We start from the raw sequence: 144,179 nt of genomic DNA on the forward strand, positions 1-144,179 counted from the left end.
TTCCTGGGAGAGGTGAATGAAGAATACAAAATGACTTAGAAGAAAGTTGATTAAGCCGGCAGATGTAAGAATGAGGAAAATGAGGAGAGAAAAAGTTAACTAAGCCAGGTATAATATCAGTTAGTAGTTTGTTCAAGGAAGGAATGGAATTAAGTCATCCGTGTAACAGTAACTGGGAGGGTTAAGGTTCCAGTAGAGAGCCAAGACTTTCGGGCTGGGATGAAAGTCAAAATCCAACTGCTTATAAAGAAGACATCTAAAATATTTTTTTTAATATTTGGAAATATAATCATAAATAAGATGTGCCTCATAAACGTAGACTAAAAACAAAAGTTGGGGTTGCCTTACTGATACATCTAAAGTGGGATTTCAGGCTCTACTCATTAAACAGAACAATAGTATTGTAGAAGGAAATAGGAAACTTTGTGTTCATAGGCAAATGAAGAATTATAAACTTTTTTGTACCCTGAAAGGTAGCTGCGACTACATAATACAAAAACTCCTAGAAATACATTCGGATAAAACCAAATGATAATGGAGAATTGATTTGCAATATTCTGAAAGCATTATAATTAGAGTGAAAACAAACAAGGATCTGAATAAGACAATCAGCAGATACTTATGTGTATATGCATGTGAATAGATAGCAGAAGGCTAAACTGCTAGATATTTAATGTACCATGACTCGTGCTTCTGTGTGCCAGGTACTGTTCCAGAGTTGGACGTATTAATTCATGTAGTTCTCATAACAACCTTTTACAGATGAGGAAAGTGAGGCACCAACAGGTAGCTTGCTTGGGCTCCCTGGTAGAGAGGAGTTTCATTTATTTTTTTAAATATTTTATTTATTTATTTATTTACTTACTTATTTGACAGAGACACAGTGAGAGAGGGAATACAAGCAGGGGGAGAGGGAGAAGCAGGGGGAATGGGAGAGGGAGAAGCAGGCTTCCCACTGAATGGGGAGCCCTGGGATCATGACCTGAGCCATAGGCTGATGCTTAGGAACTGAACCACCCAGGCACCCCCCAGAGAGAAGATTTTTAAAGCAGGATTTAACCCAGCTGGTCTGGCTCTAGAGTCTGTATGGTCTTAAAGACTCTTAAAACACATCTTGCTGACTACAGAGAATCTATATGTTGTTTTGGTTTTTTGTTTTCTTAGTCCATAAAAAAAATGTGAAAACTACTCACGAAATGATCCAAACAAACTTTTACAAATTTCAAATCGTAGATATTTACAGATAATATTTTCTGACCATAACCCAGTAAAACCAAAATTCACCAACAGATCTCCCCTTCCTCCAACAACAATAAAATCTTCATCTATAGATTTTAAAAAACCTATTGTAATTAATTCCAGGATCAAAAAAGTATCCCAAAACTAAGACTAAAGGTAATTTAGCAATTAAATATGCCACACTCGTTCCTCTTAACACATGATACTTTTCACTCACCATTCTATTGTTTTTAAATTGCTAATAAAATTTCTAAATATTGTCCCTAATTCCCTTTATTTGTACTAATCTAGTCACTTAGGTATATCTATGTTGAATTTAATAGACCACAATTGGATAATTTCCCACTGTTAACACAGAATTAATTTTATACCTTTTAAGTATATATTATTTGTAATTTAATTTCTCCTAAGTTGGATCCATTAAGGTTATGATAGTGTGATGTGTGACCTAAAAATTTTAATCAGTCCAATTCCAGAAGTCATTTTATACCTTCAAGGAAGGAGATGGGACTTCCTAGTCACTACCAAGAAGTTCAATGATAAGTAGGAGATGGCAAATTTAACCAATTAGCTTTTATTTCTTATGACTTACCAGCCCATGATTGTCCATTGTTTGGTTGATGATTATCTCTTCTCACATTTTCCTACCTTCTTTACCCAAGATTTTGACCCATGTGAGTCGTTATACTTCCTTTCATTTTTTCCCTTCCATTAAGTTTTATTATGTTTCTATATATAGCTAGAGAAATCCATAAATATAAGGTATGTGTGTGGGTGCATGTGTGTATATGTACACACAATGAATAACTTTCTTGGTAAGTCTGGTCTATGAAGAATCATTCATAAATAGTTTAGCTGTCTATATTTTAACCAAATTATTCTAAACATCTCTATGTCATCAATTGCTTAGTCAAGGCAAGAGTTCACAGTTTTATTGATTTTTATTTTTTTACTATCAATTACACCAAGCTGGTTGGGAAAAAAAAAGCAACAACAACTTCATCATTATCAGTCTTACAGTGTATTATTATTGTCATGATTATTGATGGCTAAAATAAAAAATGTGTTCATACAAGGGAGATGAATCATCTCTCATAACTGCCATGTAAAGTAAATAGCAGGTTGGAGTAGTGACATTCAGGAGTGAGGTCCAGCATAGACAAATGTGCAGAATCACATCCGTTGTAAGGTCATTTCACTCGTGCACAGTGGGATAAATTTGTGGATAAATTTGCTGGTAATTTGTGCACACAGTCCACTATCGAAACAAAATGGAGGAATCCCATATTTTCTAAGACTTTATCACTAATAATAGAGTAAAAGAAAAAAATGATCCTACTGAAACTTGATTTTAAAGTCTTCTTCTTTCCATAATCATATTCAATTAAATGTATATATCTAAAAATGTATATGGAATTCTAAGATCACATCTAAAAACTGTTTTTTTAAAATACCAAATCCATATTATAATGATTTTATTATATCCCTCACTCACAATTACACTTGAAAAAATCCTCACAGTCTAAGTATGATTTACTAAAATGTTTTCAATCACATGCTGCATCCTGTCAAGTATTCCTAAGCATTGGGTATATATGTTATATTTCTGTATTTGGGAAAGATTAGAGATAATCTTTTTCAAAATGCCTAGTAGATTCTCTGGCACATAGGGTTTAAATTGAAAGCATGAATGCAATTGTCCAATACATTTTGACATTTGGAATATGTCACTCATCATCTTATATATCAATTCAAGAGAATATTTCTAGGATATTGTAATTCTTCACTACAGTATCTTCCCTTTCATTGGTAACAGACAAGTTTTAGTGGACACTTTGTGAGTCTACCTGGGATCATTGAATGATAAGCTCTTGCAAGAAATTCTTGTTTACCAGCACAACTGAGGAACGCAGGAACCTCTAGTTAGCATCAGAGCTCACTACGCATTTTATCCTACGATCCTGTGAGAGCACAGTTTGAAAATGCCTCCCAGGTCATCCTGTAGTGAAGTGAAAAGTGAAAATCTTCTGGTCTAATGGGTGGAGTTTTCTACAGATGGAGCTGAGATTGTTAATGGTCAAAGTAGACTTCTTGGTCCTATACCATCTGTTCCTCACTGCCAAGCAGGTAACAGCACAGGATGAATAACACGATGAGACATGGGTCTCATAACATGGATGAGACAAAGGGTCTGAAGGGCACATATATTCTTCTAAATATCATCTGGGCTTCCTCCCATTTCTCCCCTCCACACCCCAAACCATTTTTTTAGGGGTGTTGGTGTTTAATGCATGTCCATTAATGCTTCCCTCCGTTAGAAAGGGCCAGTGTGAAGCCAAACGGGATGGTTCGAGACTCCAACATTGGAGCAGTTGGTTTGGGAGGACTATTTTACCTTAGGCAGCCAGATCAGTTCCATTTTATGCCAACTACAGACATTGCTTCGAGTTTCATGTGAGCTGAAGTCCAGCTTCCCCAGTCCCTGGGTGGGGAGTAGGGAGGGACAAAAAATTCTGCATCTTTCTTCATAGCCTCAAAACTGGTAGGGTGATAGTGCAAAATGACCTAAATGTTCATCCCATGATCAAGACCATTTCCTTACCAGTGACTTTTGCAGCTCAAATCAGCTACCAGTAGAGTACAGCAGCTGAAGAATGGTGTAGCTAAACATGCAACGCCAAATTCTCACTTAGTTTTTAGTTCAGTTGCTTTTGAATTAAGGTGGGGAAGGTTGTTATTACTTGGGAGAATTTCAGGTACGATCACAGGTAGATACCAACAGTTCTGCCTTACAGTATGCATTTTAGAGACAATGGTAGCCTAAAAAATTAAATTAATTATGTTCACTAGCAAACTGTATTCGACTTTCAGTGGAAAAGAATTCATCAAATGGAAACAATATAACTGAAAACCTGTGGAACAAATATGACAAATGTGGAATACTTACTGTTGCAAAATCTTGACCAGTCGATGATGATAATTATGAATGATGACATCCATTTATACTTGATATGAAAATAGGAGTGTCGGGGCGCCTGGGTGGCTCAGTGGGTTAAGCCGCTGCCTTCGGCTCAGGTCATGATCTCAGAGTCCTGGGATCGAGCCCCGCATTGGGCTCTCTGCTCGGCAGGGAGCCTGCTTCCCCCTCTCTCTCTGCCTGCCTCTCTGCCTGCTTGTGATCTCTCTGTCAAATAAATAAATAAAATCTTTAAAAAAAAAAAAAGAAAATAGGAGTGTGGACCACTGTGAAGAATTAAAATGCCATAATAAAAAAATAAGAAATTTCTATCAAAGGGATCATAGTGTGACCTCGGGAAATTTGACCTTCGTGTTATAAATGGCGAATACATTGGATCTGTCCTAGTGTTCATACCAATCGCTTTCTTAGTTGTCACCATCAGTTTACCATTTTCTTTGTCATCATAATCATCCACATAATATTTATCATATGCTCATAAGATAATTAACATAACTTCCTAGATAAGGGTCAACAAACTCCAGTCCTTGGGCCAAATCTGGCCCACTGCCTCTTTTTTCATTGTTGTTGCTGATGATTTAAGAATTGTTTTTACATTTTTATATGATTGAAAAAAATTAAAGGAAGAATAATATTTTGTGACTTGCGAAAATTATGTGAAATTCAAGTGTCATTGTGCCCACTGTCACTTAGATTACCTACGGCTGCTCTGTTTGCTACACCTTCCGACAGACACAGTGTGTGCCCTGTGAAGCCTAAAATATTTACAGTCTGGCCACTTACAGAAAAAGACTGACAACCTCTGTCTTAGATGATTCATATCCCTTTTAGCATTAACTCAAGTTAATTCAAAACCAGAGTCAAAATTATTTGGCAAAATCAAAAATTGTTTATTCTGGGAATGTTTTATTTGGGAACTTTAATTTGGGTTCTTATTAAATTGTGGAAGCTTTCATGAACACAGAAAGTATGTTGACGTGCACACTGGCAGAACTGTTATAGATCATTTCGATTATGACTTTCTATAGAGCCAACATTTATTTGTTGCCTAGAGCTGATTTGTCCAACTGAAAAATATAAATGAATAATTGTCATTATTCTTTTTCCTTGCTTATAGAACAGTGTACATGTAGTGGAACAATTTTAATTTAACTCAGGGCTATATTATAACATCCTGCTCCTCTAAAAGAAAGATTTTTCAAGTGGAAAATTCAAATTAAGGTTTCATTTGTCATAGCTTTTTTTTTTTTACAAAAGAAAAAAATTCATATTATATTAACAAATTAAAAATGTTTTAATAATTATAAAACATAGACTAAGAAAGAGAAACATGAGAAGAGAGAACTCTGTCCCTTAATGGATGGCAAAAATGGTAAAATGAGTAACCTCTGAAGTCTTTTTCATTCATTCCCTTGATTTACCTGCTTATACTTAATTGTATGTTACTGCCCCTTTTAAAAACATGACTTAGGGACAGAGAATATCCTTTCATGGAACTGTAAGCAATAGCAGTTCTCAATGGTTTCATTGAACAACAACCAAAGAAGACCATTAATTTCTGAATGTCTAAGCTTTGAGTAGTTGCTTTATTTATTTATTTTTTAAAAGATTTTATTTATTTATTTATTTGAAAGAGATCACAAGTAGGCAGAGAGGCAGGCAGAGAGAGAGGAAGAAGCAGGCTCCCCGCTGAGCAGAGAGCCCGATGCGGGGCTCGATCCCAGGACCCTGGTATCATGACCTGAGCTGAAGGCAGAGGCTTTAACCCACTGAGCTATCCAGGTGCCCCTGAGTAGTTATTTTAGAGCTGATACTTTATCTGGTTATTCCATGGATATGTGGCTGGTAAATCACTGTAATTTATTTATATTCTCTACTTAATTTTAAGAATTATCTTATAGCAACTAAACTATGGGCAGATGATTATTTCATATTTATTTACAATTCTTATTAATTGTTAGAGAATGAGTATAAATATGTGACTTTTGGACATGACCCAGAATCATCACGCTTCTTAAGAATGATTTGCCAAGTTAAATTTGCTTAGGTCTTTCTTTTTGAGGAAAAACAGAATGAGCAATTTTTAAATTTATCCTGTCCCATCTGATTCAGAAAGATTGTCTGAGCTTTATGCCCACCTTGTTCCACAACCTTTTATTTTGTAGTGTTATACTGTCCTTCATTTTCTCTTGACTTTTGCTTTGTTATTTGGTTATGAGGGTTGATCTCTTGGGAAGTGGTTAGTATTTATTTATGTGTAGAGTTGACATGTATAAACATAAAAAGCAGCATCTATGATGTAAAGTGCTTCAAGTAGGATAATGAAAAATATGAAATTATTTCTTACTTTATAAAACCATTTATTCCTCATTCGAAAGAAAATAAGCATTCAAAAATTACTCCATTGATATTAATGATTACAAGAACAATCTTACATGAATCTCTGACTCCTTGAATGACAGAAAGAGAAGGATTCAGTAGGTTGCCACACATAAAATAACATTATTTAAGACGACTTCACAAATGTTGATTCAAAAAGAAGCAAACTGTTTTCAATGACTTTGGGGAAAAAAATAGCTGTCTCTTCTCTAGTCAAGTCATCATAATATATTGTTAAGCTTTTTTCCCCCATCAGTAAGAACTGAGAAGCACATAAATAATGAGATACAATAGATACATACTTATCCTCACTGCAGAGGATGTGAAATTATGTTCAGATTAAACCCCTAAACATCACTGCCAAAATGATATACAGCTGTAGTCTTAGAAGGAAAGGATTTAGAAAGGAAAATAGATGCTGTTGTTTCTGTTACTATTTGCTATAACATAAAGATGTTGAAGACAGACTAATGTAGTTTCGTGTATATTGATGTAGATTTGGGATATATGAAATGTTAAATTAAGTGACAACTGGAAAAAAATGCAGATCTGCAGAAAGAAGAAGGGGACAGGAAGACTTTGTTAAAAGGGTAGTTTTCCTTCTGAAATAAGACTGACCCACCTAGTTGATATCAGAAAGAAGTGTGGGAAATAGAATACTGGTGGAAAAGGCCAACATACATAAATAAATTGGTGCTTTTAAGTTTCTTCCCATGTAAGGGACCCCTCATTTTTACCACCAGATGTGCCACCATGCCTGGACTTATCCTAACTCCTCATGAAACACTGCTCCCCGGGAGGATAGGAGCAGCTGCCTGGCTCTCTGTAAGTCCTCTTTTAAAATAGAGGGAGAGCGAGTGAAAGAAGAAAACAAAACAAAAAAAAAAAGAAAAGGGAAGAAAGGAGAAGAAAAAGAAAAAGAAGAAAAAAAAATAAAAAAAGAAAGGAAAAAGAAAAGAAGGGAAAAGAAATTAGGGGGACCTAGACAAAAGTAAGTACCAAATTCCAACAGAGTTTCTGCCATTGTGACAAGCTGGTGGATATGGAGAACGGGGGAGCGCTTAAGTAACTCAACCGGAAAGAGAAGCAGGACAGACAAGATCACTCTCCAGAAAGTCCAATACTAGTTGTCAAAATAGTAAACACGGGTCTGGAACAGGGTAGATCACAGCAACAGTAGTTATAAGGAAGATGCTTAAGAGTCAGCAGAGCAGAACTACCAACCTTGAAAATGTATTTCTTCTAACACAACAGATGAATAGGAAAAGGTGTAGTGCCCCTCAGAAGAATGGGAATGATGGAATTCAGAGGGGGAACAAACAATTCCTCAGAAATATAAGCGAAAAGAAAACAAACAAACAAACACTAAACTGTTAGAAGAGGGTGCCCTTGAACTAGGAGCCCTGCCAAGAGATACACAGGTATTCAAAGAAAAAAAAAAAAAATAGAATACCACACAAGAATTTGGAGATACTTTTAAAAGTGGAATCAGAAATTCAGAAATTAAAACTAGAAATGGGGAAAAAAATGCGGTGAAGGTTGATTAAATTCAGGAAATATATTAAAAATATCTTAAAAATAAGGGAGGATATATCCAAATAAAATCTAATGAAGGACTTCAAAGGTAGTCAGGAAAATAACCAATAAAATAAAGTTGAAATAAAGAAAAAAAGAGAGAGGGAGAGAAAGTAGTTGAAGCAGAAGGTAAGAAAAGAAGTCCAATATATCTATAATTGAAGAAGATGAATAAGAAAAATATAATATTGGAACAGATGATATTTACAACTACAATCTGAGAAAACATCCCTGGGAATTAAAGAAACCTGAACCCTACTATACTGAAAGACCTCACTGTATATTCCTGGGAAAATTGCAATGAATTGAACAACTCCAAAACATATTCTAGCATTCTAGACTTTAAAGATTAAAAAAAAAAAAAAAAAAGAAAGAAAGAAAGAAAAGAAAAGTCTCCAGATCATCCAGGAAAAAAAAAAATCAAATTTATATGGATACAAATATTCAGATAGTGCCTTAATTCTCAAGAGCAGCATTTTCAAGTAATTCAAAGAAAAGTATGAAAAAGGATTTTTATATCAAGGCAAACTTCCAAGAATATTAATTTCTATATTTTTTCTAGACTATAGAAAAGCAGTCTTAAATTATAAGAACTTCGAGAATACTATATTCATTAACCCTTCCTTACAAACTACTTGAGGATAGGTTTAATACAACCAAGAAGTAACTGGGTAAACGTGAACAAAAAATTGATGATGGATTTTTTTTAAATTTTTTAACATTTTTTTTAGTATGTTCAGTTAATACATTTAATTGTATTACAAAGGCTAAAATGAGTATGGTGACTCTGGTGGGAAATAGTATTGAAACACTGTATACTCCGACATATTATTTAGTCTGTCCATATTCTTGACTTCAGTTTTGTGCCTGCCCTTACTGGATTAAAATTATTCTCTTCCTTTTATTATTTTCACCAGTCTTAGCAAAAAGACTAAGCTATCTGTGTTTTTACAAATTATTGTAGTACACGAGGGTACATTTTTCTAGACTTGGATTAAAGAGGAAAAAGTGGAAAAGCACACTCTCTTCCTCCTCCTCAGAGCCACCTAGAAGTTGTTGGGTTTGGGTGCGAGACAGTAATTATCTTCTTGCTCTTTTACTTAAGAGAGATAAATGGAATCACCCTGGCATTAAAATATGTCTTTTAAAAATTTTACATAAACATTATAATTATAGTTAGCAAAATCAGGTTTGGTGCATAAGTATCTGAAATAACTTAAAATTGGAAATGTGACATAGAAAGAGAAACTACGGATACTGGGACTTGGCATTCTTGGTTTTGAATTTTCAAATGAGTACTTTTATTTTATTTTTTTATTTTTTATTTTTTTTAAAGATTTTATTTATTTATTTGACAGAGAGAAATCACAAGTAAGCAGAGAGGCAGGCAGAGAGAGAGGAGGAAGCAGGCTCCCTGCTGAGCAGAAAGCCCGATGTGGGGCTCGAACCCAGGACCTGGGATCATGACCTGAGCCGAAGGCAGCGGCTTAACCCACTGAGCCACCCAGGCGCCCCTCAAATGAGTATTTTTAAATAAGAGGTAAATACTGGTTTAATGTAAGTCAGTTGCATAAATTTTCATAGACAAGCAATTACACTATCGTCCATTGGGGAGCTTAAGCCGATCAGTAGACTTTTAGTTCAAATGTTACCTGACAAGAGTAGCCTTATGTAAGTGAACCAAATGAGAGTTCATCTACCCTGTGCCCAGCAACTCAATAAAAGCTTTGCTGAGCTTTTGCAGTGAACAAAGATAGGCTATATACTGGTGTGGGTCCAGAAAGCTAATGCTGGAAAATCCTGCATTCCCTGATGGTGAGGGTTTTTAAGGGCAAACTTTGGGGTCGGGGTCTTCTGCGAAGGTATACACCATTGATTAGAGGCCCATGAGGTCACACTAGTGGGTGTTCTAGTACAACTTTGTCTGGTCCCTTGGAGGTCTTTTCCATCTTAAGAGACTTGGAATCTGAAAAATATTTCTATTCTTTATATTGGAATATTTTTTTTAAAGATTTTATTTATTTATTTGACAGAGAGAGATCACAAGCAGGCAGAGAGGCAGGCAGAGGGAGACAGGAGGAAGCAGGCTCCCCGCCGAGCAGAGAGCCCGATGCGGGACTCGATCCCAGGACTCCGAGATCATGACCTGAGCCGAAGGCAGCGGCTTAACCCACTGAGCCACCCAGGAGCCCTGGAATATTTTTTTCTTAAGGGGCTTGAACTCATGACCCTGAGATCGAGACCTGAGCTGAGGCCAAGAGTCAGACACTTTACTGACTGGGCCACCCAGGCACACATATGTTGGAGATTTTATTAGGAACATTTGATGATTCTAGGATAGTGCTGATTAACTACTTGTTCTGCAGGGTCCTTTGAATGATAATCAAATATCCCTTGAGCCTGGGCCTCTATGTTCCTTGGCTGGTCAAACCATGCCTGGGGTTGATGTGACCTCTAGTGTTTATTCTTCTGTCTCAACCAGCAAGGTGGACACAGGTTTCACTTTCTCAAGGACACCTATCTTAAAATTTGGCAAATTCTGATGAAAGATCTCAAGTGCTTATTATTAATCAGCATAAAGTAGCTAAAATATGTTAGAATCAGATTGAGTCCAAAAAAATAGATGCAGTATAATTTTCATTGAATGAATAATTTCAGAAATACATTGCTTGGGTGCCTGGGTGGCTCGGTTGGTTGGGTGTCTGCCTTCAGCTTAGGTAGTGATCCTGGGGTCTTGGGATCAGGTCCTGAATCGGGCTTCTTGTCAGTCACTTGGGGAGCCTGCTTCTCCCCCTGCCTCTCTCTCTCTCTCTCTCTCTCTCTGTCTTTCATGAATAAATAAATATTTTTTTAAATAAAAGTAAATAAAAATAAATATGTTGATTTTCTTGTGTCTATGGCCTATGTCCGTGACTATTGCATGTGTGGGTCTTAGTAAGCTAAGTTTCAGAGAATGTCACTCAGTAGATCTGAGGAAAGGACCAATTATCCATAATATTAACAGGCATCTCAGGAAATCCTGAGATAGGTGGTCCATAGATGCTGCTTTTGAGAAACACCAAGATAGGTGTTTGTTTTTCAGAGAAATTGTAATTTTTTTTTTTTTGCTAATTCAAATCTGCTTATCTTTAAGGCATATTTTATATAGCCTATCAATTTAGATGAGAAAGGGAAAGTCATATTGACCTAATTAAAAAGATTAAGAGAAATAAGTGCATGTGAAGGTATTTATGATTTAAGAAAAATCTGTGTGTAGTGGATTATAAATTTAAATTAATGCATATTGACAAATAACAGTCTTCCTAAACGTAGACGACAAATGCTCATTCAGTGGGAAACTCTAGAGAAGCTCATTTAATCTTCGGTCCCTTGACCTTCAGACTCGAATATCAAAAACTAGTCACTTTGAAGATTATTTAACAGAGTTTTGGACAGAGAACATAAAGTACAATTATTTGATCTTGTAGGCTATCACTTTAAAGCACACCTCAACCAGGGGGAATTTTGTGCTCCAGGAAATGTTCCCAATGTCTGGAGACATTTTTGATTGTCACAAGTGAGATAGGTGTTTTCTGTGTGCTACTGAATCTAGCAAGTAGAGACCAGAAATGATGCTAAATACCTTGTAATTCACAAACAGCTCCTCACATTAAATTATCCATCCAAAACATCAATAGTAATTTGAGAAACTCTGTTTTACAGTTTTAATTATTATGTGTTTAAATGACCCTTTTTAATATTCAGATTCTTTACTCATTAGTTTTTGTAGAAAAATATTTCTGATTCTTTGAAGGTAAAAATGAAATACTTTGGCAGTAAAAAAGATGTACCAAGCACTCAGTAAATTAAATGTGGTACTTACTATATTTATACTTACTATATATTTTTTATGTTTTTTTTTCTACCTCACTTGCATTGTATTATGTTGCAGTATCACTAGCAATTTATAGTTAAAAATACTGTGTCTTTTTTCCACCAAACCAAAAGTTATTCATAAGTGTGCTTTTATTACATTGGTAACACTCCTATCAAAGACACAAATATCAAGTGATTTATTATGATGTGATAGCAGGTGACATAAAATATTTATGGGCATAGATGTTTTCACAATCTTATGGGCAATTAAAACATGAGAACAACATGAAAACATAAAATGTCTGGAGAAGACAAGACCCGTCTTGCCATCCCTCTCATTTACTTTATCTCCATGTCTTTCCTTTTTTTGAATCATGACTTAGAAATTTGGTTTTGTTGTGAGTGTTTGAAAGCTTTCAAGGAAATGACCTTCATTATAACTTAGTTCATGTTTTCAAGTGCTTTCTCCTCTTTTAGCAAGGGGTGCTTATCTAAGCTTTTTGATATGGGAATTTCATTATGAAATTGATAATAGTTTGATTGGATTTTATAGAGTAGCCACCATTTTAAGGAGCTCATTTAAGTCAGCTTTACTCATTATCTTTAAAAGATATTAATGCAAACAGTCTAGCTCAACCCTTGTGAAGAATCTCCTGGAGAAAGCATAGAGCTTACAGTCTTGTAACATAAATTAAGCTTTAGTCCATCACTAACAACATATAACCTTAGATATTAAGCCCTCTGGGTTTCAGTTTCTACATACAATGAAGAGATTTTGCTGTTTGAAATTTAGACATGAGAATCACACAGTCTAGGTTTTATCTTGACTAAACCACTTGCTTTAATGTGTGACCCTGGGCACCTCACCTCTCTAAACCTTCATGCTATCGTCCACACAATGAAAATAATAATAGTTTCTCCCTTGTGCAGTTAAATCATGAAGCTTGTTAAGCATTTAAGTTATAGTTAGCATTTAATAAAAATTACTTGTAATTATTATTAAAACATTTTGAGTCTAAAATCTGGTAATTGACCAATGGATTAAAATGTTAGCTCCTACATAAACCTACTAGGTATATTCATATCCAGATATAAATAGTTGAATTTGTTCAGATCATTCCTGTATAGCCTCTAATATCTAACTCATTGGATTCCCCCTTCCCCCCCCCCCCCGTCATCAGTCAATTGTTTTGGCAGTGAGATATAATCAAACTGCACTGTTATTCACAGACATAATTACGGGAGGAGTTGGATGTTACTATTCCTTGTCTAATCATCTACTCTACCCCGTTCGGGAAGAGAATAATCATAATTATTGAGTTAATAAACATCGATTAAATTTACAGAGCATAAACTAAGGGAAAACATGACATCTGTGTTTAATATTTAAGAATCTGTGCCTGGAGCATCAGAGCTCTTAAAATTTGCAAATGTAAAGAACAACGTGTTATGGGAATGCCTGGTGGGATGCCACTGATTCTGCTTAGGGAAGGTTTTATGGTGGCAATATACTTTAATGTCTGGCTTTAAAGTTGTGGAGAATTTCCACAGAGGTAGAGAAGGAGAAAGAAACCCCAAAATGGGAAGACAAGGACAAGGCACATAAAAGAGAAATACAGAATGTTTTCAGTGGTCTTTCGAGAATGGAGGGTGATGGAGAATGGGCAGATCTGCACGTTAGCCAAAGTGTAGTATGTGATGCAACTGGAAATGTAACTATTATATACTACATGTTATGATATACACCATACATAGTTTGGGCACTGATTCCTAAGGGATGAACACTAGCAGCCTTGGTTAAATAGGTTCGAAGTTCATGAGAAGCTCCCAAGTGAGATTTGGGATCACTGGTTGCCAGCATCAATGATAGGAAATGTGGATCCCTCCCTCCCGTAGAAAAATACAGACCTTCCTTCTCAGAGATACTCTGAGACTCATTCTGCCACGCCCTCCTTCTTGGACTGAAAACCAACCCCCCCCCCCCAACTCCTAAGAGTTCCTTATCATGATGCTTCTGAAACTTCAATGTGCATCCCAAGCAACTAGGTGTCTTTTTAAAATGCAGATTCTTTTCAGAAGGTCTGAGATTCTGCATTTCTAACAAGCTCCCGATGACACTCATGATGCCGTTTTTGAAGAACCCATTTGCAAAGCCAGACTTTCAGGTACAGCAGGAAGGACCACATATGAATGGTTCTCTCAAATTGTGAAGATGTTTCCGTCATTTTGGTCAGAACCTGTTCCTCCCCAAGACATCTAGACTCAGGTTCTAAAATAATTTCTCTGTGTTCTTTAAGGCAGAAGAGCATAGCCAAGCATTCAATTGTAATGGACATTTTTACACAGGCACTGAGATTTCCTTTTAAGATCACATTAATTAAGTAAATGGCAGAGCATGTACTGTGTAACAGGTATTATGCTAAGAAAGTAATTTACCATATAACTGGACCAAATAATAATTGTGAAAATAGAAAACATTTCAAACTGTGTGGACTTATAGGAAAAAATTCAGTGATGTCACTCTAGCTTCTTCTCAAATATGTGAAGAGGGTGGCTGATATAATACTTTGATCTTTAAAAATGTCTTAATGTGTTATATGAATTAAAATGCAGAAGCAACTCCTTGTACTGTTCACTGAGACATATTTTATCATTATAATCCCTGCTTTTTCAAGTTATGTAAAAATATACTCCATTTTGACCTTTAGGGGAGCAAACCATTTCTCAGATACTAGAATTAGACGATCAGTGTCCTGAAAAATGTTGAGAAACCAAATGAGATCACACCACCACCAGCCAGTCTACCACAAATCTCAGCTCTTTTTCAAGATGGCCCTACTTTGGATTCCATATGATATCTGAATTTTCACCTTATTCTATGCTAATAGAGTAGGAAATATCATGAGGTCATCTAGAACGGCACTTATATCTGTCAGAGAACACCCCACAGTTTTTCTTAAAACTTTCAGATAAGTAGATTAGTCAACATTCCCTGGTAACATATTTCATGATCTCAAAGATACTTAGGGATGTAGGGCAACCCCAAAACAAAACAAAACACCACCAACAACCAAAAAAATTGCTCCCACATTACTCTAAATCCTTTTCTACTGTTCTGTTCTCATCGAACACAAAAAACATCTGCTTACCAGCACCCACATGATTTCCTGTGAGTGCCTGATTATCGTCGTGAAGTGGGATCCACACTCCGCTTCTTCAGGTTAAACCTCAGCTCCTTAGCCTTCCCTTAAAAACTCCTTAGCCCGGGACGCCTGGGTGGCTCAGTTGGTTAAGCAGCTGCCTTCAGCTCAGGTCATGATCCCAGCGTCCTGGGATCGAGTCCCGCATCGGGCTCCTTGTTCTGTGGGGAGCCTGCTTCTCCCTCTGCCTCTGCCTGCCACTCTGTCTGCCTGTGCTCGCTCTCTCTCTCTCTCTCTCTCTCTGACAAATAAATAAATAAAATCTTTAAAAAAAAAAAAAAAAAACTCCTTAGCCCAAGGAGTATTTCCTTTAATGCTTCAACATCAGATAGACTCAAAATTATCTGTTTCACTTTACTTAGTGGAGTCATGGAACTCTCAAGGATATAGTCAAAACCAGTATAGTGAAAGCTGTTGCTTTATAAAATAGGCTCCTATTTCTACATCCCAGAATCCTATTAGCATTTGCTACAGTTGATATCAAGGGTTTCAGTGATCCTTTAGGACAGACCTATTTATAAATTTATAGAACTGAGACTTTAGATATACCTTAAAGGCCATCTGGTCCTAGTTTCTCACGTGTGCATGCCATACAAAAGGCCTCAAACTTAAGTTGCCTTCTGTTCTAGATCACAAGGTTTGAGGATATTATGACTAGAACTCTTAACTTTGAATTTTTCTCCACCAAAATTCCATTAAGATCATTTTTAGGAACAATTTCCCCTACCTTACTCTATACAGTTGCTTCTGTGGTTGATTTTTTGTTGCTTTATTGATGAGGGGTGTAATTTTTGTGTTGGAGTGGGTGTGTTATCTTCAAGCAGAGGATTTTATATATACGTATCTCAATTAGATTTTATAATATTGGTTACAGCCCCAAAATATCAAGTGCTTAATATATTTTTCTATAATTTGTGAATTGGCCATGTATTAATTTGATTTAACAATATGGGGAAATTGAATAAGCATACCAACTATGTTTCCTACCAAGTTATTGATAAACCATCAGATGGAAGGCCCAAAGGCAAAGGCCATGAACCTGCTGTGAATTCCTCTTTATAAGGGATACAGAACCATCATTCAGTCCTATTTTGGAATTTGGTCATTGTTCACCATCACCCTTTTGTTACCGAGCCTACCTTTCCTCCATGTTGTCACCAAGATTGCTTTGCAAGGCTTCCCCAGGTGTCTTGATTTTTAACAATTTAATTAATAATTAATTAACTAGTTTGGGGACACTTGGGTGACTTAGTTGGTTAAGCATCTGACTCTTGATTTTGGCTCAGTTCTCGATCTCATGGTCCTGGGATGGAGCCCCATGTCAGGCTCCACAGGGAATCTGCTTAGGATTCTCTCTCTCTCTCTCTGCCCCACCCCTTGCTTATGTACTCGCTCTCTCTCTCTCTTCCCCATATCTATCTAAAATAAAATAAATAAATCTTTAAAAATTGACTAGTGTCTACACCTAGTAACTCCATACTTATTTTGGATAAACATGTGCTGATTCCTATTACTAACTGCTTTGATTTCTTAGAAATCACTGAATGTTATAATACCATATAGAAATTGTTGGATGACTTATGTCAAACTGATATCTATAATTTGAGAAATCCTTCTTCTTCTCACTTTGGAAATCATGACAGTGGTTCCATTCTATACTTCCCCTTGGTCCCTAAAAGACTACCAGTAGCTCATGCATAATCTCCCTATTCCATACCCTAAAACACAATTCATTTGGGATGGGAGAATTGGCTTAAAAATCATACAGTTAAACTTCTTTTTACTTTCTCTTCACTTATGCTGAAACTAAGCTCTCTCTAAAGCAGTTCTTCTCTACACAGGAGCCAAACCAAAAGAGAGAGAGAAAGCAGGGAGAGGGGAAGGGAAAAAAACAGCATTTCCCCAACAACATACACTATATTTTATTTTATTATTTTATTTCAGGTACTATTTTTGAGAAGTACATTTCATTGTTTTTCACTGAAACAGATAATAAACCCATGAAGAAAATCTATCTTCTTACAACTTGCATGCCCTATTTAGCATAATGTTTTCCTTAATAGTGCTTGTTTATAAAGCTTATCATAAAATTTTAAAGTATTTTCATATGAACTACCTAACTCAATGCTGATGAAATTTCTACTACATAGACATTACCCTCTTTACTTACAGATGCAGAATGTGAGTCTCCAAGTAATTTAGTGAATTGCTAAAAACCACAGTGCCTCAATGCAGGAAAAGGATAGTGTCCAATCTAACATATCCTTATTTCTTATTCTTAGTTTAAATCGACATTTACTAATGTATTGGCACTTAATGTTACTATTAGTGATTTTGCTATAAGAAATGTACAGTGGGTCGTTCTAGTATAACAATTCTATTCTTGAAAGGTTTCCTTCCTTTGGTCTGTTGATCCTTTTAGGGACTCTGAATAGATAAGCTTGTCAACCTTTTTATCGAAGCAATAAAAATAAAAAGTTCCCCTGCCATTTCTGCCATGCATCTGATCTTGCCCTGTTTCCTTGGCTTGACACAGTGTTTTCATCATGGGATAGCCACTTTCTGCTGGAGTCCCCATTGCTTCCACTCCACTAGGCAGTTTTGACTTGGAAGTCACAATCCAATCCAGAAATACGTCTTTTCTTCCTCTGCTCAAGCATCCTTAGTGAAGCAAGAAAAACATTGTCAGAATCTTTGCTTTGAGCCAGATCATAAAGTTTAGCTCACTATTCTCGCTGTAAAAAGAAATCCAGTGCATGTAAGCAACATCCATTCTCTGAATAAAATTACCTCTGTTCCTTAACCTTTTCTTTTCTATCCAAGAACTTCTCCCAGAAAGTCTGCCCTTAGGATGTCTTTCCTGAGGGTCTGAGTCCAGGACTCAATCAGGGAAGCAGAACTACCAAGTATTACAGAATAAGGGGTTTTTCTAGGAATGAGGCAGGGGCGGTTGGAGGACCAGCCTGCCCCCAAGCAGGCATAACCACTTGCTGGAGTGGGTCTGCCCTACAGGGGAAGAATAGATCTGAGGGGATTTGAATAGAATAAGGACAAGCTGGAACCCACCAGCACATTTGCATCTGTTCTCACTGCCTCTCTGGGATGCACTTTAGAGAGGAAAATCTGCCTTCTCACTTTCACCTTCCAGCTTTTCCCATTTCGCCAATGGTCGGTTTTCCCCTTTAGCCAATTTGGATAGTTTTCAGGTTTTTTTTTTTTCTCTGTTGTGTTTTTCTTTTGTAGTTATTCTAGACTCATCAAATGAATTGGAAAGCTGTCCAATTATTTCTGTTTTTTTTTTTCTCTTCCCGTGATTTCCTGCTGTGGATTCCTGGGCATCAAATTCATTGTTCTTCAAATTTTCAATCTCTCAAAAAAAAAAAAATTCTTTTTCCTCCTCCTCCTCCTCCTTCTTCTACTTCTTCTTTTTTTTTTTTTTTTCCTCTAACGGTGAAGATTTTTCCCTGTCCTTATTTTAGATAATCATTTCTTGCTAGTTTCTCATGAAGGCTTTATTATTTGGCCAAGATCATAATCACCCTATTGTGATAATCCATGATTAGAAAGTACATATACTCTATTTTGTTGCCTCATAGCCATTTTTAAGTTTATTCAACTAACACTTACTGCGAGTGTGTAAGGAGTATCATAATGGGATTTAAGGTGTGGGAGATAAGTTGTTTTATGATAGCGTTGAAAGACATCATCTGGCCTTTAAAAACTTAAAATGTGTTTGGAAAAATGACATGCACTCCTGAAATAATTTAATGAAAGTAAAAATAAATGTATTCATAATATTTCATGATAAAGCATAAAATGAGTATGGAAATGCAGAGAGGATGTGCCCAAGTGGTGAGTGACAAAAGTTAAGAGGAATTAGTCAGAAAACACTTAAGAGGAGAGGTGAGTTCTGAGCTGAATACTGAATTAGGCGATACACATGAAGTGGGAGCTCAGAGAATATTCTGAATAGTAAGCGAAAAGGCAGGAAAACAATAATAAGAAAATCTGTGGGCAGATGATAGTATAATGTTAGTTTATCTGAAGCTAAGAAGCATTTTAGAAAGCTTAATAAATGAACCCAGAAAGCGTGTTATGGCAATCCTTTGGTAGGGCCAAGGGTCAAGGTCAGACCCTGCCTGCACCAGCAGGTGACTGATACTTTCAAACAATCTCCTAATGTTCCACTGGGCTTTGTTCAGGTCCAGCAAGAAGTAAGCCAACTGTGGCATACATACAAAACTTGGTTTATTTATTTTTAAATTTTTAAAAAGATTGTATTTACTCCTTTCAGACAGAGGAGAGAGTGAGAGAGAGAGAGGGCACGAGTGGGGGGAGGTCGAGGGGCAGAGTGAGAATCAGACCCCCCACTGAGCCGGGAGCCAGCCGTGGGGCTCAATCCCAGGACCCTGAGATCATTACCCGAGCTGAAGGCAGACACTTAATGGTCTGGACCACCCAGGTACCCCAAAAGTTGGTTTAAATGTGATCTTGAATGACACATATTATCATAATGAATATGTAGAAATATATGCACAGATCACACACATGTCCTGTTTCGGAGTCAAGTGGAATAGACTTCCAGTATCTTATTGTAGGAGTGGGGGAGCAACTGACCCTAACAAGTATGACTTAAATGTTATCACAAATAAATGAAGCCATGTCTTCATATGAGCTAATACCATAGAGGGTGTGAAGCTCTTATTAGTATAAGGAAAAAAAAAATTATATCTGATATCATTACACCAATCTGTGACCCCATACTTAGGTCAAACCATAAGGAATGGTAATTATTAAGAAAGGAAAGAAAAAAGAAAAACTCGGATATTCTCATGTCATTTTTGTGATTCCATACTTAGGACAATGATATACCAGTTGAAATCTCAGAGAAATCCTCTGTCTCAAAGAGAAAAAATCTGATAATAACTGTTTATTTTGGTCCTTCAAAACCTTTACAGACTCACCTGCACCCATGGGGCCTGCCTTGCAAAGTCACGTGGTACCCGTAGCCCACGTGCTTTCTGACAACCATCAATTATCACAAAACTACACACGGATGAGTCTGCTTTCAGCTTTCCATTGACCAAAAAAGGGCTTTCTATGTATTGGGGAATGTTCTCAAAAATAAGCTAGCTACCTTTGCCACACAGGAAGTTCTCATGTCCCCTTTCAATGAAAGAAAGACCCGATGAGGGCATGATGTAGATGTGAATCGGAATCCCGCTTGTCCGCGTATCCTCTTCTGTTCTTGGGTGATTATTATGAATAATGTATGTTAAGTACTTAGCACTGGGTAGAGAGTGAGAGCTTCATGAATGGTAAATCTTTTCTTTTCTTCCTCTTTATGAAGGGAACCACTTGAAAAGCATTCGCCAAGCACTGATCCAAGCACTTCACACGCGTCTCCTTATGTAACTGTCACAACAACCTGATGAGATCAGTGACTATTAATACTCCAACTGGGTGGATGGAAAATTTGCCTAAGGAAACCCAGTTAATAAGGGGAGGAGCTGGGATCAAAACTGAAGCCATTTGGCTCTATCACCACCACTTCCTTACTGAGTATCTCGGTATCAAGGTATCACGCAGAAACCGCCTCTGATCTTTTAGTTTTGATCAGATCACATCTGCTTAGCACGAGTGGAGTGAAGGTACCAGCTCCACACCTGGCAGAATCCAATGGTCCTTAATTCTGGTCTTTAGGTGTCCAGGCAAGGTCTGCACCCTGTTAGAATGCTGGCCATCTGGTATACGAAGTAGCTCACGTTATTCCATGTACGGAGAACAAATTGATTTGCTGAGCCTTAAAGGGAAAGTTGCTACTAAGAATATTTTCCTGTAGTGTCTGCAGTGTGGTGCTTTACAGATATAAACTCTAAGTGTAATGCATGCATTGTACATACTATCAGTTAGCACTGCTTATCACACTTGCCCTATGGCTAAAGCCCAGAAGACTGAAGTTACAGAGTATGGCTCCTGTCTTGAAGGACAGGAGAGGAAGCAGAAATAGAAAACTGACTGCCGACGTCTAGAGAGAAGCAAGAAATTTCTTAATGGAGAAGTGAATCTATTGGACGGAAGCTCATCCACTCCCATCACAGACATTTCTATCCAGACTCGGGGGAATGAGGCTTTCTGAGTTCATTCTCAACATTTTTTAGGCAAGGACAGTAAAACAGTCAGAGGCTTCCAAGATCAAGAAGTGGTCCCAGGCTGGACTGTACTTTTCTTACTCTGTGCTCACGGAATGAGGCGACGGAAGCCACCTTCAGTGGTCATGGAGGCTCTTCCTCAGTAAGCATTTCTACTCATTCTTACAGGCAACTGATGCTCTCTTCCTTACTCTGTGTCAGATCCTTTACTCGTATCTGGGACTCAAGTATGAGTAAAACCTGGCTGTTGGCCTCTAGCAACTAAGAGTCTCGTGAACACAAAGATTAAAAGATGAGTGTGTGGCCACATGATAAATGTGTTCGTAGAAGCGTGTCCAGAATACACTGAAAAGCCTAAAAAGGCAGGAAACCAGTTTTCTTAGGCAGTTATTAAAGCTTAAGAGCGAGATAAGCTGCAGAGTGGGCAGATCACCTCGAACCAAAGAGCCGTGTTGGGGCACCGGGATAGCTCAGTTGGTTAAGTGTCTGCTGTTGGCTCAGTTTATGATCTCGGGGTCCTGGGATGGAGCCTCGCATGAGGCTCCCTGCTCAGTGGGGAGTCTGTTTCTCCCTCTGCCCCTACCCCACTCATGCCCACACTCTCTCTCTCTCTCTCAAATAAATAAAATCTTAAAAAATTAAAAAAATAAATAAACAAAAGAATGATGTCCCCAGCATAGTTCTTGTAAGAAACGTGGGCCTCTCTCACCCCTCAAGCTTCTGTTCTCTTTATATCTGGGTCTTTATTCTTTGTATTGCCACATTTATAAGATACCTTTTACAAATACTTTTAAAAATGTGTCAGAATTTTCCCACTCAATGAAATAATGAAAATTTAAAATATTTTTTTTCAGTTTTTACCCTGCTTTGATTTGTTCATAATAGCAGAAATGGAATTATGAACCACAAATGATACAAATCATGATTTTTAAAAGTGAAATGTGGTGATCAAGTCGGGCATCCGGGGAGGTATCTGTAGACACCATGTGAACTATTTTACTTTACATGAATTCCGGCCATTTTGATGCTTAAACATAAATCCCAGAAGGGAAAAATAAAAATTAGAGCAGTTAGTAGTCTTGGCCTACCTTTTACCTCTTCACCTCTTTGCCTGCCTAATATGCTGTAGGAAAGGGGAGTAGAAACGGCATTGAACATGAAGACTTGGTTATCATTGGGAGCTATGTTGAGTGTGAACACAATTTTACTCAATTAAGCCTTAAACAACTGATGTCGGCAAATGTGGTCCATGCACTAGAGACCCTTATTATATCTAATATAAAATAGTTAATTGCTTCCAAATGAAGCTCAAATCAGACAGAGAAATGTCTAGTCTGACTAATACTAAAATAAAAGTAGGCAATGGGCATTGTTGTGTTTTTGCTTGACTCTGGATTCTCGAGAATATTCATTTACTTAATAGGCAAAATTAAGGCAGAGGTCCTCCAGGGATGGCCACTCTTGGGACATGTGGACAGAAATGCAATTTTCTTTGTAATTTCTTTGATGGATTCAGTAAAGATCTCTATTAGTCTGTATGATAACAGTGTTTCTGGGCACTGTTGCCTATCGAATTTTGGCTTATATATATTAAACACATTCAGATATGTAACTTTACTATCTGAAAATCTTTCACTTTATTATATTAAGTGATGTTATCCTTTGAGTTATTGATACATTCTCATGTAATTTTTCTCTTAACATTGTTACAATCAAGGGAATACTCTAAGGATTAACTTTATTAGAAGAAAACTATTTCATCTGCTTATAAATAGGGAAACAAAAAATCCTGGTGTATTTGGGAGCTTTAATTTTGACCAGAAAAAGGAAAAAGGAATTTAAATTGCCATAAAAGTCACAGAATGCCAAAAGGAAATCCTCCCAACAGATTCACAATTTACTGGTAATCTCTTCATTGTGAGTTACGTTTACCAACTCTCAAGAGCATTCCAGTGGAAAAGAAGATACAGTCATAAATAAGTCTAGATTGTGGTGTTAAACTAGATCCTGTCAACACAAATTGAGAGAGGAAAAAAAAATATTTTTTTAGCATATAATTATGTTTGAAAATTTAATTGCTAATGGATTTCTGTATTCCTATCAAGGTCAGATGGGCAATTATTTATGAGAAATCTGAAAACCCTCATAGCCTCTTCCAACAAGTTTTATAGCATCTATTCATGTAGGACATTTTGCCATTTTAAATGTTTCTCTCTTGTTTTTTTTTTTTTCCCCTTTTCCATAAGAGCAACGTGGTACATTTTGTCAATTTTGCACTTGTTTTCAAAACCCTCCTTTATTTTACTGGAGAGCATGCAATTAACCCACTTCTCCCTATTGAGAAGCATCTTTATAATAACAGCTTTCCTGGCAGAGCTTTTGTGAGGCAGATTTTAAAATCAAGAGCCCATAAAGGTTGGAAAAAATCCAGTCATATTAAAGTTCAGCAAATCTCTTTCAAGGTCATATCCCTTAAAGTTATAGAGGTTTTGTTCCTGTAAAAAGATTGCCAAGTCATTTTCCACATAAAACACACACACACACACACACACACACACAAAACACACACACAAAAACACACACAGAAAGAGAAGACCAACGGTGTTACCTGTTTTTACCAAATGTTGAGAGAAAAGCTGAGGTTTTACTTCTGTCAATGAATTGACAAGGAAGGGATTTTCTGCTCCCTTTACCACTTTGAAGCTTGGTTGTAGGAAGGGCCGAGACTCTGTAAACTGCCCTTCAGACTCATTCATGCAGCCGGCCCGGCCGGCCAGCGATCCCGCTGCATGAAAGAGCTTAATAGTCAAAGGGCATGGTAATTCCCTCCATCTGCCTTTTCTTTCTTCTAAGGCAAAATCTTCACCTGGTGTTTTTGATTCATGTGTCCTAATTATGATGGCTGCCATCAGCAGCCCTGTGGGGGACACCACAGACTCGCTGAGCCCACAGAGCATACTGAAGCTTGTTAAGAGACCATGTCAGCCTGATTTTAGGGCCCATTTTGCAGCTCTCCACAGGCCTATCTAAAAGCATCAGGAGCCTCAGTCTTGCAGGACAAGTGTATTGTCTTTTTAAATGTCTCTTCCTGATAAGCAAATCCAAATATGGTTCATTCACTGTGGCTTTGAAGGCACAGTGGGGAACTTGGCTTGCATGGTGGATACAACAAAATGCTTAATATTATCACTTGGTATAGAGCTAAAGAACTCAATTTCCAATTCCAAGATAAAAACCTTTGCTCCCCAGCTATGATCAAGAGTTTGAAATTTAAATCAGGAGTCTTGAAAGCTATTCTAACTCTCAAAAGGGCTGGCTTTCCCATACATACAAAGAAGAAAATGCTGTGCTTGCATTAGTATCTGAATCAGGAGAACGCTCACATCATTTTAGAAAATGTAATACTTGCCTCTTTCAATTGAAATGCTGTTGAGTATTTTCAGTGTTTTCAGTTCATTTGTTTTATTGTATTTCCCATTATTTAGATTATGATTAAGGCTGGTCCCATAGTCCTTTTTTATTACTTTATATGCCTCCTATTGTTTTAGTATTTTCCCACTCATGATACCTGGCCACATCCAAAAACATTTTGATCTATTTCAATATTAGTACACAGGCAGCATCAAAAAATAAACTTAGAGATATCCTCAGCACCACACAGACCCCTTGCCCACGTATATTACACGTCTTGAGTCAATACTTTTAGTTACTCTCAAAATAAATGCCAAAATGAGAGTTTCTTTGTGCATGTGGTACTTTGATGAATGCTCTAGTTCTGTTTAGGTTGAGTTGGATAAAAGAAATTTCATTCATTTTAGAAAATCACATGGAGAAAATGAAGCCTAAAATCATCCTCAGTGATTTGTTTAAATGGTGATTCAGGGTACCTCAGGAACTCATAGGCTGTCATTCTTATCCCCACCCCAACTCCCAACTTCATTAGTCTGAGGATTCCAAGAAGAGACTCACCCGCTTGCAAAATAATTTGGGTTGGCAACCCATCCTATAGTTAACATCTAAATTAACAATAGCGACGATGACTTGTAATTCTTTACATTGTTGGTTATTCTGGAGTTTGGGTAAGAGTTACTACTACCCTTGCATGCTTGCTATTGGTTCTTTGTCTCTGCTTTTTTGTTTAAGATTTATTGTTTGTTTAAGATTTATTTATTTATTTTAGAGAGAAAGAGAGAGCACATGAACGTGTCTGCATGCATGGGAAGAAAGACAGAGGAACAGAATCCCAAGCAGATTCCCCCCGTTCCCCTGAGCATGGAGCCTACAGAGGGCTCCAACCCATAACCTATGAGATCATGATCTGAGCCAAAATCACTAGTCGGACCCTTAACTGACTGAGCCACCCCAGTGCCCCTATTTCTTTGTCTTTGAATGCTCACTTTGACCTAAATGAACAGTTTGTGATGTGTTGCATCCAGCCAGCTCTCGGGGGGGATGGCTGATGCCATTTGCTGAGCTACTGGACCATCACCAGGTGCTTGATGCAACGGGGTCATATCAGTGGTAAAAAGCAAAGGTGTCCTCAACCAATAGATAACTCAAAAGAAAAATAATACATAAATACACACGTACATGCACACTTCACTTCCCAAATCAATAATTCCTATTTTACCCCTAAATATTTCTCAAAAACAATCCGTTTCTCTTCTCCATCATCACTACTATAATACAGACATTCGTCATTTCTGACCGTGAGGCCGGTGGCCCAGTGGATCTGTCTGCTTTTAGTTTTCCCCTTTGGATTCATCTTCCAAACAGATACCAGATCAATGGGAGTAAAATGCAAATGTACCTGTTCCTTCCTGTTTGGAATCCTTTGGTGACCCTTACCTGGCCCCCATCTAACTTTCCAGTCTGAGCTCTCCCTGTCCATCTGCCACCACCACACATACCTTAAACTCCAGTAACCCCAGTGGGGCTGGTTTGAGCCATATGAATTTGCTCCGTTTGCTAATTATTTTAGCTTAGTCTTAGTGTTTGCTTGTTCCCCAAAATAAAAGTTATGTTTGGTTGCCACCATTTAGACAGCTTATATTCATACAATACCATATTAGCTTTCACTCATTCACCAAAACCTCACTGAGCACCTGTTAGGTAAGGTATTGTGTACAGCACTTCACTGAGCCTTAGGTATTCAAAGACATAATCATATCATCAAAGAGCCCAGTGACAGATTTCTAGGCAGGTAATTATAACAAACAGGATATATGCAGTGATGGATTTGTGTACAGGGAAGTCGTTAAAAGAGGACCTCATGGGAGTCTAAAGTCTTGAGGAATGGAGGAGAGAAGGTGTGTAGGAATAGCTTTATAAAAGCTAAGATTCTTTATAGAAGTTAGCCATATGTAGACCACTTGTAGTCAGGCGCTCAGAACAGGGGAAGGTGTAAGAAGATTGTCAAGGCACGGGGCGCCTGGGTGGCTCAGTCGGTTAATTGTCTGCCTTTAGCTCAGGTCATGATCCCAAGGTCCCGGGATTGAGCCCTGCATCTGGCTCCCTGCTCCCTCCTCTGCCTGCTGCTCCCCCTGCCTGTGCTGTCCCTCTCTCTCTCTCTCTGTCAAATAAAATCTTTAAAAAAAAGAAGTAAGCAGCATAGTGCATGTGTAAAGAATAGAATTTGGAAATGAATTTGGAGAGGTAGATAAGGTGATGTCAAAGAGGATACTATATGCCATCTGAAAATAACTTAAGATGGTCAGAAACTATGGGGGGAAAAAAAACCTTCACTATGACATGAGTGAGGTTTGTGTTTTCGGTAGGTCAGTTTGGTGCCTCTGCAGAGAATGAATTCGATGAGCAAAGCACAGAAGAAGGGGGACCCAGGAGGAGGTCCTCGTATAAGCATGCAAGAGATGATAGAAGCCTGAATATGAGAAGAAAAGGGGATGGGGGATAATTGGACGTATTTGACAATTGACTAGATTTGGTCAGTGAGAGAAGTGGAGGAGTCAGAAATGGTTCCTTGTCCTAGTGGATGGCAGAGAGATGCAAAGGCTGCTACAGAGAGAATCAAGAATTAGGACTATGTTAATATTAAAACAGCAATGAGTTCCAATTTCTAATTGTCACATATGCTCCTTAGGTCAGTAATTTCTTTGATGTGGTCTTTATAGAAATGCATACATTTCAGGGGGCTTCTGTGTGGCTCAGTTGGTTAAGCATCTGCTTTGGGCTCACGTCATGATTCTGGAGTCCCGGGATCGAGCTCTGCATCAGGCTGCCTGTGCGGTGGGAGTCTGCTTCTCCCTCTCCTTCCCTCTGTGATCTCTTTCCCTTTCTCTCAAATAAACAAATAAAATCTTAAAAAAAAAAAAGGATAAATACTTCAGGTAAGACACAGATGAAAATTGGTGGTGTTCAGTGGAAGAATGGTTACTTTCATCTGGGGGTTCAGCAGGAATAATGGATGAGATAATATTAAGGAGACCCTTGAAGCTTGTATAGGACTTAGATTGTAGACATTGCCCTGAAGGGCTTCTGGGCAGTGGGCACCGCACTGATGGCTGTTGTAATAGGTTAGAACAAAGGCAACGAACTCCTGTGCTAGAAAAGTGGGATGACATGAGTAAATCAACAGGATTACTAACTACTTGAGCATGAGGGGGAGGGGAAGGGTTCAACTATGATGCCACCTAGACACATGGTAGGAGCGAGTCCGTAAATCAAGGACACGACCAGTTTGGAAGCTACCTGGACCAATGATGTGGGGTGGAAGCTGACAGCCACAACTGTGATATTTATCCTTTTTCATTCTAAAAGGCCGCTACTCCGCAACCACTCCAGCTGGTCTTACTCAAAGATATTATGCCACTTTAAAATCATTTACTTTTTTAAAAATTTTTAAAAAAAATTTTTAAAAGATTTTATTTATTTATTTGACAGACGGAGATCACAAGTAGGCAGAGAGGCAGGCAGAGAGAGAGGAGGAAGCAGGCTCCCCGTGGAGCAGAGAGCCCAATGTGGGGCTCGATCCCAGGACCCTGGGATCATGACCTGAGCCGAAGGCAGAGGCTTTAACCCACTGAGCCACCCAGGCGCCCCTAAAATCTCTTACTTTTAATGTGAGTGTAGCAGACACACGGTGTTCATTAGCTTCGGGTACCACATAGTGATTCGAGAAGTTTGTACATGACACTGCGTTCACAAGTGTAGCTACTATCTGTCACCACGCAACACTGTCACTATCCCATTGACTGTGTTCCCTCTGCTTCTACTTCTACTCTGGACTTACTCATTCCGCCCCCCGAAGCCTGTACCTCCCACTCACCTTCACCTCGTTTGGCGTCCCTCTCCCCACTCCCCTCTGACTTGTACATCTTAAGGAACTTGGCCATCCCGTAAGGGCAAGTCTGGAGACAGCCTTTTGTGATTCTGTGAAATGATTTTCAGAAGTTACACTGCTTTCATTCGGGGGTTTCCTGTATTTGAGATGATGGTGCCCGGGGGGCGTTCCACAGCCAGTTCTCCATCCTGGGCCGAGTTGGACCCTGCCCCGCCTGCCGCTGTCTTGCTGTGCCAGCCAGAGTGTGGGCCCTCCCCCTCCGGGCCCCATAGTGCCCAGCCCCGCAGGCTTTTACTGTCTCCAAATATGTTCCCGCCCCTTTTCTTTGTAAGTCTGTTTTTATCTTTTTTTCCCTTTTTCCTGCTCCCTTCCTCCCAATCCTAAAAGAATTCTATGAAGCTTACCTTGCTACTGATGATGTGACCCCATTGCTCACCATGGTCAACATCCCTTTCAAAGTGTTGAACTGCGGGAAAGAAAAGAGTACCTAGCACATAATGGCAAAAGGGGCACCCCAGGAGAACAGAGAAGGGGTCTTGGACTCCTTGCCCTTTGATCCAAACTGACCCACCTTCTGCTTCCTCTCCTTTTCCCTCTGGTTGCTTTTGATTTCTGATTTAGTATGTTAGACTCTATCTGCCTGGCTAATTCAGTCCTTTGGCAAAACATATACATATATGTATATGTGCGTATGGATATAAATAGATGTATTTAGCTCTGACGCCCTCTGCCTGTGTTCCCCCATCACAGGTGTATCCAACAAACTGTAACCTTGTATTTAGTTCGTGGGCACGCACAAGTAACATTTGCAGAGGTAACTGGGAACAAGAAAGAAGACACACAGTATCTGAAATGTCTGAATATGTGTTTTCAACTCATTGCCATAGGCTTTTCAGCGATCATTTATTTTTAATGAAGTAGCACTAGGAAGAGCTAGAATGCCAGTGAACACTCAGTCGCCGCCGTCGCCGCCGTACATCATACTGTAACGTGGGGGCTTCTCTCTGGCACAATCATAGGGTCACCTTGATGCTGTTTTGAGAACAGGCAGGACTACGAGGCATCAGCCCCCTCTTGTGTTCTGCGACTTTGGGGGTAAATCGGGAGCCTGCTTTCTCTATGTATGTTCTCTGGGAGACTTTTACAATTCACCTGGGAAATAGGAGAAGTATGAGAGAATCTGCATTTTTCTATTCTTTCTTTCCCAGTCTCTTTCCTCTCTGGAAAGGAGTATGTTCACGTATATATTAAAATAGGAGTGTGTATACAGGTTTTTTTTTTTTTCCCCTTCGTTTGTTTTCACTCTTAGGTATCAGAATTCTAGAACTTAGGAGCTGATCGTGGAAGAGTTAATTCTTTAACCAAGCCTCCCTTCCATCAATGAGGGGACTCAGGCAGAGCCAAGTGATGCGTCTTGAGTCATAACCACAGCTGAGCCTGAGCTGGAATCCAACTCTTCCTGACTTCATATGGGCTTCTCCCAGCACAGCTGGAGTAGTGTCACAGTGTTTTGGAAAAGACCGTTACGGGTTTGCAGGAAAAAAAAAACGCTAAATAAATGTTTACCCTCTCTTCTGAATTCTGAAGTTTTGGAGGTGCGTTCTTTTTCACAAGTAGAAATCAATTCACGCTGATGTAACTGTGTTGTTTCAGGTTGCTACACGTTCCCGCTCCCAAGTAATTGCTTTTATTACTATTATTTTGACTTTCATTTCCCTTCTTTATAGATTTGGGTTAATGTATATTATGTTGCCTTGTTGGGCTGTTATTATACATCAAGACTGGCACGAATCCAGAGGCAACAAATTAGAAATATTGACTTTTCTGCTGGGCTAATAAAAACAATGGTGTGTGAGTTAACAAATGTAGTTTTAATTTTATAAGAAATGTAACAGTGCCTGCCAGGGAGATCCCTGGAAATACAAGGAAAGAAAATCTTTCTGAATAGTAAGAACTGGAGGAAGAAGCTGTGATGCTTAAAGGTCAGCCTAAGCCTTTTCACGGGGGTAACCCTCTAAAACAAAATTTAGAAAGCCACTTATGCACTGTTTGCAATGGAATCCCTATGTTATATAGAGGAGAGCAGAATAGAATATATAGAAAAACTGGAAACCTCTCTTCTCCCAGTAGCAAATCCAGCATCCTTAGGAACAATAATTCCGCAAGAGAGAGAGTGTAAGTGCATTCCTGATTTCTCAGCGTTTGAGCAGCAGCAATTAGATAATCTTGAAACCGGTGGCTATAATCCTCAAGGTGTTGGATCTGATTAATAAAGCGAGTGATAGCCTGCTGATTCTAAAATAAAAAGCTAAATAAATACACGTTGCCGTTTTCAGCAATAAAGTAATAAGCGGTTTGCAGTAAATGTGATTGGCATAAAACAATGTAGAAAATAATGTCAATTACATTCAGGAAACAGCTATCGCTGTCAAATTTGCAAAATAGGATTCTGCTTCCACAAATGTATCTACAATTTAAAGCTATTGAAATAGGTTGACAGATATGCTAACAAATTATTCATGCCATATTTAAATTGTGTACCTAAGTCCTCAATAGCATATTTATTTAATCAAAGCATGATCATTTCTGACAATTACTTTTATAAACTTTCATAAAATGTACCAGAAAATATCCACAGACATGTATTACCTGAGTCATGTAAGCAATAGGAAAGCTGACACAGCTCTTCAAAACAGCACAGGAGTGTGAAGGGTCTGGTACATTAAGACACTACCAAATGCTTCCTTAGCTGGCAAATGCCTAGGATAATAATAGATGAGGACCAAGGACAGCATGGGGAGGTTATTAAATTATATTACTGGGATGTAAGTCTCCAACATGGCATGCTTTGGCTGTGTCTATAGATTTTCCAAAAGATTCACAACACAGTGTGCTCTGTTTGGGTGAACCAAGTTAGCAGCAGTATGTCTTTTAGGAGTTGCAAATTCAAAAGGCTCGGAGTGAGGGAGGTAATGCCAATGAGTAGTGCGGTCTGGGGAGACAGGCAAACTGGAAAGCACTTGCCCAGGAATAGAGGCAGCTGACGTTTGAGCCAATTATCGTTCTGCTAGAACGTAAGTCCGGCAGGATCTTCTGATACTTCAAGAAGAGCCAAGAATTAAGAATTTTTCCTGTGAAAATATATGTAGTTATTCAAAACAACAGCAAATACAGCAGTGCAGGCTAGATTCAGATGGGAGCCACCTGTTTGCAAACTCAGGCTCCTATAACAATATAACGAGGATATCTTTATAGTCTACGTAGATGGTACCATGATCGTTAGTTGAACAACTTATGGCCAAAACCACTTTGGAAGCAAGCATACTCACACCACCAGCCCAGCCAGAGTAGACGTTGAGCTTTGGGGAAATAAGAAATTTCTTTGCATGAGAATAACTTAGCTATAGTATGGTGTCGAAGGAAAAATTCAAGTGATCATCATCGATCTTTGCCCCTCGCTTCCCTTTCTATGAAATGGAAATAATAGTCCCTATGTCTTACGGTTGCTGTGAAGACTATATGAGTTATTATACAAAGCACTTAGAACACTACCTAGCATATAGTAGGTGCTCAGTAAGTGTCACCTTTTGTTGCTTTTATCACTGTGACTAAAATGTGAGCGTGCTCTTTGAATGTTAAAGACAAGATGGCATAACCAGAATGTGGCAACTCAGTATAGCAACACTTAAAAAAAAAAAAAAAAAAAAAAAGCCTCTTAAATGTAACCGCGGCCAAGAAGAAAATAACAGCAAGATATCTGAGTAATTGTGTTATGGTGAGTTGGGAAGCAGCTGAGAGGGGAGAAGAAATAGTTGAAGGTTACAGTGAAATGCAGCTTCCCATAGGGCTCTCTTGGACAAGGAGGTAATTATGGTAGATGGGCTGGCTTGGCATGCCGTCATTAGCCGTCATCAAGTAATGTGTGTGTGTATGTCTGGAAGGGAGTGTTCTCAACTTCTTGGTGGGCTTTTGGGAAGAAATCTTTTCTTAAGATTTTTGTTTGTTTTGTTTTCTCAAAGACCCGTTACAAGGCTGAGGAAGATAAACAGTGACAGGTTTTACGAAGCCAAGAAATTCTGCAGATATGCACAATAAGAAAAGCACTGTGGCCTACATTTGTTTCCCAGCCTTGTTTCATGGAGATGGCCCTGGGTGCTGTTTTCAAGCATGGGTGTAAAACTAGAGATACCCTCCAGATCATCGCTCCAGGTGGATGGGGATGGGTTATGTATAGGAGATCAAAAGAGACTTTTATTAAAATTCACCACTGTAAGCATTCATATAAATCAGGGGTCTGCTGATGGCACACAGCCAAGTGGCTGGCCCATGGCCTGTTTTTGAACGCCTGGTTTTTACATTTTTTAAAGGGTTGTGGGTTTAAAAAAAAAAAAAGAAAAAGAAAAAATATATATATGGCAGTGACTATCTATGACCCAGAGAGCCTAAAATATTTACTATCTGTTCCTTTGTCATTTTCATTTACTATTAAAAGGGAAGAGTAGCATCGGTTTTCTCTATAACATGATAAAATAGAAACAAGTCACCATTCATATTTGGACTTTTTCCTTGTTCATCTGCTCTTTCTTTCTAACCAGGAGACAGAAAAATGCCCAGATTTTTTTTTTAAATTTAACATCTATTGTACCCTGTTGTCTTTTTTTTTTTTTTTAAAGATTTTATTTATTTGTCAGAGAGAGAGGAGAGCGAGCGAGCACAGGCAGACAGAATGGCAGGCAGAGGCAGAGGGAGAAGCAGGCTCCCCGCCAAGCAAGGAGCCCGATGCGGGACTCGATCCCAGGACGCTGGGATCATGACCTGAGCCGAAGGCAGCCGCTCGTACCCTGTTGTCTTAAAGAAAATTTAGTTTAGTTATCCAAGTGACTTTAGTTTTGATGGTATATACATGCTGACTTACCACCAGGATGGCCTGTTCTTGCGTGGTTGCAAAATTATGGCACAAATACTTTTCATTGATCGCAATTTAATAGCCAATCAAGGCACAGCTTCGTCCCCACGATTTCACCGTGCCCTTACAATTGAGAAGAATAGCGGCTATAATGGGTACTATTATGGCCATTGTGCTCCTTTCAGATGAACTCTGAGACAGTGTTGAAGCTGGACAAGTTATATAAATGTCTGTAGCCAGGACGTTACAGAAAGAATTATGTAACCTCACAGGATATAAAGATTTTGCCATAACTTTCCACTTCCCGGAATCTCTTCTAGCCTATAAAATCTGTTGTGTCCATGGAACACGCGTTGTAACACAATACTTCTTATCATGTTCACAGTCTTCAGAGCAAGTAATAGTCTGAGAGGAGGAAAAAAAAAAAAAGAACAGACCTTCAGAATAGAAGTTGGAAAGGTTTATTTTGAATAACTATGTTTGAGTTTGCAAGTAAACTTCAAATGTTCCATGGTCAAACACTCAAAAACGTTTTACCTTTTGATATTGTTTTTGTGTCTCCGTCTTGATGCATTTTTTTCCCCTGGTGTCCGCATTGTCAGTGAGGTACTCAAACTTTGTTGATATATTTTTTTTTAATCTTACACATTTAATTATCTGTTTATACGTCTGTGAGAAGTCAGATGCTGTAGCTACCTATTTTTATCATTTGAAGTCTTAATAGTTCTATTTTTAGAAAACACCAAGTTTTCCGAAGATTCAAAAACACGATTTATAAGCTTTAAATTCCATTTTATGCATGAAGGTGTCAAATTAATTAAAGGAGGCCATTAGACTGAGGTGGTTTTAATCTCTCCACCACCCCCACTGGTGAACCAAAACTTAACTGCAAAACTTCAAGGTTAAGAAATAAAAACATAAAGTCAATTAATCACAAGCAGCCAACTAGGTTTTTCCAAAGAAGGCAAACACTTAAGCTACAGCCAATCAAATAATTTCCTTGCTTTGCTTCCGTATCTTCCCTGTGATGAAAGTCTTTCCCCCGGGTCCTATCCGTGGAACACTAACCACTTATGGTTTGCTGCTGCTCAAATTCTTAGAAACTAAGCATTTAATATGCCTCAGTTTATCTTTTTAACAGAAAAGGATGCTTAATACACAGGAATGTCAAAGAATTTTTTTTAATTCCTCTATAATTACTCCATTTTAGGGGGTTTTATTTTTGCTTTCCTCATCCATCAATGGATGGTGTTAAATCTGTCATTTGGATGAGCATATCATTAGAAGGGAGGTTCTTTTTATAACATTGGAACGCAAGGAATTAAGAATGATACATCCTTGTTTCATCGTTACAGATAATGTGTTAGGAAGAATTCTAAACCGTCAAGTCTCCATCACTAAAACCAGTGATTACACACACATGTAAGATATCCCAACTCTCAAACAAACACCAGGTATGTAAGCCATGCTAACTCTACTGTAGCAAGTTTTCTACAACACAGTCCCCATCAGGTGGAATCCAGCCCCCTACCTCATGTTTACCACATGTACCCAAAAAGTTCAAAGCAAGCAAGCGCTATGCTAATTCAATCTAGAGTTTACCCGGCCTTCTGTTCCTTCCTCACATATATTTATATGCCTTTACACTGGAAATTGAGGTTTAGACTAAGGACACAGAGGTCCTATCAGGTTTTGCCTACATGCCTCCCTTCCTCTAGTTAAAGGCACCACCATTAAATGAAGACAATAACCCTGAAGTGATTATTTGACAAATTTTCCCTCAGATGACCTAAACAGTCAGTCCTAGATTAAGTAACTCAACACACAATTGTTGGTTAAATCCAATAGGAATTTTAGAGCCAGGATCCCAAATTCAAACACTTGCATCCCAGGCTATTAATGTAAATTAATAGACAATAAGGTATAGTGAGGTGGGAGATCACAAGGCGCAAGGGTACTCTAGCTGACTGGTTGAGCCTTTGCTTCTCCAGAGAAGATGAAAACCTGAGTTCTTAGGTGGAACTAATTGGGAAATAATACAAAATTTTCAGCAGCGTCAAAATCAGCTACTGGGTGAGGGTGGAGGGGGGGGGCAGTTGCCTGGGTGGCTCAGTTGATTAAGCATCTGCCTTTAATTTAGCTTGGGTCATGATCCTAGGGTCCTGGGATCGAGCCCCACATTGGGCTTCCTGTTTAGGGGGGAATCTGCTTTTCTCTCCTGCCTTTCCCCTTGCTTGTGCTATCTGTCTCTCTCTTTCAAATAAATTAAAAAAAAAAAAAATCAAATACTACCACAGTCCATCTGCAACTGGTTGCAAGCTTTGGCATAGATAACTAAAATGTAAGATCTCCTCCATCGGCACTGCAGAGGAGGGAGACAGACACACAAATGATAATACGGGGGGAAATGTGGGGAATATGCAAACAGAGGTATGTGGAACATTAAAGCTGACGTAGACATGATGAGCAAAGGAAGGGAGGAATGACTTCAAATTCAGTAAGATTTCACGGAGAAGTGACAGTGGATCTGGGACTTGGAGAATGGACATCCTGTAGAGATGCATATACAGAGAAAAGTAATTCCAGGGAGGTCGAAACAAATATTGGAAAGGCAGATCCATGGGGAGTGGTTCAACAAATTAAGACCATTTGAACTGAACTTTGGGGTGAGAGAAGGATTTGTGTTCCTCTCTTATGGTCCCATAGACTGCCATCCAGCCTCCTAGGCACCCTCAAAAATATATGTTTCTCTCTAATGATGCCGCCATCATGTAGCCTAAATCTGGACCTAGAGTGGCCCTCTCTAAAAGACTCCCCTTATATTTATACTTTCTTCACAGAGTTATTTGTAAATAAAAATCTGGTCATATCAACCCCACCCTCCATTAAAACCTTCACTGACTCAATGGCTTTCCATGGCTATTAAGGTAAAGACCCAAATCCTTTCATCCTTCACAACAGCCCCTGCTCCCCAGCAACCCCCTCTACTCTCCTTTCAAGAGTATAGTATAGACCTCACTGGCCATTTTTAACCCCCCTGCCATGGAAGCCTCTTGCCACAGACTTTTACTCTACTCATAGTCCCCTAGCATGGAAAGCTCCTCCTGTAGCCCTCCCCCATCACTTTCCTTCCTCTGCCTTCATCCAAATGCCAGCTGAAAGGTCATCTCTTCAGGGAAGAGAGTCCTGGTCCCCAGAGCAGCTTGAGTTCTGAGGTTCTATTCAGAGATTCTGTGTTTTCAATGTTCAGCTGTTCCTTACAGACAAACACTTTATCCACCAAGTTCTTTCCACTCTGAGAGCTGAGACCATAAATATCTCATTGGGCACTTATAATCCACTGGAAGTAGACGCTTGGGGGAGCTCTGCTGTGGAGTGTGGTGGAGTGGGGCTGTATTCCGATGCAATATGGAGTCAGAAGTTTGTGTGTTTGCGAATTTTGCATTTCGTGCCCTCTCATGGCTTGTTTCCTTTCTCCAAATTACATTGATATGCTTATGTTGATGTAAAATTATCTGAATAATTTCTAACCAAACCTGACCCATCTAGCTTATCTAGATCTTCATCTTTCGAAGCATGGCCTAATCTCTTTATAATCTTTAAGAGTAAAGTTAAGAGTGATTCCCCTAGATTATAATCCAGCCTAAATATCAGATACCCTCTCGTTTTCACAATACAACTGTTATATACCTGTAGTAGTATTTTAGGGAATTCATTCAACTTTTGAAATCTTACTTCTCTAATCTATAAAATAAGAACATTATGTGTTAAATGAGATAACCCATGTTCAAAACCTGATATAATATATCCTGATATATTGGAGACCAATAATGAGGCGTTCACTTTCCCCCTTTTCAGTCCTGCTTTCCAGAACCATACATTCTTAGGCTGAGTCATGAATGCATGATTCACCGAAGCTCTGGAGAGCCGTGTTTATGGTGATCACGACAACCACCTTGTACATGTGTTCTGGGACAAAGTGGATCTTAAATCTACCCATCCTTCCTTCCACTTTGCTATCAATCTCTTCTACTTCTGGCTATCCGCATCCAAACTCACCACCACATAATCAGAGAATCCTTAAATTAGGTCCTCTGGTTCTACATGCTCATCAAACCCTGTGAGTCCTCATAGACTTTTTTGTAATTCATCAGTTTTTATGCTGAGTCTTATCTAAAGTCTTTCTACCCTGCCAGACTCCCCTCTTGTCCAGCCCTGCCAGACACACAGTGCAGGTACCAACCAGTGACTGCAGTATTCAGTTATGTCATCACCAGTGCCCCTCCTTTTTGAAGCCTTCTGTGAGTCCCATTCTTTTTCTGAAGATACTCTATCCCAGAAAACTGCTAGTTCTTTTTTTTTATTTTTTTATTTTTTTTTAAAGATTTTATTTATTTATTTGACAGAGAGAGATCACAAGTAGGCAGAGAGGCAGGCAGAGAGAGAGGAAGGGAAGCAGGCTTCCTGCTGAGCAGCGAGCCCGATGTGGGACTCGATCCCAGGACTCTGGGATCATGACCTGAGCCGAAGGCAGCGGCTTAACCCACTGAGCCACCCAGGCGCCCCTGGTAGTTCTTTATTTACGACTCTACTAAGCTATTTGCTATTTTCTGCCCTGCAATAGTTATTTGTAAGCATGTCTCTTTCCTCTTATTAGATAAATTATAAAGTCCTGGGTAAGAGAAGATGTAAATCCATCACCCTCCCCTCACTGTGACTACGTTTCAACAGGAGCATATCCTTAATAATAAGTGTGGATGAATGAGTAAACAAAAATTAAAAACAAATAATTCCTTAAATGTGACAGTTACTTACCTGAGACATGTTGCCAATCTTGGGAACACCTTTATTCTATTTTTCGGCATAGTATTGTTTTCCTCTCATAATCATCAAAATACCATTAGTGAGAATATTGCTTGATATCAAATTAGTATGTCCCCACTGGAACGGGAGGTAAGGCTACATGATGTAAAATTGTATGCTGAATTAAAATAATAATCAAGGGTGAAATAGTAAGTCCCTCTGGCTTCAGTCATGCAGTAAACGGGTGTTCAGTAACCAGAGGAGAACCATACCCCAGAACCCCCCGGGGAAAGTGACTCTATGAGACAAGAATGCGTCTGTGGCTTACAGAACACAAAGAGCAGATTTTTCACTTCCTAATGTAAACAGGTTCAATCTAGGTATAGTATTTCCCATGGGGGCTCCCTAAATATTTTAACAAGAGGACGAGAGCATTGAGGACAGAAAATCCACCACTGACTGCCACTGCCTCACCACAGATAAAAAATTGATTACATTTCTGTTGATTTGAGAGGTTTCCAGATAACGATTTTTTATTTCTAAACTGCAGCAGACCATTGGAATCGTGAGCTGATGTAATGCCACCTACATTGCCATGAAGGACCCTCTCAAAATCAATACCCTCTATATCTTCATTCACAGTTGTTCATGGATTTGAGCATATAGATAATGAAGTTTATTTATTCAAGTATACACTGCTGTCACTCAATAATGGGTCTCAAATAGGTTTGTGCTGACAAATAGTTTGATGACATATGGCATTTCAGGTAGGTCATTATATTCCTGATTATGGAGCAGAGCGATATTTAAATAGTAAAGAAAAATACCTAATAGAAGCATTTAGGTTGGAAGGCATGGAGAAGAATATTCCTTTCTATAATCCACCTTGGAAAATAAAGCCTCGCTGGTGGTCTGAGAGGTCTAGCCATTTATTTTGTCCTGCATCCACAGCAAAGCACATGCTCAAAATATATAAATTTGTTTTCCTAAACAGCTAGATGTCTGCCTACATATTCCCTTCAATTCATAAAGAAATTGCATGTGAAAATGGGATACATGCCAGCAGGCAAGTGAACAGCTCAGAAGCTGAATGTATATTGGTATGAAATTTGAAAACACACGTAGATTGACTCTAAAACACTTCTTTTTCCACGAGCTACAGAATGGAATTCTATTACAGTCACATAGTGGATGCACGCAAGGGGGTGTATCTGCTTCTCGAGGCTAATGGCTGTTCATCAGCAACGGGATAATATGTCCCATCATCCTTTTTCACTAACAGGGGAGAGGTGTTCTAGATGAGATGGGTGAGGAATTGGACAAGGTAGTTTATATTAACATCCAAGCAATTTCTATTTTAGAAAGGGAAAAAAAAATCCACACTGAAGATATGATATAAACCAGAGAACTATTCAATCTGAAAGTTACTGTTGATGTGACTGATAAAAACATCTTGACATTTGAGTCTTTTAGCTGCCATTCTATTACAGGAGTGGCTCCGACGATTAGTTCATGTGAAGAAGCTAACAAAGAAAGAACTTCAAGAGAGCCTTTTTTTTTTTTTTTTAAGATTTTATTTATTTATTTGACAGACAGAGACCACAAGTAGGCAGAGAGGCAGGCAGAGAGAGAAAGGAGGAAGCAGGATCCCTGCTGAGCAGAGAGCCCCATGCGGGGCTCGATCCCAGGACTCTGGGATCATGACCCAAGCCGAAGGCAGAGGCTTTAACCCACTGAGCCACCCAGGCACCCCATCAAGAGAGCCTTTTACCATTCAGATGAGTAGGAGACAAAGTTAGAAACACAATACATGTACTTAGAGGAAAAGTGAGCTTTCTTGTGCAGAATTTTGACCATAGGGCCTATATTTAAATTAAAAAACAAAACAAAACAAAAAAACCCACCACGACATAGCAGAATGAATTCAATAACATAAATTTATTTTCTAAAACATAATGGCTATGAGGTTTTAGACCACTTATATGCCACTACACAAGTAGCATCAACTTGATTTTGAGTTTTGTGGAGTCAGCAGTTCTTGGGTATATATTTCACAATTATCCAGAGTTTAGGTGTCTGTTTAAAGAAGTGTCTCCGTTTGTGGCCACTCGCTTGACCATGCTGCTTACAGAGTTGGAAATTCCTGGTTCAACCCCTTTATTGACCAATTGGCTTCCTGCACTATTACACGGAGGAAAGGTCTTATTTTACTAATACACATTTCAATTATAAGGGTGTGGTAAGTTGAATAACCCCCAAAGCTGCCCATATGCTAATCCCAGGAATTTGCACATGCTACCTTACATGGATGGCAAAAGGGACTTTGCAGATGTGATTAAATTAAGAATCTTAAAATGGGGAGCTTATCCCAGATTATGCAGGTGGCCCAGTGTAATCAGAAGGATTCTTATTAAGAGGGAGTCAGGAAGGTCAAAGGCAGCAGAAGGCCCTGTGTTGGCAAAGCAGGAACTGGAGTGATATGGCCATTATCCTGCGGAAGCCGGAAGAGCCGAAGAGCAGAGTGTCCCCTGGAGCTCCCCAACGGCATCAGCCTTGCCCACACCTTGGTTTTAGCTCCTTAAAATTCGTTGTGGATTTTGAACCTCCAGAAATATAAAGATAATAAATTTGCGTGGTTTCATCTATTAAGTTGGTGGTAATTTGTTAGAGCAGCAACCAGTATCAGTTTCAGAGGAAACTGATACAAAGAAGGATGAAGAAGAATTACAGGGACTCTATCACCATGCCCAGGGGAAGAAGAGGGGTAGGGAAAGAATGGTTCACGTGAAAAGAAACAAGCACAGGATCCATGGTTGTAGAGTATGGTAGAGAAGCAGTGCCCTTTAAAGCCAAACAGAGGCAAGTTCAAAATCTCTTGGTGTATTTACTGGTACCTTGACCTTTGGCATGTGACTTAACCTGTGACCCCCAGTACCTACAAGACGAGGTGGGACTAACAATGACTAAGCAAGATTGTTACCAGACATACATGAAGAGCTGGCACCGAGTGAGTGGGGACAAATCTAAGTCTCCTTCTCCCTCTGCTTAAAAATCCAAAATTATGGGGCGCCTGGGTGGCTCAGTGGGTTAAGCCTCTGCCTTTGGTTCAGGTCATGATCTCAGGGTCCTGGATCTAGCCCCACATCGGGCTCTCTGCTCAGCAGGGAGCCTGCTTCCTCCTCTCTCTCTCTGCCTGCCTCTCTGCCTACTTGTGATCTCTGTCTGTCAAATAAATAGATAGAATCTTAAAAAAAAAATAAAAAATTATTAGACATCTCACAAATTCTGGATTTCAGGGGGGAAAAAAGGTATGTTTGCATCATAATAGGTTTAGAAACAACATATGTTTTGTTGATTGTTATGTTGCTTATGTAAGTTCCTCTACTTAGACTTCGAGTATCAAAAGCTCATTGAGAACCTACTGTTAAACACTGCAGCTCATGATCCCATAAGAGATAGAGGCATACATGTAAAGTGAGTAAGATGGAGACAAAAAGAGTTATGATACATGAACAAGGGCCCATGAAAGTATGGGGGCAGAATTGTGGAATTTTGATTAGGAAACTCAAAGACACCAAGGCAGGGTCAGTGTCACTGGAAGTAAGTTTTGAAGAGGGAGCAGTATTTGCTCAAGTGAAATGTTTTTAGAAAAGTCTCGGTTAAAGAAGAGTGAATATACACAAAGCCAGGAACTTAGGATGTTCAGGGACAGGCAAGTGGTCCCATGGGACTGGAATTACAGAATGGAGGAAGATGAGGTAGGTTTCCGGCTTTTCAGGTTTGGGTGACTAGATGGGCTTTCAATACATGGAGAGACTGCGAGAGGAAGGGTGAGTTAGGAGGAAAGAGAGGAAGAAAATGTATCCAAATCTGGATGACTTGATTTTGGAAGACCGGCAGAAGCACCATATGGAGATGTGCAGCAGGCAGTTAGGAATTTGGAGTAGATTGGATTATTTTGACTCAAGTAATTTGTCTGCCAAACCAAATGTCCTTCCTATAACTATATGAATATGCACCACGGAATATTTTAGAACAGCCTTCAAAAGCGAAAGAATCACTTGACAGGCTATTTTTCTACCCCAAGAGTTGAATACCCTGTTTTCTAATTTTTCTTATTTATGTATATTGTGAATATTTCACGCACAGTCACTGTTACATTTTTTGTGTATACCTGTTTCAGATAGGATGAAAAAAATGTATCATATAGTTCTTCTCAATTATGCCCCACAGAAGTGATAATTAAGGCTGTATCTTTCTAGATGCACTAGTTCCAACATTTTGGCCAAAAAGTTCTTTGGGAATAAATTTATGTGAATGTTCTGAAAGTACTTTCAAAGTCAAGAAAATGAGTTATGAGTTAAGTTGGCCTGAAGAATGCTGTGGATTTCATTGTCATAAATATGTGGACTTGGAATTTCTTGTGGAAAACTAGGTAGAGGGTAGTTAAGCGTGAATGTTTAATGCTCAAGAAAAATATTGTTTGTTGATGATGGTTGACTTCCCTTCCCTTAAAAATAATGTGTCTCACTGGAATGAACCCCGTTTTTGTTTGTTTCTCTCGTTCTGTTCATTTTAGCCGCTAGGAACTAAGAGGTCTAGGTCAAAATGACATAACTCAGACCAACCACTTCGGCTAAGTTAAAGTGTCCTGAAAATTTCTCCATAGAGCTGGTGACATTTATTAAGCTTTGAAATATGATGAAAACTATAGAAATACTGACTCCTTTTTTAATATCCTAGAGAATAAGGAGGGAATTTCAAGTTACTGTTCTAAGGATGAAAAAACTAACATGAGTAAAATATTATTTTATTAATTTTTTCTACTGCTGCTTTTAACTCTAGGAAAACTTTAACTCATTATTTATATCTACCTGATGCTATGCCAAAGCTTCTATGGTCAAAATTAGTTGTGCTGGTAATTTATATTTGCACAGAGATCAATACAAACAATAAGTCATTTTGAAAGATCAACCCAAAATAAGTCTTTTTGAAAGAACACATTTGTATATGTCTTCAAAAACATCATGTAGAGAAGATTCTGGGAGATAGTGTCCTGGCCTTAACAGGCCACTCTCTCTTTACTCTGAAGGCCAATTTCTCTGCCTTTCCCATATCCAGCAGATGCTGGGCTTGTGGACACATGGGTATCATAATATTAGCAATTAAGAATCAAGCACAGTAACAAGCACAACAATACAAACTGACAGCAAAACAAAACATTAAAACACATATGAAGGTTATGACTTAAAAAATCCAGTAGGTTGGTTGAAGAGGAGAAACATAGGGGCTCCTGTGGGGCTCAGTCAGTTAAGCATCTGATTCTTTGTTTCAGCTCAGGTCATGTTCTTAGGGCCATGATCTCAGGGTCCTAAGATCCAGCCTCCAGTCATGCTCCCTGTCGAGCCCCTCGAAGGGCTACATGCTCCCTGAGGAGTCTACTTCTCTCCCTCTGCCCCTTCCTTTGCCTTCTTGCTCTCTCGCTCTAAAACGAATAAGTATTTGAAGAAGAGAAAGATAACATTGACACCCAAATTTGTGCACTTAAGGAAAGGTATTTCTTTTCTTTCTTTTCTTCTTCTTTTTTTTTTAAATCTTAAACCCAGATCCACTGTACAGGAATGAAAATAGGAAGGAAAAGATAAGAGAACAGGAAATGAGATCCAGCAAGATCAAAATGTCCACAAGTGGTATTCCAGAAAAGGAAAAAGGAATCAATGTAGGAAAGAAGTATGAAAAAAAAAAATCCAACAAAACCTACAATTTGGGGGTGTCTCTACTTGGGGGAGAGGACGTTAAGGATGGGAGGAAGGGAGAGGAGATTCTACAAGCTTTATCTCACAGAGGTGGTGGGAGGCGAGGGGAGTAGTTATTGTCTTGTTTTCAAAGAACAGTAGATAAATATGGGTCTGCTTAAGTGTTAGGGAAGCGAAAGCAACTTTAAGGAAACAGAGAATGAGAACTTCCAATTAATAAGGGAAAAAAGGGAGAAAAAAATAGTAACTTGATGAAACCTGAAAAGCTGAGAAAGAAGAAACACAAAGTGAATATTGAGAATAAATTTATGCAAAAGTTATTATGTGTATTTATAGATTTATGCTAGTATATTATGCAATATACTCGCATCTAGAGAAATGGAAAGAACAAAATTGAGTGTCTCAGTTACTGTACCAGACGTGCATAAAGGAACACATCCCATTAAAATCCAGAGGCTTTAGAGAAGGTTAAGAAAGACATTTCAACTTTATGCTGCTTGTAGGAAACACATTTAGGGGCCTCTGGGTGGCTCAGTCACTTAAGTGTCTGACTCTTGGTTCAGCTCAGGTCTTGATCTCAGGGTCCTGAGATTGAGCCCTGCCTCTGGCTATGCGCTCGCTGGGTGTGGAGACTGAGTAAGATTCTCTCTCACCTTCACCCTTTCCCCTCCCCCCTTAAAGAAAAAGGAAACATTTAAAACAGTGATAAAACAATCTGGAATTAAAGAAAAGGCAATGCACACTAGACATTTAAAAAAAAAAAGCAAGAGTGGAATTATTAATGATACATGAGGAGCAGGGGACTTCAAGACAGAGAGTGTCATGAAAAGATACAATGTAATATGTAATTTATAAAGACAAAACATAAACTACTGGCCATAAACCAGTATAGACCCAAATCCTTAAGCAGACAGAAAAAAACTTTAGAAATGCAAGCATATCTTGATAAAAACATAAGCTTTGTGAACATTTTAAAATATATATCTTCTGTACTGAAAGATCAAGTAAACAAAAACTGAGCAAAGACACAAGGGTTGAGTAATACTACCAATAAGTTTTATTTAAGAGATACATTCAGAACTCCTCAAATAAAAAGGTATATTTTTAAATATATATGTTCTCATATCTATGTGTGTATATGTTTATATGAAACAATTATAAAAATTCATTTTTTATTTGGACAAAACAAACAAAAAGCCTTAACACATTTTTCAAAGTAGAGATTAAATGGGTAACTTTTTCTGCTCATAATCAGATAAAATTATAAAACAGTTTACAAAAAGATGACCTCCCCCAAAATATCCCCCTCCCAAAAAATATTTTGGCCTTCATCATATAAAAGATTTGGGACCTAGCAACATTTGTAATCAGAGGATAAGCATAAAAGAAAAGAAAAGGGAAGAAAGGAGGGAAGAAAAAAAGGAAAGATGGAAGGAGGGAGGGGGAATTTTAAAAACAGGCAAACTGCAAAAGTTTAGGAAAGATGAAAGTACAAAGAAAAAGAACCGAAGAGAAATGTGATGGTGATTAAAAACTGGTGCTAATGAAATTTACCAAAAGAGTAGAAAGTATAATTAAATCTTGAAAGACCTATAAAGATGAGAGCTATCTGATTAGGAAACTTAAGAAAAGAGAAAGAAGGAAACATGTCTAATGATGGTTAGGAATTAGAGGCATAACCAGAGATGCAGAAGGGATGAGGTAAAATGGTAAAGGAGTACAACATTCAACTTTGGCCAAAACCTGAAAACATAGCAGATATACATGTTAACAGCAACAAAATAGAAATTACCTACTTTACCCCCCAAATGCAGTGAACTGGAACAGTGGAGATGTTAGAAGAATCTAGAAGAGAATTAGAAACACAATCTGTCTCTTCTCGGAGTTGGGTCTTAGAGTCTTAAAGCTATTGTCCTCCTCGCCAGGAGCAGGAGGTCCTCTGACCACACCCCTGCCCGGGAGACCGAAGTTTGTCATTCTCCCAGGAACTAGACAGAGTGGGGGTGGGGGTGGGGGCAGGGGGTGCTTGAATGAAAATTTCAGAAATTCAGATCCAGAAATTCTGAATTGAAAAATCAAGCTTGTCTCTTTAGTGCACTTTTGAATATGTGTCTCATGTCCAAAAATAAGTCTTCAGAAACATTTCAACTGTGAAAAACAAACCTGTGAACACCCAGGCTTTTCAGAGCTCTTCCTCAGAACGGCATGCCTTACATTGCTATTGGATTGAGATAACATCAATGTTCTGAGATTAAAATGTGTCTCAGTAAATCCGTTCCTAAAAAGTTATGAGTAAATCAAAATTTGTTCATTCATATCTTTCCATTGATTTGCATTATCATTTTGCAGATGACTTATCTTCATTGCAAATTTTTTTTTGAATTGGCAATGCGTGCTAATATTTTTTACTCAAGTTGTTCTCATCCCCTTTGTTCATATAGTTAACGATCTGTAAAGCATTTCCACTCACAGTGTCCTCACCAATCCATGATGACCTCTCCAGGCAGCTTGGCTACATTCACCCCAGAGCTTTCCTGAATGTTCCACTCTTCCCAAACCTCCACAACCTCTGAGGAGCAGGTGCAACCCCTCACAGACAGACACCACTAAAATAAACGCGTATCCCTACTTGTTTGCCAATCTCACAGCCAGCATTTTCCTTTCTAACATCTATTATTGAGAGTTGGAATCAAGAAGAATGGCTACCCTCTATGGTCGTCATGGTCTTGAATAATTCACTTAGCCTCTCTGAGCCTCAACTTTTTCATCAAAGGAATATAGGTAATAAAGCCAGTTTGTTTCATCAGATTGTGGTGAGGATCAGAGTTTCAGTGGAATAATAAACATGGAACATTGATATCCCGCTGTCTCCATTCATCTGTCCTGAAGGCACCCAAGACGTTATGTGTCTGAAACTCATTTCATCATCTTCCCCCACAAACTGGGTCCTCTTGGTGGATTCCGTATCTCAGTTCATGGTAATGCCACCCATCCTTTATCCACTATAGTCCTCCTTGCTCCCCTTCCCCTCTCCTCCCACCCACCTCTTCCTTCAATGAATCTTGTAGAGTCCAAGAAAGATTTCTAAAGCCAAATCCCTTCTGTACAGTAATAGCATCATTACTTCATATATGGTCTTATCCTCTCTTGACTGTGTTATTTCCAAATGTTTTCTTGGGGTAAGAGTAATATTTATCTGGTCATCTCACAAAGTCTTTCAATAACAGGCTGATAAAGGTATTTTCCTCATTTTGTAGATAAGTTTACTGAGGCTCCAAAAGGTGAAGCGCCTTGCCTGAGGTTCACAGTGGAGGTAGATGTCAGAGTTGGCTTTGAATTTAGGACTCTCTCACTCTGAATTCATGCTTCCTCCGCTCTCTGCCACATTGCCTCCAGAGAAAACAGAGGGGTGAGACTACTTCTTTCCTCCTCATCTTCTTTCTTCTGCATAATCTCCATAGATAGTCCATAGTCATATAAAAGTTGGGAATTCATTTAGACTGAATATCAAGCACGTTCTGCTTGTATTCATTGTGTTCTGGCGTTTGCAACCTGAGCTTGTTGAGGCTGAATTATTCTTTATTGTGGGGGCTAATACCGTGCATTATAGGAATTTTCATCAGCATCCCTGGTCTCTAATTACTACATGTCAGTAGCACACACCTCCCTCAATCTGTCTGACCAAAAATGTCTCCAGATACTGCCAAATGTCCTCTGTGGAGAGTGGTGACACAAAATTGCCCCTGGTCCAGGTCTACTGCCCCACTCCTAAAGATCTCCTTGCCCCCCTAGATTGTACTTTTTAAGCCACACCTCCAGATGAAGACTCAGGGACCAAACATTCCCATAGGCTGGAGTTTTATGATGTTTCATGATTTGTAGTGGTTTGTTGCTGGTCTCTTTGGTCTTGATAACAGGTTTTTGACCCTCTGTCTTCATTTTCTAGTTCCAATGACTTTATCCTTAACTCAACAGACTTAGTAAAAGTCACACATTGTTTTAGCCTAGTTGTGCTATTTCTCCAGGAGTAGGGTATCCCACCTTGCCTTTCTCAGTTCTGCAGACATGAATTGTGACTATCATTTTGGGCTGGATTATACTCCCCAGTTATTCATTCATACACTATTCTAGGCATCACTTTGAAGATACTTTGTAGATGTGATTAAAGTCTATAATCATCTAGTTTAAAAAGTATGGGAGATTATCCAAGACAATCCGAGTGGTACTTATTTGATCAGATGAGAGATTTAAAAATAGAATTGTGACTCTCCAGAACTTTCACTGGTAGACTGCAGTGCCCGTTTGTGTCTGGCTATTCCCTTGCTGTGACAGGACTCACTTAGACAGCTCTCACAATCACGTAAGACTGTTCCTGGAGAGAAATCTCTTAATTTATGTCTCCTGCTGGTTCTGTTTCTCTGGCTGAACCCTCACTGATAGGTGACTCTTCTCCCTAAACTTCTATGTCCATGCTTAGGTCTTCCCTACCTGTTATTAGAATTTACCTTTAATGAGGTAATGAGTCCATTACCTTTTATAAGTCCAGATGACTCTGGACTTCCACTTGCCGATGGCAGTAGCCATTGAAGGACTCACCTGCTTACCTCGCTATACCTGTTGTCACCTTCTGTGAGATGCCTTCTGATGTTAGTTGCACACCTAGTGGTATATTGCATTCTGGAACTACCTTCCAGATCGATCCAAACCATCTCCTCTAAGTGGTGGGTCTGGCCATTCTCAAGTTATTTACATTCCAAATCTGTTCCCATCCAAAGTGACATTCAACTACTGGCTTCACATGGGTAAATTAAACAAGCTGATAAGAAGTTCACAGAAAAATGGAAGTCCTGTTACTTAGGCAATATATTTCAGGGCCTCAAAAAGGGGAAAGAACATGGGCAAAGAGGAGGCAGGTTTTTGCAATTGTACTTCTCTAGCCACTGAGAAAAGATATGGTATAATTCCATTGACACTCTATTGAGATCATTGGTAAATTTCTCTGGAGAATCACTTTTGCCATCTAGAAATAACTATGGTTCCTGGAACTTGTATCAACAAAAACAGAATTTGGATTAATATTGTATATTAAAAAAAAATTCCCAGCCTCTACAAATGGCAACACTGAAAAATATTCATTGATGAATGCAATTCTTGAGCAAGTTAATTTTTATATGAAGCATATTTATGAAAATGGGTTTTACCTATGTTTGTGTCCAGTAGATGTGTAGCTCTCTAGGTGTGTAAAGCTTGCAACTTGTCCAGCAGGAGTGTGGGGCATCTAGAGAAGAAGGCTAAAGTAGCTTATAACTCGTAACTCTGAGATCACTACCATTGGCTGTGCTTTCAATACAGAATGGGTTTGGGAAGAGTACCTACCATGGGTCAACTGATTTATTTCCCAGAACAATTTGATTTAGTTTTTGACTAATGGGGTAAATAAATGTTAATCTTATTAAATTAAGAAGTAAAAAAAAAAACCAAAACACCATTAATTTGGGCTATTTTTATTTCAGCAGACACTTTCACAATAGATTAAGTATAAAAACATTTCATATTTCCTTGGTTGCAATGATTAGTGGTAATCAGCACAATTAAAGACAAGTGTTCTAAAAACAGTCATTTGGGACAAATACATTTACTCTTCAACATCAGCTTTGATTATACCATTTCCTTTACACCATGTGCCTTTGCTCACAAAAGCATAGTAACTTAAATATTTGCAAGGAAACTTATCATCCCATGGCAAAAACACAACTGCTGTGAATATTTTCATGTTCTAATGGGAACTTTGGGGTGTTGTTCTGTGAAACAATATCTCTTTCTTATGTGCCAGAGCTAGAGAACAGAACAGGGTGTTTGTGTTTTATTTTTATTTTTATTTTTATTGGTTTAGTATTTTCTTGAATGCCCATGTCAGCATATGCGGTTAAGTGGATCATGTTTTTCCTTTCTGTATTTTATATCATACCTTTTTTTGATTCCTCCCTCCTGTAGGATTTTATACCCTATTCAACACAACCCAGATTCCAAAAATAGAAGTGCATATTTTAAAACGTTAAAAGAAAAAAAATGCAATATAAATAGCCATAGAATCGTCATCTTTGTTTCAAGTTTCCAGGTTGGGCAGTCCTATCAGTCATATAGAATGCTCCCTGAAGAAAATCAGATTGGTCCACACCAGCCACAGATAGATGGCAGTGTTTAGAGCGCTGTTTGTGGCCTTGCCTCACGTAACTTCCCTTCTCTCCTCTCACGCTTGCCAACCTGAATACCCTTTTGTTCTTCAAAAAATTCTGTGCTTTCTTCCTTCAGTGGCTTTACATCTAAACCAAGCAGTATCTAGGAATTCCCTCTCCCTTCCCATCCCTCCCGGGCTGGCTGAAATGCCACCAGCTCCTTAAAGTCCTCCAAGAGTCTGCTAAAAGGAAACCATCTCTTCTTCCTTGGATTCCCTTTAGCATCTTGTCACCGTTCTCATCTTATATCCCACATTATAATCGTTTGTCTATAATTAGATTCCTTGAAGACACAAGTCTGTCTTAATTATTCTTTAAAATGCCACAGCACCCAGCAGAGTACTTAGTACTACTGAACACTGAGTAAATATTTATAAATTGGGTGAATAAATGAATTTGTGGCACAATTTACCTGTTCGTAACAGCCTTGTTCTATTTGCCGAGAAGTGGTTTCCGTGTGAGCTATTTAGACAGCTGTTTTACAAAGAGCTTACGTGGAGTAGCATATGTGTGTGTTGAAACAAAAATAACTTACAGAGACTACAGTGATAAACCTCTCCAATGAAATTCATCTCTTGAAAGCCTACTCTGTCTAAATGACTTAGAAGATTTGGCTGAACACCAATGGATAATGACAGTATCTCACACGGGTACGGTATCACAGAGTTTCCACATAAGCGCCTATGACATACAAGCCTTTGTTGGTTGAATTCATGCTCAGTTACACAGTAGTATCATCAGGAGAATGTTTGAAAGCACAGGATAAGAATATAAAATGTTTCTACCTTTTCATTGAATTCTCTGCTCGGAATTATTCTTATACATCTCATACAGAAAGTTATTTTTGGTTGGAATTATTCTCTGTATCCCATTATATAATGAGAGCTGAAAACTAAGAGAGATTGTCTTTGGTAAATAGAGAGGACACTTACAGAAGGTGTACTATTTTGAAACCATAAACGTTACTCTGTCAGGTTTTTGTGTTGTTGGTTTTTTTGTTTGTCTGTTTCTTCAGGTCTTTGATATCCTAGAAAATCTTTCACCCTCCACTTGCGGCTGTTTGCCAAAAATTACTTGTCGGTGGAAATTTGCTCACACGGTGAAATAAAAACACTAAGCAGATAAAGGAAAAGAGATAAATCGCTTGCCAAACTAAATGCCTTAATAATGAGTTTATTACCTCTTGTTTATTTTTGATACTTTAAACTCCTCAAACTTTGCAATAGAGACTGCATAACTGATCGGGGTGTTTCTGGTGAAGTATTTGAAGTTAGAGTCACAAAAATGGGGGATTCTACAGTCTATTATAAGCTTTGAGAGGAAGGGATTTATTTAAAGGAAGACATGCGTGTCATTAGGATTTGTAATCGCTACATTTTTGTAACTTCAAAACTGTGTATTGGTTGAGTTGAACCCTTATAAAAACTAAGATATAAATAAAGCTTTTATCAAACTAGTCTATTCATTCTCCAGGTTGTTCAGAATGATGGTCTAACATAGTTTTTCACTTTTCCCCTGATGCACCTGAGTTAGGAGATGCAGTTTCCTATCCTGATTATACTGCCTAACGTATGAGAACTAGGTATGACACTTGCAGGATGTCCTTTGAGGAGAAGGTAATGATTTTCTTTAATGTGCTTTTACATGGAAGACATGCACTGCTGTAGCAATTTTGGAAGACAACTTGAGGTCTTGGGGATTTCCAGGTTTTCTGTGCTTAAATTTGGGAAATAAAAGAGGGAGTGCTAGCTCTCCTATGTGATTCAAGAAAATATATTTCCCCTAATTCTGTATTAAATGAATTATTCTATCATTATTTGCTTTAGTTAGAGTTGACATATAATTGCTTGTAAATATTGAAGCAAAAGATATACCATCTAAGAAAAGGTTAAAAAAAAAAAGAAAAAGAAAAGTCTCAAGAGACAGTAGAGACATTGAATTGAGGTAGGTGAGAAGAAACCAAGGAGCATTTTGCCTCTTAGAGGTGATATTCAAATGATGAAGTCAAGCAAGATGGCGACTTTGTGCTTAATGTTTGGAAGGCATGAACGAAATCTGGCTATGGAATGAGAGTGTTTGGGAAACAGGTTAGTCAACAGTGATCACTTTCTTTAGCCAGAGCTGGAATAAGTGAAGACACATCAAATGCTCGAGTCTTCTTTTTTCCGGGATGGACCTTAACTAATGTCTTCCCTTCCATCCTTGTCTCCCCACCCACCCCCTACTCCCCTGCCTGGTGTTATTTTGGTGTCTTTTTCTCTCTCTCTCCTCTGTAAAGTTGTCATGAAAGAGTTATTGTTGAAGGATGTGAACCATTCATATCGAGACCCTCCTCCCATCCAAAAGAATGGCCTTTTTGAAGTCACTTCAAAACTATTCTATCAATCAGGAATTTGCTTTTTGAGTAGGAGTCACAAAGGCATCAAGAGGAAAATAGCCGCTTAGATCTCTGTTTTGATTGGCTGGACCCCTTTAAATAATTTATATACGACTTGTAATCACAATATTTCTTGCCTGATGAGCTTCTATACTTGAATCAATGATGGGGAAAAAAACCAATACACTATACTAAGTTGTTGATAGTAACTCCTGGGGAAAATATTTCTCTACTAAAACATTCTTACTAAAACTATTGGAAATCTGGAAATGTAACAAAAAAATTGAAATTATGAAACCACTGAAGGAAACTATTGCTTGTAATCATCCTCTTTCTCACAGCTTGACTCAATGACAGTTTGATGGGTTTATTGCAGTTGGCATTGGATTGCTTTGGCTCACTAAATGGCAGCTATCTCGTATGCCCTTGATTGTGCTCAAATTAATCAAAGGCTTTTGAAGCGATGGCTTTTGTGTATAGGGTGAAACAACACATTTTAAAGATTGTTGCATTTTGAAAAGATATAGATATAGGAAGACATTTGAAAAGATACAGATATAGGAAGAAATTGAAAGACAGAGTTTCTGCTGAGCTTCCTGCTTAGCTTTACAAAGGGCTTCTGTCTGTGGTTTTTTCCTATTTTTCTAATAACATAATCCATTAATAGTGCCGAGAGTATATTAGCCCTATATACACATTGCTAAGAGCAGTCCCTCAGCAAACATTTTTTGAATACGATGTAACACGATGTGAAACCATAATCCCAACTCTCTTGATTCTACAACCAGAAAAGTATATGCACTCAAATGCCATTTTTTTTTCCATTTTTATGTCAGGAGGGGGAAAAGTGAAAAATGGCTCAGTCGTAACAGCATGAGCTGCTGATCAGGCCAAGACTTAATAGTCAAAGCACCTGTAACAATGGGGAAAATCAAAATTAATGGAAAACAATCCCCTATCTCACAGGACTCCATTGTTAGTGGCCTACCCAGGCTCTGACAGGAAGTAGATTGCTTAGGGACGGACGTTAATAATATCAGGCCAGTAGGTTACGATGCATTAAGACCACTGGGCACTCACTGATATTTGAGAATAGCCTTAGTCACTGGGCGTATAGAGTCCATTTAATTGATGGTTATGTGAAGCTATGGGCTACCTGTCACATCTTTTAATTTAATTCTTAGAAATGACTTCAGTGGTTTTAATAGTTCACTTTCCTATGTGTAATTAACCTAAGAATCTGTAGTATCTGACTAAAACTATGAAACTCTTATTTTAAAAAATTCAGGGGTACCTGGCTAGCTAAGTCAGTAGAGCATGCAACTCTTGATCTTGGGGTTGTGAGTTCGAGTTCCACTTTGGGTGTATAGATGTTATTTTTAAGTTATTCTTGAATTTAAAACATTAAATAAAATAAAAACTTCAGATGAGTTGTATTAATATCATTTTCTCCAAAAATATGAGAAAATGAAATCAGGTATTTATCCACCATTATATTGGTATATAAATTGACATACAAAGGTTTGGAAAGGGGTTCCAGGTTGTAGCATCAAGTGAAGCAGATTGGAAAAGGTTTTATCAACTTGGTGTTTAGACATTCGGTAAGCTTCTGAAAGGAAATCTAGTTCAGCAAATGTAATATCATATTTTATTGACAGTACTACCTCCAACTATAAAACACAGAGTTAACTTAGTAAGTGTTTTCAAAAAGAACAAAAGGATTCATAAACTTCCTTTTTTAGTATAAAGTATGGAGAACATACACCCTTCACCTCAAAGAATGTCTTGATTTGGAATTTTAAGACCCAAAGTAGGCTCTTAATTAATAGGGCTTGTACAGACTCAATGAAAAGTCAAGTCCTCCTTAATGTCTTTGTCTTCTATACTCCTATTTATTTACTTATTTATTTAAGTGACGGGGTTGGGGGGAGAAAAGTGTTGGGGGGGGCAGAAGGAGAGAGAGAATCTCAAGCAGACTCCATGCTGAATTCAAGGCTCCATTCAAGGCTCTGTCTTGGGACCCTAAGATCATGACCTGAGCTGAAATCAAGAGGGAGAGGTTTAACCAGCTGGGCCACCCGGGCGCCCCTTCTTCATGCCTCCTTTCTGATATCTGTATCATAGCATTTCCCTCTCATAAGGAGACATCCATAGCATAAGCCTACGTGTTATCCCAGAACCTAGGACAGAGATTGACACTGTAAGCTTGCCAATTAATGAGTATTTTAAAGAATTCCATAATAAGATATACAATTAAAGTAACAGAAAGGGAATTTTTCATGTAAATACCCAACACTAATTTGTTGGTACTAGATTAATTATAAAAAAGTAAAAGCATTCCAGTTATATATACATATTCTTATGAAGCTTTAACTTGTAAAGAATGAGATGTGAGCAAAAGCTAATTGCTAAGTTAACCTTGAAATGAATAAAGGTATCTATTATTATTTGGGAAAAAAAATAAGCAGGGGAAAATCAACCACTAGTTATTTAATAAAGAGAAACAATGGTTACATGTTGAGAGCATTATCAGTGATACATGTTAATTTTCTGGTCATCAGTAGTAAAACTATTAAGGTAAGGTAATTAAAAGGTGTGAAGGGATCAGGGATGTAATTTATTTAGTCCACAAAGTTTCTGGATTGACAGCTTTCCTGTTACAGATCCAGGCTATAAAAGTATTTCCTTGACATCTCATCTGTCAGTCCACCTTTGGATAAATTTGAATCCCTACTAAGAACCAAGGCCAGGGCCTATCTTCTGAGGCTGCTAGTAAAGTTGCTATTAAGATTTTTTTATTACTATACTCCCAGAGTGGTTTGAAATTAGAAAAATGCAATCAGTGTTTTGTGGACTATGATTCTAAAGCAGTGAATGTCATCCTAGCTGCACATGAGAGGCACCTGGGAGCTTTTGAAAAATACAGATGTCTAGGCCCACCCCAGAGATTTGGACTTAATTGGCTTGGGGTGGAGTCCCAGCGAAGGTATTATTTAGAAGCTCCCAGATGATTTTATGTGCAAGCAAAGTTGAGAACCACTGCTCTACAGGAAAGTCAAATTCACAAATTCCATCGCTCATCTTCACTGAAAATGGAAAATTTGAGCTGCTCTTAGACCGTCCTCTCTTCCCAGGATAGCATGATGTTGTAGAAATGGGACAAAATTTAGAATCTGGAGGCCTGGCTCTGATCTCATCCCTGTCATTTCCCAGCTGGATAACACTGGACAAACAGCTCCTATAAAACAGGAATCACAGGAATGCCTCTCTCCCTTACTTTCTAAGATTTGGGGTAGAATGAAGACAAACAAGATCATAGATAGGAAGGTCTTGTGGAAATGGCAAAGCTGTGATTAGTCTTCCAGGCTGACTCTGCCTAATCAGTCACTAGCAAGTCCCTATCTGCAAACAGAATATCACCTCAATCATCCCAGCACTAATTGACAGGTGTAATAAGACCCTGGGAGACCAGGATAACTTCTTAAAATCAACACTGGTGAGTCTTCAAATACAGGATTTTGTCAGACCTTTTTGCCCTCTCCCTGTTAATTCAGGACACATGTATTTGCAAAGGAGAAATAAACTGTATAGGATTCAAGTTTGGCTGCATTCTTCTCACAAGCAGCTGGGAGCCTTCCGCAGAGCTAGAAGCAAGCACTTCCCTCTTGACCAACAGAGGGGTCTCAAAGGAGCTCACACAGAAGCTTTACTTGCACTGGGACACGTTTGCCCCATACAATGCTCACTTAGCACCACCAGTCCTTTGTTGAGGTGTCCTTCCTCCTCTAGGAAGTCTCGTCCAGTTAGAGCAAAGATCTCTGCAGCCCCTGCCTCTACAACAGTGATTGTCTGGAAACAACATCAGCTCTGCAGTGAGGACCCTCGGAGGGACCCACACCTCCCCTGACATTGCAGCTGATGGAGGAAGCCCCATGGCAGAGTGTCTCGCCCCAGGGATGAGAAAAATCTTAATCAGGCAATGTAACAACCCAAATGAAATAACTTGAGAATGGGACAAGGCCAAACCAAGCATTGAAGTCTTTCGTGGAGAGAGCAAATGTGAGAGCTGTCGCCAAGCAGACCAGCTCTTTGCACGTTGACTGTTATCATGCCTGAAAACAAGACAGGAGGACAGGAGAGTTTACTTTTGGAACAGCAATAATAAGCAATTAATTAAAAGAACAAAGAGATCCCTTCTTTTTACTTTTCTGTAAGGAATATCAACTGTGGTATTGATACCCCAACTCAGGCTTCCAGAAGGAAAGAGAATGCTGCTTGCTTGGAAATCTGTTTTCTGGGAGCTTAGATCTGGGCCTTGAACCTTTTCTGGGAGGGGAGAGTGGAGGGCAGAGCCATTTTCTCTGACTAAACCAAATTTATTTGCAGCCTCCTGGTTAATGGTTTGGTTTCAAGAGAACAATCTAGGGTAAAGCCCCTCCTGCCATGATATGGTCATTGATAATCTTCCGTAACTGCCAAGGATGCAGTCCTGTCTACTCTTTCTGATGTATGGACCCTCTGCATGGTCCAGGCAAAGGCTCCTATACGAGGAAAGATCTTTTGGTTTTCTCTGGTATTCAGAAGAGACTGAATGGCATTTCTTCTCATACTAATGATGGTTGTATTGTGTTCCAGGGTTTACAAAGCCCATTATTTGCATGAGTCCTTGACATATCCCAATGAAGTAGCTATTATTAGCCTATTTGAGTGATGCAGAAATTAAATCTCCAAGAGTTCAAGTGTCTTGCCCAGGTTTATACACTTAATAACTGACAAAACAAAGTTTGAACTTGGGACTTTTAATTTCAAATCCCTTGGTCCTCCTTAGATTCCACCCTGTCCCTGAAGGGGCTACGTGGTGGTGATACCATCTGGTCTCTGCACACCCAGAGAAGTGCAGTCTCCCTCCCCAGTTCTTCTTCCTTATTCACCTCATACATTGTTATGTGAAATAACAGTTTAAATAACACGCACACACACACGCACGCACACACATATGCACATAGGTGCATGTGCACGCATTCAAACACAAAACAATCACCTTATCTTAAATAGGGTTTTTGAATTCATATCGTAAATTCTTGATTCCCCTTGGATTGTTCTCCATAATCAGATCATTCAGGGTGAATTATTTGCTTCTGAAACTCGCGCTGTCCCGACAACCACTCCAGATTCCTCCCAGCTCATAGAGCTCTCAACATGAACCTGTTTCTGGAGTAAGTCAGGACACGAAGCCATATGTTTCTATCTAAAATTTCGTGTGTGATGGGTACTGATACATGTGCAGCAACAAAAGAGATACAATTGATGAGGCTGAATACCCAGTAAAGGGGGAATTTCAACCATTGGTTTCAGACAGTTTGTAGGTCAAAATCACAATTGTTTAGGGTTTCGTCCTACACTTTAAATATCTAGAAACTCTATTTTGTCAGTTGGCATAAAGTTGGTTAGGCCACTTTAGCCACATGCACAAATATCGACAGATCAATCAGAATGACAGTCTTGCTCAACAAATGTTTATTGCATACCTACCACACAACTGGCCCCATGCTAAGCGTGGAGGATTTTGTAGAGACCCACCCTATCCCTTCACCCTTACCACTTCAGACACTGGTCTTACTGTCCTCCCACTTCCAAATGCCAGCAGCTGTGATCCTTATCACACAAGAGCAACCCTCCAACAATTCCCAGTGGAAAGTGGGGGTCGGATGAGGAGGGGTGGGTTGGGTAATGGACTTGTGTGTTGGGCATTGGCTCCCAGAGGTCCCCCAGCATGAGTATGCTCCAGTCACCCACAGTGATAGCTAGTTAGCTAATGCAGCTGTTACTGGTTACAATGCCTTCCTTACTTTCCAGTGGCCAACTCACCTTCCAAGGAAAGGATTTACGTGGAATCATTGTCTTGGGGTGTGTTTCTAGGGCCCATGGGGCCCAAGACTCGATCCTTTCCTTCCATGTCCTAATGGAAGAGAGAATATTATGCTGGTAATTCTGACCCTGATGACACCTTCTCACACAAGTGTGAGCAGAGTGTGCCATGGGAAAATGTGGATGAGCATCTTGGTGCTCAGAGAAGGCTGTCCGTACAAACCGGCCAAGAGTTCTGTGCTGGAGTGGTGGGCTTTTTCCGGCGAGAACCACGGCATCTAGCATACATCGCATTCTTTCACCCTCTCTAATCTCAGTTTTCTCATCTATAAATTAGGAAAAATAATATTGCCTCAGAGTAAAAAGATAAGGGTAGAATGAGATCACATTATTATATAAATTGCCTTGCATGGTGCCTGCCACATAGGAAGCATGGAACAAATGTTTAATGACTTTGTCTTTCCCAAATGGACTAAAATACCTTAATTCTTTTTATTTGTAGCTTCTTTTTTTTAAATTTAAATTTATTTTTTCAGTGTTCCAAAATTAAAATACCTAAATTCTTTTTTTTTTTTTTTAATTTATTTGACAGAGAGAGATCACAAGTAGACGGAGAGGAAGGCAGAGAGAGAGAGAGAGAGGGAAGCAGGCTTCTTGCTGAGCAGAGAGCCCGATGTGGGACTCGATCCCAGGACCCTGAGATCATGACCTGAGCCGAAGGCAGCGGCTTAACCCACTGAGCCACCCAGGCGCCCCAAAATACCTAAATTCTTAATAGTCCTGGAAAGACTCCTTGGGTGATCTCATCATCCAGGTTTTCCCAGGGAAGGCCATTCCTGCAGATTTTAAGCTTATCCACACTGATTAGATTTTTTACTTATTTTTATTATTATTATTTTTTTTTTTACTATTTTCCCGAGTTTCGTGCCTAAATTCTGGGGGATTTTTTTTTTTCCCTATAAATTTTCATTCACTCACAATCCCAATTAGACGTTAGTCTAATGGGAAAAAAAAAAATTATTCTTAAAAATCTTTCCCCTCTTTCTCCCCAAAAATGCTTTTTCACAATCTATAAAAATGTTTTTCTTTTTCTTTTTTTTTTTTTAAAGATTTTATTTATTTATTTGACAGAGAGAAATCACAAGTAAACAGAGAGGCAGACAGAGAGGAGGAAGCAGGCTCCCTGCTGAGCAGAAAGCCCGATGTGGGGCTCGAACCCAGGACCTGGGATCATGACCTGAGCCGAAGGCAGCGGCTTAACCCACTGAGCCACCCAGGCGCCCCTAAAAATGTTTTTCTGATTCAATATAAATGATTCAAGTTAAGCAGGAAACAACCTTTTTTTTAAAAACTCTTGCATATTATTTAAAAATAGATTTATTTTGGGGCACCTGGGTGGCTCAGTGGGTTAAATCCTCCGCCTTCGGCTCAGGTCATGATCTCAGGGTCGTGGGATCCAGCCCCGCATCGGGCTCTCTGCTCAGCAGGGAGCCTGCTTCCTCCTCTCTCTCTGCCTGCCTCTCTGCCTACTTGTGATTTCTGTCTGTCAAATAAATAAAATCTTTTAAAAAATATATTTATTATGACTTAGAGATATTATTCTCATTCTTCTCCCTTGCCCACCACACAGTTTAAACATCTATGATTATATTCTCTACTTTTTCCCAACTTAAGTTTAAAGATTGCAAATTTACGAGGTGATTTTAATCATGTACAGGTCTCTGATGGGTCCATCTTTGATTGTCACAGGATTTTTATTTCTCCAGTTTGGTTTTCTGCTGTAGAAGTTAGAAAATCCAAATGGTTTATCATTGAATATTGTTGCCATCCATTCGTCGACCCTTAAAGTATAAACCTACCTTTTTAATTAATGTGTGCCTAATGTGCCAGTAAAGCTTATTTTTGAGAGTTGTAAAAGGCTAGACAGAAAGGCACATTATCTCTAGTGTCAAAAAATTAAAATAAGATATCCTAGTCTTCTTCAAAGATCACTGGTCTTAATTTCCATATTTTGAAAAATATGGGGAAATATCATAAAAATCTGTTTTCAAGCACATCAGTCACAGGGCATTGGGTAAGGAAGAACAAAGCTTTGTAGAGAACAGATTCAGCTGGGCTGGTTGAACTTATCAAGTGGTATTGCTGGTCCGGAAACCAGCCAATATTTAATCAGTTACACAAAGGATAAAACAGAGACTACCAAGATGATTTTACAGAGAGAGACAAGTTATTTACCAGGAGTGATAAACCAAGAGTCTAAAACAATCCCAGCATTAACCCAGCATACTCTGTGCTGGGGACACATGGAGCATGGGCAATGTATACAAATGTATACATATATGTACACAAAGGTCATTAAGACCATATATATACACAGATATGATTAGGACCTGGCTCCTGCTCTCGGACCATTCATGGTATAGTGGAATTTGAGGAAACTATAGGAAACTATTGACAATACATGGGAGGGATACTTGGTGTACTTTTTTATACTCTCTGATCATATGATGGCTTAACTTCCCTGCCTAGTTTTCAAGACTTTCATTCAACCTTGTCTCTCTGCCCCCTCCAGGGGGTCGGTACCACTCTAGACAAGTCCAGCTCCCCCAACTGCCTCAAAAATATAACCTGCTTTTGTTTCTCTTTCTCCCTTCACTGAAATACCATCCAGCATCCTACCTGACCAAAATCTACCCAGCATCCCAGGGCCAGTCCTTCCACATGGATCCCATCCATCTCTGAGCAGCCATGACTTGACTCATGCCATCTGCAGAGTGTACGGTGCTCAAGACATGTGGCTCTTGTCTTCCAAATGACATTATGAACTCAGACTAGAAACCATGGCTTTCAACTTTGTGTTCTCCATAGTGGGTCCCAGAGTGCTGAGTAAAATAAAGCGGATTAAAATAAAGCTGTAAACATTCAGAAGCAATGAAATAGGAGGCTGATAATGGGGTCTTTGTTAAAAAAATTAAGAAAAGGAAATCTGACATCATCATATATCCATGAGAATACAGGACGTAGTAGTATGGTTTCTTCCAGCCTTCTGCTAGAGAACCTAAATGTAACTGGCTTGAGACCCAAGAAAACCAATTGGTTCCCCAAGTAGCAGCACAGAAGTAAGGGTGGAGTTCCAGTGTTCCATTAGCCTAGTACCTCTGGGTGCATCTGTCCACTATCTTCTTAGCTCTCCCTGCCTCCATAAACCAGCTTCTTTCTCAGGACAAGAGCGAACTGGCTATTTCTAGGCTTTGTATCTATGACTTACCTACCTCCATGCCTCTGAAGTATCATCCATAAGAACACTAGGAGACTTGTTATATCTCTCAGAGAAGCCAAGAACTTTCCCAGCTGCCCCTAGAAAACCTCATCTGTGCTCTTGGACCCTGACCAACCACTGGCCATTGGGATGAGATTACTCTTAGATTAATGGGCCAGCCCACACCGCCCACCCAGGACAGGCTGAGGGCTGGAGGAATCAGGTGGTATTGCCTGAGGCACATGGGTTGCACTTAGGGTCGTCAGTGCCGGAAGAGAGGCAGAGCTGTCCAGTGGGCAATGAGTATCAGTCCCTCTAACATCAGAGTTTTCCCAGTCACAATGATGCAAAAAAGAAAGAAGGTCTTCAAATTAGCTTGAGAGACAATCATTCCAAATTTGACCGGGATATTTGAAAAACCGTTGTGGATATGCAACACGCATTGAGACAGAGAACAAAATGAATTCAGTACGCTACCCTAGCTTTGAAGGCATTGAGATTGCATTATCTAGATAAGAGAAAGTCCAAAACAGATGCAGTAAATGTCTTCGATTACTCAGCCAGTCCTGCTGAGCATGCTGAGTGACTGTTTTCTCTTTCTCCAAGGAATTCATCCAAGTCTTAAATGAGATCAGAAGAGGGTGCAGTTTGGTGTAGGGATGAACTTTCCAACCGTAGAGGTGACAACTCCAGGAGAACCTATCAGAGATTCCAAAAGCTGGCATCGCCCTCCCTCGCCTCTCAGGCCTCAAACCAATGATCACCAGACCGTCTGTTCTAGCTAACAAATCCGTTTCCTCTACCTTCCCTAGTTCTCTTCATCCCGAAGCTCACTGGTTTAACCCAAGCTTCTACTTATTATTGTTTACCTGGGCTACTGTAGTGACTTCCTCACTGCACTTTGCCTCTATTCTGTTCACATTAGCCGAAAAAATGCAGAGTTACATCATTAAAAGAGAAAAAAAAGCTGACCTTGTCACTCCGGTGCTCCAAACCTCTGATCAGTTCCTATCTAGCTAGAAGATAAAAATCAAACTCATTTACACGTTTTCCAGGCCCTCCCTGCGTGACTCCGGGTCTCCGAAGTCTCTGTCCTTTTTACATTCAAGCATGACACATTCACACTCCTAACAGGAGGGAAAAATCTCTGTTTTTACACCTCCATGCCTTTCATTTCGCTCTCCCCGCTGATCTTCTGTGCAGATCTACTCCTTTTGGAACTTTTTCTTGCTCTCTCTGACACAATTAGTGATGTTCTTAACAACTTGCACTGACCCGTGCATTTAATTAGATCGGAATGACTTGGTTATCTGTCTCTTTCTTCCATAGGCTCCTTGCTTCTCAAGGGTTGGGGGGGTCCTCCTCTCTTTATCTTCCTGACCCCTAACACAGCACCAGGCACCTGCTGGAGAACTTGTTAAACCTTGGTTTAAAAAGTCTGTCTAACTCACGAAGGCAACTCCAATTTGGAGAATGTTAAAATACGGGATTTTTTTTTTTTTTTAAGTCTGCTTTAGATGTTTTAAGTAAAAGGCCAACTGTATTACCCCCGACGTGCATTTTAGATTCATACATGCGGCAGGAGGAAGATCAAACTTACAAGTAAATATGCCAGAACAAGTGAGGGCTGGAGGGAAGAGGGTTTGTATTTGCCATTGTGTTCAGCCCTCCCGCCTCAGTCCCGGTGTTTCCTCTACAACTTCTTACTGAATCAAACTTTTTAGTCTCCAGCTCAGACATATGGCATTTTCAATAACATATTCCCAGGTCGTGTTTGTTTGTTTTAGACTAAAGAGAGATGCCCAACTCTTCGACTAAATCTGTACAGAAGAGTTGTGCTGTGATTTTAAATGCATTGTTTTCCTGTCCTGTCAGTCACAAACCATTTTAAATATGGCCCTAATCACCAGTAGTCTAGGGGGCTCACCACGGAAGGGAGGTGGGAGGCGGGAAGGCTCAGAATCACAGCAAGTGTGTATCTGGACTTCTAAGCGCCAACTGGCGTGCGAGAAGCGTCCAGCTGGCGTGCACCTGTGCCTGGGATCCCGCCTCCCCAGGACAAACTCAAGTTCCTGCCCTCAGCCTTGGCATGGGGGTGGGGGGGGGGGTTGGCCTCTAAGCCAACCTGTAAGTGATCCTGTCAGGTGCTCATGCATAGGCTGCTTTTTATGAGGTGGGTTTAAAAGTCAGGCAGGTGATTATCCTTTTAGCAGAGAACAAGGGCTGTGTACCATCTCTCAGCTAGCCTGATGGGGACAGATTTGGGGGGTTGGCCCAGAAATAGATTCTTTCTTAAAGAAAAACTCTAAAGAAAATGATTTCTTATCCCTGCTATTCATTTCCAAGCATCATTTTTCAATTCAGATAAAGCAGAATTTTGATGTTTACCTAAACAGAAATCAACATAGAAATCAACACAGAAAGTTCTATAATTTTTTTTAAGTATTTTTTTGACCAAGCATTCTGTTTCAGAAGTACAGACCTTAAACTGTGGAGGAGAAAGGGGACACCCAGCAAGCCAGTAAGATCAGTTGAAAAAACACTGGTGATCAGTGGGGTGGCTTGTCAGAACCAGGTCACCCTCAAATTTTAAAATGTGTCAGCATATTAGGTCACCTTTGTGAATTAATTTATTTTGGATCCAAGACACTGAGCTAGATTTTCCAATTTGATCTGTTAGAGAAGAGTTAGACGTACTGTGAGTATTCGCGCCATATGGATTAATTGTATAACTGAATTTAACCAGGGTCACACTATGGTTAGACTCACTGGTCATGCACATACCCTACTGATATTGTCATCTTGGTCCTAATTTCTCATTTTTAACAGAATACCAAAGTTTTATTTCCCGTTTTGTATACTGTCCTTTCATGGACACATATTTATGCTTGTTAGTGGATTAATTTCACACATTTAGACTTCAACAATCATTAGTCATAATGATTACAGTAATTATATGAATAATGAGGCTCAAGTGATCAAAGAAAGATGACTTCCTCTAGGTGATGAGCAAAGTCAACCACTGTTGGTGACCAGTGTAATGAGTTTCAGTTTGCTTAGTATGTGTTTCAAGATATTTTTCTGTGATCCAGGAAAGAATATTGTATATTCAGCTAAAATCTGGCAGGTCTAATGATCCAATACTACACTGGTTTGATGAAGAGCTGGGTGAGACCTGCGTGTTTACCAAACCTTGTTGTTTTCTAGTTATCAGTACTAAGACCATTAAGGTGCGTAATTAAAAGGATTAGAAGGATGGGCTTGTAATTGTTATAAATACTACAAGTTATCTTATTCAGTAGCCAGTAATTACACTCGTTTAATTGTCTGATTAAGAATTCAAAACAATGGATTCATTTTGTTTTCCCCTCAAAAGGATTCCGTGTGAGGTTATATTTTCAAGGATTGATTCTAGGTGGTTCCAAAACCTGGGACTTTTTGACTTTTAACTACGTTTGACTATCTCCCCTTCGATGGAGGATGGTGGTGATAAAGGTAGCCAATTAAGTTTCATGGGTAGTATCTGAGGGACTGTGAACCACTTGAGGACAAAATGGATTCTCGTACGTCTTCTTCTACCATCATAATCACTTTTGTTACACTCTGTTTTCATACACATATACCCCATCTTCCCTTTCCCAAACGCCCTAAGTAATACTAATTCTCGTCTCAATACTCTTATTCTTAGTGGATGAGTTGACATACTTCCCTGTATTTAAGATAAAATAATAGTCATTTATAATTTCACACCTATATATCACTCCAACTCCTAACTTCATGTCAAGGCCAGGTATAACACACCACCACCATTTTAAATTTTTATAATAATATATGGCATAAATACATTTATATCTCTCATCAGTCTGGAATTGGATTTTGTGTGCTGTATATGAGGGATGGGTCCAATTTCTTTTTCACGTGAATAAGTTATCATAATACCATGTATTGAAAGGCCGTCCTTCCCTCATTGATTTCCAATACCACCTTATCATTTGTCAGTTGCTCATCTATATATGCCTCTGTTCTTGGATATTTGGTGCCAGTATTACAATACCTTAATATTCTAGCTTCGTGATCTGCTCCAACCCTGTTCTCTTGCAAGTTTTTTGTTTGTTTCTTTGTTTGTTTATTTTAGCTATTGTTGGAACTTTTCACTTCCATATACATTTTAGAATTGGTTTGTCAAGCTTTAAAATAAACGTGCTTCTTTGGGAGAGGGGAATTCAAGCTAAATCCATAATTTGAAGAAAGACTGACATCTTTAAGACACTGATTTTTACTGATCTATAAATGTAGTCTATCTCTACATTCATTTAGGACATTTTCATAAATTTCGATAACATTTTGTATTTTTTCTGTAAGTTTTACATGTATTTTATTATTTTTTTTCTTAAGAATTATAAGTTTTTGATGCTGTTGTGAAAGGCATATTTTAAATTTAGTTTCTATTTGCCATAATATAAAAAATGCACATAATTTTATATAATAGCTCACCTTCTGGTGACCTGACTAAAACCTCCTGCTTATTCTAATAATTGACATTAGAGGAAATATGGACAATCATATAATTCGTTAATAGGAACAGTTTTGTTTGTTTGTTTTTACAACTTTTAAACTAGTTTTTCTTTCTTGTCTTACTGGACCATCTACAGCTTCCAATATAATGTTGAATGAAAGTGGTTTTGGCAGCCACCCTTAAAGAGTGGGCTTAAAAAGAATATTTTCCATGTTTCATCATTTTGTATAGTACTGTTTTTTTCTTAAAGGTTATTCTCCAAGTTTTTAGGAATTGTTTGTTTGTTTTGTTTTTTCATGAATGGTTATTCAGTTTTATCACAGGCACTTTTTTTTTTGCATCTGTTAAGTTTATTAGTTTTCTTCTTAATCTGAGAATGTGATGAACTACATTAGTAGATTTTCTAATGTTTACTTAGCCATATTAATGACCAACCAGTCATTACAGATTAGACTATGCTGCATTAATAAGCATCTCTAAAATCTCAATTAAAACAATGATTGTTACATGTCCAACAGGTTTTAACAAGGGACCTGTGTTGATTTTGGTCTTATTCTAAGCCCTGAGCTGGTGGACAAACCATCTTGACTCATGCTTCCATTATCATCATCGAACAAGAACAGCATCAAAAGATCTTTCTTTGGCAATTGCGTGCTCTAGCCAAGAAGCAGTTCATGTCATTTCTTTCCAGAGCACTCTGCCTAAACTACTTATGTGAGCGCAGGGAAATGAAATTTCTGCTATGTGCCCAACAGAAGTGGGGAACTGGTAAGAGTGAACATTAGAAGCCTCTGCTACATTTGCATTTCTCAAAACAACTCCACTTTTTCATAAGAGGTACGTTTGTCTACATTGCTCGATGCCTTTTGCATCTATATTAGTGAGTGGAACTGACCTGATTTTATACTTTTGGGGGCAGGTTTTGGAATCAAGGACCTGTGAGCTTCATGAAATGGGTTTCATAATTTCCCCTCTCTATGTTCTGGAGTAAATTGTACAGAATAGGTGTTCTCTGTTATTTGAATGTGTGGTAGAACAAATATATATAAAAGAGTAGGCCTAGGCCTATCACTTTTATTAGTGAGAAGATATTTAAGTGCAGATTACATTTCTTACAAGACAATGTTACTAAGATTTTCTTTTCTTTCTCAGCTTAGTATGACAAGTTATATTTTAGGAATTTTTTTATTTCATGAATTGTCAGAATCAATGGCATAATTTATTCAGGTGCATTGAATATTTGTATCTTTCTTATTTTTTAATTGTGTTATTTATTTTCTCTTTCATTTTTTATGCTGAAAAAAACCCACTGAAGTTTGACAGTTTTATTAGTTTTTTTAAGAAAATAATGGGGTCCCTCTCTTTGATTTTTCTTAATTTCATTATTTCTGCCCTTATCTTTATTGAGTTCATTATGTTTTTCTTGTTTCATCGTTCTTTCTATGTCTTCTTAAAAATGCATGTTTGATTCATTAGTTCTTAGTCTTTCTTCTTTTCTAATATAAACATTGAGGACTACAAAGATCTCTCATGCATCTTTCCCAGATTTACTAGCTGTAGCATTTCTCTTTCTCTGTGTGTATGTCTGTACATGTGTGTGCAGATACATATGTGAGTATATATACACACATACATGTGTATTTATGAATATATAGCTGTGCATATACATGCATACACACATATACATATACATATACATACAGACATATATAATTATACATGTTATATAAATAATTCACACACTTGTAGAATTACTTTTGTTGAGGTATGCAGATGGTAAACTCATTTTTTATTTGGAAATCTTTATCTCATCTCAGTTTTTTTTAAAAACTAGAATTTTATTTTACTTTTTATTTTTGAGAGAGAGAGAGAAAGAAGGGGCAGAGGGAGAGGAAGAGAAAGAACCTCAAGCAGACTCCTTGCTGAGCTCAGAGCCCAACATGGGTCTCAATCTGACAACCCTGAGATCATGACCTGAGCCGATAACAAGAGTTCAATGCTTAAGTGACTGAGCGAACCAGGTGCCCCTAAAAACCTAGAATTTTAGATTGAGAAGCTTTTGTTCCGTTTTGTTTTCCTCTACTCACAGTAAAGATATTATATCACTGTCTAGTGTATTGTTTCTGATGAAAATTCACAGGTTATTCTAACTCTGGTTTCTATGGAGTTTGTCTTTTCTCTCTGGCTATATTTAAGATCTTCTTTTTGTCTTTGGTATCTTATAATTTCACATTGGCATGTCTAGATATAGATTTCTTCTTATTAACACTACCGGTTATTCACTGGAATTCTAATCAACAGACTGATAGCTTCCTAATAGGTTTGAAAAATTCTCAGCCTTGATTTCTTCAGATCCTGCATTAACCACCTTCTTTCTTTTCCTCTTCTTCTGAAACATCAAGATGTTAGACCCCCTAACTCTGTTCTCAATATCTCTAAACTTCTTTTTCATATTTTCACTGTCTTGTGCCTCAAGGAGGATTCCTATCTAAAAACAATTATATATACATATAATAATATATATAATAATTATATATATAATATTATATTATTTAGTTCTTTTTCCAAGTCACCTATTCTCTCTTTGGTTGTATCTAGACTATTGTTAATCAACTTTTTTTAAATTTTGGTTATTGCACTCAGTGTTAAGAGTTCTTTTCTCCACTAGTTTTCTTTTTTATTTCTTGAGACATTTTAAGCATATGTATTTGGTATTCTGATGCTAATAATTCTAATATTTGAACATTTTATGCTCTGAATCTTCTGTCTATTACCTTTACTGGGTCTTGCTTGTGGTGTCTTATTTTTCTTTCTTCTGTGTTTCATGCTTTATCTGTTTGTTGTTTTTACTTTTTGGATTGTGAATTTTCTTTTTAAATTTGTAGTTATATTTTGAACATTAAAATAGATTTCTTAAAAAAAATGTTGGGGGGCCTCGGTGGCTCAGTTGTTACATGTCTGCCTTCAGCTCAGGTCATGAGCCCAAGGTCCTGGAATTGAGCCCTGTATTGGGTTCCCTGCTCAGCGGGAAGCCTGCTTCTCCCTTTCCCACTCGCCCTGCTTATGTTCCCCCTCTCACTGTCTCTCTCTCTCTCTGTCAAATAAATTAAAAAAACAAAAAACAAAAACAACAACAACAAAAAAAAAGCACTAGATTTCTCCAAAATGATTGTAATTGCTATTGGAATACTCTAAGTCTGAATCTTTCTAAACTAAATTGTCATTTTGAAGCTTTTGAGTAAGCCTCAAAATTATGAATTATGGATTTTCGGGCTGCAAACATTAGAGAGGTCTGTCTTCTGATTATGAACTACCAGGATAGGTTTCCCACCTTACTCCTACTTAATTCCTAGTTCTCATATACACAGTTTTGCTTGCAGTCTCCTGGGCTGGGGTTATTATTATTTTTTTTTTCCCTGATTCTTCAATGAGCCCACAGGATCATTTCCCTTTCTGCTGAAGATATCCAGGTTCATGGATAGAGGAAGATTTCCTATTAGAATCTACAGTGTAGGTGAGCCTTAGTCTTAGAACTCCTCTGCTTCTGGAAATTAGATCACAAATCTCAAGGTCACAATTTTGACATAAACTCCCTGAGGCAAGAGCATGCTTTAAGGCTTTGCTTACTTTTCTGACTTTCACCTTCCCTCGGTCCTAGCTTGGACACTTTCTGGAATGACTATAATTGAGAAGAAGATTTATTTCCTTGTTTGCTATTATTGTTATTTTAATTTTCTTTCCTGAGAATCCATGTTGTCTTAGATAATGCCAATGATTTATAGTTTAATGGGCACTTTAGTTCAATCAGTTTTTATAGCAAATTTAGAGAGGCTCTAAACAAGAGTAGAATTAAAATAGATTCTTCTTATGGTATGTAGATATACTTATCTAAGGGCTGAAGTCTATTTTCACTTGAGAATTTTTGTCTCTGTAATTACCTCCTACTACTTGACACTGCAGGTCTTAAAATATACAGACTTTTCTTTTTCTTACTAATGATCAAAAACATTGTATATCTTAAAGACAAGTTAAAATTCAGGGGGGAGTAATTTGTAATACCTCTTATTTGATTGTAGAACTATTCACATTTTAAAAATTGCATTTCTCAAAGTGTATCCAGAAGTCAGCTGGATCTGAGAATCTTGAAGAGGTAACTTAAAGATGCACAGTTCTAAGACCCTCCTCAAATTTGCTGAATCAGAATCCCTTTAGTGATGCCTATATTCTCTATTTCTTTTAAATATTTATTTATTTATTTTGAGAGAGAGAGAGAGAGAGAGAGAAAGTAGGGGGAAGGGCAGAGGGAGAGAGAGGTATCCTCTAGCAAACTCCCTACAGAGCTGTGGAGCCTGATGAAGCTGGATTCTAGGACCCTGAGAGCATGACCTGAGCCAAAATCAAGAGTCAGCCCCTTAACCAACTGAGCCACCCAGGTACCCCTATAATCCACATTTTTAAAATAATAGTGTACTTTGTTTCTATATGTCATAAAGTTTGAGGATTTCTTGCCAACATTTGTTTTAGAAATACAGATTTGGTTTTATAAATGTATTTTTCTAGAACATACATGCTTTCCATTCCTTAGAGTTTTTTTTAGTGCTTCCGTTATTTTATATTTTTGGCATTTTTAAATACCCTTTAATACTACTTCATTTGAGATAGAGCATTTAAGTGCCATTTAAAGCAGTAATAATATGCTCCAGATATTTTCTTTGTCCATTTATTTTGAAAATACAAAAAAATGAAACATAGAGCTTCATAGATTCATGGACTTCTTGAAAAAGTCAAAAAAATTCTGTCAATGTGTCAGTTAGTTCATGTGCTATTCAACATGAAAAGAAACCAAAAATTGACATTTATAAAATGTTAGCATCAGACTGAGTTTAACTATTGAAACCTAAGGATCCAAATCAACTGACAGCATTGTTATAGATAAAGTAACCTTCAGTTTCAATGTATTAGGGACATATTTAGTGACATATGTGATTTTTTTCTTCATCTTTCATATCTATACATATGTTTACTAATTTCTATTTATGAAGGTGTTTTTCTGACTTGGAGACTGTTGCTGACATGCAACATTATAAGAATGTCTTTTGCTGATAATATTTTTAAATTTATTACTACATAAATAAATAATTTAGTTAAATGTAATTATTTTTAAACTACAAAAATAATCAAATAATAGCTAAGAAGCATTATAAGATCATCCGTGATTTTCCAGAATAGAAAGACTGAAAATTTGAAATACTATTTTTCTTTTGTTATTTGTGAAAATCAAGGGGGAAAGAAGGTACTTTTACCCTTTGCAAATGGCCATATTAAAGTTTCACTTTACTAATAACTATTTTACTCTAAGCTTCTATTCCATCTTAAGCATTTATTTCTAAATCAGGCTGCTTAATTTATTTTCTTGTTTTATTCTTATAACAGCTTTTTAATTAGCATGATTTAAGTGCATAACTAACCAATTCCCCATATATGAGTTTTATAAAAATCTTTTCAAACTTAATATTTGCACCCCATAATAAATATTTCCCTGGAACTCCCTTTTGGCTAATCCATTTACTATTTAATACTCGGGAGTAGCGAATCGTGCATAAAGCAGGTGTTCCCTGACTGAGCATTCCATAGCTGGGTCAATTAGCTTAAGACGTGAAGAGGTCACCAGAGCGTAATCAGATGTGAAGAGGTCACCAGAGCGTAATCACAATTGTTTTATGATAAGACCAAATCCAGGTATCTCTAAGGTGAGTTGCCTCGCAGGTATGAAGTGTACTTCAAATTCTCCTTTTCAAGGAAATGTTAACATTGAAATTGTTTGTGTTGATATTATTGATCACTAATGTATCATAGACAGTATGACAGGTGGACAAGGAATGCTACTTGCATCTTTTCCTGATTCTTAAATGAGCCCACGGGATCATAATTCAGAAGGAAGCTCATAAATGAACCATTGAGGATAGAGCGGAGTGAAGGACAAAACTCTATTTTTACTTATTCTCCATCCCCCGAGTGTTCTGTTACAAACAGATTCCATCTTCTCTAAGTTCCTTTGACTAAAATCTTCTCCTCACTTTTAGGGACTATATTCGGTGAACTCGTTATTATATTCCCTGTTGTATTAGCTAAGCTTTTCCTTCAGTAACGCAATTTATTTTTATCTTGAAATTAGTAGCAGCTTTATGACTTTTGACAACTTCATATCACCTTCAAACTCTCATCCTTACACTCACCTTTAGATACAAAATGTTCCAATTCAAACTATATTCTCTTTTGAAATACCAATTAAATTTAGAGGTGATATTAAGGTAAAAAATGAAAGTAGAAAACACTAGAGCTTTACTTAATAATGTTATCATCAATCTCCATGTCTAGGGACCAACTTATGGTTAAAACATAGTCCTAACAAGTTCCTTCTGATTTGTTCAATAACTCACTTCCCTTGGATGGGGTCCAAGGTAGCCCTTGTCATATACAAACTTCCGTATGACATTGACTTTTGTCAGGATGAGGATCCAGTATACTAAGAATGTTGAGTCTTTTAGGTGTGTTGTTAGCTTTCATCACATTAGGTGCTGTCTGCAGGATGAAGGAGACTTTTTTTTTTTTTTAAATTAAAGTGCGTAACACTTGAATACCAAAAAGAAATGTGCTATGGAAGAAAACCCCAGATCAAAGGACCATTATTACCATTGATTTTATATAACTGCTTCAAATTAGTTCTACTTTTTTGACTCATAAAACTTGTTATAAAGAGTAAAAGTTATCTAACCAGTGTGAGTTTCAGACACAGATGGAAAATCATGACAATCTCCCAAGATGCTCTTCGGGGTAAGTGGAATCTCCTCGGGAACCACTTCCCAGATCAATCTAGCCTCTCCATAAAAACACGTTTAAATTGCCCTCCCTGAGCCTGCTGCTAACAGTTGTACTCTTACATTATGTATGAGTCTCTGCTTGTTGTATGAACAAACTGCACAATGTTCCATTAGTGATTTTCAATTTCATGCTAAGCTTTGCAATTTATTAGTGTTATTTAGGCTAATGTACTATTATTTTGCATATTTTATATCATTTGTTATTCATGCAATGTGATATTTAAGTATTGGGGATCAATATGTCTTCTACATTGTTTATAAATTTGTACACTTAAAGAGTAAATCAATTAAATATACTACTGCATTGAATTTGTTTAGGGAGTTGTTTTCTAGACATAAATGCTGTCCTTTTCTTTTCAGAACTTGGGACTATTTTTTAGTAAACAGCATTTTAAAATACTTTAACATGAGTATTTAAGGGCTGTATTGAAGATATACGGTTATATTTTGCATCTGAATTATGAAATGCTGGTGATGAGTGAGATACTTTGGTCCAATTTTGCTATTAGCCAGTAAATGCATAGAATACTTACACTTTTTTTTTTTTTTTTTTTAGTACTTACCTACCATTATAATGCTTGTTTTAAATATTGGAACATAGAATCTGCTAGATATATCTTTGTATTTTTAGACTTTGTATTTTAGTGGATGGGAAAGGAAATATGCCTCATATCTGTTATACATATATGTACATTTATACAGATACAAAAATACAGATGATATTGTCAAATTAAGTGTTTGAGAAACCCCCCTACCTAGCACACTTACCTTGCCGTTTTTCTCTATCAAGTGCATGGGTGGGTACATAGGTCCAGGTACAGAATTTGCACTGGCTTTTATCTCAGGACCTCCTGATTAGTAAGACCTGCCTGGGTTCATGTGTTTATTAACGCTCCAGTCCTAAAATAAGGCTTGTAACAGCAAGAAATTCGGTTAGTCCCACCGTGAAGATAAACCATTCAGAGTCTACTGCAAAGCATTTGCTCATTCCATCCTGTGTTCCTGGTTCCTAGTCAAGCAGGAAGAGGCCACAAGTGTTTCACTTAGGGAAGGATATTTCAGTGGCTCAAGTTTCTTGCTCTGTCCTGCTGGCAAACTACACCTCCTTCAGTTCCTTGCTTCCCAATTTTCTGAGTCTCGTCTTTCCTCTTTATGCTAAGGTTTTTCATCATTTCCGAAAAATTCTTACAAACTCTCCTCACATGCATCCTCTCTTTCATCCACTGTGTTGTTCAGTTTTTACATTTAAAGGCATTTTCTTACTTTTATTTTATTTTTTGACTATATTCTAATCTCTTTCTCCTGCTATTCTTACTGCTTTCCTGACTATAGGATTTTCTGTGAATAATTTTAAAATGTTAGAACTGTTTGTTGCCCCAAACTCCCAAATCACCTGAAACTTGCCTATATGTAATTTTTGAACACATATATACAAGTATTATGAATTTTTTAAATGCTATATTACATTTTTAAACTCTAGCTTTGGAAAAGTACAGAATATTGCTGAGGATTTAAACTTCTCCACAGGGATGCTACCAAGAGAACTTCTAGAAAGAATTAGATTGTTTAAAAGAATACTTTATGTCTTTGTAAGGTTGTCTCTGGGGTGGATTATTATAAAATAAGTCTAATTTTCCCATTGACTCAACTTAAAGATTTAGTAAGAATTTCCTTTGAATTATTTGGTTTCAATAATCTTGAAGATTATTAAGAGTAAGATGACAGTTTTGCTTGGAGTTTACATTTTTGCTCACTTGGGTTTTTCTCTTTACTAGAGAGTAATGCTTCTTCTTCTTTAGTGTTCATTAATTAATTCTCTGAACATGTATTTATATGAGCCTGTTTGTGAGGCTCAGGGCTAGATGCTGGGGACCTACAAGGAGAAACTCCATACCTAATCTCTGCTGTGGTCCTGGCCTTGGAGCCCAGGAATCTGTATTACAACCACCACCACCACGTCTCTGATGCTTCTGGAACATGGGCCACACTTTAACCAACTACATTCTAGTACACCAATGCACTGAAATACAGAACTGGTAAATTGCAGGCTATGTAATTATTATTATTATTTTTCAAAGAACAGTCACATTGTTTCTACCAAAATGAAAGCTGAAACCAAAAAATAAGTTTTGTTTACGACAGCAAAAATAGGAATTGCCCTTCCCTCTTGAGGTCCTACAACCCACGGTACAGCAACAGTGGGGTTTGCAGTGTCCTTGCTCTCCTGTGGTGAGACAATTCTGCTTTCAGAACACCAGCAGCTGGAAACTTCGTGCTACATCAGGAGGAAATTCATGGCTCCAGTATTTCCATATGGATATATTTTGGATATGAAAATCCTATCCATATGGAATGCATTATAACAGGGAATACAGCGAATTAGTAATTTCACAGCTTTTCATACCTAAACCTTTAGCATTAAGGTAATTTTAACTGGTTAAATTTAAAAAAAAAAAAAGGAAACCTGTCTTGCTACTGAGATACAGTAACTTTCAAGCAAAAATAGATATTGTGCTACCATAATCAAATGAAAGCTTAAGGGATAAATTTAATTTGACTAGGTATCATTTGCACTGATTTCTCTTCAGTCTGTCCCCAAAACTACCCTACTCTTGGGCTTTATATGACCCATATTTTTTCAGAAAAAGCTAAATCTACTTAGTAACCAAAATCTTGCATTTACTTGTTCTTTTTCCCCCACTTTATTGGGTGAAGTAATTGTGTTGCTTATGACACATATATGCATACACTGTACATTAGACAGAAAATGTGCTTATAAATAGGATATATGTATACTGGGACACCTGAGTGGCTCAGTTGGTTAAATGTCTGCCTTCGGCTCAGGTCATGATCCCGGGGTCCAGGGATCAAGTCCCACATCGGGCTCCTTGCTCAGCGGGGAATCTGCTTCTCCCTCTGCCTGCCACTCCCCCTGCTTGTGCTTTCTCTGTCTGTCTGACAAATAAATAAAATCTTAAAAAAAAAGACGTTTGTATATTTATAGATATACAGAATACATAATATATAAACAAGATTGGCATTTTTGATAGATATACTAAGATATGTATGTAAGCATGTGCATGTATACACACACATACATGATATTAACAAGGACTATTAACTTTCTAAGCCTAAAAATTAGGTCCCCAAACTTCTGCACCGTGTGACCACATGGATGAACCTTGAGGAATTATGTAAAGTAATGCTAGTTAAGTCAGCCATGGAAAGACAAATACTACATGATTCTACCTATAGAGGGTATTTTACATAGTCAAAATGGTGGAATATCTGGGGCAAGGGGAAGGGAGAAAGGAGAACTTTTTTTTTTTTTAAGATTTATTTATTTATTTGAGATAAAGAGAGAGAGAGAGAGAGAGAGAGCGCAAGCAGAAGGGTCAGAGGGAGAGGAAGAGAATCTCAAGCCGACTCTGCGTCCAGCACAGAGCCCAACTAGGGGCTTGATCTCACAAACCCAGTTGGAGCCAAAACCAAGAATGGGATGCCAACAAGATTTGATTAGAAGGAGAGCTTTCTAATCAAAGGGCGTGTTATAGTTAGGCAAGATGAATAAGTTTCAGAGATCTGCTATACAGCGTTGTGCCTGTAATTTACACTACTGTGTTGCACACATAGAATTTTATCAAGAGGGTAGATCTTCTGTTATGTGTTCTTACCATAATAAAATAAAATTTAAAAATAAAATTATAAGTGAAGAATAAAAAATAAATGAGAGCCCAAAATAAGATTTCCTTCAAAAATTATCATAATTGCTTCCTTCAAAAATTATAAATAAACTTGAAAGAAATCCTATATTAGACTATAATGGTTAAGCCAGAAAGTTCTATTCCAGTGTATGTGTAGTTAGAGAACTTTTCTTTCCAAGACTAAAAAAAAAAAACTTTGCAGTTTCAGTCCTTACTTAAAAGTAAATATTGTTTGAACCTAGACTTAGTTCTTTTAGTTTTTTCCAGGCATTGCTAGTCAGATGCACAAAACTATATGGAATATATGAGTGCTTTAAAAATTATGCAGTTATTCCTTCGATTGCCAGGGGACAAATCAATGTATTCCTATTTTTAGAAATTATGCGATTTAGAATCTTACCTTAAAATTGAAGTGAACTAAGAAAGACCACGATCTGCCGATGTCTGTAATATCCTCCCAGGAAGCCCTAACACTACACTCCAGCATACGGGGCCCATATGGGCTGAACATTTAAGCTGAAAGATTCATGGGCCATCTAGTGACTCTCCCTTCACAAATGAAAAAATGGAGACATGGAGAAACTTGCTGTGAGATGGTTGGGTAATGAAGCCAGAAGTAGAATCAGTCTTTAGATCCTATCAATGAGGCACAGCATAAATGTGATTTCATAGAAAAGTTTACATGCTAATAGTTTTTTGAATAACCTCATTGCAGTACAATATGGAGCATAAATGGGTACTCAATTTATAACTCAGGTATTATTAATCCCAAAACATTGTTCTACCTGGCTACGCTAATACTGGGCATCAGTGGAAAGCTGAGTGCTCTACCATGCCATATGCCAATCATCAAACCAATCCCAACAAGCCTAGCGAGTGGAATACCAGGGTATTTATTACCAGGATTCTTGGTGATGATAAGAATAATAATATAACAAATATTGGAAATACCCAAATCCAAAAGGATAAATCTGTTTAAGGAGGGAAAAAATAGAGGGACTTAAGAATAGGTTTGCGGGGCACCTGGGTGGCTCAGTGGGTTGAGCTGCTGCCCACTGACAGGGTCCTGGAATCAAGTCCCGCATCAGGCTCTCTGCTCAGAGGGGAGTCAGCTTCCCTCTCTCTCTCTCTCTGCCTGCCTCTCTGTCTACTTGTGATCTCTCTCTGTCAAATAAATAAATAAAATCTGTAAAAAAAAAAAAAAAAAGAATAGGTTTGCGATGGAAAACAGTGACCTGATGAATTAGTGTCAGCTCTGAATCTCCAAAATTAATTTTCAAATGCAAAACATAGTTTCAGGGACCTAGGATAACACGGGAGCCCTGAACCACCTTGATATAGGAATGTTGGTGGAGGGTACAGTCTGCTGTTAGGGGCTGTATGAGTGGATGACACAAGGCGAGTGGAAGACCACAGATTCCTTTATGAGTCAGCTGATTTACCCATCTAGAACAACCCACACATCCGTTTGTTTTGTGAGCTCCAGATGGATAAGCAGAAAATAACCATGTGGTACTAAAATTTACAGTTCACTCATAAACAGTATGAACAAACATTCATATGTCAGCCACAGTAAGGGAGGGGGTGTTCTATATAATTAAATCAGCACTGAAACTGTCATGAGAAAGATGCTTAATATTTGAGTCTATAACTAATGGGGGGACATCATTCCCCTAATTCATGAATGGGAAAGAAACCAATATAGTTGAAATAGCTGATAAAACAAATTTTTGTTTTAAAAGATAAAGAAATAAAGCCTGAGAAAGAGCTAAGAGTCCCAGGCATCTCAGTTGGATGGTTACTTTCTTATGTAAATTGTGTGAACATAAATAATAAAAATGTGTACAAGCTTTCACAAAATTATATTGTTGCCCCCACTGAAACGTTTTCAGTGGAGATGAGCAAAGTCATTTTTCTATTGTTGTCACAATAGTTGTCTTTAAAAAAAGAAAAAAATCTCCAGAGAAAATGATTAATTAGATTTCAATTATGCTGCAGGGAAAAAAAAATGTACTTTACATACGCATACACTAAAAAGCATTATAGTGTTTCTTTAATGTGTTTAAAAATTCAAAAATGTTTTTAAAAGCCACTTAAAAAGTCAAAGCAAAAGCAAGCTAATGGAATATGGTGTCATGATTCAAGTTGATGTATGCTGAGTTTTCCCAGGTCCTTTAGTATGACATTACACAGACATTGTTGGAATTCTTCTGAATTATCTTTGAACATTCTGAAATACCCATTATGATCTGTTGATAGACACAAAGGTAATCTCTCTAGTTTCACCTTGACTTGCAGGAAATACTGAAATAAATGTTGCTCCTTCTTAAGAGAAAGGGGTGGTTGGCAAGGCAAAGTTGCTATTTTGGGCTTGTCTGCGTACTGGGATTAGAAGTACCTCCCCCCACACCTCTCTTATCATTTCATTAATGGGGGTGTCTTCTCAAATTTCATTCCCCTTTCTCCTTTCCTTGCTTTTTCCTTCTCTCCCTCTTCTCTCTCCCTCTCCCTCCTCTTCCCTTACGTTCCCATTTTGTCAGTTTAACTTCTTTTTCCCTTCATGCTCTCTTTTCATCTTTATTTTTATTTAATTTTAATTTTTGACCAAGGTATAATTGACGTACACGATCCTGTTAATTTTAGGTGTGTATCCTAGTTGTTCCGTATTTCGATACACTATGAAACGACCGCCACGTAAGTGTAGTTTCCATCTGTGACCGTACAAAGTTCCTACAGTGCCGTTGACTACTTCCCCTCTGCTGTGCATTACTATCTATGACTCTTCAGTTTTATAACCAGAGGTTTCGACACTCTTTCTTCCCTTCACCTGTTGTGCCTGTCTCCCCACCCACCTCCCCCTGGCAACCACCGGTTTGTTCTCCGTATGTACAAATCCGTCTCTGTTTGCTTTGTTTCTTTTTGTGTGTTTTAGATTTTATAGGTAAGTGAAATCATTCGGTGTCTTTCTCTGATTTATGTCACGTAGCCTGATGCCTTTCAGGTCCATCCGTGATGTTAGAAACGGCAAGATTTCTTTTTTATTATTTTTAATTCTTTCCACTTCCCTCTTAGCCCTAATTCTCATTTCTTCTCAGTGTAACCCCTTCCTTGTTTAAGTAAGGATTACAAATATATTTCTAACAGCTTCAACTGTACTTTGTTAGTCAATATGGCTTGATGAACAAGATAAAATTTTAATAGCACAGAATAAATCATCTTATATGCTTTTAATAGAAACTTGATACATTTTGTATGAAGTGTGTCTAGAAATAATTTTGGTATTTACTTTTTCAGATGACATTTAAAGTATTTTTAAGTGGCATTTGTTTGAAAAAGCTATACAGGAAGCTTTATTTCTCAAAACTTGTTTTCAAAGTTTAACAAAAATCCGTATTTCTACAGTGTAGTAATACTTGTTATATTGTGAGTTTTAACATTTTCAGTTATTATGCTTACAAATCTGCAAACCATGTCATTATAATAAAAACCAGGGTTTGCATGAAAACATTTATTCTAAGTGTTTTTTTTTTTTTTTTTTTTTTAAGGTGAGTTGTTGCTTTCAGGGTATGTTCTGTATGTTCTATGTCTTAAGTTTTCATGTCAAAATATTCAAAATATAATTGGTAACGTATTTTTCTTAACATTTCCCTATTACCCTAATAGGGCATCCTTGATTTTATTTTTTAAGGTTTTTTTAAGCTCAAATTACCTTTCTTTGGAAATAGCTCTTAAGTATACCACCTTATTTTCAGTTTCCTCTTTCATTCCATTCCACACATCCAAAATTATATAGTTTCCAGATTACATTGCCCCTGGAAGTGAAGCAGTTTCATCTCCTATGACCTGGTTGCTGTTAAAGGAACATGTGAAGCCAAGAAGCCAAGCCAGGCAGTACCCAGACGTACCAAGAGCTGAGCTCATAGAACCAGAGTGATTTTTTTAGACGAGTGAAGATAGAACACCTCAAAAACAAATGGAAGTTTCTAGATAGCAGTTGTGTCTACCTACCTTTTTAGCTTTTAGAAAAACTGAAATTTATGTATTTGATGTCAAGTAACTTTATTGTTTATCTGATCTTTAAATACCGACCTCCTGCCCATGTGTTTGTTATACACCCGATCTCTTCTGAGGAACAGGAACATATATCTCCATGAACTGAGTAGAGTTTTTCAAATAAATATCTAAAATACTCTCTTTTCTGATTCCCACCAAAGAACTGTTTTACAATAACTTACGCTTTGAAGATGTCAAACAAGAACTATTCATAAAATTCTTGAGGTTACGTTGGCTTATGGGTATTTAAACCATGGTCTACAAAATAAATAAATAAATAATAAATGCCCCCATAACATTTGCAATCTAATTGTAATTCACTTCATAACGGCAATCTGAAAACACATTTGTTAATTTTGTTAATTACATCCCTGTCAGTTGACTTTCTCAGCTCGGTTTCACTTTTGGTGAAGAGATACTGATGACATTTAGTGTTTTAATGTCATTAGCTGTTGTGGTGGTTGTTGGTTTTTTTTTTTTTTCCCCCCTGAGGATGGCAATATTGCTCATTAATTTTGTCTCTCGCCAGAGTAAATGCAGGATATGAACATACATGTTGACTATGTAACATGCTAAAAATCATGCTTGGGAAGAATTAACTGCAGTCGGAGAGGAACGGAAGTCTACTGGGGGAAAGTGGTCCAGGAGGGTTAAGAGAGGGTTCTCTGGGCAGATTGATCTGCGCAGCATGCTGTAATATCTCTTTCCAAGGCATATTGGCAAACGACACTGAACAATCTTGATAAAGGAGATTTAATTAAAACGCTGTAAGCATAAGATCTCTGTCTCCTTACTATAGAAGGTTTTGTCAAAAGAATTTTATTCCAAACCTAGCAGGGTTTTTTAAATGTTTTATTCACTTTTAACCATCCCACTGATTACAGTTGGAAGGATAACACAACCAGTCCGCTCTTAATAAGGGCTTTTAAAAATCACAGCATGTTCTTCAGTCCCTCTGTGCAGGATGAATGTGGCATCAGGGACACAAATATCATTACCTTGATAAATTACTGATGGCATAATGATTATGGAAATCGTCATCGACTGATCATCAGTCACAATTTATTTCAAATCAATGTCTACAATTTGTAGCCTGGATGGAAGTTTTATCAAAACCCCCTCTGGTAGAGAACAGCTCTTCTAGCTAACTTCCTCCTAAGAGCATTACGGCTTTGTCATGCATCATCTGCTGTTCATGAATGGAACCACTCAATGATTCCATGGCCTCCAGCAATCCAAATTAGTCAAGAGAACATTGGGCTACCACACACTTGTACACAAACTCGTTCAGAAAAGCAGTTTAATTTAAGAACCAGCAAATGTGCCAAACTATAGAATCCCTCCCTAGACACTGAGTTTCCCATTTTTTCCCCTTTCCAATTGGCAATAAATGGTAATGTTGGACTTTACTCTGCTGTTTAATTGCAAATAAATTGTTGCAGAATCATGACATAATAGGCATTTACATCTTTAAAACCATCTCTGTAACAGGAAGCATAATTTGCACGTCTTTGTCTGAGAAGTAGTGTTTCATTACTCTTTTTCCAACACACTCAACACCTCAAGGAATTTTAGGCCTTGAGAAGGGCCCAGTGACTCAATCCCTGTGGTGCTTTTCTGTATCTATCTAATTTTTAAGTTAGTCATCATTTATTAAGTATCACAAGATGGTCATTGTCAATGTTAGCTACTGATGAACTGGTAGAAGGACACTTTGTCCCCAGAAGGCCACCTTCTCAGAATAACATTGGAGGTGGTAGGTTGTACTTTAGCTAGGATGGAGATCTGGTGTGAATATAAGCAAGACTGTTTTTTGTTTGGTTTTCTTTGTTTTTGTTTTGTTTTTAAGAGCTGCCTTTTCTACCTTTGCATCTTTACCAAACAAATGAAATAATTTACTGAGTACATACTTCGGTTTGGATAGACAGGCTGGTGTGGAGAAATACAATAGAAAATAAACACGGAAGCAATGAGTTCACTTGTGTTTTGTGAGGTAAAACTGATAACAATGTTTTTTGGAGAGGAAAAAATAGTAATATCTGTATAAATTGGCCAGTGCAAGTAAGGTTGAGGTAAAATGTTGTGTTCAAATTGTCACGTCACTCTATACTGCATGCTTTCTTTGTCTTCCAGAAAATGTTTCATAGTAGTAATATTACTCCTTAACTTTATAGTTTTACTTTCAAAATATGATGTGCGTGGCACCTGGGTGGCTCAGTGGGTTAAAGCCTCTGCCTTTGGCTCAGGTCATGATCCCAGGGTCCTGGGATAGAGCCCTGCATCGTGCTCTCTGCTGGGCGGGGAGCCTTCTTCCTCCTCTCTCTCTCTCTCTGCCTGCCTCTCTGCTTACTTGTGATCTGTCTGTCAAATAAATAAAATCTTTAAAAAAAAAACAAAATATGATGTGCAATTAGACACGTAAGAGATGATTTCTCATAAAGATAAGATTACTAGTTCAAGTTTAAGAGTGATACATACTTCTCTAAATGGGTAAAGCCAAAACAGGTAGAATTGCAAATGAATGCTATTAAAGATTTATCACTTATTAAGCATCAGTTATGATTCAAGCATCCCACTAAATGTCCCAAGTATGTTATTTTTCTGTAACTCTCACAAGATCCCTACAGACATTGGGTTAGCCTCATTTTTCAAATGAGGAAAGTGAATCGCAAATGCCTGAGGTTACAGAAGTGTAGGAGGCGGGAAGGTTTGACTTTAAGGTCATTGTTCTTCAGCTTTGCAAATCTCCTTGGAGTATGGGTTGCAGTGAAGGTACAGAGTCTGGTTAAATTTTGCTTTTGGAATCTTTATGCGTCTGGCATTTATGAATGGTTTCTCATATAAATACTCACATATGAATTGCTATGGAAAAAGAGAAAGGGAGGAAAATGGAAGATAGGAAGGAAGGAAGGGAAGGAGGAAGAGGGAAGGAAGGGAGGAAGAAGGAGCAAAGAAAGACATTGGGAGATGGAGAAGAGAAGTGAGTTGGGGAAAATCAGAGGGGGAGACAAACCATGAGAGACTGTGGACAGGGAGACAAACCATGAGAGACTGTGGACTCGAAACAAACTGAGGGTTTTGGAGGGGAGGGGTGTGGGGGGGTGAGCCTGGTGGTGGGTATTGTGGAGGGCATGTACTGCATGGAGCACTGGGTGTGGTGCATAAACAATGAAGTTTGGAACACTGAAAAAAAATTAAATTAAAAAAAAAAAAGAAAGAAACAAAGAACAAATGGAATTTACAGACATGGCCTCAGACCTTAAGGAATTAAGTTATCCCTACCTCCGTTTTCTCCTTCCTCCTAAAGAACATGCATTTCCCAAAGGGAAATGAGAACATTGGACAAATTTTTCATGAGCACCAAGAGCACACCGAAACCTGTAAGTCTACATCAAGGCTGAGGACATTCCCTGGCTTCCTCAGCTACACCTCCTCTCCTCTCTCAGTGTCCTAGCTCTGTCAACAACACCATCATCTTAATCAACCTGTTTTGTGATTTTGTTGTTGTCTTTGGCTATTCCGTCCAATAGCTAATGAACGAATGAATGCACAGTGTTGACTTAACTTCTTTAGTGTATTTCAGATGTTTCTACTTTTACCCATTCTCTCCATTCTCCATGCCTTACACATTGGGGATAAACACTAACTTTTTTTTTTTTTAACAAATTTATAAGTAAGTTTCCCCTTAATAGCATACGATAACCGCTCCAGCTGGCACTAATGACTTCCTAGAGTGCGATGAGGTCTGGGTCACAGTTCTGTCAGAATGTCTGGGCCAGGCTGATCTTCCTTCCTGGACAGACAGGCATACTGACTTTCTCTGGTATCTTCAGCTTAAATCTAAGGCATCTGTGTACAGCAGAGCAAGTTAGCACTCAGCAGTAAGGATGGCGAAGCAGATATTTGTGGCAGAGTCAGCACTAGACAGAGTGTGGGGAGTGCCATCTTGGTCAGAGAGATGCACAGACTTGGGTCTCAGCTAGTACCATCACTTAACGAGCTGTATTCCTTCTAGGAAGTTTATTCACTTGACAAATAATAATTCACCATACACTCTGTACCAAGTCATTTTCTGGGGGAAACAATGGTGACCAAACAGACATGGCCCCCCACTCAGGGGTATTTGCTTCCAGTGGAAGGCAAAAGATAACAGGCAAATAAAGAACCAAATAAGATTATTTCAGATACTGGTAAGGGCTATTAAAAGAGAGAGAGAGGGAGGGAAGGAGAGTGGATGAGATACAGAATGTGGTAAGGAAATGGGAAACACTGAATTTAGTTTGGTGGTAAGAGAGGCCCTATAGAGGTGGAATATTTGAGCGTAGCCACAGGGATCTGCCAGGAAAAGATCGAGGAGCACAGTGTGTAGGTCAGAGCAGCTGTAAATGCAAAGATGGGGGAACAGAAAGAAGACCAGTGTGGCTGGAGGGTGGTAGATGAGGGGAGGGATGGTGAAGGGTGAGATCTCATCTTGTAAGTCATGGAAAAGGATTGGATTCGGACTCAGGCGTGATGGGGAAGCCATTGGCAGGGTTGAAGGAGAGGCATGACATGATGTGATTTTCATTAGTGAAATAAGGCTCTGTGTGCTGTAAGAAGGATGGATGGAAACAATGGGCCCAATCAGGCAGATGTAACAAGAGTCCTCTCCTCCAGCCCGGCTATAGTATCAAGAGCTGAAACAAGCCAATAATTCTGATTGCGTGCTGTACTCAACTACTTTGGAATATTAAAGTATTTATTATTATTTATAAAATAACTCATTAGAAATGTTTAATTGGGGCATATATTTTAATATGCAATAATTTCTATTTAGATTTTTCATAAAGTCATCCCAAATACTTGGAAAGATTTATGTGCTATATATTCTGCCTTACTCTTACTTTGGGGAAGTTGGAGGAAAACTTGAGAGGGTGGGGATCCTATATTTTGGTCATGAAACTGGCTACTTCTGAAAGACACTGGTGAGACAGATCAGATGCCATGATACGCTGTGTGTGTCAGTAGCTACTTATCGAGGGCCCCCATACTTCGCCAGATACTGTGCTGAGAATGTGGGAGACACGCAGGCTCTACAAAGAAGTACATCACCGATGCCTGCTCACAAGGAGCCTTCAGTCTCCCACAGATGCCGTCTGCAGGGGTTGATCAGGTACCCTGAGCTGACCATGCACGATGTGATCCAAGGCCGTGCTAGAGGACGCAACCAAGTCAAGCTGAGAAATGGGTGAGAGGAGCACCTTAGGCAGTGAACAGCTGGGAAAATAACAGGAAAAGAAGGAAGCATAGCGTCTTTTCAAAGGCAATTGAGTCCTCTGGAGCAGAGAATTCACGTGGCCCACCACATTATAAGGGAAGAGTGGGAAATGAGGCTAGAAAAGAAAATTGGAAGCAGATGACTTTGTACTGTTGGTATTGAACAGCTATTGAAGGATTTTGAGCCAAGGAGGGACATGCCAGAAAGGTATTTGGGGAGATTAGTGTGACAGTCATCTGCAGGTAGACAGGACGGGAGCTGATCAGGAGGCCACTGCTATAGGCGATCTGGTGAAGAGCGGTGTTTTGCTTTTGTTGGTTCTAGGTTTTCAAAGTAGACTAATTTTATGAGTGTGTCAAAAAGCCTCCTGATTTGTGCTTAGACTGTATGAATTCTCTGATGATGTGCTGTTTTTTATCAAAAAAGTGTTCTTTCTATATAATTAAAATGAATATCCCCCTTCTAGAAAAATTATTCACCCTTTTCTCCATTCTTTTCTTGATTAATAGTGACAAGCTAACTAAGAACTGACAAGGAAATAGTAAAAGAGTAGGAAATTATGAAAACAAGTGAATGTTTTGCTAAGGAAATGTTTATTACTGCGGTTCTCATCATTACGAGTTAATTACAGGCTCTCAACAAATATCCCATTGTGAACTCAGAAGTGCAATATGTTTTATTTGAAAAAGTGAAATAGCGATTTCCTTTCCAGTGTTCGGCTGTGTTTCCTGCTATTTTAAGACTAGTCAGTGGTACCAATATACTTTGACAACCAATTATCCCAGCATGTCTTTGCCGGGTATCTTAACTACAATGCTTTTTAAATTCTTAAATTGCAAAAACAGAATTCTGTCTTAATTCATCAGATGTGCAACTGGAGTTGCCTGAAACACTATTTGTGTAATATCTGAATAACTGAACTGACTTCCAGAAGCAGAAAAAAAACAAACAAACAAGCAAAACAAAACAAAACAAAACAAAAACACCTGTTAAAATAGAACATACTTCCTTTCAGACTATTAATTACATATCTTCCCCCCGCCCCGCCCCCGCCAGACTTTCTTTTCCCTAGTATCTTGACTCTTGGGGAAAGATGGCACTTTGTCCTTGAGTTCTGGCCGTACTGAGAATATAATGAACCATACTCCATCTCTGGGAGTTCATACTCTGATTTACTGAGGCCAGTAGCCTTCTGAGTCTTTGAGTTACAAGCTTTCCAAACCTTAGACTTTGCCCATATCAACTTATTCTGACAAACTTTGTTCGAAGAATAGCATGGTACACATTCTACAAGCAAAAGGTGACTTTACTGAGTAAGAATTCTCCATGTCAATGTTTCACCCGCTCCTGTTAACTACAATTCATTGTTTAAAAGCTGATGTCTATGATTGATTTAGGCACGGGGCCATTGCTTAATTTACTTTGGTTTGATTTTTTTTTTTTCTTCACCTCCCAATTGGTTTCTCCAGGGGGGGAAAGTCAGACAGTAGTTACTGTATTGGAAAGAAAAGATAAGCTGAACACTTTGGAATGCATTTTTCTATCACTCTGTCGCCAAGTGTTACATGACTGTATCAAATGTCTTTAGACTTTGATAATGAGAAACAGACAATTCCATGGAAAATACAACCAAGAGATTTGCAGTAATAGAGGATTTCAGAAATACACATGGTTCTAAATGGCACTAAGATTATGTGCTTTAGAGTTCTGAATCTTTTATTTTTTCCATGTTTGAGTAGGCACTATGGTTGATTATCAGGTTGAAGAAGGGCAAAGGGCCTGCCTGCTGATTTTAAATGTGCATGTGTGTAAAATTTTCACACATAATATAATATTTCAAAGTTATTTTTATGGAGGCTCAGGGGTCCCAGAACTTAAACAAAACTGCTGATCATTGGCTCCAAGAAATACTTAGAAGGAATCATAGCTTTTTTTTTTTTAAACATCACATAGAGTCATTTTCAGACTTTTGGGCTACAGATCACACAATGTTTATTTATTCAGCTGGCTTTGGAGATTTGAGCAATATTTGGAGACACATGAGTCTTTGCCTTGCTTAATAAAAATGATACTCAAAGGTATAGCTCCAGAATTTTTATATATAAAAGGTTCTCACAAGCACAGGTTGATATTGACAAAAATGTAATTTTAAAATTAAAAAGAAACTAAACACTCCCAGAAAAAAAAAATGTGTCCTGTATTGTCTTTCTTTAGCAATCTTTGGCAGACCTTATATCCGGAGATCTTATTCTAATGCTTGAAAATACAAGCATTCTTTCTGTTCTCTCACAAGAACACTGTAAACAATACTTACATTATTCTACTATGTTCATCTCCAACAAACACGACCTGGTTCACCTTCTAAAAATAATCATTTAACAGAAGATGTGTAATTTTGTTGGTATTAGTAGAGATTTATGTCACAGAGTCAACTCATTCTTTTCTATGAAAGAAAGGGGAATAAATATTTCATAGCTATGGCTTTTGAGGAACATTCTGCCTTTCAATCTTAAGGCAGACTTTCAACATATATGCCAATCAGAAGTCTTTAACAAATGTGAAATGCATCCTGTCTACTTGTCTTTGAAAAATACAAGCATCTCAAGATACACCTGAAATATTCATTATGTGGACACTATTCCTAGCAGAGCTGCAGCTTGCTCAGTGTTTCAGTCTCTACTTAACTTACTCAGGTTTTCCTTTCTTTTTTTTTTCTTCCATGCTTCTAGTAATTCCTTAATCTATGACTTGTCCAAAAGTCTTTATAATATAGCTACATAACTAATATTATTTTTTTAAAGATTTTATTTATTTATTTGACAGACAAAGATCACAAGTAGGCAGAGAGGCAGACAGAGAGAGAGGGGGAAGCAGGCTCCTCACTGAGCAGAGAGCCTGATGTGGGGCTCGATCCCAGGACCCTGGGATCATGACCTGAGCTGAAGGCAGAGGCTTAACCCACTGAGCCACCCGGGTGCCCCATAACTAACATTATTGACAACACTTCACATCACAGTTTTATTTGGTTAGCTTGACAACAGTTTGTTTAATGGAAGGATATATTTTGTACCATGAGTCATATCTGTTTCTTTTGCTTCTGTTTCTCTTCTTTTTCTTTTAACTACCTGTCCCTATCAGTTAAAGAAAGCAGTGAAATTATCCCTTCTATGAGTTCCTCTGTTAACATCTGATTAATATAGAGGAATTACATGGATGGAAAGAAGTCTAATTTGCACAGTTTGCCAGTGCAATATTTATACTTTGCTTTGAGCCTCTGTGAAAAATGTGCCCAGAAATTGAATCCATGACCCAGTCTTCTGATGCCAGCTCACCTCTTCAATATTGATTTATCTTTGTTTTGGGTGAAAACTATTACATTGTGTGCTAATGTGTAAGAATTTTTCCTAGAAAGTGATGTTATTTGATAAGGTGTTTAAAAGCAAAGTCCCTTAAAAGGATTCCTTAGAGAGAAAGTAGATACGTAATTCAGTATTAAAAGGATCAGGGCACTGTCCTTTAATTACACAAATTCCTTACACACACACTCACACACACAAACACGCATGCGCACGCACACACATACTCACACTCCTCTGTAAATAGTAGACTGGGAAGAACTGCGTGTAAAAGAGCTTAGGATCATAGAAGACCACAAGCTAATGTTAGTTTGCAATATACTACTATATTTCTTGTGAAGTGCAGTAAAACATTTAAATTTCTAGTGAATCATTTCATTTTTTCTGATAAGGCACTAAAAATATTTTTCAATTTCCCTTTTCCATCCTTTTTTTTTTTTCCAATACCCATGTTTTCTTTTTGTCACCCCAATCTGAGCCTCTTTCAGACTTCATAAACAGAAATGTCTCCTTGCAGAAAATATCTATGTGTGCATACATATGTAAATGGGAAGCTTTGTCATAAACCAAACTGCTCTGAGAAGCAAGTCACAAAGGGGGAAAAATGAAACATTTGGGGGGACATTATGATATACCAGGCATTATAGTTGATAACTTCTTACACATTTTCTCGAATAAAATTGATTTTTAAAAAATTGTTGCTTCATTATATTAGATACCAACTGCATTATTTTTCTTTTATTATTGTTACCTGATTATTTTGATTACTGAATTACCTTTTCCAGTTTGGAACAATAGACCTCTGTTTCCAGAGAAATAAAACATAAGAAACATGAAAAGGAACTTAAATAAATTACATTTGTTTGTAGAGAAGTATCTCATAAGAAGACTATCTCAGTTCCCAATCAAGTTATTGTAGAGATAAGTACAGGTACAAACAAAAGAAATTTAGGTCAGACACCAGGAAGAATGTTCATGTGAATAATGTAGTTCGGAAATATGTCATGAAAAATGTTGATAAGTTTTTGATATTTTTATGGAAAACTACATAACTATTTATGGGCTGATTTAGATACATTGTTGCCTAGATGACATTTTTTAGATACTACTTTAACCCTGGTTTCACACTTTTAGAAGCTGAAATGAATGGAGGTCAGGAAAAAATTAATCGTTCAGCTAAAAATATTAATTTCACCGATGCAAAGATGAATTAAATTCCTTCTATGACAGTGTTTGTTCTTTTGTTTGATTGTTTGTCTTTTTTGCTGAGCATTCATACTTCTTCAAAGAACTGTAAGCAATGCATTTTTAACACAATCACAATGACTCTGTTACTTTCATGAAGATTTATTAATACTGACTACAAAATAAAAATGTCAAAGACACAGTAAATATCATGCATAAAAAGCATGAAGAAATGCTACATTGGTTTGAGGACAAATAGGAAACATAATTTACATTCTGAGTAGAAAATGAATTTCTAGTAACGTTAGGCAAAAACAAATTACGGGCAAAATGCTAATGGTCCTCATGATACCTAGATAAGAAGGCAAAATTGAAACAAATTTTGGTTCTCTGTGATGTACAAAGCTGACCCTGGGCAAGACATCAAGTGATTGTCTGCCCTTGACATCGTTCCTCGGGTACCTAGCCCCCTGTGGGTCTCTCCTGGATCCAGGCATCTACAAGTACCTGGTCATGAACAAGAATTGTTATTTTAAGTCCCTGCTCATGAAACATTTTCCACCCTCACTTCCATCCTTTTATGGCGGTGGTGCTCAAAGCTTTTGACTGTGGTTTATTTAAGGATTTATATATCCCAATCTATTTCTACTCTTCAGAGAAAAAAGACCTAATAATAATAATAGTAATAACATAGTGGAGAAGGACAAAATAACAGTTAACATATTACTAACATAGCAATTATACAACAAAGCAAATGATGAACAAATATCAAGTCAGTAATGTTACAAATACATTAACTCATATATATTTGTGCGCAATCAAGACCAATTCAAAACAGTAGTATTAACAGTAGTAGTAACCACATGTCCCTTTCCAGATTTCAGGAATTCTAACAATTTTCATGTGAAAATGAATAGCAGGAGCATTGCAAGGCAGTGGGTTGCAGTCCAATGGTTTTGTGGAATACTAATTTAGAGTTCTCCAGTAATTCTGGTAACATCCTCATCTTAGTTTATGAGTAGTACCTTCTAGCAACTCAGCAAATACTAGTGCGTATCTGTTAATCTCTATGATATTGTATATTATTTAACTCTAGAAGTCAAAGATGATTTTTCTTATCCATTTGAAGTTCCACAGAAGCTCTTAGGGTGTGCTTTGAGCTTTAGGGTCCCAAAAACAACTCACTGGTAGTGAGCTGATAGAATTTGAGGTTTTCCCCGATAGAGATTACATTTTCATCCTTGTTCTCTTGGGGGCTAATGACTATAAAGTTGAAAGCCCCAGGCTACCAAAAAGAAAAAAAAAAAGTGGGGTGGGGTAGGGTGGGGTGGGGGAGTGAGAAAGAAAGAAAAGAAAAATAATGAGAAAAAAAAGAGAGAGAGAGAAAGTTGTATCTCCATAAGCCACAGAGCTATGTCAGACCTTGAAGAAAAATCTTATAATTGGACCCTTATTAGGCCACAAACTGGGGAACCAGTGCCGGGAACGATTAAAGTTAACAGCCATATCATCACTGTCAAATCAACCAAGATATTGATCAGGAGCAAATAAAATTGAGGAAGGTCTGATAAGAGGAAGATGTATCAAGATGATTCAAGATGGTGGGTAAACTGCCTTGATAGGTCTGAAGTGTGAGGTCCTAGAGCCCTGTATTCCAGATGGGGAATCTCAGTATGCAGATTGCGTAACTGCGGCAAGGTGCTCTAATTTATTTAAGTCAGTGTTTTTCAGAAGGCATCATCCTTTTCCCAAGACTTTGAATTATCAATGCCGAACTATTGGGCTACTTCTTTCATGTATTGTTCTTCCCTTGCTCTACAGTGAGTTGATCCTATGACTCAGTTAGGGCTCTGATGACATCTGTTTGTCTGAACATGTCAAACCATCTGTACAAAGTGATTTAAAGTGTGTCCTAGTGTGAAATTACTCTTTTTTTTTGTCCCGTTATAATTTCCAATTACATTTACTCAAGTACTACCAGTTTCCATTTACACACATCTTTCATCCTTATGTGGAGCTTATGGTTGGGAATATGACTTCATAGATCTCACCCGAGCTGTATAGGGTAGGCTGTGTTGGTCATTGATGAGCAATGTGTTATTTGGACATCAGCTTGGAGCTTGGGATTTCAATCTTACTTACTGTTGTCAGTGGTTGTTGTTATTCTATTGATAAACGTTTAAAGGAAAGATTTGTCTTGAACTTTATAGATTTTATTTCCAGAGAAGCCAAGGACAAATGTTAATATGGTTATTAGATCTTTTTACCTTCCTTCCTTCCTTCCTTCCTTCCTTCCTTCCTTCCTTCCTTCCTTCTTCTCCATTTTTGTTGTTCTTCATGATGACGGCTTTGAAGGAGACAGGGGGTCAGGAAGACATAAAATGCATTATTTGGAGTAGGTTTTAGACAGTCTAGACGTTCTGATAAAAATTCTAGTTTAGTTGACCCTGAATGCTGTTTGTGTTTGATCTTGGACACCCTGACAGAAACGTCATCCACATGCTTACACTGAAGATGGTAAAAATAAGGGGTTGAAGCCTTGCTAAAGCACTTTCCTCATTGATAAAATTGGCAGTGACCTTAATCAGTGACTCTCTAAGCTTTTTAGCACTGACAGAAATAACCATTTTTTTTCCACTCTGTCTATTTTCATCATAGACACTTTTTTCCTGTGATCTTCAGATATGATACATGTCCCTAGGTTTGTAGAGCTTTAGAAATCTGCTTACTTCATTCTTCTTCTGTTTGTATTATGATTCTTATCAGAATCTTCCCAAATAGATATTCAAGGAGACTTGATGGAAAAAACCTCAACATGTAGAAAAATTAAATCATTAACATAGAAATTCATAAATTCAAGGCCATTTAAAATAATCAGTTTGGTTTCCACTGTTTATAAATCTGCACAGGGTATGTATTGCTCTAAGTTATATGCGCTATATCCACTTTTTAAAATCCCTAGATCTTGGTGATCTTCTAAATATTTGTGAGGCATTTAAAATTACTGAAAGCCAAAAATAGTTTTTGCAAGAGTAAAATTAATAGTAAATGATTATTTTAATTCACTTGATATTTGGAAACCATAATCTTGATTACATGGCTAACCTCAGTAGCACCCATCAGTAATTACTCCCCATAAATTAACATGCTATTTCTATCTTCTGTAATTTTCAAGAAATCGAGGCTGTTAACTATAAACTCTGGATAAGTCATCCACGTCACAGTCAATCCAGAAGTTCCTAACACCCTCATGATTAACTCTATGGTGATCAGGTGTATGTCCATCTAATTCATAATTTGTATGATGGAACAATAACACCAACTGTCCCACTCTTGAGTTATTTATTTTATAGATGCTTCCCTGGGTTGTCTTTTGGCCTATCATTACCCTTAACAAAAATCCTATAATTTTAAAACAATGAGAACTCACTGAAGCTACATATTTGCAATTGATAACTTTAGGAATGATTACTTTTAAATGAATTATGCTGACCTGTGAACTCCAGGAAGATTAAATCCTGAATCACTGCATAATGTTCAAGATCAGCCTGATGGAGAGGCTGCTTTTTAGGAGAGAGAACTATGGTTCAGCAGTGATATTAAGTGCTGGGACTGTATATATTCTCTAAAATTATATAATTATAAGCAATGAAGGATTGATATTCTCAGTATATCAAAGTTAAACAACTACAACCAAAAGCCATCATGTTTACCTTGATGTTCATAGGCATCTTAACTGATAATGCTTAGTATGATGTTTGAATAAATGAAAATAACATGTTGAAAAATTCAGTGGTAACCATCATCAATATTACAATATATATATATTTGTATTTTTCAGAAGTTGTAGCAACCACAAATAGTAAAATCTCCTTCAAACATAGTTGGCCAGTATCTCTGACTGTCTGTCTATACGGGCCACCAAGTGTAAAGAGCCAGTGATACCCTTTGGGCATAATAAAGGAATCTCAATGAACCAGGAAAGTGACACAGGTTACAGACAGTGCGACTGACTCAGGGACACAGCAAGATACGTACAACGTGGCAAACAAGAGCCATCATGGTCTTAGGCAGAAAGCCTGTTCCTCAGACTCAACCAAGTTAGGCTTCAAAACTGGGAAAGCATCAGCAGCTTCACAGAACTGTTGTGGGGATGAAGTACATGGCATGTACGCAACATCTACCCATGCCTGACACAAAACATGTGCCATGTTCTCATGAGTTCATTTCCTTCTCTGCTACCCACTGTTGTCTGTGTGATTGTTCTCCAGTAACAGAAGGTCGGGTGTGGAGAAAAATAGTCAATGGTCAGCTAGAATACTCATGGGATTGGAAAGTGTCTTTGCAGCTGGCGCATTTAGAATTTTGGTTAGGCCAGTCACCGTACTTGTTTTTGCTCAGCATCGTATAAACAGTATTTGTCTGATACGGTGCCAGGGCATAGCTGATGTGCAAGAAGTATTTCTTCAACGAACAAATAAATAAGAACCATGGAATTTTCTCAGAGAAATAATCTTAGATGATATGACTGGGTTCTTGTGCTAGATGATAAAATGTACAGAGCCAATAAGATAACTAGAAAAGAGTATTTAATCAGCATGGCTTTAGAACAAGGCCCACACATTTTCATGTGGAAACACATTAAGTTTCTTCAGTTAGAAACCCAAACTGAGGCGCCCACAGCTTCTCCAAAATGCAATGGAACCAACAGCTTCCTCTCCCAGCCATTTCCGGTAGTCACATAGGAAACAGAGAGAGATCCTCCAGTGCCAAGCTACTTGTATGGATTTGTAAAACCCAAAGCTTTGACCACAGAAAGCAAAGAGCAGTTTGTGTAATCACAGTTCTCCTATAATTGCAGTCTTTAGAGTCACAAATGACCAATGAATCCCTAGACCTAATTTGGGAATTGGCTTGTCCCCACCCCCACCTTCTGCCATGGCGCTATGTACAACCTACTCCACCATCCCACGGTCTTAGTGGGACATCTGATAGCCAGGAACTGAAGAAACGGAGCATCGGCTACTTAAACTGTAAAGCATAAGCCATGGGCCTGAGTGTTCCACAGCATAAAAAACCAATTTTTCATCAAGATAGAGACTATAAGGAAATGTAACAGGAATCCGCCTCTTATATGTTCCAGCTCAGAGTGTGCCAACGTGCCCCAGCATGGCACCCTAGTATGGGACTTGGGTCTCAATTGGAGAATTACGTAGAAATCAAGAGAATTAGTGAACAGTAGTTCCAACTCTGACCAGGAGAAAAAGCACTGATCAGCGTTGGCTTTGGGAAGAGTGACCTTTGGCAAATTACCTAAGTCTTCTCATGTTCAGTTACCTCTTCTGTAATATTTGGATAAAAAATAGTTCTTGCTTTATAAGGTTGTTATGGAGATTAATTGAACTAATCAGTGGGGTGCTTGAGTGGTTCAGTGGGTTAAGCTTCTCTGCCTTCTGCTCAGGTCATGATCTCAGGGTCCAGGGATCGAGCCCCGCATTGAGCTCCCTGCTCAGTGGGGAATCTGCTTCTCCCTCCTCCTCTGCCTACTGCTCCCCCTGCTTGTACTCTCTCTGTCAAATGAATAAATAAAATCTTAATTAATTAATTAATGCTCATAAAACACTTAGTACTAATATGCTCAATAAACATGAACTCATCGCTTTGTGGTTGTCTCTGGGGTTCCATGTCCACACATATCCAAGTTGTGGGGAAGAGTCATCGTGCTGGGGGAGGAAAAAATACCTCAATCACCTTCAGGGACCCTTATCTTCTGAATGTAATCATTTGCAGAGATCCTTGATGTGCTAAGAAAATGTCAGAGTGCCATTTCATAGAAATAACTACCTACCAGAGCAGATCATGCCCTCGTGCAAGGTGATTTGCCAATTTCTAACAACTGGTATGGCTCAGGCACAAATCAAGATATTCACTATAAAAATTGGTGCTGATGTTTGTGCACAATGGCCAAATAGCAGGTCAGCTTCCATCGCCCCACAATTTTTGTCATCAACCGTAAATACCTTGCACCTTACCAAGTCAACAAACAAAGGAAATAAACCACTTTTTAGCATTAGTCCTGATTGAATTTCAAAGCATTCTGTTCTTGAGCAGAGTGTCCTCCATTACATTTTTCTCCCTCATCTTTCCTGATGCCAGACTCCTGTGAGCCTCCTGCTTCCTCTCTGATTGCTTCCTCACTTACCTTTTCCTTTCTGGTAAATGTAACCGAGTCTGTCCCTATCCCTCCCTCTTCAGACTCTAACTCTCGGGGGTGACCGCATCTAACTCCATTACTTTCGTGATCACTTCTCTGAGATTCGTAACTGCTTACCCCTGTCTGTTGGACCTCATTGGTTCCTCTGCTACAAACTCCCACTACAGCTACACTACACACTGTAATAATCTTTTGTATTGGCTTGTCCTGATGAGTGGGGAGCTTCCTGGGGCCTGGGCTCCCATCATTCTTATTCACAGCCGAATCCCTGAGCCTAGCTAGTGCCTCGGTCACTGCATGTAACAAACTCTAGACCCAGAACTTCACTGATTCCAAATCCTCTGAAAATGTTCCCCAGTGAAACTGAAAGCATTCAGCTCCCCACCCCCTTTTTCAATCATGTTCAATCTCCCTACTTGGTCATTTTGTCTCATTTACCTGGATTGCCCTCCCCAACCTTTTTTCTCTGTTCCAGCTCCTGCCCACCATCTTTAAGAAATCAGATTTTTTCTTGAGGATCAGCTGAAGCCCCACCCCCTCCAGAAATCTTTACCCATCCTCCCTCTTGGAAGTAACCTCCTGATTCCCATAACATTTGATCTATTCCTCTTTAATGGTATTCACAAATTTAGCACATTTTTTTGTACTTCTTTATTTGACTAATTTCTCCTGTACCTCCTGGTACATACAAAGATACTTAGCAATTGCTTGTTAACATGAACGGTTACGTGAATCAGTTATCATTTTATAGTTACGGAGATACGTACATTATAGTATGATGTATACAGCGATAGTAAAATAAATATAGTATAGCAATTTTTCTATGTGTACTGTTTCTCCAGGTTTGTAAGACAACCAGCGTCTTTGCTTGGCAACGCTAATGAGTGATCTGATACAAAATTGAAGGAGAATACACCTTTTTGGTAAGTAGCCTTTAAATTTTAAATCTGTAATCAAAAGCTAATGTTGTGCCTCTATTTTGCTTAAAGCCCTGTTTCATAAATTTTTAAAAATATTCTGCTGTATTTTCTTGGAGATTAGAACCGATGAGGAAAGTTTTCAAGAAAATTATTATCTTTTATAGACACTAGCATACAGCCTTTCATTTCTGACACCATGCTGAAGTGATTCCACATAGTTTGGGGAAGAATTGATGTTTTTGTGTAAATTGTATTGAAGTATAACATTCAGAAAAATGTACAGGTTGTTAAGTCCACAGCTCAATGAATTTTCACAACGTGAACACATCCGTAAAACAGGACACAGCTAAGAAACAGTGTTACAAGCAACCCAGTAGATCCCTACAACCCCGTGCCCTTTTGAAGATTTCCCGTCTCCCCACCTTCCCCCATCCCCAGCCACCACAGTTAATTACCCTCATGACTTCCAACACTGCGAATTAGTTTCCCCTGTTTTTAAATGTTATGTGAATAAAGGGACTATCTTTTTAAATGGCTTAAAAATAAAGAAAAAATTGAAGAAGTAGGCTGAGTGATTTTTCTATTTATGTAACAGCTGTGTTTCCAGATGATTTGACAGCTAATTGGAGTCATATTGCTTTTATTCTTAAACCTAGCAAATATCACCTGTTTTAATTGTGGGTCACTGCTGATTAAGCACTCCACTCGGGTTTTTCCTCGTATGTGTGCTTCATAAATTAGAGCCTGCCCAAGATCAGGAAAGGTATTCATCACGTCAAATGTTTACAGCAACTGTCGCTTATAATTAGAGCAAAAGATTTTCTTTTAGCATTGACTGATTTAAATTGATGATTAATGTATGATGAAGATCTTGCAGTTTCTCAAAGGAACCAAGAAAATAGGTAGAGGTACACTTAGATCAGCTAAAGGCTTAATGTCATATTTGTTAAAGGCATTATTGTATTTAGCATAATAAATGAGAAATGGAATCACATATATTTCAAGAGAGGTAACTGCCTTTCCGGTTATCTATTCAAGGGAAGACCTTGCTAAGAGCCTCCTAATCTCTGTTAATTTTGAGGCATCGTCCCAAGAAATAGTAATTAAACCTTAACACTCCAAATGTTTCACTTAATGGCTTACATAGTAATTTATTGGTCAAGATCCTGGAGACAAAAATATTAGAGTTTCTACCTAGCCTACTTTTCCCAAAAAACTCTCACTGCTCGATTTCTTGTATACTGAAATATAATAATTTATTAATTATTAATATACTAATAAAAATTAATTATTAATATAATATATTAAATATTGTGACTTGCCCTACTTAATTTTCATTTTAGGGCAACTGGTGCTGTTTTTAAAAAATGACTTCTATAATTCAAATCATCTTTGTTTTTTACCTTTAGTGTCATTAATTATCTGCATATTTTATCAAATTTTGTCCATTATATGTTATTTATCTTTTATCTGGAGAAACTTCTTGACCTGCTCCTAAATTTTAAAGATACTCTCCAGTTTAGAGAGATCTGTAGTCTCCTGTATACCTCTATCACCTCAACCTGTTCTTGAACATGTACTTAATTGTATTTAATTATGTGCATTTTGCATATAAGAGACACATTTAAAGTAATATTTCCTAACTATCTTATTTAAAACTCTTCAGCGGTTCTTCTATTTATTTTAAAGAATATATATGTTATAAAGTATTTACAGAGTTGCAAGATTAAAATCGACATCAAAAAATGCAACACAGTAATATCTCAACTTTTTAAAATGTTGGGAATTACAAAAATAGCTACTTGGCATATATTCCATTCAGCTATTAATATGCATTAAGTGTGAAAAACAAGGAGTTCTTTCTGTCATCAAGACAGGGTCAATCCCTAACCACTCTCCCTCACCAGTAACTTTCTATCTGGATGTGAGTTTTTGGCTACCCTTGAACTTCATTTAAATGTGGTCGTGCAATGTGTGCTTTTCTGCTTCTAGCTTCTTTTATTCAATGTGGTATTTTTGAGTCTCATCGCTGTTGCTTAGTTTAAAAGTAGTTTAAAGTTCAGCCTTTTTTCTTTTACTCTTCAGTAGTATTTCATTAAATTAATATACTGCCATAATGATTTTTATTATTTTCTCATTGGTCATTCGGGTTGTTTCCAGGTTTTACATATTATGAATAAAGCTGTTACAGACATTTCTGTAAGTCTTTTGTGGCCACGTGTATTCATTTCTCTTGGAATAATATCAAAGAGTGGATTTCTGGGTCATGGAGCAGGTGTATGTTTAACCTTAGAACAGACTGCTCAACAATACTTTAAAGTCTTTGTCCCATTTTCCACTCCCATCTCCAATGGAGATGCATGAGAGCTCCATTTGTCCCAAATCCTTACCAACATTTGATGTTATTAGTCTTCTCTGTTTTAGCTTTTTTGTGATCTCACTGTGGTTTAATCTGTATTACCTTTGTGATTAGTGGTGTGCAGATATTTTTGTGTTTGTTAGACATCTATATATCTCGTTTTCCTTTGAAGGGTCTATTTGAATTGTTTACCCATTTGCTGTGTTTGCCTGGTTTGTGGGAGTTTTTAAAATATAATTTGGAGATAAGACTTTCATTAGATTTTATATACAGTGAATCTTGTCACTTAAGTCTGGGGCTTGTCTATCTCCTTAACTATCTCTTTTGATAAATAAGTGTTTTTATTTTGATGAATTAGTCATTTTTTTTCTTTTATGGTTAGTGCTTTCTGTGTTCTCTCTAAGAAATATTTGCCAACATCAAGTCTGAAATCATTAAAGCTTAATTCTTACATTTGGATTTATGATGATATTGAATTAATTTTGGGGCATGGTTTGAGATAGGGGTTGAGATGCATTCTTTACACATTTTTATTGCAATTATTCCAGCACAATTTATTGAAGAAATAATTCCTTCCCAAATTGAATCTCTTTGGCACTTAGTGAAAACTAATAGATCATATCTGTTTCTGAACTGCTTATTTTATTTTATTGCTCTGTTTCATTATCTCTATACCACTACCATACTATCTTGAACAATGTAGTCTTGAAATCAGGTAGTGTAAGTCCTCCAACTGTGTTATCCTTTTCAAGATTGTTTTAGCTACTTTAGATCCTTTATATTTCCATTTATATTTTAGAATGAACTAGAAAATTTGTATTTAAAAAAGGGGAAAAGGGAAAAGGGAAAGAAAGAAAGAAAGAAGGAGGGAAGGAGGCAGGGAGGGAAGAAGGAAAGAAGGAAGAAAGGAAGGAAGGAAGGAAAAAGTGAAGAGAAAATCAAAAAGTCCTGTTGAGATTTTAATTAGATTGCATCAAGTCTATAGTTCAATTTGAAGAGAAATAACTATTTTTAAAATGTTGAGTCCTCCAATACATGAACACAGTAACTCTCTACTTAGATCTTTTTTTTAAAACACGTTATGCTTTTCACTATAGAGTTTTTACATATTTGTAAAGCTTATTCTTAAATATTTTGCTTTTTATGCTGTTATAAACCACATTTAAAATTTCACATTTTCTATTTCATCACTTGCTGCTATCATGCAGAAATACCACTGATATTTTTACTTTATATCCTACAATCATTCAAATTGCCTTACTACTCCTAGTAATTTTTCTGTAAGCTCCTCTGGATTTTTATGTACATTGTCACTTTGTCAATGAATAAAGAATTTTATTTCACCTTTTCCAATTTTTATGTCTTTTATGTCTTTCTCTTTGCTATCGTATGAATGTGGGCTACCCGAGCCATATGACATAGAAGGTGAGAACGGACATCTTTGCCTGTTCCTGGCCTCAAAAGGAAAGTTTTCAATCTTTTATCAATAAGTGTGATGTTAACTTTAGGCTTTTTGTAGGTGCTTTTTCAGACTAAAGAAGTTTTGTCTGATCCAAGTTTAAGTGTTCTTTATAATGAATAGGTGTGAATTTTGTCAAATGAATTTCTTCCTGCACATACTGAAATGACTATGTGACCTTTCTTCCTTTTCTGATGATTTGGTGGATTGAATTGATCTTGTAATTCCTAAACCCTTTTTGCATCCCCAGTATAAATCCCCACTTTGTTGTAACGTATGACCATTTTATGTAATCTTGGATTTGACTTGACATTTTGTTCATAGAATTTATCTAGCTCTATATTCTGGAGGACATTGGTCTCTCTTCAAGTATTTTTGTCAGGTTTTATTATTAGGGTACTGCTGACCTCATTAAATGAGCTAGAAGGTATCTAAGTATTCCCTCCTCTTGTCTTTTCTTATAACTTTTCTAGATTCATTATCCATAAAACTTGATAGAATTCACCAGACAATCCATCTCATCTTGAGGTTTTCTTACTGTGGAAATTTGTAATTACAAATTTAATTCTTTAAAAGATACAGAGCTTTTACATTTTTTCATTTTTATGTTAATTTTGGTAAATTGAATTTTTCAACATATTTATTTCATATAAGCTGTCAGTTTCCCACAAATGTTCATAATATTCCTTTATTATCCTTTAAATTTCTGTATCATTTATAGTCATATTTCTTCTGTCATTCCTGACATTGCTAATTTGTGTTTTTTTTATATTTTTTTCTTGATCAGTTCTGCTGAGTTCCATTAAATTTATTAGTCTTTTCAAAGTACCAACTTTTGGATTGTTAATTTTCTGTCTTTTTAAAATGTAATTAATTTTTTTTTACTGTTTTTTCTTTTCATTTTAATTTGATCTTCTTTTCCCAAATACTTAAGACAGTAACTTGGATTATATCTTTAAATCATTCTTCTTTTCCTATATAAATATTATAAAGCTACAAATTTCCCTTGGATCTTTACTTTCACTACATCCCAATTCTTATTCATGATATTTTCATTGTCATTTAGTTGCAAATATCCTCTGGTTTCCTTTATGATTTACTGCAGATTATTTAGAAGGGTGTTGTTTTAATTCTAAATATTTAGAGATTTTTTTAGATCTCTTATTCTAATTTAATCTCTCTCTCTTTAGAGTTGTATTTTGTGAGATTTCCATCTTTTGAAATTGTTGAGACATTTTATTTTGTAGCTGATTACATCATAATGGCTATCTTGGTGAATGTCCTAAGTGCGTTTGAAAGAAATGCATACTATGAAATTGTTGGGTGTTGTGTTATATAAATATAAACTTCTTCAATTTGTTTGGTCATGTGGTTGAAATCCTCTTTATCCTAACATTTTTTTTAATCTATGCATTCTATAAAATACTGAGAGGGAGGTCCTAACAGTCTCTAACAATGAATATAGACTTATCAGTTTCTCTGTTGTTCTGTCAACATTTTGATTTCATGCATTATTGAAGCTTTGTTGTTACCTGCATACACATATGCCTGTTGTTACGGTTATTGTAAGTTCCTAAAGAATCAAGGCTTCTATTTATGAAATATTCTTTCACTTGCAACATTCTCTATCTTCGTGTCTGCTTTGTGTGATGCAGATAGAGCTCTATCACCTACTTTTGCCTATTGTTTACATGGTGTATCTTTTCCTAGTCTTTTACTTTCAAATCTGTTGGTATCTTGTGACGAAGGTGAATTTCTTGAGATAATATATACTTCTTTCTTGTATTTTTCTGGTATGCCTTATAATTGGAGAGTTCAGCTCATTGCATATAATAAATTGTTGCAATTTAAATCTACAATTTTGCTATTTATTGCATTTCGTTTTTATTCTTCAGTTCCTCATTTCTTTTTTTGGGGATTAGTCCAAAATTTTTTTTTTAAGATTTATTTATTTATTTGAGAGAGAGAGTCTGAGGGAGAAGGAGAGAGAATCTCAAGCACACTCTGCACTGAGTGTGGAACTCGAGATGGACTCAGTCTCGCAACCATGAGATCATGATACGAGCTGAAACCAGAAGTCTGCCATTCACCAAGTGCGCCACTCATGGGCCCCTAATCAAAAAAATTTTTTCAATAGCCACTTTAATTCCTTCATCCAGGCTCTTTAGTTGTACCTGAGATAACTTTTTACGTGTTTACAACATGCAGTCTTATGACAATCTATTTAGTATGCTTTGAAAAACATTTTAAAACACTAGAAAAACAAAATTTCATTTGAACCCTCATTTTTGTACTGTTTTTTGGTCATACATTTTAGTTCTACACACATGAAAACACAGCAATTTCATATTATCGTTTTTGCCATAAACGGTCTTTTGTTTAGAGAAACTAAGTGTATTAGTTTGGTAGTAGGGTTGCCTAACAAGCTGCAGGCTGAGTGGCTTAAACAAAATCAATGTATTGTCTCCCAGTTCCGTTGGCCAACAAATCCCAGCTCAAGGTGAGAGTAGGGCCGTGCTCCCTGTAGGTGCTGGGGAAGCTCTGCCGCAGGTCTGTCCCCAAGCTTCTGCTAATTCCTGGGCTTGTGGCAACAGAATTCCAGTCTTCACAGGGTATTCTCCTTGTGCCCAGACACATGTCTCTGCATCCTGGTTTCGCCTTTTTGGATGGGCATCAGTCGTACTGGAATCAGGTCCTGCCTATTGATCTCATCTAAATGTGATGACAAAACTGCAAAGACCCAATTTCCAAATAAGGTCAAATTCACAGATGCTGGGGTTTAGGACCTCAACATATGAATTTGGGGAGCTTTAGTTCAACCCGTAAGAGAAGGAAAAAAAGAGTGTGTGTTTGTGTGTATATGTGTATACATACATATATACACATAAGTGTATATAATTATATGCACTAATATATAATTATTAAAATTATAGCATATGTCAATATATGTATGAAATATAACATATATATCTCCCCATATATTTATCATTTTACAAATTCTTCATTCCTTTCCATAGATCAACTTTCCATCTGGTATCATTTCCCTTTAGCCTGAAGATATTTCTGTAGCATTTCTGGCAAGGCAGGTTTGCTAGTGACAAATTTTCTCAGCTTTCAGTTATCTGAAAATCTTTACACTATTTTAAAAGAATTTTTTTCTTTTCTTTTTTCTTTTCTTTTTTTTTTTTTTAAACTGGACATAGAATTCTGGGTTGAGAGACTTTTTTTTTTTTCCTGTCATTAAAGGTATCATTTAATCATTTTTTGGCTTCCATTGGTTCTGATCTGAAGTTGGCCATCATTCATATTATTATTTCCTTATAACAAGATTTCTCAGGTTAGCTCTTTACATATGGTAAGCCACACAATTCTTTGTTGTGGGTGGCTTCCCTAAGTGTTGTACAATGGTTGACAGCATCTCTGGCCTTACAGAGTTGCCATTAGCACCCTACAACCACTCCTAGTTATGAAAATAAAATATGTCTCCAGAAATGGCCAGATTTCTCCAGGGGACAAAATTGTCCCCAGTTAAGAACCGTTGCTTTATATGTTATGAGTCTTTTACTCTTTGTACTAATGTCAGGATTTTCTCTTTATCCTTGGTTTTCAGCCCTGATGTGACTAGGTACCTCTTTTCTTATTTCTGTTTTTGTTTTTCTTTTTGTTTGTATTTCCTGCATGGTTTTTGCTGAACTTCTTGGATCTAAAAATTAGAATGTTAGTTTATTAGTGTGTTAAGTATTTTTTCCTTGTCTTCAAATATTTTCTCCTCTCTCCTCTGAACTTCAATGAAATGTATGTTGGATTAATTGATATTTTCCTCTAGGTTACTAAGGGTATGTTCATTTATTTTATATTTTTGACTTTTTAAATTTTGAAATATTATAGATTCACAGAAGGTTTCAAAGAAATGTACATGGAGGTCTGTGAACCCTTAATCCATCCTTGCCTGTGTTTGCAGCTTGCATAACTATATTGCAGTATCAAAGCTAGAAAATTGATATCGGTATAATCCACAGAACTTATTCACTAGTTAGGTATGCACTCATTTGTATGTATGTGTGTCAGTAGTTCTGTGCAATTTCATCACTTGTATAACTTTGTGTACCTACCACTACAACCAATATACAGAACTATACTAGCAATTAAAATTACAAGTACTTAAAAATACAAGGATCCTTCATTTGACCTGTTGACACCTACACCATCCTTCCCCATTCCTAACCCCTGGTAGTGACTAATCTGTACTTGGTCTCCATAATTTTGTTATCTAAAGAATTTCATATAGATGGAATCATATAGTATGTGAACTTTGACTTTGTTTCCTACCATAACTCCTTTGAGGTTCATCCAAGTTATTGTATGTATCAAGAATCCTTTCCTTGTATTGCTGAGTGGTATTCCACGTCATGAATGTACCACAATTTGTTAAACCACTTATCCTTTGAAGGACAGTTTCCAGTTTGGAAACTACTAAAGCTTCTATGAACACTTATGTACAAATTTCTCATAAAAATATAGTTCTCTGTGATAAAAGCCTAAAAGTGCAGTTGATAGGTTGTCTGGTATATGCATGTTTAATGTTAAAAGAAAATGTCAAACATAGCCACTCTGGAAGAGTATGGACTTTCCTCAAAAAGTTAAAAATAGGACCTTCGACTCAGCAATTGCACTACTGGATGTTTACCCCAAAGATACAGATGTACTGAAAAGAAGGGACACCCGCACGCCAATGTTCATAGCCCCAATGCCCACAATAGCCAAGCTGTGGAAGGAGATTAGATGTCTTTCAACAGAGGAGTGGATAAAGAAGATGTGGTCCGTATATACAATGGAATATTGCTCAGCCATCAGAAAGGATGAATACCTACCACTTACATCGACACAGTTGGAACTGGAGGGTATTATGCTAAGTGGAATAAGTCAGTCAGAGAAAAACAATTATCATAGGGTTTCATTCATGTGTGGAATATAAGAAATAGTGCAGAGGACCATGGGGGAGGGGAGGAAAAACCAAATGGGAAGAAATCAGAGAGGGAGACAAACCATGAGAGACACTCGACTCTGGGAAACAAATTAAGGACTGTGGAAGGGGTAGTGGGGGGGTGAGGCAAGTGGGGCTTGGCCATTAAGGAGAGCACATTATATGATGAGCACTGGGTGTTATATGCAACTCATGAATTACTGTACACTATATCTGCTATTAATGATGTACTATATATTGGCTCATTGAATTTAAATTTAAAAAAAGAGAAATGTCAAGCTATTTTCCAATTTGGTTATAGTATTTTACATTCCCACTAGCAGTGTATGAATGTACATTTTTTTATATCCTTCTCAGCATTTGGCATTATCAATATTTTATTTTAGCCATTCTGATAAGTCTGTAGTGATACCTCATTATGATAGTAATTTGTATTTCCAAAATAGCTAATGATATTAAACATCCATTCATGTGGTTATATTGTAGGCACATTCATCTTTGGTGAAATATTTTTTTTCCTGTCTTTTGCCTATCTACTTATTGGGTTGGTTTGTTTCTTAATGCTGAATTCTGAGAGTAATCAATATATTCTAGATACAAGTCCTTTGTTGATATGTGATTTGCAAATATTTTCTGTAACTCTCCTAAAAGAGTTTTTCATGAGCAAAAGTTTCTCATTTTCATGAGGGCAAAGTTAGCAACTTTTCCTTTTATGGGTAATGCTTTGGGGGTCAAGTGTAAGAATTCTTCACCTAGTTTTAGGTCCCAGACTTTTTCCTATGTTGTTCTTTTTCTTTTTTTTCTAAAAGTGTTACACTTTTATAGTTTACATTTAAATCTCTGATCCATTTTGAGTTATTTTTTGTACAAAGTGTGAGCTTTAGGTTAAGACTGATTTTTAAAAATGCCCATGGATATCTATTCATTTATTTTTAATCTTTTTTTCCCCTCTGTGTTCTTGAGATTGGGTAATATTCTTTGATCTCTTTTCAAGTTTACTAACCCTTTATTCTTCAGTCTCCAATATTTTGCTAAGGTTATCCAGTGGATTTTCACTTTAGTTATTTTACTTTTCTACTTACAAAAGTACTTAGATATTCTGTTCTCTACTGATAGTCCTCCATGTGTTTAATCATTGTGTACCTATTTTCATTTAAGTCCTTGAGCATATTTATAATAACTGTTTCAGGTCATTGTCTGCTCACTTTGGTATCTAAGTTTAGATATTTTAGTATCTAAGGATATTAGATACTGGATTAGATATTTATGGGGTATATTTTGATTGCTTGCTTTTCCTCTTGCTTATGGGTCACATTCTTCTGCTTTTCCACATTTATAGTAATTTTTAATTATACTCTGAACACTACTGGTATTTGTCATAAAGAATTACGGGAGAAAGGGGCGCCTGGGTGGCTCAGTGGGTTAAGCCGCTGCCTTCGGCTCAGGTCAGGATCTCAGAGTCCTGGGATCGAGTCCCGCATGGGCTCTCTGCTCAGCCGGGAGCCTGCTTCCTCCTGTCTCTCTGCCTGCTTGTGATCTCTCTCTGTCAAATAAATAAATAAAATCTTTAAAAAAAAAAAAAAAAGAATTACGGGAGAATCTGGTTTATGTTATCTTCCTTTAAAGGTGTTGAGTTTTGTTCTGGTAGACTGCTAAATCAAGATTATTTTTATTTTTTTTTAATTTTTTAAAAGATTTTATTTATTTATTTGACAGAGAGATCACAAGTAGGCAGAGAGGCAGGCAGAGAGAGAGGAGGAAGCAGACTCCCCACTGCCAGAGAGCCCGATGTGGGGCTCGATCCCAGGGCCCTGGGATCATGATCTGATCCAAAGGCAGAGGCTTTAACCCACTGAGCCACCCAAGTGCCCCTAACTCAAGATTATTTTTAAACTGTTAGGATGATTTTACTTTTTGTTAGGGTGGCTGTATCTCCCTTTCACCCTAGGCCTTAGGGCATACCCTTTACTCTAAGTCTTCATCTTTACTCTCAGTTTGTAGCCTGTCTATAATTTCAATTCAGTGTTTTGAAATACTCAGTGTATTCTTACCTCTCAGACTCAGTTGGCTCTAACAACTCTCAATCCTGCATGACCACAGATAAAAGAGATCAACAGAGATATTAGCTCCCAGCCTCACAGTAAAGAGCCCACTCTGCTCCATCACCTGGAATGTCATGCCCTGTATGTGCAACCCAATCCTTAGCCAAAGACCCCCAGAGAATCTCCACGAAGACTTTCACTCTTTGCTTCTCTTAATCCTACCTGGGAGCATACTCCTTTCTTGTACCCTACCATGCAAGTTTCTAGATGCTTCTGTTGTCCTGAACTCTGACCTCTGCCTACTCTGACTAATGATAGCACAGTGCTCTACTTTGGCTCTACTTCCTTATATGCATTCTGGACACTGCCATAGGGCAGATAGCCACAACAAACACTGAGTTTCCTTTATGGACTCTCTGTCTCTCAAAGATCACAGTCCTCTGCTACCTGTTGTCCATTGCCTCAAAACAGTTGTTTTATATATTCTGTTCAGTTTCTTTGTTGTTTAGGGTGAAAGAGGATGCCCAGTTCCCATTATTTGGTCATGGCCATGTGTGGAAGTTCTAATAATCCATTATAATTTTCCACAATAGACAAAATAATTGCAATGAATCTGTTTTCATTTGGTAGAGTTTAAGGACATCTCATGGTCTTTAACTCCAGCCAAATGAAGTACCCTCCCATCTTTTATAAATAGAGTGAACACATCTCCTGGTTTTCTTCACATTTTCCTAGGTAATGCCCATTACTAATAGTTCCCCACTTGACTCCCCAAAATATTCTAGTCTGAATAATAAATTGGCTACTTTATTTATAAATATTAATAATAATAATGTTTAGAGTGAGAATCCTATATAAGCTAACTTTCTTTATTATATAACCATTTTTATCATGTAGCTTACCTTCCCTGAATTTAATGTTGTTATTTCTTTTAGGATTTTTTTTTTTTTTACTAATATGTAAGTTTGCATGTGACCTTCCTCTTTCTACTCACTAGTGCTTTGTGATTCAAATTTCAAATGTGGTCAAAATGTGTTTTGAGAAAAAACTTCATAACACAAACCATACTTTTATTAGAATATTTCTTACATAAGCAAAATGTATCCTACTTACTCACAATTTTTTTTCTTATTACTCTACTTACTCACAATTTTTTTTTTATTATTGAAAGATAGAAGGTTGTTCTTACTCACGTGGTTGGTTAGATTAACTCCATGGACCCAGTGTCTAGAGCCCTGGCTTGGTACCAGAATGATAATAGACAGGGACGTTGAAATGCTTGAGGGAGTAGGAGTTAAGACTCTTTCTTCTCAAATCTCTCTTCTCAGTTCCTCTAACAGTCGTTTACATTTTAGCTGTTGTGACCTGTCCTTCTGAAAAACACATAGGAACGGTGCCCAAACACCATACAGAAAAGAAAGAGAAACAAATTATGCAGAGAAAAATGTCCTATATTTACCTTATATTTGGAAAAGAATGAATTACTTGAGTCAAGCAGTATTTGAGAGTAAATGTGATATCTTTCTGGCCATAAATATGATTCCTCTTATTTAAGAGGATCGTGTTCTCTGGACTGCATTTCTGGACATGTAGCCAATGCCTTTATAGCTTAGTAAACATGATGTAAGGCAGGTACTTTTGTTCATTATTTATTTTCTTTGAATACACACCTAGTTAATGCAGACTGACAACCTGTATAGTCACCTAGTTATTTTTCAATTGCCAAGTTATATATCATATTAAAGATGGTAATAAATGCTGAACTTTCAAATCTTATGCAAATGTGTTGTATTTCCTCTATCTCCTGTTCAGCAATTTATTATTTTTATGTTTTTATATTGAAAACTCTTCATAACCGATTTAATGTCAGGCCGGTACCTGCAATGATATATGGAAAATGCCTTTCATTAACTAGAAGATTTTCTTTTACGATAGTCCTTTCAGAAGATTCAAACTGTTAGTCAGAGGCACTTATTTTGAGAGAGTAGCAGCTTGGGTGCTGTAATACGTTCCCTCTGTTTTAAAACATCCCAAAGAATGCTGTCAGCTCCAAGTTTCTATACCTAGTATCTACTAAATCAGATCAGACCATTTTTATATAACGGTTGCAAATGTGTTTTTTTGAATGTTAAATCTGTTTCTATTTTTCAATCAATTTAAAATGTGTAGAAAAAGTGTTCTGATTGTATATTATCCAATTTTCATCAGCTGCCGGAAGGAAATGCTGTGAAAATCTGTGATTTAAAACTCTTAAAACTTCTGCTTGAAATGCATGTTTTGTTAAGAACATTAGAGATGCAAAGTATGTTAAATAGAATTTTGATGTCTTTATTAATAGCATTTAAAAGTTTTAGGATTTCAGATATTCATAGATTTTGTTCTCCTTGATTTACAAGGTCATGTATTTTAGACCTTTGTTTTTCATCCTTTGGAGACAGCTGGAAGTGAAGGAAACTGGTGAAATAAATAGTTCCATTATTAAAAATAAGGCTGGCCTTCCTAAGATTTAATGGAAATGATATTTTACATAGGACAGATAAACAACCATATATACCAGTAACATTTAAAACCCACTGTGTATAAATCACTTCCCTGTGAGTCATGTGAAATACTAAGATCTTGTCTTCCTTGAGTTTATAATCTAGTTAATGTTGACATGTCAAAAGAATGATATGTACACCTAATTGCTGTTTGGGTTTGGAGGAGGAAAAAAGCAATTGTCTTCTAAAACGTCAACATTGAACACCTGGGTGGCTCAGTCGGTTAAGCGGCTGACTTCAACTCAGATCATGATCCCAGAGTCCTGGGATGGAGTCCCTCATCGGGATAGCTGCTCACTCAGCTTCTCCCTCCACCCCTCCCCCTTGCTCATGCCTTCTCTTTCTCACAGTGCTCTCTCTCAAATAAATATATAAAATCTTAAAAAAGATTTAAAAAGTATAACATCAACATAAAATGGGACTTGAGTCAAGGCTTGAAAGTCATGCATCATAGTAATTCATGATGAAAATACTATTGAATAGTAACAAACTTAAATGGAATATAATTTTTATTAAAGCCAAGCAATCTACATGGATTTGAAAAAAAGGTGAAAAAAAACAAAACTTATGAGAACAGATGCTTTTCTCTTTTATAGTTATATTTGGTTTCATACTAACAGAAAAAAAAGAAGAAGAACTGAAATTCTGTTAATTAGTACTTTATTTAGCTTTTCATGTTTACTTTTACCTACTTTATCAGTATTTTGTTCATGCTCAGGTAAGAGATTGCCAAAAAATTGTGACTTACCTCTCCAGGGATATACTTTTGCACTTATTGTAAGTCCCAGGCTATGGCAGCTTCATGGTGCCATTTGGGTGTTTCATAAGCCTTCACCCTTCTGCCGATGGGGTATTGGATCAGGTCCAAAATGGCAATGGGAGCTCCAGTCATCACATCTCTCTCCCTGGCCTACAATAAGTGAAGGACAAAGAAAGTTGTCAGCGCTTCCTTTAAGAAGGCTTCAAGGAAGTAAAACACTTTACTTATGTGGTATCTGAGTAACCCAACACTAGTCACATCAACACATCTGCAAACGCATCTTTTAGGTGCGAGCGGGATTGCCCAGCCTTAAGTGAGTGCTGGGTTTTTTGTTAAGGAGAGGAAGGAGGGGCGCCTGGGTGGCTCAGTGGGTTAAGCCGCTGCCTTCGGCTCAGGTCATGATCTCAGGGTCCTGGGATCGAGTCCCACATCGGGCTCTCTGCTCAGCAAGAAGCCTGCTTCCCTCTCTCTCTCTCTCTCTCTGCCTTCCTCTCCATCTACTTGTGATCTCTCTCTGTCAAATAAATAAATAAAATCTTTAAAAAAAAAAAAAGGAGAGGAAGGAGACCACTGATGCCTAAGGTAAGCATATCAAGGTTTTTGTCATTCCTGCTAAACATTTTTAATGTCCATGGTGCAAATTGTGGCACCTGTCAGTCGAAATGAGTCTGGGCCTACTTAGGGTCCTGAGGGAAGGATGTCTCTTGTGGGGTTGATCAGTTAGTTCCAGGCACCCGAATTGTCATGCACTGCTTTTGGCACCACCCACATTAGTTCCTTGATTTTATGCAGATCATGAAAAAAGTCCTTGAAAATGGTGAAGGAAAAGGGTAGATGTCCAGAACGCATAGTTAACCTGTGCGAAGAAGCGTCGGTATATTTGAGTGGATGGATAGATAGGTAAGAGATTGTATAGTTAGGTTAATAGAAAGAAAGAGGAAAGGAGATGAGGGGGCAAAGGGGGAAGAGGAAGAAAACCAAGAAATTGGAGGGAATGCTTAGCAGTCTATTAAGGATAGTCTAGTCTAATCAAAATGTAGATCTCTGTGTTGACCTACTCTGCCGATCATTTATTTTCCCAATGCGACAGGTCATTCTGCTCCGGCATGATATTCTGTTTGTGATCCTTATTATTATTTGTAGATGATTCTGTTTTTCCACATTTATAGATGCTGTGCATGTACCTCAAACATAGCCCCAAGGAAACTTTTTTCCCCTAATATTTTATCATATGTTAAATTTCTTATTTACTTCTTAACAAGGGATGAATTTCTCTTCTGAGTGCTTTTCTGAGAATCTGCTTCTGTGTCACCTTCCGTGTTGCTTCTGTCACACTGGTGGAAGGGTGGTGCTAGAGCCTCATCCCTATTAAAAAAAAAAAGATTTATATATAGAGAGAGAGAAAAAGAGAGAGAGAGAATACGAGTTGGGGAGGGGCAGAGGGAGAGAGACAGAGAAAGAGAATCTAGAAGACTCCCCTCTGAGCCCAGTGTGGGGCTTGATCTCACAACCCTGAGATCATGACCTGAGCTGAAATCAAGAGTCAGTCCCTTAGCCCACGGAGCCACCCAGGTGCTCCTCTCCTCCCTTTCTACAAGAAGAATCAGCTCTCCTCACTTAGTCTTGGATGAAAATTGGTCCCCGTGTTGGGCAGTTCCATGATACTCTGTGGTTATCCCATTAAAGATCTCTCTGCCATGGGAAAACGGGACTGTTCCCATGTAACTATTACATATACAGAAATATAAGGGCCAGGCCAGGCAGAAATCAACACTGTCTGCTGACCTACATTCAAAAGAATAATGTTCTGTGCAATTTGCACAATGAACTACTGTCTTTGTACATCAGAGGGAAAAAGGAGAAAAAAAAGTTCTCTGCAGAATTTTCAGTGAAAGAGATTACCTCCAACCATATTAAAATGTTTTCAGTGACCCTCTTAACTGGTTTGGAGGAATGTAAATCCCCCATTTCTCTCAGCAATATGGACAATCCATGAGGGAGAACTGAGAGAATGTGGAACGGCTGCTGAGTAGAAAACAAAGTGCCAAGTGAAGACACCTCTCGTAATCTCTTCCCACGGGAATGCATTTAATATCTGCGGTACTGTTCAAGTTTGTGAAGACGTTATTTTTAAGTTCTCGTGGATGACAATAACAATAGGTAATGAGATAAGTTTTGGTTTTTCTTTAAAATATCTTATTCTCGTCGGATTCGTTTTGTGTTAGAGATCACTACGCAGAAACCCCAGATGTGATTCTTTGATGCTTAGCAGACGCCCCTTAGTCTTAGTCCCTCTTATAAAATTAGTGACACTCTCGTGGCACGTAGTTGAGTGCACATTCCAGAGTGATCTGTCAAATATCGGCTCCCGTGAGTATGCCTTCTTGCACATACTGAAGAAAAAATAAGTTTTTTTTTTAACATGTTCGGTTTGGATTTTAAAAATAAAATAAGTGAACTTTTTTAGTGGGTCTAAGTAAATTTTTCAAATTCAACTCTTACAGAGTCAATGGGGATGGGATAAATATTATGGGATTTTCATTTGCATTGCCCTTCCTGTTCTCTGAAATAATTTATTATAATTTTCATGAGACTTCATAATATTATTCATTCACTTCATAATTGAAACGTTGTTAAACGCTGCCTCATGTTGATTCCTGACCTATACCAGCCAAAGGCACCTTCCTCCACTCCTTCTCTCCTTTCCAACTAAAGAAGTTAGCAAATTTGATAGCCAGTGATAAACTACAAGGATGATTCTGGTCTTATTTCTTTATAGAATGGACTTAAAATTCTGGGCTTCTTAGAAAGATATGGGAGGTTAACTGATTGAAAATGATTTCAAATGTTAGGCAAATACTAATAATTGTTACTAGAAAAAATGTTTAAAGACTAGAAAAGATATTGGGGAATTAAAATGTGATCATAAATTCATCAATAACAATTAGTTTATCATTCTGACTGGCATAAAAGATGATGTAGAAATAAACAGTGGCAATATATTGTATTCATGTTTATTATCCACCTTTTAGATAGCAGACGGAAAAGTAATTTTTTTTTAAGGTCATAGAATGTCAGACAAATTGTCCACAACTATAAGAGTGCCTGGTATGGAGTAGGCACTGGAAGAAAAATTACTTAGTGACATCTATCTACTAGACTTTGAAAGTACCCTTGCTTCAGTACAATGTTTATATAAACTCACAAAGGAGTTTCAGTTAGCGTGGTAAGCCCTTCCTCTCTTGACCAAGTCAGTAAAATCTACAAAGCATTGAGTACATCTCTTTCTCTGGCCAACTTCCAGCGCCAACCTAAAGGGGTCTAATAAAGACTAGCGTCAGATCAAGTCTTCTATCTCTGAAATGTAAGTCATGTTTTGTTTATTTATTTTTGTCATTTTGTTATATTTTACTTCAGCTAATTTGGGTATGTGATGAGATTAACTCATTGAACTAGTTAGTATATGATACAACAGCCTTGAACTAGAAGCTCTAATTCTAGGGGAAATCCCAGATATGAACATCCTCCCTGCTCTCCCCATTTAAGGATAAGGATAACCCATTTAATGGCTTTACTTTGGCTCCACATTCTCGGGAGGAGTTATGCCTTGACCACATGTTTAGAAGGGTAGCACAGTGTGGGGTACTGCCTGGGGACATGACGTTTTTAACATCGGTGATGTTAATTCTTACTAGTTTTCTGAACCCGACCCCAATAAGGGGAAGAAAACTCAGTAGAAGTTGTTAACAGAAAGAAGTTAGAGAAAACAGGAATGTAAAAAGAGTAAGTTTAAACACATTAGTCCAGGGGCACCTGGGTGGTTTAGTGAGTTAGGGCCTCTGCCTTCAACTCAGGTCATGATCCCAAGGTCCTGGGATCGAGCCCCGCATCGGGCTCTCTGCTCAGCCGGGAGCCTGCTTCCCCCTCTCTCTCTGCCTGCCTCTCTGCCTACTTGTGATCTCTGTCTGTGAAATAAATAAATAAAATATTTTAAATAAATAAGTAAATAAATAAATAAGTCCAGGGGCACCTAGGTGGATCAGTCAGTTAAGTGTCCAACTCTTGATTTCAGCTCAGTCTTGATCTCAGGGTCATGACTTCAAACCCCACAGCATGTAGCCCACTTAATAATAATAATAATAATAATAATAATAATTAATATATTAGTCCAGAAGACACAAAAGTGTTATGAATAAATATACCAGGGAAAAGTGATATCTGAAGTCAGAAAGAGGGGGTAGTATTTACTGACCACATATTATTTATGAAGCATTATTCTAGATCCTGACATGTATTCACCTGGTCTTAATTTCTGATCCCCTTAGTTTATTTTGCTTTACTTTTATTAGCATTACTAGCACATATTAACAGTGGGACAAGTCAGTGAAATATAACTAGGTCTAGGTGTGTTTCCTGTGCCTTGTAGAACTGTGCCCCAGACAACACAGGAAAAACTTATTCATAGATATTAACCCTTGAGCGGCCTGTGTTTTCTGACTCCAGCAGCCAAATGAAGTGATTGCAGGAATTCTAACATATAACCAAAATGATTCCTATATTCATCTCCTTGCCAGGCCTCTAGACCATGAAATTCGCCTAAATTTTTGGTTTCAGGCTTTGATGACATTCTTCCCAATTAAAATTATCTTCTAAATTATTCCATATTCGTGTAATTTCTATGGGTTTGTGTACTTTTGATGGATGGGAAATACGCATACAGTTCAGAAAGTCAAAAATTGTAGGGTGAAAAGACTCTAGTGTAATTTTGAGTTAATTCTTGAAGTTCAAGGTTTTACTTGAAAGAACATATGTTTTCAAGGACTTTCGCGGTCCCCCTGTTTGCCTGCAGAGTCAGGCGGCAGTACCCTGACTCTCCAGGCTCTGACTTCATTATGAGGAAAACCCTTTGTAGAGGGCATCTGCTCAATTCTAATAATAAATTTTAAGGGAGGTACAGAATCAAAATGAGAAGCAAATGGATTAATTATTCCTCTACATGGGGCCTGGGAATTCATTCATTACTTTTGTTCCTCATCACTTTGTGTACTCTTGGGTTTCTATAGAAAAGAAATATGAAATGAGAAATGAAAGGGGTGAGTCTTTATTTCTCGGTGTTGGAATTTCAATTTAAGCATTCTAGAATAGAGAAATATCCCTAACACGGGGACCTGTGTATAGTCGGGCACTTAGGTCCTCCTGTCAGGACTGGGGTTTGAAGATGCGTAAACGATGGTGCCCATTCTCAGATACATGTAGCCCAGCTGGGATGACAAAGGTGAGTGGGAAAAGACCCGGACTGCAATCCTGACCTTGCCCCTAGTGACAGTGATAGCACCTTGGACACTTAATATCAAAGACCTCACTTGTAAGACGGGAGAAATAGAACCAATTATTTCTGTTCTCCTCTAATTCGAAAATTTTGTATTCCTGTATCATTACAGACTTCTGTTTTAGAAAGGACTTTAGTCGTAATTTAACAGTTTGGTCATCCAGTCCAATGCTTTCTTCCAAAGTGGTCCAATAGGTTAGTAAAAGTTGAAAATGGGACTTGTAGCTTGAAGTCATGAGCATTAAGGTAATTACTTAAAATACTAGATTGAATCAGCCCTCAAAATGTATGATTAAGAGAAACAGGGTGTGGAATGATTTCAAAACAAGAACCAAAGTGAAAATGAACAGTGATCCACTCCACACGTTGTTAATCAACAATTTTTAAGCTTGAAGTCTTTTTAAAAAATTATGCACATCCCTGGAGATTTTGCCCCTATTCAAAGTTATAGCTTGTTCTTGTGTTTTTTTGTTTGTTTGTTTGTTTGTTTGTTTCATTTGTATGCATAAGCATTTGTGCTTTCCAGTTATTTTTGTTTAACAAGGGCTCTAGTTCATCTAACATTTCAAATAATGAGTAAGAAGGCTGTTTTTCTAACCAGATTGTGAGTTCTCTGAGGGTAGCGCTGAGGAAATGGACACAGAAGGTTGGACCAAGTGCCTGTGTTTGTGTGTGTGTGTGCACATCTGTGCGTGTGTTCCATTGACTTGAAGACAGGTTCACCAACTCATCCAAGTCATCCATTTAGGCGTGCTCTGCAAATGTAAGGAGCATGCTCGTAATATTAGATTCCATGCCACGGATCGAACTGCATTGTTATTTTTTTTTTAAAGATTTTATTTATTTATTTGACAGAGAGAGATCACAAGCAGGCAGAGAGGCAGGCAGAGAGAGAGGAGGAAGCAGGTTCTCTGCTGAGCAGAGAGCCTGATGCGGGGCTCGATCCCAGGACCCTGAGATCATGACCCGAGCCGAAGGCAGCGGCTTAACCCGCTGAGCCACCCAGGCGCCCCTGCAGTGTTGTTTTTTACAACCTGCCTCATTTCACGAAGAATTTGAGATAATATCCAATTTTTTGAAAACCAGCAGTGAAATAAGCTATAAATAGGGATAGAAGATTAGTACCAGGGACAAGGAGAATATAAATATGCCAATCATAAGATGAGTCTGGTTGCTGGGCATACTTCATTTGAGCTTTCTGGTAGCCAGAGGAAATAAATGGAAGCACGTTCAGTGGTAAGCTCTCATTAATGGATAGGAGGAAGCACACTGGTCCCTCGGGGGAAATAACACATGTTGATAAACATAGTAAATAGTTGTGTTCTGCAGACAAAATCCTGTGGAACTACCTCATTATTTAAATTTAATTGTAGATGAATTGATTATTTCTTTATGGCATTCTGATCATTTTATCTACCAATTGGGCATCCTGCAGAAAACCTTGCTTCTCAGGTAACCAAGTAGTTATTTGGCTAACCCAATTAGTTCAAAGTTGCTTGTCTTGAAAATAGGAATAACAAGATTAACTGACTGTAATTTATAAGAATTCCCCTTTCTTTTAAAATATTAACTTTTGGGGCGCCTGGGTGGCTCAGTGGGTTAAAGCCTCTGCCTTCGGCTCAGGTCATGATTCCAGGGTCCTGGGATCGAGCCCCGCATCGGGCTCTCTGCTCAGCGGGGAGCCTGCTTCCTCCTCTCTCTCTGCCTGCCTCTCTGCCTACTTGTGATCTCTGTCTGTCAAATAAATAAATAAAACCTTAAAATATTAACTTTTTATTGTGGTAAAATATATACAGTACCAAACTTACCATTTTAACTATTTTTAACATATATATTTTTTGTGTTCTGTTAGTCACTATAAACCATTTTAACCATTTTGAGTGTGCAATACATTGGCATCAAGTACATTGACAATGTTGTATCACCATCACCACTATTTCCAGAAATTTTTTTTTTAACCATCCCAAACAAAAACTCCATACCCATTAAACAGTAACTTTCCATTCCCCCTCTTTCCAGCCAGTAGTAACTGATACTCAACTTCCTGTCTCGATAAATTTCCCTCTTCCATATACCTCATATAAGTGGAATCATGCAATATTCTGCTTTTGCGACTGGCTTATTACACTTAGCATAATTTTTTCAAGGGTCTTTCATATTGCAGTACCTATCAGAGTTTCATTTCTTTTTATGGCTGAGTAATATTCCATTGCATCCTTCCTTTTGAAAAATATAAGTTCACCTTTTCAGTCTTAAGGTTTTTCCCTGTTTTTTCCTTGAGTTGTCAAAATACTAGGAAAAGTTGCCAATCTCTTAAGTACCCTTACATTACAAATGATTGTTTCAATTATTTTTGCTTACCCCGAGATTTTACTTTGATATTATTTCCTTATCTAGTATAATTTGACTTTAAAGGAAAACACCATTTCTCTACTCTCAACGCTTCTCACACTAAATGTGTGGGTTTTGCACACCAAACAATTCTCCAATTCTCTGTGGACAACCACTGCGTACCTTACAATGTAATTCATTTCTGACACTATCTACCCAGAGTAGGTGCAGACCCCTCTCTGGTTAAGCATTTGGTCCCATAAGACTCTCCCCCTGCTTGACATGCCAATCACAATTAGTGGGTCCCCAGTTTACCCACGTTTGTCCAGCTTGCTATGAGGCAGGGTTTCCCATGACCCTTTCCTCAGATTTGACAATTTGCTGTAACACTTTATTTACTTGACTGGCTTATTACAAAGGATATTATAAAGGATACAGATGAACAGCTAGCTCAAGAGGTATATAGGGTGAGACCCAGAAGGGTCCTTAGGGCAGAAATGTCTGTCTTTGTGGAGTGTGGGGTGCACCACCCTTCCAGTACGTAAATGCAGGCACCGACCCGGAACCTGTCTGAACCCCACTGTTTAGGGTTTTTAATCGAGGTTCCATTATGCAGGCATGGTCGATTACATCATTGGCAGTTGGTGATTAACTCAATTCACAGTCCTTCCCCTCTCCCCAGAGATGAGGGTTTGCAGCAGAGTGCCAGTCCCCTAATCATACAGTCTGTTCCAACCAGCCTCCATCCTGAAGCTACCTAGAGGCTTTCAGCAACCAGTTATCTCATTAACATCAACTGAGATATGCTTGAAATGGGCTAATTATAAATCACACAAGATGCTCCTCACTCCTATTGCTCAAGAAATTACAAGTGTTTTAGGAGCTCTGTGCCAGGAAGCAGGGACATAAATCAAAGATATATTTCTTATATCACAGTTATCACAGACTTAGAACTTGCATTGTAAGCAAGTCTTCCTCTGGCTTCTGTGAACAAAAGTTAAAATTCTATTTTTGTTTGTTTGTTTATTTTTTAAAAATCCCAAACTTTCTCGATCTTGGTATCTAATGTGTTTCATGTGACATCCTCCTGAGAACTCCTAATTGATCAATACAATTATCAAATATTTTCATGTTGCCCTTTGTGTAATTTGTAAGCATTGCAAGTTTGTATTTTGTTTCCCCTTGATCTGAATAGCTACTTCCTTCCTGAGAATGTCCATGAGCTCTGGATACTGAAATCTTCTGTTAATTCCTACAGTCTCAGAAGAAACTCTACAAAGTATTAAGAGTACAGAGGTTCAAGATTTTTAAACCATGATTAGAATTTAAGCAACATTACCATTTCTTTGGCATGAAAAGAAATCAGTCCTGTATGTCCATTCTACTTGATTCAAGTAAAAACAATGTATAGAAACCACGGCTTGTATCAAATAGCAATGTCTTAAGTTGAAACTATGAAATACACATTGAATGCTAATTCAAAAATTCAACATTTCAGAAATTACTGTTTATAAAACATTTTTATTAGTTATACCCACTTTATAATCTGCTAACATAATAATAGGACATATCTTTTCACTGAGCCCTTCTTAGAGATAAAATATTTGAAGAACTTAATGAAATTAAGTTTTTTATATTTCTAAATATGGATTTGAAACTATAGTCTTTTATATCTATTTTTGAATCACATATTCTTTTCTATGAATACTTCAATAGCTAGAACAACCTGCAGAGAAATTTCTTCAAACATTGGCTCATACAACTCTTGCTTCATTATGTTTCATTAATAATTTTGGAAGTAGCTAGATATTAAATTAAATACAAATGTATCCTAGTTTTGAAGCAAACCTTTGAAAGAAACGTTAGTCTAGTACATGTAAATGCATTAACTAAATGAATTTCAATCATTTAAATTCTTAGAGTTTTTTATCTTAATTCTTGGGTTTTTGGATTTTGGAGATCATTCTTTAATTCATGGAATTAATAACATATATCATCTGTACATCTAATATATATGATACAAATCAAGCACCTTATGGACATGTACTTAATATGAATAGTGAGCTCTCCATTACCATTGTTAAGGAAAATATCTTAGATAAGTTTTTCTAAATTTTTTTTTCTAATTTTCTATTTTTTTCTAATTTCACATGCCTTCATTTCATATTCAGATCAAAACTTCAAAGTAATGGTTTAAAAATCTCACATTGTTACCAGTTTGTTTGCTATTACACCTTACTAATAAACTTTTGGTTAATGATCAGTTGTAATTCAGTTTAATTTCATTTTAATTCAGTGATATTTCTAAATTGGGTAATTAATATCTGACATTATTCTTAGTGCCTGACACCTGCTTGAATGTCCTTTACCATGAGGAAAGTTTTCCATTGAGCCAATGTAAATAAAATCTGGAAAGTAGAGAAAATAGCTACCTTGAAGAAATTTGGCACTTAAGAACCCAGCAAATACTTTAAATACTTTCCTGATTTATTTCATGAGTTCTTACCCACTACACTTGAAAAGTTTTTCTTCCTGCTTGCTTTTTTTACCCTAAGTGCTAGTCTGATAGACTCTGTTATGGTGGACACTATGAAAATAGACTGTCTATTCTGGACGCCAGACTTGAAATTTCAATTCTGTTTAGATCTACCCAATTTAAATAGGTATTGTTCCAAGTATTTAACTGGCTTTTTTTTTTTTTAAAGGACGTTTTTCAGCTAGAAAAAGAACTTAACATACACAGGATGGGCTAATAGCTAATTGTGGTTTCGTGGGTTGTTAACATAAGCATAATGGTATACTCAACAGGATACATTGTTTCTAGTGAATATTTCTATTTCTCTTCATTAGGAAATTTGTGATCCTCTTTAACCTAGATGGCTACAGGTCTATTCTAGTTCTGTACAGGTTCTCATTTTTCATTTTACTTGTCTTCATTGTCCTTTTTGTGCAATGCCTTTCTATCCAATCTGCACTGGAATGGATGCTTCCTTGAGTCACCCCTTAAATTATGCCTGCTACTGCTTCAAGAATGTCTGAGGACATTTGCTTTCCTTCAATATAATTCGCTAAAAAATTCCAGATCTGCTGGGCACACACTCTCTGATCAGCTTCTCAGATTCCACAATGCCCTTGATGGTTTGTTCCCCTGGGCTTTTTGAAGATAAGATGCAGCTTTGAAATTGGGAACAACCTAGAATAGGCTACTATATAGTACAAAAATCTTGAATTCAGATCACTCTCTTTTCAACTATCAAGCATCCTCCATTGATGGGAGGACCTCAGATATTTGACATTAAGCTAGCTCATTCCTGGGACATACACACGATATATAGGCAGATGTGGGGAAAAAAAGCAAGCTATCGAAGTCACACAACAATCCTAAACAGTTTCCCAGATCAGGCTCATCTGTGGTTTGTCGTTTCCCAGCCCTGCTGTCTGAGAGCCCAGTTTTAAAGGACAAATTCAAATCAAATCAAATTCACTGTCTTTACATGATATGCATTTGGGACATTTGTTGGCACACAGTCAATGTTATTTAATCATGGTAGTAGTGATGGTAAAGAAGAGAATTGAACAATTAACTGAATAGGCAATAGTTAGAAATTTATCCTAAAATTAATGATGTTCCTCTTGACCGTGTTTTAAACAACAAAGATATGTAAGGCTATAATTTTTGGAACTATGCTTCCCATTGCAGTATTTTCTGGTTACATTTTGGAAGAGGGCTGAGTTCCTTAACTTCCTTCACTGCTAGTGGAATCTATGTACATAAATGTTAAAATTATACTCCAGCATAAAGGTATTTGCTTTTATTTTTCTTCCTCATTATTTTAATTAATTGGGATTTTCCATATGAACCAAAAATCTGAACTCCACTAGCTCTTAACAAATGATACAGGAAAATATAATTTCTCCGTGAATGTTAGGTTGATTGGAAAATGTCATCCTCTGACCTACTCAGCCTTGCTAATCAAGGGAAGTCTTCAGGAAAACTCACAGTTAGATTAAACAGGCTACCATCCATCCGCTACCCCCTTTATTTGTTTAAATTACAGTTTTTTGTCAGATATCAGGTTTAGTGTATCTGAGGAAAGCCACGCCAACATGGTTGAGAGCGTATATGCCATGTCTCCGGTAATTGGATAGTGCGCTGAGTTTCACCTTAAGCTGTTTTGAATTAATGCAAGACAGCCGCTGGCTTTAGGTGGTTTAATTATCAGAATTGTCACATTTTAGTTATCAGCCCAAAGGGTGCATGCTGGGGTTGATTGTGAACATGTGGTCCTACCTGATACAGGTTACCTGATGGCCAGATATGGGTCACTTTGGGAACAGACTTAATTTAAAGGAGCACTCTCCTGATTTCGAAATATTTATGGGTAGGAATCAGATTTTTCAAAGAAAAGAAAGACTACTTAAATACAAGCTGTTCCTTGGGAAGAAGGAAAAGACATCAGTTGTAATCTCAGTGTCTTCCATACAAGATTTATGTTGAAAATAAGAGGTACTTAAATATCAAAATTCATTGCGAGTTGTGTTTTTTTTTAAATTTTTGCATTTAAGATGATTCAACTCAAGCCATCTATCCTAATGTGTTAGAGTAACCCATGGCCTACTCTATTACTGCAAAAAACTCAATTCTTATCAGAAGTCTCTGTTATAAACCAGGTAGAATATAGTCCTGCCTTTATTCTTAGTCAATGGAACCTGGGCCATTTATCTGAGAAATCTTCAGTGTCTGAAGAGTTGGTACAGTTTTCAGTGCTACGTGTTTAACTGCACTTTTGCTGAAATTCTGTAGTGGGAACGCTTCACTGTAGAGCCTAGGATCCCAATGACCACCACGATGCTCTAAATTCTATTGTTTTCCTGGATGCTATCGCTTTCCCGAAGCATCAGTAAAAATAATGGAACTAATTCTTCTGAATCACTGCACTCTTATCCCAGTTCCGTTCTAATAGTATTGACTACAATCTAAGCATTTTTGCTTCACTCAACACAGCTCTTAAAGGGCTTTCCCTTTTGAAGGCATAGTCTCTGTGGGTGGTCAATACCCTTATGAAATTGTCAGACTTGAAAGTAAGATGGATTGTTACTGGAACATTAAGTAGGACAGAAAGCAGATGAAATTTAAATACAAAGTTGCAGCTGTTCATAAGCTCAAAAACTTAAATTAGTTCAGCCAAACTGCTACATTCCAGTAAGAAACAGAAATGAGTTGGTTACTCATGCCCTAAGAGGAGGAAAATGCATCTAAAGTATAAATTGAAACCTTGCCATTTTAAGAAACTAACATTTGTGCTAAGTGATCCCTCCTGAATCAGCCCCTTTAATCTAATTTTTTACAACCCCTGTAGAATAAAGACGCTTAAATCTCCTCCCTCTACGTCTGCAGCTTTGCACAGGTCGATCCTCTCCTTCTTAGCAATCTCCTCCTTACCTTCCCTTAGATCTTCCAATAGCTTTCTTATTTTCTCTTTATTTCCTTCTCTGCTTCTCCTTCTACTAGATGTCTTTTATAAAATTCCCGGAGTTTCCATTTCTGCGCCCTACTTTTTTTTTTTTTTTTTTTTTTTTTTTGGTCCTTATCCAATTTCTTAGACTGCTAATCCACTCTTAACCCATCTCAATGGCAGGCAACCTAGGTGCCTATTATTAAATTGCAGTTCTTGTTCAAGACTTTATTCTTAATTTATTTCCAGTTGTTCCACAGATCATGTCTGACCAGGTGGCCATGTTTGTGAAGTCGAGCTCCAGGGTATGCCATCATCAAGAATGCAGCCCTAATCTACCTTGCTGTTCCTATCCATAGCTCCCACGTTACCTGCTTCCCTGAGCTGCATGATTTCAAGTTCTCTGGATTGTATCTCCCTCACCCCACACCTGGTTAGCCACTATGTCTTAAAGTATAACCTCCATAAAGTTCTAAGTTTGTTTCTTCCTCCCTACTTTTCTAATTTGAATCATCATCACCTCGTTTCTCCTTCTCACTAGCTGATGATCTCGTTTCTGGGGGTTACCACGTTACTTCTTGCTGCCTAACCAGGTTAGCCTAGAGTTCATTTGCATGTAGAGCAAATGTAAAATCCACAATCCAGCATTAGGGGTCTGTCTGAACTGACCCCATTCTACCTTTTCAATCTTAACCGTGTTCAACCTGTAGCTTCTTGCTTTTGCGTGACGCTCAGAGACCACTTTGTGCTATGGCGTGCTTACGTTGACCTTGGTTTCTGTTCTTCCCTCGACTCAAAACAATCCTGCACAATTTTTAACACTCACACCATTTGCCTTCCCCACAAATGTTGCCTGAACTAACACTAGCCCACAGTGATTTTTTTCATCTTCTGAATTGTTTCAGAATGACACATGCAAGCTGAAACTCTCTATAAATTTTATATTTGCTTCCAAATTGTTTTCTAAGTCATCATGAATATATGAATTTCCTCTCAAACAAGATTTAGCATTCCTAAAGAGGAGAAACTGTGAATTGTACCATTTTAAAAGTGTGAATTCTACCATTGAATTTAAAAATAACTATTCCTAGTTTCTGGGGTGTTTCCCCAATTCAGTTATTTCTAATCCCTATGTGAGTATCAGAGGAACTAGGTCTTTAATGGCATAATCAGATCCCATGTCAAATAAATGACATTAAGAGTGTTATTAATATAATTCCGTATTCCCAGAGATGTTCTGGAAGGTTTATATGTACCCTCATTTATTATAAATACATTGAAGCATGCTTAAATTAAAAAGACTGAATAGAAATGAATTTCACATGACAAAAAAAAAAGATGTTCTGTAAATGGAAGAATTAATGTCTACATTCTCATGTAACTCTAGCAAATATAAAGAACTGTGGTCTTGCTCATTAAGCTACACTCTGAACTCATTTCATGTTTTTCTACCCGTAAAAATTGCATGTTTTTCTGCCTGTAAAAATTGCACACCTGTAGAGCAGACTTGACCATTATCCCACTGTAATGTAGCTAATGAATTATAGACATCTAGGATGTATTTGGGAAAATGTGAGGGCAGAACTTTATTTCTCCATTCTTCTCCATACCTGTTGGGTATTTTGTGGGCTCCCAATAGTGGGTCAATGAATACAAAGATTTTTGCCTCCTCAGTTTTGTTTATATAAAATTCATTGAAATTTGTATCTGTGGTTTTATGAAACTACCAATCTCAGATGAAGTGTTCTTGAGAACACAAAATATGAATATATGAATTTGATGAACATGAACAAATTTGATGAATATGAACAAAAGGAAAATGTTTTTGCTAATATTTGGCCCATTTCTACATTTGATTTGCATTAGGCTTGATAAAGCCTTAATCAGAATAAGAAAGCACAATCGTAGGTTCAAATGTTTCAACAACACAAGATGGTCTAACCCTCCTGATGTGTCACTAAAACTTTTGAAATAATATGTGTTTTCCACACATTTCTAAAATATGTGTCGTAGAGTACTACACATGGAGCAAAGCATTTTTATTGCTCATAAAAATACCAATAAACAAGCATCAGACATGACATGTTATGTTTTATATGTAGGAGGGGAAAAAAAGGAGGCTCATCAATCCTGTATATATCTTACAGAAGTTAAAAAAAAAAAAATGTGGGGGCACCTGGGTGGCTCAGTGGGTTAAAGCCTATGCCTTCGGCTCAGGTCATGATCTCAGGATCCTGGGATCGAGCCCCGCATCAGGCTCTCTGCTCAGTGGAGAGCCTGCTTCCTCCTCTCTCTCTGCCTGCCTCTCTGCCTACATGTGATCTCTGTCTGTCAAATAAATAAATAAAATCTTTAAAAAAAAATGTGTTTTAACAGATCAGAAAGATAGTTTTTAAATTGGAAAACCTGCAAAGAACATGCCACTGACTATAATTTCTAATGTTTTTGGCTAATGAGCTGATCTTAATTAGTTAATTGGATATGACACAACGGTGTTATTACCAAAGTTTCTAATGACATAGTAACATCACCTTTTAAGCCCATATGTGGACTGGTCATCATATTGAGAAGTATTCTTTTACTTTTTTAAAAAAGATTTTATCTATCAGAGAGAGAGAGAGAGAGAGAGCACAAACAGAGGGAGTGGGAGAGGGAGAAGCAGTCTCCCTGCTGAGCAAGGAGCCCCATACGGGACTGGATCCCAGGATCCTGGGATCATGACCTGAGCCAAAGGCAGACGCTTAACCGACTGAGCCACCCAGGTATCCAAAGATGTATTACTTTATACCCTAAACATAGGAGGGCTGAGGAGACAGACACAAGCATTAAGATAGTTCTAATTCTGTCAGATGTCCATGCCTTGGAGATTCACCTGTCATACTCAGACTCCACACAGGGATGGTCTCATTTATAGGCCTGGCATGACCGGCTTCCCCGAAAAGTTACCCATTATTTGCTGGCAGCCGATAAGCCCATCAAAAGGTAACCAATAAGCAAGAACTTATTTGAAGAGTGACATTATCTTACTACTGTCAGGGAACATGAGCAAAATAGCCATCCGTCTATCATATTTACAAAGAGAAGGGGTGTTTGGAAGTAGAAGTTATTTTTTAAGGTTAGAATCCTTAATCCAGAGCTGCAGAAGAAGATTTGATGTTTTGTAAATAGTTGCTTTTATCAGAGATCTGGTTAGGGGCTTTGCCAAGTAAACTGTCGCCAAGGAAGTGACAGTAAAACACACACACACACCCCAAAAAAGGAAATTAGAACTTTTCTGAGCTTAAGATGCAATGATATGTCAGAAAACACAGATGCCACAGAGAAGGTATCTAAACATCATTTGCGTCCAATTACTGGCGTCTCTCGTTGTTCCGCATGCATATTTAAGCACACAGTGTACAAACGGGCTAATGTTCATAAACCTGAACATTAATTAGGGCCCTTTGTACAATTCCATTGTCAACTTTAATCATTTGTTTCCACTGATATCTCCTTTAGAAAGCCTGTCTGCAAATACTTCTGTATTTATTCTGCCTGACCTAAAATGTGATTTTTTCAAATGTGATTTCTAATAATGCGTTCATTTCATTCTAATAAGCAGGAGGTGAGATTTAACACATTAACATAAACCATTAAATGAATAAATACTTATTAACTCTGTTAGATTTCATTTTCTGTCAGTAGAAATAACATGGTTGCCTTTTACAACCAGGTGACAATTGGCTGCTTTGTGTCTTTTAGTGAGAACCTACCCCAAATTAGCATTTTTATAAATTTAAACATTGCAAAAAGGCTTAGGTCACTCTATAATAAATTTCCTTCTGAATCCCTATTAATTTGCTATTATTATTAGTTTACTATTTATTAGCTATTCCATTTACAAATATTGACTCACCAGACACCAGCACGTAACAAAGCCTAAACACATTCATTTACTACACACTCACCTTTGCAGGCATGCAATATTTTGTTTCTATGTATGCAATATTTTCCAACTGTATTCTTTGTGTATGTCTTCTCTTTCTCTCTATCTCTCTTATTATACCCACCTCGAACTTTTTTAAAGTTAGCGAAAGACTATAACATAGCCTTGCTTTTCTTCAGCTTGTTTAAAGGTAGCTGTACTTCATAAGCTTACGTTGGACTTCCCCTGCCCCACCAATCATTTTACGACTATTATTTGTGTTGTGTTTAAAATGCAGGCACTACTTTTAGTCTCTACTCTTCAATAGGCTTCCTTCCCCCTTCCACTTACAGTCCAGTTCTGGGACACAGGAACATTGGGCATCGGGAGAGAGCAAACCTTGAACTCTGGGAGATGGAGTGAATGATTTGTTAGGAAGTGAATACAGAAATGGTCTTCTCTCTCTCTTCCTTTTTTTTTTTTTTTTGCACTCAATCTAAAATTTAGAGAATTAGTTCAAGACTTTTTTTTCCCCATTTTTATGAAAATGACCTAAGGCAAGTCACTTAATCCCTCTAGACTTCCATTTCATTGCCTATAAAATGAAAGAGTTGAAAAAGCTCATCATGATCCTTTTTAAAATTAAAATTCGTGTTTCTGAGATATCATGCAAAGAAGTTTTAAAAGAACTGGAAAGTTTTGCTGAAGGAGAGAACAATGTTCTCAAAAACATCCTGATATTTCTAACAATTAAAATCTAGCTTCTGCTCTTCATATTGGAAAACGGCAGCTCCAACATTTTCCCAGATCTCGAAGCCAGATGGCAACATTGAAGTGCGAACATTCTGGAGCCATTGAACATGCTACACACACACACACACGCGCGCGCGCACAAAGCGTGAAGATTCTTACTGAGGGGCAAAGAGGCTGGGGCTGTTTCTTGAAAAGTGGACAAGTTTATTGGATGGCAGGATGTATTTCATGAACCTGGAGGACTGGGGTTTATGGTTTCCAGCTCCTTCTTCTTTGTTGTCACAGTGACGGGCTCAGGTTTTCTGAAGGAGTGTTGCCTGTAAATAGACACCAGCTCTCAGGCCCTTTGCAGGGCTTCTTCTGGATGTTACACCCATTACCTTTCATGCAGTGGGGTGTTGATTCATCGCAAAGGCCCTGCCTGGTGGTAACAATTTTTGGAGTCACAAGCCTGTTGCAGGATGAGTTCCAACTGGTAAACACCAATATGAGAAAACCCAAGGTCCATCTCCACACAGGGAAACACTCTTCTTGGAATTCATCCTTCAGAAATGCAAACTTCCTGTTCCCTGCCTTGGGCAGCTTTATGATTCCTCACAAGCTAAAAAAGATCTCTCCTTTTCACCCTGATAGCCCCTTCCCAAAAAAATCCCAATTCCAACATCGGGCTTCACTTGGGCTCCTAGTTCCTTCTCTCTTTCAGCCTCCAATTTCAAAGCTGGCTGACTCGATGTTTACGAGTTCTGTCCCCAGATCTATACCCCCGAATTTCCATGTGTGAGCTCCACACTGCAGACTAATTATTTTGCCATGTTTAAGTGGAATGGTTCTTCCTGGCATATTCCAATGCTCACCCCCTCCTTTATCGATCCCTCATTTACTTCAGCTTTGACACAGATGTAAAGACATACTGAAGAGCAGGAAACGTATTTTTGGTCGAAGGAAGAGCATCTCCATCACTCTCCCTGGCTGTGTATCCAGGAACACATTTGTAAGCAAGTATGTCCAATCAGTCTCTTCTGAACCAGTTTCATAGTAACCCAAAGGTGGTAGCTTCCACCTTTGAACTAGGCATTCCTAGGATACTGACTCTCAATTAAAATTTAGAAGCACCGTGGTTTTCCCACTGGTCCGCTTCTGCTTCGAGAACAAAATTCATAACTTTGATCAAGGACTTTGATTCAAAAAGCTTATTATCTACATCTGGAAATATTGGCGGTCACTGGAAACACTGAGCTTTGTCTTCTTTCAACTTCAAGTGTTTGCAGAATCACTCTTGGGCGAGGAAAACCTCTGTGCTGTCAAAGCTACTGATAGATTTGTTAAAGAACATATTTAATAACTGTATTTAATAACTGTATGGATGGCATCTTCAAATGCTTTCGGCATTATACTGATCATGAAATATACTCAGTCTTTGCCTGCCTTTTCAGTCTTCTTTCCTTCACCTTATTCAATACATATATAGTTACGCTTCCATCAAAAATGGGTTTAAAAGACTTGCTTTGCCCTCATGGACTCTTCTACCTTCAAAATATTCACCAGCGCTGTCATCGTATTCGAGCAACTTAGTAGTCCTATGACTCATCAACAAATCCATCTCTAACAACTGCAGTCAGCAACACAGGTGCCATTAGAAAATTCTTGCTTCATCTGCCATAGCCCGATAAGATCAAGTGAAACAGCCCTATTGAGTTCCCGCAATCCGACTTCATTGAGAAGAGAAAATGGAAAAGGAACAGTTTATACTAAAAATAACGTAGTGTTACTTCATCACTTGTTTTTAAATATAATCTTTGGAAAAGTGGTAGTGGATGAGCCAATATGTCTGGTTAAACACCCAAGTGCACATGCGTACACACACACACACCATTTGTGAAAGTTTGAGCAACAGATAATATAATAATTATCCATTTCTGTGTTTTATTTTAGGGTTTTCACTGTTTTGTTCCACATTTTTGCTCATCACTACAAATGTCTGTCGATGGTTTATTTGTCCATTGCTTGAATTTCCTCTAATTATTAACATGAAAGATGAAGGTTGTAAGACCTATCATCTTTGCTTATGCAAGTTTTCGTAACCCCTACAATATTTTCTAGTCTCACTGAAATCCACTTTGCTGTGTGTTTCTACTCAGCAAACTCAGTATCTTCCCACTCACTAAGCTTCCTGGCATTCTTCTTTCTTAATTAGGTCACCTAAGGTTTCAATATAACCCAAACGATGTCGGGCCAGATCTCTTCCTAAATATTTGCCTAGAAAATAGCCCTCCCTTCATATTTTTCATCCATCAGGTGTATCCTGTTCCAGGTGTCCAAACTTTCAGCTTCAATAATATTGCAAAATAGTCACCCCTAAATATGTTTTATTTACATTTTTTTCAATAAAAATAGCATTCTGAAGATACTGTCACTCGATAATTTTGTTGTCTACTGGTTCAAAGGAAAGAACACTCAGCTGAAAAGATGAAGCAGTCACTAAATTAGGAGGTGGTATTTACTGGATCATTTAAGTTTTGTATTATGTTTTAATCAAAAAACATTTTTACCTTACTATATTGATACATTTTAACAGAGATTTGTGTTTTACATATTTAAGTATTCATATTGACTATTTCCAAAGATTTGATATTAAAATAACACAAATTATTTGGCTAATTTTTTGTCAGAGAAAATGTTAAGTTTCTATAAGTTATTTTTTATAGATCCCTCCTCAGCTCACAAAAACTACTGTTTGTTTTTTTTTTTCACTAAAATTACTAGACTTAATAAAAGATGAGTCCTAGGTCCACATGTTATCTGAGAAGCAAAAAATCAAATATTGAGAAATATATTATCTTTGTGTCCTTGGGACTTAGGTAAAGCAACTCTGTTGTGTTGTGTTCTGTTTTTTGTTTGTTTGTTTGTTTTGTATTTGTTTTTTGTAGTTATTTGCTTACAGATGAAAAATAAAGGAGTACTTAAGAATTGCAGGAATTAGAGAAGCACAGAAAGAAAAATACTTGGTATCATGTATACAAAAGTAAAATAAAACCAACAAAACTGGTTTAAACAAGTTTTTCCAATTCTTTTTTTTTTAAATAGGATTCTAAAAGTATCTCATCAACTGCCCTCTATGTTTTATTGTTGAAATAGACCTCATTTTTAAAATTTTAGAACAAATTTTCCAACACTTCATTTTATATTGGTTGTAGTACTTATTTCTCTAATTGATTTAGCACACAGATGTGTTCTCAGACACTCATAAGTTCATGAAAACAACAACTTTTATGCTGAATTTTTTTTAAAGATTTTATTTATTTGTCAGAGAGAGAGGGAGAGAGAGCAAGCACAGGCAGACAGAATGGCAGGCAGAGGCAGAGGGAGAAGCAGGTTCCTGCTGAGCAAGGAGCCCGATGCGGGACTCCATCCCAGGACGCTGGAATCATGACCTGAGCCGAAGGCAGCTGCTTAACCAACTGAGCCACCCAGGCGTCCCTATGCTGAATTTTTTGACACTTCATCGTAACCCCAATATGAGTTTATCTTCAAAATTTGAGGAAGACCTTAATTCTTAATGGATTCATGAGAACATCTTAAAGAAGCTTCTATTGTCAATGCCAAAAATATTTTGGCTGTTTAGATTAATCTAAATTTAAATATTGCTTAACTTAAACTTCAGTGATAGTAGACAAACTTTTTTCCAGTAACTAACTGAAAAATATGCCATTTTCTATCACTTTACCTGGTTTCCACCTTTCAAAAATTCATGAAAATCTAAAGGAAAATAAATAGCAGCTCAAGATGTATTACAATAGTGTAGATGATTTTTTCACATGACATGAATAAATGGCCCACCCTATCTCACAGATGATACCAGATGTCAGCAGTTCCAATATGTAGATTTGTTATTTGTTTCCATTCAAGATACATATTTCCAATTCATGACAGACAAATCCGGAGAAGGAAAATTTCAGTCTCTACCTGAAACTGACCCTTTTGCAGTATACCCTCAGAGCCCCCAAATCCCTTGAGTCCTCTCTTCCCTCCAGTGCAAGTCAATACATTCAATTCCACAAGCATTAATTGGGCTTCTGCTGTGTGTAAAGCCCTCGGTGTGAAGTGCAACAGAGAATAAGCTTTGGTCCTTCTCTGTCATTTCAGCGCAGGAAAGGTATGCTCCCCGGCTTTCCCCTGGAGAATGAAAGCTTCCAGTAGTATTACTGGGAGCAGAAGTAAATATCAGAATATTGCCGGTATCTTTATTCTCAAGTGGCAGATCACCTCACTAAGTGTGTGTCTATTTCTGCCTGAGCTTTTGTGCACCTGCCCGTGTATGCAAACGTACTCATCTCCATTAGACTCCCCATGGCAAGCAAGCTTTCCTATTTTTGAATTTCTTTCAAATAATTCCCCTCTTATAGGTCACCAGTTATTTCTCATTTCTGTGGTTGTAGAGATTCATTCAAAACACTCTTAACATGTCAGAGATCACAGTAAAAATTACTTTCATTAATTTGGAAAAATAACTAAGCAAACCCTCTCTATAGGATGGCAAGTTGGAAGAAAGTAGAAAGAAGAGTAAAAATTAAAGGCATCAGACTCCGTCAAAGCAACGTTAGGGTTGCTATTTTGAGCCTGATCATTAGCCATTTTCTATCTATCATTATTACTCAGGAGAGTGGTAGAAAACCAATCAGAAGAAAATTTACAATGACAATATTGTATTTGCCCATATTTTTCTTTAGCATACATAAATGCACAATGCCATCAGAAATAGTTTCTATTCCGGGTAGGAGAGTGCAACTCTGTGGATATCCATTCAAAGTATAAATAGGGTTGGATGTTAATAACATTTCAAAATGGCAGAGAGGTAGCCTGTGATGAGTGCATTGCCTGGTGTGCACTGACACTGGTTCAGAGAGTCATATGCTGACAGGAGAACTGGGTAATAACTCTTGTGGGAGTGCACAATTAAGACTGGAACTCAATTTTGAAATACAAAGAGGAGACCAGGGATGTTGACTTGCAACATCCCTTCCTAATCATGACAAGAGACAGGAAGAATATGACACTAAGCTTCCCCCGCCAAATCGCAACCCTTTTATAACAAAACAAAACAAACAAACAAAAACCCAACTTGTACTGTTGTGAGGAGTCACATCTGTATTCTACGTCTGTGCCAAAAGTATATGCATCTGTCTGTAATGATGAATCAAAATTATGGGATGGGATGGGATGGGATGGGATGGGATGGGATGGGATGGGATGGGATGGGATGGGATGGGTGGGATGGGATGGGATGGGATGGAATGGGATGGGATACCATGGCCGAAGTGATCTGATGAGTTTATTCACTGAGTGGCCACGTCTACTGTCTGTGCCACCCTTGTAAGAATCTGGGAACAGATGTTTAAATTCCTTTGCTGCCAAGAAAACAACAACTAAAACAAAAATAAAAATAAAACCCACCTCAAAACAAAACAAAAAACAAAACCGACCTCTTCAGCTGTTGCCTCTGGGCCCCTGAGAATATGATCTTTTTTTGAGGCTAAATTCAATCCCTGAACTGCCAAGTGAAAGGAAGAGGAATCTGGGTTAGCCATAAATTCTTTTTTTTTTTTTTTTTTAGATTTTATTTACTTATTTGACAGAGAGAGAGATCACAAGTAGGCAGAGAGGCAGGCAGAGAGAGAGGGGGAAGCAGGCTCCCTGCTGAGCAGAGAGCCCTATGCGGGGCTTAATCCCAGGACCCTGAGATCATGACCTGAGCCAAAGGCAGAGGCTTAACCCACTGAGCCACCCAGGAGCCCTAGCCAGAAATTCTTTAGGTGAGTCTCCCATCTTGTCTGTAAGAATTATTCGTGAGATTTCCCATGGAATCTGCCCATTTGGCGTGAGACTCTATACGCTCTGTGATCTTTCTCCCAGTGTATATCCTCTCGATGACTTGCAAATATTTACCAAAAATACTCACAGCTGAAAGCTCCTTACACACCCCTCACAGCATCACACGCATTTACACCCTTTCCAGCTGCCCGCTATATTTAAAATCATAGAATTTTACCATGATGTTTTCCCACTTTTGCATCTTATTTTGTGAAAAGTCATGAATTAAAGTATAAAATCCCACCAAAACTACTGGTTATGTAAGAATCATCCAATTATTATTATAAAATGAATTTTTATGTTTCCATCAAGTTTTCTCATCTTTCACTTCCCTAAAACAAACTGGAAAAGGATCATTATAGCAGTTCTTTTTTTCCTCCCGCTCTAATGGGAATTCTCACTCACGTGATTCAGATAATACATAACAAAGAAGCATGTCACAGGCCTGGATGGTTTGAATCATATTTGAGCCAAATGATGCCAGACAGAAACGTTTGGCTTGGCATAAAAATCTGTAAGTCCATATGTTCTAGATAAAGAGGTAACTGTGTGTGTATGTGAGGGAGTATGTATGTACACACACACACACAATTTGGATATGGTGTCATTTTTCAAAGTCTCAGATGTTTCATTTCTTCCTTTTTGACAATTTAGATCTGTTTGATGTTCAGGAACTAACTTAGATTTTTCTAGCCACATTTTTAAAGTCATTCTCCAATGTGAGAAAGATTGCCTTTGTGCCAGAATTAAAAATTTAAGGGACTTCAATGTAAAGAGCAACTATGGCCGAAGAAAACAAAACAAGTAAATGAAAACAAACAACAACGGAACAAACCAAATTAATAAATAAATAAAAGAGAGAAAAGGAAAAAAAAATACACTAAAATACTACAAATGATCCCCAAATATACTGTTTCTGTAAGTGTCATTGGCTTTCAAGCCCAACATCCCTGCTCTATGATGTGGCCACACGCATATGTACATTTTCAAAGTATGTGCTCCAGGAGGACAGAGGGATTTTTATGGGATACGGTGTGATAGGTTGAAGATAAACGGAAAGAAGTTATTGGTCATGGAATATCTGAGAAAATTCTGTTTTACAATAGGAATTATTCTCAGTATCACCCGCATGCATATAACTTCTTAATTTGAAATTCTTGGAAAAATCCTTATGTTCTGTCACAGTTTGGTTGTTTTATCCCATTAGTGGTCTCTTACCAAGAAGAAGCGGAAGGCACTAATCTACTCAGTAAATATTAATTGCCCAATTCTGTGCTAGTGAACCTATTCACTGTACTCCCTTATGGAAGCAACCACGTTGCTTGCTTTAGGGTCTGCTTTATTTCTGATTTTTTAAAAACCTAACTTCTGAATTATTTTTTATGTGAAAACTTATAGTTGCTCTAGATCGTTCACCTCTTCTACTGATTAGAAGAGTAAAAATCTTGGAGGAAAGCACATTTATCTTCCTCCTTGGCAGCTGACCCCTGTCTGAATTGTATCATGCTACCAAAATAGCTTCATACAAGGTTGCTATGGCTGATCATTGGGAAGGAATGTTTTTTTTTTTTTTTTTTAAAGATTTTATTTATTTATTTGACAGACAGAGATCACAAGTAGGCAGAGAGGCTGGCAGAGAGAGAGGAGGAAACAGGCTCCCCACAGAGCAGAGAGCCCGATGCGGGACTCCATCCCAGGACCCTGGGATCATGACCTGAGCTGAAGGCAGAGGCTTTAACCCACTGAGCCACCCAGGCGCCCCGGAAGGAGTGTTTCTGAGAAAAAGGATCCACATCAGATGCCAGTGACTGTTCCCGGTCCCTCCCTTTCCTGCCCAGAGATGGGAGCGACTGTTAACTATTCCAACTTCACTGTGGGGTACTTGCCTCTGGCCGGGTATTTTATCCCTCCAATTGAAAGCATGATCCCTAATCGACTGAAACCAATTACTACATGTCTTTGGGTGATTAACCTTCTCACATCCCAGTCTCAACTTCTATAAAGTACAGAGTCTGCAAAATATTACTGCTAGGGTCCTTTCATATCGAAAATGCTGTTGATCTAAAATTACATGACCAAGGAGGACAAGCTTGCCTTCCTCACGTCTGAGGATATGAACACAATCTGTGGTCCAGCTGATGGCCAAAAACCAGGGCTCCCTCTGGCTACACTGGCCAGTCCTTCTCATCTCGTCTCATGGCTCTTCATTTTAAGCCTGACCACAAACAGCTCAAGTAGCTCAGGGCTCAAGGCTCATGACTCTTCTTTTTCATTTTATAGGATTTCAACCAATTCCATGACTTTAAATGCCATCTCTATAAGGTAATGATTTCCAGATTTATATCCATCTCTAGCCCTAATCTCTCCTGGAACTCCAGACTTCTAGATAGCTGCCTATCCAACATCTCCTCTCAAGTGTTCTTTAGGCATCTAAAACCTAATATGTCTGAAATGAACTCTTGATATTCACCCCACCCTCACTTAGAACACTTGGCGCACTTCCAGTGTTCTAGATCTCAATAAATCGTACCACCATCCAGCGAGTTTCTTGAGTCAAAAACCCAAGGGGCATCGTTTGCTCTTTTCTTTTGCATATAACCCATATTTCCCAGCAAAGGGGCTGCCTTAATAACCCAACCCATCTCACACCCTCCACTGCCACTGTCTCCAGCTCAAGCCACCAGCAGCCCTCACACGGTCTATGGCAACACACTCCTGATTGATCTCACGTCTCCCCACCACCTGTGATCCACACAGCAGGCTTTTAAGACAAAACAGATCTTGTAAATTATGCAGTTGAAATACTCCAGGGTCTTCTGATCATAGTTAGTACCTAAGTGTTCACCTAAGGCCTACAACACAGTATGGCTCCTAGAAAAATCTCCAGCTGTGTTTCACTTACTGATCTCCTTATAATTGATCATAGGGCCCAGCACACTCCACTTTGGGGACTCTGCCCCTGTTACCAGCAAAGCTTTCCCCTCAAGGGCCTCTGTGACTCTCATCTCCCCTGATTCATCTCCCTGCTTGAAACCACCTCTGTAGTCCACTATATGAAAGAGTACTCACCTCCATTTTTTCTTTACGCCTTTGCCTTGCCTTGCTTTCTACAACATATATTGTTCCTGGCATAATATCACATAGTTATTTATTTATTTATTTATTTTAGCATTTATTGTCTCCGCTTCCAGTATGTAAGCTCCATTAGAACAGGGGATAGGTCTGCTTTGTTTACAATATAAATACCAAATGTCTAGAATAATACCAGGTACACAGTCACTGTCTATTAAATATGTATTAAATGAGTGACGCACAGTATTAATTCATGAGTTCCAGCCAGCTGGGCAAATCTCACCTATGCTGCTGGTTAAGATCACTTGTGTGAGAGATCAGTTCAGTTCAAAAGAATTTCTCAACTTTAAACGTGGTCAGGGGAGTCACAATATCTATCATTTACTATGTGCTTGCTCTGCTGCAGATAATGGACTAAGTATTTATTATTTACTTGCCTTATTTAATCCTCAAAGGAAACTACCTGGGATTACTTCCATTTCTGAGATAAGGGACAAGAAGTATGGACTTCACAGTTAATAAGTGATAAAACAGGTTATAAAATCCAAAGGCTACCCAGGGTGACACTGACTGTGTACTTCAGTTTTCTACTTTAACACAAAGCCCAGACTCAAATGCCTGCAAAGGCCAATCCATGTTGGAAACCACTGAGTGGCCTTCTTGCTTTCCTTTGTCAGCTCACTTTTGATAGAGATCTGGGCACAGATAAATATTCCTCTGCCATGGGGGCAAAAAAAGAAACAGTCATGAATTCACGATGATGCTTCAAAGTAGGTTTCAACAGCGAGCAGGGAAGACAGCACACAGACACGTCCTAAAGAAGGAAGTGGCTTGGCCCTAGCCAATTGTAGCATGAATGAATCTGCATCCAGAGGTGCCCGATTTTCCACTTTCTCAAAAGAAAGGGGAAATCTCTATTTTTAAATGAAATTTCCCAAAGTGGTATATGGTCATTGAACATTCTCAAGCCCTTGAGACCGCACAAAGTCTTTCTGTAGGTCATGTCCAGCCCCCAGCCCCCCTAGATGGACATCCTGCCCAAAGTTCTGTGCTGGATATTAGAGCTGAGGGGTGAGAGGTGGGGATAGGACTGGGGAAGAGAGGGTACACAGGACGCCGTCACAGACACGTGATAAGGAGGGAGAAGCTGACAAAAGGTAACGTCATTGCCATATGAGACCATCAAGTCTCAAAGCTTTAGGAAGGGGCATTACTCCCATCTGGGGAAGGTCAGAGAATCACAGAACAGGTACTATCTGAACAGACCCTGCTTTGTATGGAAAGAGGCTTACATCAGTGTTGCAAGCTTCAGATCACATCATCAGTTACATGTAAAGCTCCAAAACACAGGAGGCATATACACATTTCAAGAATCTTAATTACAAACTGGAACTGGCATCACAGAAAATATTTGAAATGTACAGAAAATCAAATGCTTGCACAGGATAATTCTGTCACCATCTTTTGAAGATAAAGTGTATTTTTTTAGGTTCTTGATTGCAACTACGTTCTAGGACTAGGGCATTAAGCCCTGCAAGTTCTACTTAAAATCTTTGTATGTTTCTGTTTCATACTCCACGGGGTAAGGGGAGGATGCATTTGTTTCATCCCTTCCTCCTTGCACTTATTTACAAGTTTTATGTTAAAAAATTAAGTTGATTCTCATTTTGTTGGTGATGTGGAGACAGCTTTGAAAATTCTTTGGGCCCATTTCTTGAAAGTGACTTCTAGGGATCAGGAACTGATTGGAAATGTCCAGCAGTAATGGTCTCTCCCCGGCTTTCCGTGACCATCTTCTCTTCAGTCCAGTAGCTGAATGTTTCTGGCATATGGCTTTCAGAGTGACGCTGGGGTACATATTTCTGCACGTGAACAGATCTGTCCACCCACATAGCCTAACGACGCTGTGCTCCTGCAATTATAAATTAAATAATAATTTAATTTTAAAATATTTAAATTTAATATTTACATTCCATATTGGACAATATATTTTGAAGACAGCCATTTTCTGATGAATGTTTTTAATTTTAAGGACTCTAATATAAGGAATAATAAAAGTGACATTTTAGACTCTTCTGAATTTAGGAGCATAAATAGGAAATTTCAGGGCATAGTTTTCAAGAACAGACGCTAACAGGATCAACCAAATTAAACCTGTCACTATGCAAGAAATGCTTTTTCATCCTGCACGGATTCCAAGATGCATTTTTGAGCTTTGCAGAGAGCTTCGTTTTCCGTTTAGAGTAAAAGGTAGTGTTACCCAGTGTAGGTAATAGATTAGGTCATCACAGTTATTTGCATGACCCTTAAAAGGCGGGGAAACCAATACACCTCAAAAGCAGAGCTATTAACCTTAAAGTGGGTTACAGACTCGATCTGTGGGGAAAGGCAGGCAAGCAGATGTAAAGGATTTTGTTAACACTCCCACTGTTTGGTTACCGGTATTGCAGTATTTGGACATAACGTCTGTGAGCCAGCTCAATAGTGTGTACAGGGAATTTTTATCTGTTTGGTTTTCTGACTTGACTTCTGCGTTTCCTTTCTGGCTTCATTTCTCACTATCTGACTACTAGTACCTAGAGGAGCTTTTTCGACCACTTTAACAGGACTTCAGTTGGCTGTGTCCTCTGTATACCTTTTATCCCCACTTACATATCCTTGGTCATATTATTGAGGCCATCAGCAACGAGCGTAGTCAGACTTGGGTTTAAATTCAGTGCTGTTATGTATGAACTGTGTCTCTGTGTAAAGTATTTAATGTCAGAGTTTCCTTATTCATGAAATAAATACAATATACAATTATCGCAGGGACTAGATCAGGCAGGTAGCTGATCACAGTGCCAGATGTGTAGTTCATGCTCAGGAAGGAAGACAGTCACTTTCTTTAATGATGCAACTCAAAATTTAATTTCCTCCAAACCTGCTAGTGACTCAACTTGCGTGCAGAACTTATTTCTCATAGATAAAGTATTATGCTGACGTGGGGCAGTCAGAGACATAGACCATGTTTAGCCCATCTCCTGACAAATCATCAAAATTTCCTGGGTCCAACTATCCTATCAAAAAACTCAAGGGGTAGATGTTGAGGCCTCTTTTGGCTTTCAGAATCCTATGACTGGGCTTTATTATTCCAGCTCTGTATGCACTTTTTACCTAGGGAGAATGCTCCCATATTCTGCCCTATTGATTCATGTATTACCTGGTAACCATTTTTTCAGATTTTAAAAACCAGTATAATTCAATGAACAAGGATGTGCCTTCTGTGCCTAAAAAGTAGGTTTTGAAGGCAAAGGGAAAAAAAAAATAGGTGCTCAAAAGAAAAAAAAATAATTACATGAAAATTCTCCCCATGACCCAATCCCAAATAACATTAACCTGTTCAATGCCACGTTTTTACAAGCAACACATCCTCTAGACTTAATTTTTAGGGTCTGCTGCTGAATTTTGATATTATTTGTGTGGTAAAACAATCTTTTATGTCACTATAGCCATTGAAATTTTATAAAATTTCCTCCACCTATCTTTAGATAATAAGGATTAGTTTTTAGATAATAGGTATTTTGTTTCTTAAACATATACAGAGGATAAGCAAAAAGTTCCTTTTCATATTATTCACACAAGAGTCACTATTTTATAAAGAAAATAAAACACAAGTGGGTAAAAAGGTGTAACGTGTAGCAGTGACACGTCCCTCGCCTCAGTTATTCAACTGCAAATTGGCCATTTTATCAGTTTTCTGTTTTAGTCCAAAATGTCTATGCAAACCCAGCATATGTGCACAGATTTTTCTTTTTACAGTGTATAATGTCTACATAATGTATAGGTCTACATAAGGTCTCTTTCCCTCTGCCTTTCCTTTTTTACTCTTAGTTCCACTTCTTGGACATATTTCCTGGAAAGCTGTGCAAAACCACACAACTTTTAAAGAGCGTCTCCATAGTGTTCTCATTGTATGGCTATTTCGCAGTTTCCATCCAAAACCTTTCTAATAAGCCCCATAGTTCTTTCCAGTTGTTTGTTACTATGAACAATACTGTGGTGAATGCATTTCACTTGCATCTTGGAAACTTGGGTGAGTATATCCCAGCTCTGTGACTGGGAACAAAGGATATGCAAACACATTTGCAATTTATTTTATTAAAGAGAGGCCTTATAATCATTTTAAATCTCTGATTCTCTCAGAATCAATGTCCATTTTACGGATGAGAAAAAATGGGGAATTCAGTAAAGACACTTGATTAGTAAGCATAGAAACAAAATGAGAACATATCCCTCGCTAGGTTCTTCATCTCTTTCTGTCACCTCAAACTGAATTTTCAATGAATTCCAAAGAAAAGGTCATTTGAAAAATTGGGCATCTTCAACAGATGGATTAAGGTGGTGGCTGGTAGGCCTTTGAAGAAATGCATAGAAAGAGACGCAGAGAAAGACACACTGTGCTTTTTTCTCTCCCACACGGACATCTTTGGAGTTACAATAAAGGCAAGCTTTTCTCTTTCCTTGTTTACCAGGTTCTATGAAAGAGAATAGAGGGAAAGATATTCCTGTTGATGAAAATGATGACAGATAAAATGTGTTTGAAGGCTATAAAAGCCTGTTACATCTGGAGCAGCTGGCAGCCTGGGATTGGACTCTAAGGGGAGCTCATAGATATCTAATTTGAGCAATGGTTAAAAGTAAACTTGGGAACAGCTGATTCAGGGCAGTTATCTCTGGCTCTGGGAAGTTTTTGTGATGTTCAGAGACTGGCACATAAAAATCCACATGACACATATTTGCTGAGTCTAATATCCTTATGAAAATGAACAGGAATGATTTACAGGAATATATTAGACACAGCTGTTCTTATATAAACCAGGATATAACATGCTATAGCAGGTAATGAGCCATTAAAATGGGCAGAAAAGACTTGCTAATGTTCCAATAATTATGTATATTAAAATATACAAATAACATACAAATACCAGTCGCACTGAAATCAGATTAGATAAATTGCTAGTCATTCAGCAGATAGTTACGGCCTACCATGAATAAAGCACTTTCCTGAGACCCAAAAAGGACACAGAGTCTTTGTACCTCAACTATATTTCAGAATCACACACCAGAGATGCTGTCTACAAAGCAAAGCAACTTAGTACTATAATGAGAACAGAGATGGAGGTGGGCCAAGGCCAAGCACCAAGGTCATCTAGTCACAAAAGCGGTCTTTTGGAAAGCTATGACATAAACTATGGTGATTTTGAGCCCCAGAGATATCCGCTCGAGTCCCACAACAGAGCTTTCAAGGATGCACAAAAAGAGGAGAGGTCAAGAGAGAGAGAACACTTGGTTGGAGAAATTTACATGGCAGGATT

This window comes from Lutra lutra, chromosome 2 (assembly GCF_902655055.1).
Source record: "Lutra lutra chromosome 2, mLutLut1.2, whole genome shotgun sequence".
Classification (NCBI taxonomy): Eukaryota; Metazoa; Chordata; class Mammalia; order Carnivora; family Mustelidae; genus Lutra; species Lutra lutra.